The 140908-nt window shown below is 40.6% G+C and overlaps 4 protein-coding genes across 20 annotated transcripts; 1 reads left to right on the top strand and 3 right to left on the bottom strand.

The window, feature by feature from the left end:
* Positions 1-8895: 8895 nt before the first annotated feature.
* LOC124057815 lies at positions 8896-14525 on the bottom strand. The gene is made up of 7 exons (XM_046386384.1): positions 14099-14525; positions 13780-13877; positions 13232-13615; positions 12882-13058; positions 12072-12259; positions 10689-10912; positions 8896-9621 (listed from the first exon to the last, which is right to left on the bottom strand). Exons 1-7 carry the CDS (start codon positions 14329-14331, stop codon positions 9018-9020), a joined length of 1908 nt encoding a protein of 635 aa, XP_046242340.1. The 5' UTR covers positions 14332-14525; the 3' UTR covers positions 8896-9017.
* Positions 14526-41601: 27076 nt separating this feature from the next.
* Positions 41602-105351, top strand: kcnt1b (potassium sodium-activated channel subfamily T member 1b). 13 transcript variants are annotated; one of them, XM_046385483.1, is made up of 34 exons: positions 41603-42270; positions 44514-44562; positions 45255-45422; positions 76313-76392; positions 77343-77448; positions 78184-78240; positions 78356-78404; positions 78618-78677; positions 80112-80186; positions 80478-80561; positions 81812-81906; positions 82924-83104; positions 83631-83795; positions 84221-84357; positions 85274-85337; positions 85635-85743; positions 85854-85962; positions 87366-87515; positions 87628-87863; positions 88155-88175; positions 88688-88901; positions 90083-90188; positions 90360-90532; positions 91468-91539; positions 92673-92807; positions 93093-93204; positions 93799-93900; positions 94813-94896; positions 94984-95112; positions 95660-95680; positions 95933-96230; positions 98079-98141; positions 101337-101421; positions 102359-105351. In XM_046385483.1, the coding sequence occupies exons 2-34, from the start codon at positions 44522-44524 to the stop codon at positions 102477-102479; spliced, it is 3702 nt and encodes a 1233-aa protein (XP_046241439.1). In that variant the 5' UTR covers positions 41603-42270; positions 44514-44521; the 3' UTR covers positions 102480-105351. The 13 variants fall into 13 exon arrangements, with proteins under 13 accessions (XP_046241449.1, XP_046241448.1, XP_046241439.1 ...); XM_046385493.1 differs by lacking the exons at positions 101337-101421; positions 102359-105351 and adding an exon at positions 98372-98442 and having other exon boundaries at positions 41602-42270; XM_046385485.1 differs by lacking the exon at positions 88155-88175.
* Positions 105352-105353: 2 nt separating this feature from the next.
* LOC124057357 lies at positions 105354-111207 on the bottom strand. 4 transcript variants are annotated; one of them, XM_046385497.1, is made up of 10 exons: positions 111094-111207; positions 110915-111013; positions 109819-110343; positions 109566-109742; positions 109238-109333; positions 109071-109160; positions 108901-108993; positions 107659-107760; positions 107527-107586; positions 105354-107422 (listed from the first exon to the last, which is right to left on the bottom strand). In XM_046385497.1, exons 1-10 carry the CDS (start codon positions 111098-111100, stop codon positions 106194-106196), a joined length of 2478 nt encoding a protein of 825 aa, XP_046241453.1. In that variant the 5' UTR covers positions 111101-111207; the 3' UTR covers positions 105354-106193. The 4 variants fall into 4 exon arrangements, with proteins under 4 accessions (XP_046241453.1, XP_046241455.1, XP_046241454.1 ...); XM_046385499.1 differs by lacking the exon at positions 108901-108993; XM_046385498.1 differs by lacking the exon at positions 109071-109160.
* A 389-nt stretch (positions 111208-111596) lies between these two features.
* Positions 111597-137054, bottom strand: camsap1b (calmodulin regulated spectrin-associated protein 1b). 2 transcript variants are annotated; one of them, XM_046385482.1, is made up of 18 exons: positions 136505-137054; positions 134879-135045; positions 130072-130334; positions 125355-125516; positions 124480-124560; positions 121540-121681; positions 121148-121287; positions 120771-120867; positions 120152-120275; positions 119681-119766; positions 119488-119572; positions 116596-118894; positions 116130-116266; positions 115833-116047; positions 115046-115148; positions 114828-114940; positions 114371-114489; positions 111597-113955 (listed from the first exon to the last, which is right to left on the bottom strand). In XM_046385482.1, exons 2-18 carry the CDS (start codon positions 135042-135044, stop codon positions 113659-113661), a joined length of 4629 nt encoding a protein of 1542 aa, XP_046241438.1. In that variant the 5' UTR covers position 135045; positions 136505-137054; the 3' UTR covers positions 111597-113658. The 2 variants fall into 2 exon arrangements, with proteins under 2 accessions (XP_046241438.1, XP_046241437.1); XM_046385481.1 differs by having other exon boundaries at positions 120119-120275; positions 136505-137050.
* Positions 137055-140908: the final 3854 nt, after the last annotated feature.

The following is a 140908-nucleotide window of genomic DNA, read 5'->3' as shown; positions in this document are numbered from 1 at the left end:
AAGCAGGAGATTTTAATTCAAAGTGGCAACCACTGCACGTGAATGCATGAGATCTGCTCTCCAGAGTAGAATTTTCATTAGGATATGCAATATCGCCCACCACTGGATTTGTTATGAACTGCAATAAACTGCAGGTCTGTGCTTTGATTAATCACAATGAAAAAACATTACCCTCTTCCACTTTATGATGCCTGTTTGTACTTCTGGGGTTATTTTAGTGAAGATGATACAAAAATTGTATTATCAGTAACACATTACCCTACAAAGGCAGTGGTATTGTAAAGTAACTTGATATTTTCAAATAAAGTAACTAGTAATAGCAATGTCATTAATGTCTCTGCTGGTGTAAGAGTCAAGTGCCCCAATACTTTGGTCTATAGTGTGCAACATGCCAAGAAATCCTAGAGGTGCAAAAAATCTTTTAAAGCTTGAATATCTCCGAGTACATTGTTACTTAACTGCAACATGTGTGCGGAACTTTAAAAGTGTCTTTGTTAAGCCTTTGAATTTATCAGTCAGTCATTCCAAATCACAAAAACCTGAAATTACTGATACCAAAAACAAAGGACATGATCTTTGTGCAATTTTTCATCCAGTTTCATGTAATCACCTCACCAGTTAAATGTCTCTTTCTGAAATGTATTTCTTTCTTGTGAGAGGGGTGGTGTAACCTCTACAGTTTAATCTGTTTGACAGCTAAAAATTTGCAGTGTAAACACTCCTACTATTTGCATCTCACAGCTATAAAGTCCAGATATAGTTCTGCTGTAACAAATGACCAATTCATTTAATCAGTGAAAAGTTAAACCAATAGACTAGCTTTTTGTGACAGCCTTCCTTCACCTCCTGTTTAACCAACATCCGCTTCCGTTCTCACCAGAGCAGCAGTGATGTGGGTTTCAGGGCTGCATTGGTTCTAGTGTGTATGTGTGTGTGTGTGTGTGTGTGTGTGTGTGTGTGTGTGTGTGTGTGTGTGTGTGCCGTCGTGTGCTGTGAAATTCCTCTGCCAAAGAAAGTCCTCATTGACCTGCCTTCAGCAAACACGCTATGACAGTGTCCATGGGAGACCCAACAGAGCACCAATTCAGCTGCCTGCAACTGGATCCCTCCTCCTCACACAGAGCCCCCTCACAGTTCGTCCTCTCAGGGCCAGGAAGGAAGGGAGCTCACCACCTTGAAAGAGCACTTCCCATGTACCTGTCTGAGCTACGTCGGATGTGAGCTTTTGTTACCACGACTTTTAGTCCACAGACAAGAAGGGCAGTGTCCTCACAGCCTGTGGAAGAGCGCAGAGGAAGAACTCCAATCTGTGGTGTAAAGTTTCATGGGGTTTGTTATGGTCATTGCAGCAGCCTATGGAAGCAGCTTTCAAACTGCAGCCCGGAGACCGCAGAGTGTTCTTGTACTCATGCAAGTGGTGGCAAAGTAAGAAAAGGAATAGCTTAAAGTAGCAGTTAGATATAGAATTTGCTTTTATGGTGAGAGTAGTGAGATGAGAACAGTGATACCGCTCCCACATTGGTACAGTGGATATGAAGCCACAGCCAGCAGCTGTTTAGCTTAACATATTGTATGTTTGTTTAATCTGTACAAAGCTGAGGTGTTAAAACAACATTTTATGGGAGGATGGGAGATCACTGTACTATGTTATTTAAAGAAAATCTAGCACATACCTCCTTGTAAAAACTCAATTGGACACTTCATTTTTGGAATGAATTTAAAACATTAGATATAAAATACTGATCGGGAAGCTTTAGAGGTGCTGGTAGGTGGATTTTGTTGCCCGTGTTCAGAGCGAGGCTAGCTGTTTCATCCTTCAGTGGGTAACAATGTGTATATGCCTTCCTTAAAAAAGGCTGAGTAAATGTCTCGAATGGTTGGATATTGTGCTGGACACTGTATGTTTTAGTAAATGTTACTCAAACGGACTATTTTCATCTGCAGATTTGCTGTGCTCGCAATTATTTATTCCAGTGTAAAGAGACAGTGTATATGAGACAGACTCAAAATTAACTACTGTGCTTTTGTGTTCATGGTGGTTAAGCGACATTCCCCCTAGAGCAAAGATGTAGCTTATTGATGTGCTTTTAACAGTTTTTGGACAACGGTGGAGCTCTGTAGCACAGTGGAATCAGCTATGTAAGACATTTTTTTAATGTGATTTGTCGACAAGAGGAAAAATATAGAATATCGCCAGACAGGGGTCAGTAATAGTTGTCAGTGTCCATTGCTTCCCAAAGGCTGACTTCAGAAACTGTAATTGTTAGGTAAATCTTCCCAGCTACAGTAGCTTTGGGACCCACTCAGGATTGTGGTCTGCTGGTAGTCCTTGACGTCAAAAAGTTTGAGCGCCTTGTTCATGTTGGCGTATGGGACACTGCGCTTGAGGGAAGGAGCACAACAATTTTATCACTGATTTTCTACCTGACAGCAGTTCAAGAAATGTCTCCTTCCAATCCAAGCAAAAACTTTCCTCCAATCTCAGCTGAGCCCATTTCATGGAAACCACGAAAGAGTTCTGGTGGAAACAGAAATTAAACAGAGTAGTTTTTTTTGTTTTGTTTTTTTTTTAGAGATCCGGAGGCAACTTTTCCTATTAGCGTTTTATGTGTTCATTTTCTTCCACTCATCACATATGACTGCCATCCTGGACCTTGTCTATAACCATTGACAGGTGTGGATAGATGCTCTGAATCTTTTTTCTCAAGACCAGTACTGGGTAATAGAAGTCAGCTGGCCTGTATACCCCAACATTATGATGGAAATTAGAAGTTCAGTGTGTGCAGGAAATTGGAGGATTTTCTTGCAGGCAGACAGTGTCAGTATCCCTATAACATATACATATGAATCATTTTTAGTTAATAGGGCAGTCACAACAGTTGTTGGTTGTGCACAGTCCAAGTGTGGTGACTGATTCCATTGACTGTGGCTGTAATTTTGGAGACTAGTAAAAACATTGAAAGAACTGGAGGGATTGTAATCATTTTAGGTTATCCCTTTCTCTTTTTCTACTTTTATTACAGACCTCAAATTTTAATGTTTTAAAAATGGTACAAGAATTCTTTCATGTCATGCTCTTGTGATTGAAACTCTTGTCTGATAAACACAGAGTCTTTTGTTTTACTCCAATGTCTTGGGGAATTGGGGCCAGCTGAAAGCATCAACCTCTGTCCAGACACAGCTGGATCCAATAAGTGCATGCCCTGGTTCTGTGTTTACCCATTCCATACATTACAACAGGAAATTTAGAGAAAAGTTCTATTCATTCTCACCAGCTAAGTCCAAATTAGAATGAAATAATAGTTTCACTCTGTTTCTAATATGTTGCCGCCTCGGGATGGAGCTGTAGCCTCTAATTAGGGGAATGTTTTGAATACGTTTAATAGTTACATAACAGTCACTGATGTCACCTGACAAACCATGAGCTCAAATGAACAAATAGATTAGAGCTGAAACAGTAGTCGAATAAAGACTGAATTGGCAACAATTTCAAGAGTTAATTGTTCATTTTGAAGAAAATCTTTGTTTTCAGTGATTTAAAACTAAATGGATTTGGTCAGTTGGTTTTAAGATAATCAAAATGTTTACTCTAAAATAAGACAATATAGACAAATTCCTGAACGTTTTATGTACCCTATAACGAAATATAAAGAGCTGCTTATCAGTCGGTGCTCTACTGAAATGAGTATCAGGTGTAGGTAATGTACTTTTTACAATAATCCAGAAAATCATCAAAATTTGTTGTGTAAATAGGCTAGTTCTTTTAAATTTTGCTAAAAATAAAAGTAATAATAATGATAATAACCTGAAGCTCCCTTCTGAGACTGCTCTGTAAATAGCTTTCTGATAACTAACCAGCAACTTCTGATCAACTCATATTGGTTTCAGATTTAAATTAATGGCTTCCTGTTGGTCCTGAACAGTTCCAGTTTAAGCTTCATCATTTTCAATGTGACTGTCACTGGAGCATGCAGCTGAATTTATTGAAAAACTCACTGATAAACTCACTGCAGACTCTTGTTCCAGCACCAAATAACAGCCCGTCAAACTTACCAACAAGCTATAAATAAAGTGAAACATTTAGCTGCTGAGTTCAAAGGGATCCAGATTGGACTAACATTCATTGAGCGGCCTGAAACACAGCATAAAATGAACAATAATGTCACTCTGTGTTTGTGTGTGAATAGACGAATTTTTAAGGTGCTGTTGTGTTTGTGTGCTTATCGTGAAACCCTGAAGAGGCCAAGTTGCCTTTACGGCACAAAGATAGATAGCTTTTTGGCACAAAACAGGAAAAAGTGGTGCTGCTTTTCCTGTTCAAATGAAAAGCTGTCACATAAACTTCCAGGTTTACAACTCAAGGTTTCACAAGGGCCTTGTCTATACAAATAAGTGATGTAAAGTCAGGGGTGTTTAGTTTTTGTCATGAATGGGAGGTTGTTGACTATAGAAATGCTTTGGGGTCAAGCTGCATGTTAAGTAAACACATTCGATATTTTCCTTGTGGCCACAGGTTTGTTATATCCATCAGTCATCTGAGGCACTGTGTTAGGCTGCAGCAGTTCACACACTAAATGCATTAGGCGTCTTCACAATTTATTTAGAAGACATAATAAGTCAAAGCATAAAGTACAATATTTCAGTAATGTGGTTTGCAGAGATTCTCATATCTTTTTATCTTTTTTTTGCTTCTCAGTGAAATGGTAATAATGTGAAAAGCAAAAGTGCTTGAACACAGAATCTTTCTGAAGGCCACATTAGATGTGGTAATTATTGCCAATTCCTTACCCCGCAGAGCTGCAGAAAGACAGACGCTGCTGCCAAGGCAGAGGCATTGTTGTGGTGACATTTGAGTGGAGGATCAAACCGCTGATGAATAATCCATATTGAAAAGCTGTTCTTTCTGCCAAATGTCAAACAGCAGCAGGAGCCATTGTTCAAGAGACGGATTCTTAAACTTTTCATTCACCATCATCACGATGCTGTGTCACATACTGTATGTGAATGTGGCAATGCAGGATGCACTTAACGTACAGTTGTTTATAATCTGTTACATTAGACTCACATACTGCCAGTGATTAAAAGGTGGTTTGCTTATTTTCTTACCTACTTAATGTGAATGGTTTTTGACTGTGTTCAAACCAAATGAGAGATTCATCAGATGAATTTTCACTGGCAGTGGTGGTTGTTTAACAATTAGGACAACAACTCCCAAGATCCCACACTACTTCACTATACAATCAAACTGCGTCTTTTGTTCTCATTGATTCGTTTAGAGAAATGCTGTACATTTAAAGAATTTCATTTTTCTTCTTTTTTTATTATTTAAATTCACAGGGTGGCACAATGGTGCAGTCAGTGGTTAGCACTGTTGCCTCATAGGTGTGACTGTGAATGGGTGTTTGTCTGTATGTGTCAGCTGTTTAAGACGTGCCCAGTATCAGCTGGAAGCTCCAGCATCCATGGCCCTACAGACCATAAGTGGGTTTACAGAGGATGGGTTTTTAGTCACAGTTTCACTTTTCTTATCCTGCATTTGTGTGGATTTGTTGTGTCATATAAGTTAACCTAAGTCACTGTTATTTTCCCCCCTCCAAATTTTTGATTTTAATTAATTTTGGACACCTGAAGGAACAAAACCTGCAAGAATTTCTGAAGAAAATAGAAATGTTAATGGAACCTTTTTGATTCATATAATTTTGTATAACAACATATTGATTTTAATTCCTGTTTTGTCCCATTAAATCATGTAGTAACCCCTCAGACTGATCTTGCTTTAGCTTGGGAACCAGCAGTTTAAATGCTGTTAGCTGTCCCACCAATATGAGAATAAAACGCCACTCTAACTGCATGACCAACTGTAACTGTAGCTTTGAACGCGTCACCATCACAGCGGTATCCGCTCTATAAATTTCTTTCTTATTCTGGACAATAAAAAGGCATCTGTTATGCAGAGGACCCACTAGGAGATCTCACTGCAGCACTGCATCTCACAAATCTAGGAACTTTCACTCTCAGCCAGGCCTTTCCACATTTATCCTCTGCTACACTATGCGTACCAACCATGAGCCAACATCAACTTCCTGCTCCTCTCTGACTGTTTACTGCAGCAGCTGAGCAGATGAAGACAAAGATTTTAATACTGCTGTTAATCAAGAACACATCATAGCCTTCTGTAAGTGCTGTAAATTACCCGATCAGCCTTCCATTAGCATAAACTGGCTGAGTAATTCTACAAAGCAAGGTCATGTTCCAGGGCTTGAAGCAAGCGAAGAAGCATTTTTGAAATTACCAACAAATGGCTTCCAATTGGTCTAGCTGCACAAGTAACATCTGATTTGGACAGACTAGACAAAACATATTAATGAGTGCCTGCGGTCAGCACGTAGCTTTATTAGTCCCAACAGATGGTTTTCTGTTCTGACGGACCACTGCCTCTGAGTTTCCGTAAACACAAACACAGCACCTGGTTTTCTACGTGTGGGCTCCAAACAGGCCCGCCGTACACAAACATACACCATTGCCAATCCATTCCCTTACCTCATACACTGACTGAGACTGTTCTCATGTTCGCACAAATGCTCCAAGTGGATCCAGTCAGTCTTTGGAGGTTTTAGTTTAAATGTTGGTATTGATTTTGGTGGCGAAGGAAATGACGCGGTATGGCAGATTCAGTGTACTGCTGTTCCCTGTTTGGAAATGGATCTTAATCCAAGCTTGTCTACAGTGTCTCATAAAGGCTGTTTTGTCCCAGACACCAGTTAGATTTTATGAACTTATACAGACGTAACAAGACTGAAACATGGTCAAAAATTCAGTGCATCAACAAAGTCATTTAAATTTATCCTCTAGCGACCATGAATGTCTGGGAAAAGAAACACTTCATGGCAATCCATCAAGTAATTCTTGTTGATACTATAATTTGGGCCAGAATGGTGGACCAACCAGCATAGAGACATACAGCCACACAGCTGGTCTGCCAAAAAGCTGACAATGTTTTACTTGTGTGTACCCAGAGGTTCAGAGTTACAAAGACATCAAAACTTAATGTCCGACAAACTGCAAAGACGCTGACCTTCATATGCTGTAAGTGGAAATAAATTGCATCACCCTGCCCAGGAAACTTAAAGGAAGTCTGAATCACTGAACTTCCCATGAGGATAAGTAAGTATTGTTCACTTAATTTGTTTTGCTTTTGCCCTAAGTCACAATCAAGAAACTCAATTCCCCAGACTTTCCGCTCTCCATTTTTCCCTTAGCACAGTGTGAAACTTAGCCCCTGTATACCAGCATATCAGATGTATCTGTGCTATTTTTCAGCTGTAATTTGACTATTAGCCGTATAAATCTGCTCTTATCAGCAAAATATTGATGAATGATGTGTTTAACCTAATTATTTCTGGACTTTATTGTAGCGAGGCCTCGTGTGGCTTCCAGTCACTGTACAGAGAAAGCACCAAGACATGCGATACAGTTGCCTACAAAGGCCTGAATGGGAAAACTGTTTCTTGAGCGAACCTGCAAATTCCTAACAGATTGAGCTTCTGTCATTGAAGGCCCTGCTTTTGGAGAGTCAGTTGAAAGAAGCTTGTAACACTGCAGGATTTGTTTCAGGCCAAATACAGATAACGTTAGTAGGTGGACAATGGAGTCACTGATCTGAGTTTTACTTGTAACAGAGAAGCATGGAAGCCTTATTGAACAAGTCGGTGAATTACAGTGAGGCTCTTGTTTGCCAGCTTATGCTCAGCCAGGCATGATGGTGTACCTTTTAGGTTTGTGTTCAATCTATAGCTGTTGAGATCTTAGAAGATCAACAGCCGAAAAGAAAAGAAACTTGGACTCTTTTTAGTGTCGACAACACAATCTTACCCGTCTTGTCTGCCAGACTTCATTGCTAAGAATTGACCTTACTAAAAAGACACCCTAAACCAGACATTTTTTCTTTGCTGTACAGCATTTTAAATGCATGGCACCACAACACCAAAAATAAGAGCTTATTCAGTCTGATATGGCAAAGCAGGATGACTTCTGCAAATGTAATCTTCAGGTGTGCCACTCTCATTTATCTGTCATCCTCCTGGGGCTCCAGAGAGCATCTTTATCAGGGTTCCACAGAAAGGAATTTGCAAAGACTTCAGATGAAATATATGGAAGGACTGGTTTCAGCAGAATCACTACTGGCAGCCCTGAGAAGAGAAGATAATTACCACTTTGACAAGCTTTGATCACAGGTACAGTTATTCTCAGAATGTCGGTGTGATAGAACAATGAGATGACGGCTTCAAAATTCAGATGAATTTGCCCTAGTTCACCCACCCCAACACACACACACACACCATCCTTAGATTCTGAATAGCAGCTCTGTCTAGCACATGAAGAGACAAGGATGACAAAATGAGGGTAGTTGACGTGACATGGCCTAGCTGTCCATAATTCTCTTTTGATTTGTAGAGAGTGGAGAAAAGGGATATAATGATTGGGGGTGAGGATTGTGAGTAAGTCATCCATGACCTGCAAATACTGTAGATGGAATGAATCACTGTGGTTTCTTTTTTCGTCAGGAGGCAGCAAATGATTCAGTAAAATGACAGAGACATCAGTGGGCCTTGCGCTGGAGTCAGTTTTAGAAAAGTAGGAGGTGTGAAGTCATAAGGGGTAATGTTGGTGGGAAGAAGAAAAACTGAAGGTGAAGATGTAGCCTCGCCACAAAAAAGAAAGGTTCAGTTTATTGAGATCTCTTTGAAAATGCATCCAGACCACAGTGCAGCCCTAAAGCAAACATGCCTCCTACACTACCTGCCAGGGCTAAACTCAGATGCAGCATTTGTTAGCAGGGCCACCCAGTTATAGGAAGGGAGCGATCTCTCTGTGTGTTTGAAGGTCAAACATGTCAAATGAGTCAGGTTTTTCCTTCTCTGACCTCAAAATATAAACAAAGAAGCTTTCAAGTCAGTGCTATGTTTATTACATAGGTTCGCTTGGTTTGGAAATGGATTCTCCCACTCCTTCATGAATCACTTACATTTTACCTCTTCCTGTATCCTACTCATTAGCCCTGCACTGATGTTGTTCTCTTCAATGCTCAGATGCCTCAGAGGGAACTGCGTCCTGCATAGCAATGCCCCCATGATGTCGTTTCCTCCCACGTCGCTGATGCCATTCCTGTCCAGATCCACCTGTCGCAGACCTGTGTTCTCTTTCAGCATGTCGGCTAACAGCCTGACCCCCGGGTCTCCCAAGTTGTTCTCATCCAGGATGATCTGAGTCAGTGTACTGTTTCCTTTGAGGCTGTCGAAAAGTTCTTTCCATGCCACCAGATCAGCACCGCTGGTCTGTGCCAGCCCTAAGTACTGAAGATGCGAGTGGCCCCTCATATATGATGCTAATACCTTTACCCCATTGCTACTCAAGCCATTTCCCCCAATATCCAACTCCAAAAGTGCAAAAACCCTGAAAGAGCTCCATCCGGTGGGGAGCTGCACAACCACATTCTGCTCTGATGAGAAAAGCATTGCCTGTTGGACGGCAGCAGCAGCTCTCGCTGTTTGCTCCTGCAGCTCAGCTATTCCATTCAACAGGGTCAGCACTCCATGATCACGCAGTTTGTTTCCAAACAAGCTGAAGAGAGAGAAAACAGTGGTAACTGAGATTCGGAGTGCTCCAAGACCTCCTCATTTTAAAGGGTATGCACTTTCTCTGACATTAAGTTTTCCCTTATTAAGCTATAGTTTTAAATAACACACCGTATGAGAGTGTCACATAAATGTTTCGCATCTGTGTTCTGGAGCTCCAAACATTCAGCAAATCCTGTGGATGGGGTGTGGTTAAAATATACATGCATTTTCATCATCATTTAGTGCGAACTTTCAAATATTACTTTTGCTGTATATGTTAAAGGAATCATTAATATTCTAGTGTTGTGTGGTTAGCACTGTCGCCTCATAGCAAGAGGGTTCCAGGTTCGAATCCCGGTCTGGGCCCTTCTATGTGCAGTTTGCATGTTCTCCCTGTGCCTGCGTGGGTTTTCTCTGGGTACTCCGGCTTCCTCCCACAGTCCCAAAAAACATGCACATTAGGTTAATTGGCTACTCTACACTGCCCCTAGGTGTGAGTGTGTGGATGTCTGTCTTTGTGTGTCAGCCCTGTGATTGACTGGCGACCAGTCCAAGGTGTCCCCCACCTCTCGCCCGTAGTCAGCTGGGATAGGCTCCAGCCCCCCTGCGACCCTGACGGATAAGCGGTATAGAAAATAGATGGATGTGCTCTCTCTGTATCTCTCACATGTCAGCATGCAGTGTAAGTCTCTACAGCTGTCAAGATGTCTCTGAAAAAATGTTACAATGACTTGCTATTTCACATTTGCTGTATTTTGTGAAAAAGAAAAAAGAAAAATAACTCAGAAAGGTGAGGCACTGGAGGCATTTCTTGCTCACATAAAAGAGATGGATTGTGTAATTCAATAGTGAAAGGCTAAGATTTTATACTGCAATGATGAGTCTGTCCTTGGATTATTTGTGCCTTTTTACTGTCTCTTCACTTTTATTATGTTCTTTTCTAAAGTCATACTGGAACACTTTTAAAAGGCTAATGTTCCTGGCCTGACTTGTTATTCAGGGTGTTTTCTGAATTCAGTTATTCTCCCTTCTCAGATTTTGTAATGTGGACAAGTGGTGCCTGGGACTTACTGTAAGCCTTTGACCTGAGGCTTCACTCTCAGCACGTCCAGCAGGATGTGAGCACCATATGGGCCAATGAGATTGAGGTTGAGGTTGAGAAGCGTGACCTCAGACAGGCTGCTCTTGAGGGCCCCCGCCAAGCTCAGCAGAAGGTCGTCTGTCAGGTCCGTGTTCCTCAGAACCAGCTGCTCCACCTCATCAGATGTACTCAGCACTGTCATCATGGCATCAAGCTACTCTTACAAAGCAAGACAGATTCTTTATTTGGATTTGATTTGGTTTGGTGCAAAATGCTAGTAACTTAAATTCCCAGCTGTTCAGACATCCAAAATGTTGTCTTATCACTAAAAATGAAAAAAAAAATATTTTAAAAGTGATTTCATAAGGCCCAGAACTATGCAAACCAGTAGTTGGAAGTAAAAATATCTTGCAACCATACAAATATATTTATTTATTTCAAATATTCTTCTCTAGTTGTAAATCCTGATGGGAAAACGTACAAAGGAACAATACAAGTAGAAATATCACATCTAATTTCTAGTTCACCTCAACTGCCAGAGAGCAATCTTTCATGAAATTCAGAGATCACATTCTGTAGCAAATAATTTTTTTCCCTTATACTGAAATACATTCTGCATTACCGCTCTGAGAATAGAGTACTGCAAACACTGAGTATTTACTATTTGTGTGTGAGAGCAGCACAATGTGTAGCTGGCCAGGAATGAGACGAAAGAAGGGAGTTGCTGAAGGTTTTCTAAACACAGAGACGGGTTGAGAGTCCAGAAAGACATACGGTCTGGGTAGGGGCCACAAACACCATGCCACTTTACTGGACCTTGAGGAATTTTTCAGGCACTGTTGGAAGCTCTTTCATCATGATGGGTACAACCAAGCCAAACGCCTGCCGGTCCCAGATAAAACTCAGTGACCATTTGTTACAAATCATTTTTGTATTATCCTCCTGATAATGGAATAGTCATTTAACAGGGGATGCATTGTGAACAAATCAACTTGTTATGAGCCAACACAATGCTCCTTTCCTGTAAATGAAGTAGACTTTATAATTTTGGAATTTTATATCTAACACCTGATTGAAATGCTAATATGTGAATGGACATTTGCATCTTGAATTTTTACTTTTGTGTTTTTATTGCAACATAATTTCTGCTGCATCATTGTGGAAAATTTTAAGGCTGAAAACTAAATGGCCACTCAACATTAATGGGAAATGTATCCCTTTAAAGGACAAATTGTTTGGCAATTAAATTACTAGTTCTAACACATGATGCAGGGATGTGAGTGTTTCAATGGCTTTTGCCAGTAATTTAATGCCAAGCGTATTTCTGGCCAAAACACAGTTTCACACCGCAGTAATTTGTGTTGTACACGCACCTGTGCCTGCAGGTCTTGTTCTTTAACAGGCTCCTGTTTGCCAGCAGTCTGTCTGGCCGTGTCCTCTTCGTCCTCTGGCCCTCCATCAGGCTGTGGGACCGTGTCACTTTCTGCACTCTGCTCCACATCTGAGTCTGGTGCTCTGGGACACAATGATAGTCTCTTCTGGAGCCGGCACCTCTCCAGGACTTGGCATACAACAAGAAAAAAAAAAAATAACTCAGGTGCAATAAAACTGTCTCTTCTAAAGCCTAGTGCACACAGTGATATTGATATCCACTGTTGATGCGAGAGTGCAAATAATGAAATCTAAAATTCAGTTTGAGCTTTCATGAACAATAAAGAAAACATGTCTGCTGCTGGGGGGCAGAGCATGAATATTCCTGTAGCTGTGGGCACAAGAATATGTTTACGCAGTCACATTGAGGACTTATGGCTGTAGATTACTTACTTATGGGGACAAAACAAGTCCCCACAAATTAAATCACTAAAGACTTGCTTCAAGGTTAGATTGAGGTTAGGGTTAGGTTAAGGTAAGGGTTAGGATTAGGAAAGTATTGTTTATTGTTATGGTTAGGTGGTGGTTCAGGAAATGAAAGAAAGTCTATGTCATGTCAAAAAAGTGATATGTGTGTGTGTGTGTGTGAGACAATGTCTGCATAACCTCTCCCACACGTCAGCCATCTTCCTTCAAGCAGACATTGTTCAGTGCATCACTTTACTACTTTATAAAGTATATTATGTAAATCAGTGACAGCTCTCCAGGGGGATTCCAGTTCGTTCCTACTGTGCTGCGGTTTCTTTACTCACTGTTTGCCTTGAACCAGTTGTGTTTGTTTGGGCCTTGCTCCAAAGCAGCGCTCATTTCCACACATTCTTCATAGAAGTCTTTCAGTCTTTCCCCACCTCTGTTTTTCCCATTTGATCCCAGGTCTTTCTGTTTCTCTCCATTCTGCTTAGTCAGAGCTTCCTCATCCTGCAATGAATCTTTAAAAAGAAACCCTTTTGGTCTTTCCTTCTTTTTTTCAAAGAATATTAAATGGAAACAGCACATGCAGATGAACTGAAGGTCATCTCCACTTGTAAAGGATGGGCAGTTTTATTCTCCTCTATTTTTCCATCTGCTCTTACAGTAATGAAACAGGTCAAACTGTGCTCACCGAGAACTTTGCTTGTCTTGTTTGATCGAGGTTGCTCTGTTTCTGGCACTGTAGCATTGCTGGTGGCTTTCTGCTCTTGTCTCTCAGATGATGCTTTGTCTTCACATTTTTTAGCCACTGTTGACCTTAGCGAGACCTCCAAGTCTTTGCTGTCTTGCCCTTCTTCCCTCGTATTTCCAGCTGTCTTGCCTTTGCTCTCTTTCTGATTAGTTTGACCATTGCGTCGTTTCTTCTTGGAGGTCTCTTTAATCCCAGCAACACTGGGATCTTCACTGTCTGTGGATCTTCTTCCACCTTCCCTGGTGTGTCTTCTTGTCCTCCTCACTGATTTATTTTGTGGTTTGGCAGGAATAAACAGAGGGGATGATGGACATGACTCCATGCCTGCAATGGAGACAGAATGAAAGAAAGAAAAAAATGTTTTGTGGGACATTTTGTTTTTAGACTTGTCTATTAAAATCAAGGACTGGGCCTAATGTCAAAAAATGTTGATGAATAAGCTTTAGGAAGAAATGGAAAAATGAGACACTCATTTCCAGGCTTTGTACCATTGCCAGGGCTCTGCTCGAGAGGGAGAATTAAGTTCTCCTTTGTGCCGCTGTTCAGCTGTTGGCAGGAGCTGTATTTGTTTCGGAGACTTGTACATCTGAAATGAAAAATGTGCTTTTATCGTGACTCATATTTCCTCCCTTGTACCACCACCAACATCATTCCCTGATGTCATTCAATATGCATCATTTTCCCTCCTCTGTTGACCCACGATACATTAAATCTGCAGAACAGTGAATTTAAGCAATCTGTTTTGACTGGAACCAAGTTCTCATTTTCTGTGCTGTGCTGTCTGTCTCCCAGAAGATGAAATCTGACCTGTAACAGGGAATCCCACCAGCCAGCCAAGTCAACCTAAAGCAGCTCTTCTTGCCCTGCTGGAAGCCCGGAGTGTAGCGGTATTCGCAGCAGGAACTGATTCTGGTCACCATGATGCCATTAACGTACAAGGTAGCACTGAAGGGGTAACCTCTGTGCCTCTGAGAGATAAACTGGAACTGTTCTGAAGGATGGAAGGAGAAAATATTAGCTAAAAGGTTGAAGGTGATCATGTTTGATCCTTCTAACACATTGACTTACTTTGCTGTTAAGTTCAACAGGTTCAGGGATGGTTTTCTTTGTGTTCAGGATTCATTGTGCTGTGAGATGTTTGGGATGGCCAGATCCAGGAAATAGCATACAGCAGTCATTTTTAATGAATGACCCTTCATAGTCAAGCAGTGCCATCTTGCATCCCTTTTCACAGGTTGCATATTAATGAGTGGTTCACTACAAAAGCAGGCCTATGGAAGCACTGATTAACATGCTGTATTTCACTGTTAAACTGACAATAGCAATTTCAGTGACTATTGAGAGGAGCTGCTGATCCTGTGCCTGAGGATTTATTGTTAAATTACATTACGTCTAAGAGCTATAAGCAGTACAGCTGAAGAGCGATGTTCTCTACTAAGATTGTTCTGTTACAGTAGTTTCAGAGGCCCGAAGAGCTAAAATTATAATTTAAAAAAAGAAAGAAAAAGAAAAGACTATGCAATTTTTGTGCCTTGTCTTCTTCTTGTTTCCTTTTACTTTCTTGCAAGCCCCCAGGTGGGAACAACTGGCACATGTCGCATTAATGAAAAACCTAATCATGTTAAGGCCAAAAAAAGTCCAGTTTAGGAGCAATCGACTGAAGTAAGACTCAAAGAAAGAGCAAGGAGACATGTAAAACTAGATCCAATTTGAAGGGTAGTGGATTGGTGCATTTTTAGTCATTTTTAAACCCTTGTCAGGCAACCAGTGTTACTGTGAAGGGAAGTTATGTAACAGGTGAAAATAAGAAATCTGGAAATGTCCAGCGTTTAAAGGGCTCATTCATTCCAATTACAAGAAACATAATTTGTCACTTACATTTAGTGCTACTGTATCTATCCATACAGATAGTTTTGGGTTCATTTGTCCACTCTTTGAGATATCTTCCTCTAACTTTGTCCCCCATCCCAATACATAACAAAAAAATGGTTTGTGGTGCTCAGATTACATTTCAAAAAAGTAATAGCAACATATGTGTTCTGTGTCCCCATTAATCAGGATAACCTACAGAGCACCCTGCCTAATTCTTTACTGCAGCGACTACTTCTGTTCTTAAAAAATCATTCTTCACACCAAAGCTACATACCACTGTACTGTTGTATATGTACATAGTGGGCAGTACAGTATATGCAGCGTAAAATTAATGCAGTTAAGGTCACTTTAAATTCTATGCAGACTTTCTCAAGCCTGTTTCTGTCCACTGTCTCTTCCTTTGTTTTATTCTTTTCATACAGCTACAAAAGGGTTTGTAAACAGATCACACCCACAGTTCCAAGCAGACATCCGTAACCTCTTTCTTGTGCATCTGACTGACACTGTGATTCCCTCCCTGCGGTGATGTCTGTACACTGTGTATCAACATGTACCAGCTGCAAAGATGAAAAAACTTGTCTTGTCTCCTGATTTTTTTATGTGATGGTAGTCTATCCGGTCACACATCAGTTCTCTATTCTTGCTCAGCTCAAATACCGCCTCAGGCCAGCATCCTCTTCGTCCTTTTTGTAATGTTGCTTTGAGGGCACATGAGTAATTAAAAACTGTGGAAAGAGCGAGAAGCTACAACACCTCTATCTCTTTCCCTCAGTAATTGTTTTGATGGTTTTATGACCAAAAACACTTTCATTCTTCACAATAAAGTGAAGAAAACTAACAAAAAAGACTGATTTTAAAAAAAAATGTATTTTCAAAGCCTCTTTGTGTCTCTATTGGCCAAACACTTTCATACTTCCTACCTCCTGGAGTCACCAGGCCTTTGAAGACGCAGATATTCTCCCCGCCATTGACTTGCTGTAGTACCTTCAGTTCATCCTGAGTGGACCCCAGCTCTGACCCCCGATGGCCTTGTCCAAGGTAGATCATTGTCACGGTGACATTGGATTTCTTTGCTTCTTTCTGTGTCTTTAGGTAACTCTGATATGAAAAGAGAGGACAGAGGGAAGAACGAAAAGGTCTGACTTTGGAAAAGGAGCTTGAATACATTGTGACTGGAAGTCAGGGTAGATGTGGGATTACCTCTTTTTTATGGTGACCACCAGACCTCTGAGAGGCAACTGAGGAGAAAGATCCTCTTCTTTTGTTGTAAAGGTAAGGACAAGACTGACTCAGAGCCCCTTTGATGGAGTTTAGACTTGACGCCTTCATTGTGATGGCTGGCAGGTAAACATCATCTTTACCACTCCTGCCAGAACAGGTTGTATCGTCCAGCTATGTTGGGCACAATGTAGTAATTAAGGAAGTGACTCCAGCTTACATCACATTTAACCATACTGTTTTCTGTGGGCCTTCTTCAACAGCACAAAAAGCTTACCTTGTTTTTTTATAGTTTGATACCACATGACTTCTTCTCCTAATTTGTGACCGCTGCCAATAAGCATTATTTTGAAGTGGGAACATCTTCTAGAAGTACAGTATGTCTACAGAAAATGCCAAGTTACTTCTGAGATCTCTGCTGTAAAACCTAGTTAAATATATGTAAATCATATTTCTGTCTGAAATATGGGCTTTTTACTCAAGACTACCCATCCAAAATCCTAATTTAGTCAGTTGTCCATTTGGACTTGTGTTTGTTCATGAGGAATTTGACCTGAATTAGGGTTTGCAAAAAATACATGAGCAAAATCGCAATGTCTCTTAATATTTATTATAAATTACTAATATCTATTCATTTTTTATTTTTATTTATTTATTTTTTTAAAGGCTACAACCATCTTGGTCTGCTGTTCATCTCTGTGCATGTATGTGTGGTTCTGTTGTAGGCAGTTATTTTGTATCTGTCAGGTGCCTGGGGATCAGCTAATGGAAAAATAATGTTTATTTGTTCTGGTCCTCGTTGATATTCAGTAATTTGCTTTATCAGCCCCTTTCCTCTGTGAAATTTATCTGTGTTTTAGATTCAGTTAGAGCTCTCGGCCTGTAATAAAGTTAAAGCACCACTCAGGTTAATGATATTCTGTTCACAAAGCACTGCTGACCTTGTAGATCTCCACGGTGTCAGGGTTCTCAAGAAGGAGGAGTTTGCTCTTCGCTCTGATCAGACTGCCGATGGAGTGGATCGTTTTAGCATCTCTACCAGGCTGAGCAGGAATCTATCAGTTACATAACCAATAATGTATATTAATGTTGAACTCAGAAGATTAAAAAAAAAAAACTTTTAGTAAAGCTGTGAGTGGATAGTTTGCAGGTTGGGCACTTACAGGAGTATCTCTGTCTCCTCTTTGGACTCCTCTATAAAAGAGATCCTGAAGGAGAGTTGTGCTGTTTCTCCTGATTCTCCTCATTGATTCTATCTGATGGAGGTTAGAATACAGATATAACTTTTTATATGCACAGAGACAGCAACAAATAGAGTGAACAATTGCTCAGATTTAAACATCACAAAATTATGAGAGACTTGGGGTAAAGCAAATGTCAACTATGCTGCTATTTTTGTGAGCATACAGGAGGTAACAACTTAGTAATGATATGCTAATATCTTAGCAATAAGTATCAGTCAATACTGGCATCATATTGCAGCTATATTGTAGAGGTAACAAAATACTCTAGAAGTATAATCAAATTAATCATTTTACAGTCTACAACAAAAGTTTAGTGTTGCTATAAATTGACTATAATTTGTTCTATTGCTGAAAATTAAATTAGAAGATTGATACCAACCAGTGGTATCAATTTTATCAACTAATTCTCAGCAAGAAAGCAAAGAAGTGTATTTTATAGAATGCCAGACACTTTCCTGGAATAACTTTAGGAGGGACATCATGAAAAATAATGAAGAAAATCTTGATTTCATTTTAGCAATAGCATAGTAAAAACAAAAGCAAAATATAATGGTGGAAAACGGTTCATTATATATGGAACAGAGAATATTAACAATATCATGGTCACAACAGGCTAATATGCAGGAAAACATGCTCTGGAAGACTTTTTACATCTGTAATAGATTAGTCAATGTCAAACTGTAGCCTGCTGAGTTGGAAAATCTGTGTTGTGGGATGCAATTCAGAAGTCTGAAATCAATTAATAGTACAAATTTAGGTGTAAAAAGTAGAACAGATTTCTTTTTTTTTTATCAGAGTGAGTAGGGAATGTGGGATATAATTCGCCCTGGTGAGGACAACGTACTGAGATGAGAGATTGCAGGTGGAAATGCAGAACAAAATTTTTCCCACTCTGGGAAACTGAATTAAGATGACACTGATCTTTTTCACTACAAACTAACAAGCCTCCATTGTTTCTTCCACAGCCTGTCAGTGACTTACACTATCTGTAACCTAATCGCTTCATCCACAGCCATGTCATCTGCTGGGCTGGAGTACATCTGGGACAGGAGGCAGCAGGCAGACAGCCATGTCCTGAGATTAACAGCCTGCATGCATGCATGCATGAGTGCAGCTCAGCTTCACATGGTAAATGGCAAAGAAATATGGGACGTTAAATAAGTGTATGCTACACTGCTACTGCAGCTCGTTGTCTTGAAGGCTGTGGTAATGCCCCAAAATGTTTATCCTAAACACTTTCCTGCAGCTACTGTACATTTTCTTTCACCCTTCACAAGCTGGAAACAGAACTTTTGCATTTTATATGGGAACATCAGCAAAATGAGAATGCAAAAAAGAAGTATACATGTACTTTACTTAAATAAAAAGAACAATATCATAAGAAAAAAAAATCTCCAGTACAGGGAAAAGTACTGATTTTATTTAAATAAAAGTACAAAAGTATTATCAACAAGGTTTAAGTATGGAGTAAAAAAAATAAAATAATAGTAATAATAAATGAATGAGTGCACAACATTTTGATGTTGTAACCAAAGTAGTTTTATCTTTAGCAGTGCATCTTATTTTATAAGCAGACTAAATATTTCTTTGGTACAGTCTTAAACTTCAGTAGTTATAGCTGTCAAGAATATAATATTTCCTTTTCAAATGTGGTACAATACAACTGTGTAATATAATAACATAAATAAAAGAAAAAAGAGAAAAGAAAAGAAAAATACTCATGTAAAGTGTCTTAAGGCTGGACTTAAGTAATAATACTTAAATACTTCCAACCACTTTGTAAAAGTGTGTTTATGTAAAACACTAATCATTAGTTACTTAACCATTCAACTACTCAGTAATAAACAGATATAAACAGTGTACAGGTTTTACTCATGTTGTCCCTCTCTGCTTTTTATACTGTTGATAATAGAGCGCTTGACATTTTTTAAACTGTTTTCCTCTATACTCTTCTACAGATCTTACCTGTTGTGCTGAGCAGATACGGAGCTGAACGTGTCTTTCCACCAGGTGATGTGATACCTTCACAGCTGTTGATCTCCTGTTCTCTGCTCTCTCTTCACACAGCCAGCCAGTGACACCTGAGCAGCCGACACCTTTGGCACCTTTGGCACAGATCGCCTGACACTGATCTGGTCACATGCGATGTTGTTCATGAAGTTTAAGGAATAATTTTCAGCTTTGCTCTTAGTTTCCTAAACGGGGTTAATTCAATTTTTTAAAAAAAATTCTTTATTTTCATCATCATTCAGCAGCTTAAGGCTTAAAAATTGAGGGATTCAATTTCTGGTTTTACAAAACAGAAAAGCCTCTAAACAGACTTCCACAGGACATTAAAATGCTCCATCCACTCATAAAGACTGTATGGTTTGGTTGAAAGCTCTGTAAAAAAAGCTTTGTCATGCTTCTAACAGAAAAATAAATACTTTCAATGGTGAGAATTAACTTTAGAAGATGATATTGCTCCAGCCAGAGAAGGACCTCAGTCATATAACTGTTAAATGTAATCATGTGAACTTTTGGCCAGATATGATTCCATAATTAGTGCCACTGAAGCTGTGGCTGTACACAGTTGGTTGACAGACATATTGAGGGAAAACTCCTGAGGGAATCATATCAGCCATCTGGGGGATCACGAAAAGTCACACATGATTACCATCATCTGCGTCTCCAGCAACGGATATAAAACATATGCAAACAACTAAAATCTTCTTTCTTTTTTCTAGATAAGGTTTGTCCCAGAATGAAGACCATCAACGTGCATTAGTCACCCAGAGACTGTGCTGTCGTTCGATTCATATGGTGTTCTTAGTACATTACAGACATAGTCCTGCTGTTGCCCCATGAAGACCTGCTCATACTCTGTCTGAATGCTTATACCATGTGCATGCCTCAGCTCTCTCAAAACGCATGAGCCCCCCCCCCCCCCCCCCCCCCCCCCCCCCCACTCCAAGCACACACCAGCTCCATGTAGTTTCTTATGTACTGTGGCACATCCAAAGGGCCACTGGAGGCCAACTGGCTCTGTCTGCCTGCTGGATCCATATACTGATAGGGGGTCTGAGTGTATTTGGCTTGGCAGTCCGGCACTTGCTTCCTGCCATGTTCACTGAAGCACTGTGTCAGTTTTTTAAGGGCTCGCCACACACCTCCACCCCCCAGTGTCTCTGATGTGACGGATTGTGTGAGCGGTGTGATTGTGTGATTTGGCATTTTCCTCCGCTCAGCATCTTTTGAGGGCCAACATTTGTAAAAGTCATCAGTGATCAATGTGGAAATATAAGCTGTCGCAGTGAATATTTGGAAGTGAGGAGCAAATTGATTGTTGTAGTTGGAGTTTATAAGCTGTGTTAGAGCTATATGTCACCGTGTTTTATAGACAGCTTATGTAATATCCTGCTCTTTGGGAACAGCTCACATTACTGAACATTCATTCTGCTTGTCATTGTGAGAACCATAGAAGCATAACATATTTCTTTTCCTCCTAATCTTCCTGTTGTATAATTTGTAACCAATATAAAGCAGCAGTGGCCTAAAGCAGTGACTCCCAAACTTTTTTGAAAAATGAATTAGATGAGCTCAAGGACCGTTTCATCCTGCATCTTCAATGGATGGGACCGATTCCTGGATGGGTGGTACGGTGGTGCAGTGGTTAGCGCTGTCGCCTCCCAGCAAGAGGGTTCCAGACTTGAATCCCGGTCTGGGCCCTTCTATGTGGAGTTTGCATGTTCTCCCTGGCTTCCTTCCATAGTCCCAAAAAACATGCACATTAGGTTAATTGGCTACTCTACATTGCCCCTAGGTGTGAGTGTGTTGATGTCTGTCTTTGTGTGTCGGCTCTGCAATTGACTGGCGACCAGTCCAGGGTGTACCCCGCCTCTCGGCCGTAGTCAGCTGGGATAGGCTCCAGCCCCCTGCAACTCTGATGGATAAGCGGTATAGAAAATGGATGGATGATGCCATTCCTGGATGCCACTCCTTGGAATGATTTTGACTGAGTTTGGAATGGTTTGACTGAGTTTACATTTATACAAAGTCCTCTTGGAGTGGTAGAAGCTGAGAGTTTCAATTATTCATCTGTTACCTTTAACCATCCATTTCAATTTACTGCTAGATTGCTAGATACTTCCCCTGCACCCTCAACTGCATCTTTTGGAGGTCAGGTGTTAAAGAGACTGAAGTTTGTTTGGCAAAGATCAGACTAACACCTTCTTGTTTTTCTTTTTTGCAAGGTGAGTTTCCTCCAATACACAAAATTCCAAAAATATATTCTTTATCTTTTCCTTAAAGAGAATCAGAATGTTTACTTTTTCATGAAAAACTGACGACTGCTGTCAGTGAAACTACCCTGATTTGGCAATGTTTGGCACTGTCTCACATGTTACATACTGCTTATCTACAGGACAAAGATCTTTTAGCTTTACAGTTGACAACTGGTCTTATTCCTCCAGCCAATGTGGTTGGTACATTCAGAAATACTCAGGAGTAAAAGAGATTATGAGCTGCAGTGGAATCCCCCCACACAGAGTCCCCTCTGTGTACCATTTTCTTTTGCACTGCACTGTGATGATATAAGAGACTTAATTTTCTATGAAATTGCTTTACAAAACCCTAAAATATATTGATGTGCAGGTTACCAAAAATTGAATTTTTCTAACTTTGTCTCAAAAGCCAGGAGGAGAAGATATTGAGTATTTAATTAGTATTTACTCTGATTTCTCAGTTTACTTGCAGTTTTTCATTTGCCAGTGATTTATGACTATTTGTGAGAAAACATGGCAGGTCTATGGAATTTGATTGTGCTGGTTTCCTGTACAACTTTTTCGTAGTATTATTAAAATGTAGCTTTATAGCTCTTGAGAGGTGGCTTATATACAGTCTTGAAAGCTGGTGTCAGCTGGGCCAAGCTGTATGAATAAAAACTTCATTAAATCAAGGCCTCTGCATTGAAGAACACATAGCACGAGAAGAATGATGCAAAAATCCCGCAGTATCCGTTATTGATCATAATTAATTCATCCATTCAGTGAATATTTATGGAGTAACTTCACATTCATCGTGAGGTGTCAGATCTACAGTCACGGCTCTCACATTTCTTTCTTTCTAATGCCTCATGGCATCCTTGTGTGGGAATTCAAAGCAGTGCCATAATAAACAAACATCAGCCACCCTGTCTTCTCTCTCATTCTGTCATATCAGTGTTGCACCACTTGAGGGTGCAAGAAGACCAAGAAGACCAATAACGCATCATCTGACTCAGTCATCTAACTGGGCTGCATGTTGCAGAGAGGGCTGGCACTTTTTCTTGAGACTCTGCTGGTCTGTTTTTCCTCTGTGGCTAATTACCTCCCTGTCTGAAGGTCTGCATCATCTGTTCCACCTGTCAGAAACACTAACTTAAGGCTGCTTATTATGGCACAGACTCCTTACTGGCAGATTGAGTTTCCACAAAATACTGGTCGTGCAGCAAACACTTCTGCTGTTGCCAGGCAGTTTGCAATGGAGCACTGCATCAAATTTCATGTTATGGTTAAATTAATTTAATTCCAAAACATCAAACTGGGGAACAATAGTTTCTGGGAATTGGCCAGTGGGAGAAGAAGCACTTTAATGCACACTGATTTCACGCACTAGAAATTAACACACACACATCTAAAAATATACAGTATGTTCTGCCAGAAACTTTGCACTGTTGTACTTTGTCAGGTTTCTTTCTTTTTTTATTGTGACCTTTACTCTGCTGCTGCAGGCTTCAACTGTGCTAAAACACAGTGGCACCAGAGAGTCATGTCAGTGCAGTAATTACCACCTGAACAAATGAACGCATTTCAAATGACTGTACTCTGCTTTAGTACTGTATGATCAAGGTTTGACAAGTGAGCAGACAAAGCAGCTACACCTGGGCCCAAGACGCATTTCTAATCAGTAGAGTATAATTAGCATTACATATTTACCCAGATTAATTAAGGATGTTGCTAATTCGTTTAATCAGCAAGCATCAGTGACAAATTATCTTTATTTTTTTTCCTTTTTCCAAACAATCACAGCAACAGTGTAAATCACAACTGCTGCTATAAAGCTTCTTCCAGGATATCATGTTAAGTACCAAATAATTACATGCAGTATAATTGCTGCTGTTGTATGAAAACCATGTATCTCCATGTCAACTTTTTTGACTCCTGTGTTGATGGAAAATCTGCCCTTTTTTCAGCATATTTTTTTTTCCAGTGAAAAAAAAAAGGCTTTTCTAGTTGGTTTGCTTAGCGTAAGAAGTAGGGAAAATTATTCACCACGAGTGAATACTGAATCTCTTGGTTAAATAGCTAAATCTAAAACTAAACTACTCATTTTTTATTTTTTGTACTAATAACAATAGTGTTCAAGCTCACCATGTATTTGGTTTAACAATGCAACCTTATGTGCAACCACCAGTCTTGGATATTAAGTTAACAAAACATCCTTGTTCAGTGTCAATAGACAGCACGAGTAGCCTGTCCCATCTGCGCAGAGCAGCAGGGGTGCCGGAGCTGGTCCCAGCTGGACACTGAAAGAGCCATGTGGCAAGCTGGCACCTCCTTGACCGGTACATGGTGCAGGCTGCATGTGAAGGACCAGCTAAAAAAAAGGATATGATGGAGTCTGAACGTCGTCTTACCCATAAAATTATCTTACATTATTCAATGTGAGTAAGAAATAAAGGAAGTTATTATCAAAGTAGGTGGCCTGTAATGGATATCTGTTAAACTACATTTACAGACATAATGAACCTTATTTTCTGTACATCAAAGAGCAGATGGACTATTTGTGTTCCAGTTCAGGGCTCAGTCATTTGCTGCTATCAAACACCGGGTGCAGAACTCACTTAGCAATGCTGTGTCAATGTGACTTTCTGCACACCTGACAGTATGGTTGGAATTTTGCATGTAATTTGCATGTTCTCCCTGTGCTTGATTTGCTCTAATCTTACTCTCACCATTAAGACAAGTAGTTATTTTCCTGGTTGAGGAAGTGTCTGTCTATGTGTTAGCCCTGCTCAGCGGATGTGTGGATGTGTGTTTGTGTGGTATTTGCATGCTAGGAGCTCCTGCCCCCCACCCAGTGAGCAAAAACCAGAAAATATGCTTCATATGGATTTATAAAAACCTCCCATATGGTCTCAAAGGCTGTGACTCAACAAGTATTCAACAAGGCATAAAAGTGTTACATAAATGTAGTCCATCTTATAATACTCTTCTGGCAGATAAATGTCTGTTCATTCCAAAATGTATTTCTTTAATCAGACATAATATGGTTTTGTTATACTCAAACATTCCTGTACAGTGGACAGAATTGCATTTATCGTCTCAACGAATTAGATCCTACATCTGGGTTGGAGTAAGATTATACTGTTTAGCATTGCTCTGACAGAATGACTGATGTCCAATTACAGTAGAAGTAGAATAGTAGAATAGAGGGGTGATTATGTTACTACTGTAGGTTTGACTTTAGTTTCCAAGACACCTGAGAAAGCCACCATGGTATCAGTGTAGCTTACCATTCACTGACCTTTAGGCAACAGGACAATAATGTCATGGACAATAATTGCTTATAGTCCAATAATGTGTACTATAAATGCATGATGTGGTTTTGGTCCAAGTGTATATTCTCTCTCTAAAAAGATAAACCATAGCCCTCTTTGTAATATACCATATTCAGATTGATGGAAGATGGAAGAAGTAGAGTGTAAGACATAAGACAGGTAAAACCAGGACAGGCACCTACAAATTGTTTTTAGCTGTCAGATGATTTCTGCCTGATGAAAGGTGAAGTGGAGTTATTGGTAAATCCCTGCTGGAGCGGTGCAGACAGGAGATTAGTGCTTCTGACATGAAGGGGTGCCTGTCCAGGTCTGTATCTCCATTTCTCACACAGCAGTATCTTTCCTGAACAAATATCTGCCTTCTTTTCCAAACGGACTGAGTGGGAGAGAGAAAAAAAATGACACAAGGCACACAAGCAAAATCTACTCTAACAATAATAATAATACTGATAAAAACTGTAAAAAAAAAAAAAAAAAAAATTCTCATTGGCTCTCATTGGTTGTGTTTGAAACAGCAAGAAAAAGCTCTGTTAAACACATTATGCACCACCTAGCCAGCACCAAACAGCTATCTGATAAATATAGTGATGCGTTTAGCTGCTAAACAGCCACATATCTCTCATAAGAGTTGGTGGAGATGAAAACAGTGCTAAAAGGAGAGTGTATATTGAACCTTCATTTGCCAGTGTCAAGTTGACTGAAACATGGCTCCACATGAATGCTAATGTTGCTATGTAAGCCACCTTTTGCTCAAAAGTCAGCAATATGAACAAATAATTAATTTCTACTAATTTCCCTGATAACTGCAGCTCTGATAGACTGTAGTGTTGCTGCATAGTAGAATGCATTTGCTCCTGAAACTGTGACATATTCAAGGTATTATATAGTGGGTAGGGTAGTGAAGCTCCTTTAGTAGCAGTAGCAGTAAAGTTTTCACTGAAGGAAAACCTATGTTGCAAAAAAGAGAGAGAGCACACCAGTAAGTCTATCAATATGTATTCATTTGATGATAATGGTGTAAAATGATCAACAAAACACTTTTTCTTTTACTCTTTCATTGTACCCCTGTGTAATCTAAGCTGAAGGTAACACTTGCACTGAGTCTTGCATAAGTTTATAATGGTTGTGTGGGCTGCATATAAGGCCCCTCTGAGACCTGTCTAGGAAGTCAATATAAATTTACCAAGGCCCTGTTTTGCAGGACTAATGAACTCCTGATCAGCATTAGAGCTGCCCACACTTGGCCGTAAACCGTCTGTCTGTAATGGTTTTCGTTGATGGCTGTGTGTTGATGGATTAGCGATTATGTGATTACTGCTGCTGTTGATAATAACAATCTAAATGCACATGCAGAAAAGAAAATTCACAGTGTATATGATTAGGTTGGGGTGGTTGGTGAGAGAAACAGATCAGGACTTGCACTAATATTTGCTTTAAAAAATACTCTACTATGATTTTGTTTGACTCATATTTAGATGACCAAGCTGTGTCAACCATTCAGTGGCATCATTGCTATTTTTTGCACAGGCCTATGACAGAGGGGGTCTACATAAACTGCTGTCAGCTGTTGGCTGAGAAGATGACCTATTCTTTTACTAGAGGTTTCCTTTCATTCCATGACTTAGAGTTCTCTGGGAAGAAGGCTGTAAGTTTCAGTGTCTCTGCTAGTTGGGAAAAGAACCGCTGTGAAAAAGACATCAGATCAAACAGACAGAGCAGCCTCATCCACTTCTACATCAGTTGGTGATTTTCTTCTCAAGTAGTTTGTGAAAATAATTTCATCTGCAACCAATTTCCAAAGGCAACATATCAGGTATCAGACACTGCATGAGAAGGCTTTCAGTTTTCAAATCAAATTTGACTGAAACTTTGCTAGAAACAATAACACACCATGTCATCTAGCCAGTATGCTCATCCATCTATCCAAACAAATTAAAAAATAAAGTGAAAGCAGAAAGGCAGGACACTGCGTAACAACAAATTTTAAATGTTAAAGTGTACTGCTCCATGGGTCTCCTTACCAGCAATTATGATAACTTTTCATTTCCTCTACTGTGGCCATAAAAACAAGAACACATGCAGGGATATCTACCCCTGTGAGCAATTTATATATAATTTGTTATGATGAAGCTTCAAATAATCTACAAATATATTTTTTCTCTGACTTCACTTTGGTCTTGAATATCCAGTTCATACCAGCTCTCCTGTCAAGGGTATCACCAGGCCTGACAGCTGCTAACTTTATAGTGTCTGGGGTCCCTTTCCTGAGGTCCACCTCATGACCTCAGTATCACTTTTCCCTCGACTGGGCTTTTTCGTCGGCTGCTGCACTTTTATTTTACAACCGCAAAAAACACGTGACATTTCCACAAGCTTTAAAGATCATAATTAGTATGTAGGATCATGACCGCTAGGTTTGTTTCTGTTTATTCAGATAGTCCAAGGACAAGTTGGAGCAAAGGGGTTCAGTTCAGCTGCTCCAGCTGAGTTTACAGGCTACTGTACCTTTGATGTGTACATGACTAAGAGCAACTGGAAAAATAGATAACTGGTTGAAATAATGCACACTAACTGGCTTGTAAATTATAAATGTCTAGCAAAATCTGAAAAAGAAAATCCAAAATCCAGTTGTCACATTAGTGACATTAAGAGGATGTTCATGTGAAATTAATTTAACTTAGTTTTTTGTTTGTTTGTTTTGTTTTTTTTCTGCAATGGTTCGGTTTAATTCTATATGTAAAACTGCTTTATTTATTGTTGTACAGCAGTGGCAGTACAGAGCCAGATGGAGTGCAAATACCTAGAATGCAAAAAATGTAATATATGTAATATAAAACACAAATGTAAAATGTAAAACTAGGTTTATATCAGTACATATAAAATAAAAAATAAGTGGGTTGAAGTATGAGTAAAACAGCAACAAATACTTTTGTCGTCTTTCTTTATTATAGACCCAATTCAAAGTCTCTGATTGAATCCTCCCTTCCTCTGCTTTCTCATGCCATCCATCTTCCATAAAACATGACCAAGACCTTACCCAGCAACACAATTACCCAACCAGCATTCATGTTCCACCACTCACACCTATGACACATCCCAGAGTGTATCTGGATGACGTGTTAAGGTTAGAGATTGCTTATACACCTTATTGTTATGAAATGTGATTGGCAGGATGTCTTCAGAGACAGCTGCAGGTGGGTTAGTGTGTCATCGGGTTGGAGACAGGCTCTCTGACATGTGAGCAGGACGAAGACTCAGGAGAGTTAGCTGCCTGAGGTCTTCCCTCACACGTGACCAACATGCTGCACTGTAATATACGTCATGTCTGACTGAAGAGATGGAGGGGTTACCTTCCTCAATGCCTCAGTGTGTTTTATTCACATTTGCTGAAATTTTCTTTTTTGAGGCAGATTTAAAAAAAAAAAAAAAAATGTCATGACATATTTATAGATGTGAGACTGACTTAAGGGAACAATCAGACTTTTGAGAATTATGTTTGTTTACCATCACAAACAGACATGCTTCACCAATTCACTAAACCCAGCTGCTGGTCAAGAAATAGTTATGATGCATAAACTACTATTTTAAAGAAACATCATATTCTCATTTTAAACAAATGAAAGGACAATGCATGAAGCTGTTACAAGGCATTTTTTAAATGGTGACTGAGGATAATTTTTTCTCTATCTCTCCACTGACTGGAAAAAGATGAAATTAATATTGTTGGTCTTGTTAGAATCTTGGTGAGATAGCAAACAAGCACATTTCTCAGCATTTTTGGAGGGTTCTTTAAAAGCTCATGTGCAGCCTGAGACTTCACCTCATCGCTTCCATGTCAAAGATACCGAGAAGACTGCAGAAATATTCTGACTGAACCCCCTTCCCCCTTCCTCTGTAAAATGAGTCAGTCACTTTGCACTGGCTTCTCTGCATAATGAGTAGCTTACTTTGCCATTCATATGTACTTAGTCACTTTTATTTGATGAATTGCTTTTCAAGAACTATTTTGTTTTTACTTCTTTTGCTACACGTTTCCTCATTTCAAATGCCATGTGTGTCTGACCATGCCCAAATGATACCTGATTCATGACAGCTCCCATTACTTATTGAGATTGTTTAACTGATGAAGGTAGAATTTTACAATAGAGTTTTTAAAACAAAAGGATATTGGATTTGACTAATAACCCAACCCCTCAATTGGTATTTTTCACATTTTATTTTTCTATTTTGCTGTAGGTTAAGGAAAAAAAATACAGACCTGTTTGTGGTTCAGAAAATGTTCTGCTGGTAGTAGATTTGGGGATGTTGTAGCCCAATGGCTCAAGCATCCCCACATGGGCATTTATGACCAAGTTGCCAACGTTACAAAGGGTCCAGAAGCCAGACAAGTGTTTGGGTCTCACTGTTGATTTTGGGTGGGCATGCTCAGGACTTTTCCTCCAGAAACCAAGTCAAAAACTCTAAAGGCAAAAGTAAAAATTCTAAAATATAGCCGTGACTCTAAAACAGCATTAACCACTGACTGAAGATGTATGCGTCTCTGTCTTTAGTTGTGGCCTGCAGAGACCCTGCTCTCTGCCTGCATTTTCAGATTTTCTTAGTATTATGACCTATTACATCGCTGTCTCCATTACTTTCCCCTGCTCTCTGTCAGTTATTGATGTATCAAGAGCTGCAGGTCTGTGTGTCTATTTGACTGAGGGTGGAGCTGAGCTACACACAGAAAATGACATTATATTTCTCTTCATTCTTGCTAACACCTCTCCCTTCTTCATTCACTAGTTCACTTGATTCACTGCTGCTCTCTCTCTTTCTCTCTCTCTAGACCATGGAGTCAGACAGGTGGAGCAAAGTTTGAAGGTGCATTTACAAACAGCAACCAACAAATCCTGCAAAGAAAACTGCATTATATACTATTGGGCAATTATATTTTAGAAATGCATCATATGTTTGTAAAACCTTTACCTGAAAACAAAACTAGCTGTTAAACTGCTGCAATGCAGTAAAAGTAGAATATCCATATCTATCTGAGTCATCTGTATAATGCTAATGAGTCAAACGCAATTTGCTAGTCAGCCCTGTGGAAGCCATGTGCTGATGGCAGAATGGCAGCGACTGCACAGGATTTGCATTTTTACCTGTCCTCCTTGAACTACATGAGATGAATCATTATACCATTTGAGATATTTCCACTGGACACAGATATAAATATAATCATTCTGAAGGACAGACAGTCACGCAAACTTCTGAGAAATGAAAGAAGTAATGGAATGCCTGAGGGAGGAGGAGGGAGGAAGCTGACAGTGGGAAGCTGACAGTGGGAGGTCAGACAGTAACAGATATCTGGACCCCTCTGGTGAAAATGCGAAATGGTGAAGATTAATGTTGAAGCCTGTGCTAACAGCACGTCCACACTAAAAAACAGGGAAAACCCCAGAACCCGCACAGGAAGTGTTGGTTACTCTGAGGAAGAACTTCAATCTTTTGACCTTCCACAAGCCATTGCCCGTCTCTGGTCTGAACTTACACCAGTCACACAGTAATTTATAGGGTTGTGCGTCATCTGAACATAAAATCAAAACCATGCCAACAATTCCTTTGGCATGACAGTTGTCAAAAGTAAGCTCAAACCAGGGTGTGGAAGATGAGTCTTGGGTTTCAGGATGTAGGGGTGGTGGGATGAATCACTTGGTGAAGCTGTGTGGGTGTTAAGGAAGGAGATTTCCCTCTTTGGAGTGGTCAAGCACAATGTCCTTCAGAGCAGAAAACTGTGACAGCTAGACATTTAAAGACAGTCTGCAACTGAGCAGTGTGTGCTGATAGAAACCTGACTGACACTAAGGTGCTGCTTTGAAGCAGAAGATACACGGGAAAAACATGGGAGTGTACAATGAACAGGGGTAAGAATATTCATCAGGATTAATAGAGCCTTTTGGTGGTAGATTTAGGAGCTGTGAAGTTGTCTTTGAGGCATATTTTGCATGATTTAAATGATTGTATCATCTTTTGTGTAGTTGCTGCAAGATAATTAGCACTTGTGGGCAAAAAGTGGGAGGTGATATCACAACTGTGTATCACATATTTTAACAGTAATCAATCAAATAAATCCTATTTCAAATACATGGTTAACTTGACATGAGATGTCAGAAATATTAAAATTACTTTGTGAGTAATGATAAGGACCTAAAATCTTGCTAACAAGCTTTTGTAATGAATATCTTTGTCATTAAATTTGCTTAAAAATAACATTTGTTGAGTACCCCCTTAAGAGAAGCTCGTGACCTCATATCTCCACAGTTTGTTTATGCCTACTCTATTGTATGTTTCAGGGCAGCCCTGGAGGAACCAGAGCCCCACCATAAACTGATCAAAGAGAAGAAACGAGGGTCCACCCGCCGTTGCCGCATGACAACACCCCTCTCCCTTCGCAGACAGCTCAGGAAGCTTCCCCCCAAAGACATCTTCTTTGACATAATGTTTGTGGGTTAGTTCCTGCTCTGGTTTGCGCGTGACGGGTTTCTGAGGTTAAAAAGGTTAAAAATGACAGAACCTTTACTTTCAGGTGCAGATTAAGTTGTTCTAGTTTTGAAATAAGGATGGAAGAGAGAAAACAACAATGGCTCTGCTCAAGAGTCTCAATAATCCAGGACATTGTGAAAATGAGCAAGCACTCTCACAATCAGAAAACTGAAAGTGAGGAAGCTAAAAGGGATTTTTTTTCCTTTGAAAAAAACATATTTTTATTAACTTTTCATCAAGTAATATTTACCTCTAAAAAGGTTATGTAATGCTTACTAAATTCATGTGTCTGTATCACCTTCGCTCATCATTTATGATGGATCACAGGCTCTTTATTGATGAAAACATTACTGAAAACAGTATTTTTGCTTTTGACACTATAAGTAAACTTGAGTGATAATAATTACATACTTTGATTTAAATAGGACTTACTTGTAGCAGAGTTTTTTCAGTGTTGTTACTGTTTCTTAATGATGCTTCTCCTTCTGCAGCTGGTTGGCTAACATATAACCCTCGCACAACTTTACTCTGCTATCAAAGTTCTATCATTATCTACATTGCTGTTTCATAATTTCCCTAAATTCCCTAAATTCAAACTGGACCTTCATCAGTATATACATAACTGCAGTGCAAAGACAAGGCAACTTGTATAGCATTTAAGGAAACTGTTGATTATATTGTCTGAGAAATGGTTGGGTGCATAGGGCCAAAAATGAAATGGTTAAACAGAGGAAGGACACTCGAGGCTAAAGCAAAGACAATTAAACAGGGACAGGTGACAAAAAAAGAGTGAAGAAACATAAATGCAAATTCAAGGAAACACTTAATATTCTACATGAGTAGAATAAAGATGTGAATCAAATGCTATGACATTAACATTTAACAGATCTTGAGCCAAGTAAAAAAAAATGGAAATTTTGAACCCAGACATCTCTCTCTACCAACACAAAATGAGGGAATAAAAATTTGGAAGAAAGGTGTTGATCTCTCTAGCAGAGTCCCAGAGACTTAGTTCTCTACTTCCTTCTCTGAAGCTGAACTGGAAGCTCAGGATGGCCCAACACCTCACTGAGACACTTAGACTTAATTTTTCCCTCTAATCTGGCACCTATTGGTGCATTCAAGGTCTTATAAATTACTCGTAAGTTTGAGCTCACTTCATTCTTCACCTGGATCACACTTCTTTCTGCCAAGGAACACCATGAAAGCCAGTCAAAACAGATCAACAGTCTTGGATCCTTGCCCAAATTCATCTTATTTACTGCTTCTACTGCATAGAGAGAAAAGCAAAAAGTGAGAGACACTCAAAGACAAGCCAGAAGCCTACTGTCAATTGTGGATCGATGTTTATAAATGTGGTTTAATCATTCTGTTTCAGATAAAGAGGATAGATTAATTTTCTTTTTATAGCAGCCCCATAAAAAGACTCACCAGCAGAGAGGAGACAGCAGATATGTTTCAGTAACTGTAATAAAATATTCAGTGCCCTGTTTTGTTTTGGTAGTCGGAGGATGGACCCAGGACGACTCAGCCTGTCTGGTAGAACAGTTCTGTCCTGAGTACAACGAATGGAGAACAGCAGCACGCATGGTGAACAATCGTGGCAATGTGGGTGTGGGCACACTGGATGGCAAGATCTACACAGTGGGAGGGGAGGATAATGCCCGATGTTACAGCAGTGTGGAGAGGTGAGAGACGGTACTGTTTAATAACAAGAATGTGTACCCAGAAGAATAGGCAGTCATTTTTATGTTGAAATATCAGGAGTAAGTAAAAATTTTCGACCATCATATTATCACTTGTGGATTTCTGTACGAGCCTCATGTCAGCATTGTCACATGCCGCCTCGAATTTCATGTTCCAGTGAAACATCAAACTGCTGAGAGTATGAATTGTATCTTTCTGTTGGCGTTGATGTTCTGGTATAAGATATTTCAAACTGACATCTCATTACCTAAAGCCTGTTATCACAGCATGGGAACGTGAAAGCAAGCATGCTGACAGTTTGAAACAGCGGTTGTCTCTTCATAAGTCAGAACTGCTTGGCTCTGACAATCAGGATCTTTCAGGGGGTTCCTCGCAGTCTCAGGCCCATCAGCTCAGGATGAAGTGGTGTAAATGTAATGTGTGTGTCAGTCAGTAAGTGGCCTTGTTGCTGAGTGCTGACACTAGGATGGAAAGTGGCAGTGAATGCGCTGTGGTCCTTTATGGTCCAGACTAGGAAGCTATTATACAAGACTTCTGTCCAACTGTTTGTGAAACTTTATTTAACCCAAGGTTTGCTATTTAACGAAAATAAAAAGTGGATTGTTTAGGCAATTCTTTTGAGTTCAATACCTTGTGCTTCATCACAAGATTTGGTGGAGGAAAGAAAGCTCTAAATCTATTTGTCATTGTTGACAAAGTGTTGTTTACACCACTGAACAGTAGAGGTCAGCACTAAGGCAAATATTAGTCAAGTCTGTCTTTTGACATAAAACCCAAACTGTAAGGTGAAGCCATCTTATCACTGAGAAATGAACCACCCAAAATCATCATTTTAGGATATTTCCCTCATCTTCACATGTTGCTAGGGTATCTATTCCTCACAAGCAGATAAAGACAAAAATAAACGCTTTCGCACACACATACTGTATACACACATGTGCTCTGATATTCTGTAGCACATTTTCTTGTGCTTCCTCTCCTGCTACCCTATCAGATGTCTCCAAGGAGCAGGCTCTGTTCCCAATTCCCACAGACAGCCACTCCTTAAATGAATGCCAGCCAGTTGACCCCATAATGATCATTATTAGGCTGGCCGCTGATGAATAGGGAAATACCCGCTACAAACTGATCAACTGTTAATGGCCTGAACCAGCATGGTCTCATTTTGGTCACTTAATCTCTGAGGGGCAGTCGGTGCTGCTGTGGCAATCCTGACATACCACTCCAGCAAATATTTGCCAATTAGTGTTGTTTTGGGGGCATGTGGGTTTTCATCTAATGGCCTCGAATGGAGAGAAAACATTTTTTTAATAGCCTTCCAGCGGAGAGGAAGCACTTTGACTCACACTGGTGACTCAAACACTTTCTCTCAGTGTGAATGTGTGTCTTTGTTCCTCAAAGGCACACAACGGCAAGCTTGCAAAACACTTGTCAAATGTAAGTTTCTGTGAAAGCTTGTCCCTGTGTTGGTTGTGCTCAAGCTGTTATTACTGCACCTGATTTTATTTCCACGCTTTGACTTCCCCGCTCCATTATGGCAGGTACAGCCCAGACACCGACAGCTGGAGTACAGATGTAGCACCCTTGAGCAGCCCCCGCAGTGGAGTGTGTCTGGTGGCGATGGATGGATACCTGTATGCTATTGGTGGACATGACGGCACTGCTGCTGTAAATACTGTGGAGAGGTACTGCAGCCTGAGTGACACAAAAGATCCATATCTTACAAAATTAACTGTGAATCCGCTTAATACACACTGCAAACTAATGAGACATCTAACCAACATTAAGTTGCACTGCTATTTATTATTTTCCATATTATTATTATAATTTCTCATTAAATCCAGAGTTTCTCTTCGGGCTTTATTAAAGAAAATAAATAAATAAATAAACATATTTTCATTCTTTCTTTCCTAACATCATCTGGTACAAAAGAAAAGCTTAGTCTCCTCTGAAGAAACTGAATAAAATGTAAAAATGAGCATTAAGTGAAAATGGATTAAGCAGACTTTGTCTTACATATTTTGAATGAATGACCTTCCTTACCTGCCATCTCACATTACTCCAATGTGAAGCTGCTGACTGAGAGGGTGGAATTAAGAAATGATAAACTGATTCATGCGGAAACATCAGCAATTGACAGACCATTTGCTAAACTGGTCTGGTCTAACTTTTGTTTCATTGTTCTAGATATGATCAAGAGATGAACATGTGGAGCAAGCAGGCACCAATGCTGACCAGACGTACTAGTGCATCGGCTGCTGTGCTGGACGGTCACTTGTACGTGATTGGAGGGAACGATGGCAATATGGCTCTGAGCTCAGGTGAGACTGACACCTTCATTGAAAAGTTAAACCCATGTGTCATAAAAGGATGTAACTAAAGACTTATCAAAATAACAACAATTCCTCTAATTTTTATATCTGTGGACAGTAGAATATAAGCAGATTTTAAAATGCCCACTGCAATTTTACAGAGCACAATTTGTAGTTTTCGTATTGGCTGTTTTGCCTGATCCGCAACACAGTTATTCAATCTGCAATGATACAAAATTGAAACAGCACTTTCCTTTTCTTCACACTTTTCTCCTGTGACTTTCCATTGGATGTTTTTATATATTAGTGTCATTTTTTACAGCTGGCACAAATTATACAAAGCAGAACAACTTTAAATAGAACAACGAATGAAATTTGATACCGATCATTTATTTGCATAGGAAATGTATAAATAGTCAGCTATTATTTTGTGCCTGGAGGCATTTTGTGAATTGAGTGGTTCCCACCACTAGAAAAAACAAAAACTCAGCTTACTTTGACAGCCTCTTGACATGTGGCAGGATTTAAGTCACATGTAATGGCTGCCTTGACCTTTAAGTTACTGCAAGTAGCCCATATTCACGCATGTACACACACACACACACACATTCTTAAGCCCCCTGACCTTGCCAAATATAAACAAGGGTTATGTTGTGCCTCCACTTGTCACAGACTATTTTGGACTATGAGAAGTGCATGTCGGTAAAATTCCCACAACCACTTTTGGTTCCCATCAAATTCACAGCCCTTGCTTACAAAAATTGCTGGAAATTACATTATCTTTTCATAACTTAAGAAAATAAATAGAGCCTATGTTTATATCCTTGGTACTTTACTTTCTGACAGATATTTGATTTTTTTTTGTGTATACATCAAACATTGCAATAGACCAATACAACCTGGGCATCTTTGAATATAAATATAAACACCCATCTTTATAGTATTACTCATACAGTGTATGTAGCATATTATAAGGTATACATGGCCTTCTCTAACTGTCCCCCAGTGGAGCGATACAACCCTCTAGATGGTACCTGGTCGATATGCGCCCACATGCTGAGTCCCAGGGAGAATGCAGGCTGCGCCGTGTATCTGGGACACATCTATGTGGCCGGGGGCAAAGACGAGCTCAACCTTGAGCTCTGTGCTGCTGAGAGGTTCAACCCAGACACCCAGAGGTGGACTCCTGTCAAACGGATGAGGAGCAAGAGAGACAACGTGAGTAATGGGTCACTACGACACACACAGATGTCAGGCCTCCCCTCTGATTTAAGGTTCAGTTTATTTTTCCCACCATATGATAAGAACAGAAAGAAGTAATACAGCTGACATGACTGAGGGGAGGACATCATTTTCTTTAACAGATTAACTAAAATAAAAAAAGAAGGTTTAAGCTCTCAGAATGTAACAATGTAGGAGACACTGATAACTTGCTTTTGTTCAGGTATGCTAGGGATGGATTGACAGGTACAACGTTGAACATCTTCACCATATAAGTTTATTGTGTTAGCACTAAACAAAAAGTACAGATGACGAATGTCATTAGCTTTGCAGGTATTTTATCATTTATTTATATTTTTTTACTTGATGTTGGTGTGAGATGGAAAATTAAGGGATCAACAAAACAATTATAGTTCATCCATAATGGCACATCAATCAGTAAAGTACAGTCAGTAGAGTCTTGTACCATTCACCATTCTTGATTCTTCACCACTGTCTAACTTACTTGTCAATTTCTGTTGTCCTTGTCCCTTGCCGTATGTGTGTTTCTTTGTGAGTACACTGACAGCAATGTAGAAGTGGAGGAAAAAGTCCCTGTATGTTTGCCAATAAAGCCATGAACGTCTGTAACAAAGTGGCACAGACATTCATGGCAATCCACCCAGACATTTCACTTAAAATGCATAGAGGGGGTAAAAGAAAAATCAGGGTGTAACCAAAATCATTGTCTGGGCAGATTGAATGTTCAAAGTTTCTCCAGTTTCTCCAGTCAATCTAGATTAATTGGGAACTTGGACTTGCTCATGACACTAGATGAAAAAGGGATCACCAGAATAATTAGGATTTGTTCTTGGATCACCATGAATACAAAATTTTATAGCAACCCATTTAATAGTTGTTGAGATCTTCCAGTCTTCTTCATTTATGCTGTTACAAAAGCATATAATGACGCATTTGCTCCTGTCATTATAATTCTCTCATAGCCACCTTTGCTTATTGTACTTCAGATGTCCCTTGTAGTTTTCAATGGTGCCTTGCTGGCTGTCGGAGGCTATGATGGTATCATCAATCTGAAAACGATAGAAGTTTACTGTCATGAAACCAACACATGGAGGTAAGAGGAAAACCGTTGCTGTGATGCTGTGCTTATTGCTGTGGCGCTTTTTGTAACTGGCCTCCCGAGAGATTACTCATCATTCAAATACAAAGCACCAAGCTCTAATTTAGTTTTGTTTCCACTCCCTGTTAATGTGGTTTGCAGAGAACACAAAAGCTATAATATCTTTATGCAGGCTATGAACCAAATCACTCTTCTGTTCTGTCATTTAATGATAGAAATGCACTCACAGAGAAACCGTTTGTAGCTTAAGTACTGACACCACGTGGTGCACTGATAAATACAGAAATACAAAACATACATATTTTAGGTGTCTAAACTTACAGTCAATATTTTAGAAGCAGCTTTAGGGTCTAAAGTGTGTTTTTATCACCACATTGGGGTTGGGGGAGAGTTGAATAACATACAAGGAAAAAACAACCTTTAAGTTATTTACTATATTACATACTTTGTGTGAAATTTCACTGGGTGCAGTGTGGCGCAGACACTGTGTAAGGGAAACAACGCTGATAGTGACCGCTATCAAAGACATTAAGAAATTTACTGTTGAGTAAGGGAAAAGAGCAGAACAGCCTCATCATCCAAACTAATTACTCATTATTACTCATAAAAATTTGAAATGTAAGATTACATTAATTAATGTCACAGATTACTGTCTATCTTGTCATTATGACAGAAATGTCAGTTGAATTTCAAGCTAAGGACGAAAATACTTTACATCAAGAAAGTCTACTGCTTCCAGCCAGACAAATACATAGAGTCACTTTGTGATTCACGCATCATGTACAGCTCCTATATATTATATATGCCTTCAGGCTGCTTACTAAATCTGAGTGCTCCACTGTCTGAGTCTTTGCCTCTCCATCTGTTTTTAGACACTTTGGGAGCATGAAGAGCAAGCATCCAGGAGGGAGAGTGGCTGTGCTGTGCTGAGACTCCACAATACTCGCATTATATGAACATGGCAGAGGTGTTAGAAATAGCTTAATGGATGTACACCAGCCTCCAGGACACGTTGTAATATGGTTCAAGCAAAGCAACATAATGACTGAATAATTGAAGAGTTCAGACCAGGATGAGGCATTGCTGCATTAGTCAAAGCTGCAGGGAACTGTTGTTGCAAAATGACTGCGAGCATTAAATGAAAGCACATTATAGGCTACTGGGTTACCATTAAAGTTGTGGGTCCTTTTATGTCCCAAGCTTACAAAACAGAGATGACTCAGCGACAACCAAAGTTCAGGTTGTAATTTTTTTCCCTCCGAAACAGATATACCAGATTTTCGAGTCCCATACTGACATCGATATTTAGGGGTTTTAGAAAACTGCATAATGATATTGGCCGATAGTGATGTTGTTGACAGAAACACATAACATACACAAATAATTGTGATATAGAATGAAAATGTTTTTTGAAAGAATTGTGATAAATGTGCACTAAGCTAACTCTGGATGATACAGCTGCTAGAGCTTAAAGCTAGGCCAATTGATTGGCCATACATTTAAATAAAACATTAGTATTAAACAGGACACAGTGATCTAGTGTTCTGCAAAACAGTCGAAACATAGCACTTGTAAATATTGTGATTTATGTACTGAATAATTATTGATGCAGAGTAACAGGTACAAGCTAAGCAGTTTGTTCGAAGAATGTGCATGATTCAGCTGTCACTTACTGTTTTTAAATGGAAGTTTTATTTTTAACCTCGAAGGATTGTAGAAGGATGCTTTGGAGGTGAGAAAATCAGGTGGTTTCCCGAAAGTGGAGAAGGTGTGGTGAATGTTTTCAAAGTAAAATGGTCTGGTAAAATAGCAAAATGATCAAACTCAAAGTCAACTTTATTGTCAGTTTAGCTATATATACAGGACTGAAATCGTATTTCTCTTCGGCCCAGGGTAAAGTAAACAACACAATCGCACAGTCAGGACAGGATAGAGCATAACCTCAATAGAAAAGCTACTATAAGACTGCATGTATTTACAAATAAATGCAACAAGACAAGTTTAAATATATCAGGTAATGATGTGTTATTGAGCCTTTCTGAATTTCTTTTTTTCTTTTTTCTTCAATTCGAGACAGTTTCAGTTTTGTAATGTTTATGCTCATCATATTGCTACGATTTGTGTGCACAGCATCTCCTGTGAATATCTGCAATGATATCATATTGTAAATGATCTTTCAGCCTTGACTGCGAACAAATTACTCCTTTAGATGTCATCATTTAGCTCTTGCAAACATTCAACAACGGGCGAGGCAAACAGAAAATGGCTTGTAAAATAACATAATCAGCTGGATCAAGTTATGGAAAAGAAATATGTGGGAATCAAGATCCTGAACGAGATAAGTGAGATAGTGAATTCTGACTGCTGGCATGAGAAAGCATAAGTGGCTGTGTGGGCTTTAAAATGATGACGCTCAGAGCTCTTTCCCCTGGAGTATAATGGGCTGAAATGTGGAGAGGCTGAGCGCAAGGAACGCACACACAGCAACACGTCTTTTCCGGAGACACACGAGCCAGCAGTGTCTCCCACCCGTCCCTCGGTGCACACAGAATGAATATTTTTTTCAATTTGAGGGGGACCGTGGGGAGACAAATAGCAGAAGAGAGAGCGGTTCCAGGTATGTTTGACAGAAAAAAAAAATTAGATATGTAACCTAGTTAGAGACTGTGAATTTTTAGAAGTTGACAAGACTTTGCATGTACTGTGTATGCTGCATTAATGATGTTGCATATTGGGAAAATGTGACAACGGTGAATAAAGATTGCTGTGGTCTATTTCCAATGCAATGCTTTTTAGCATGTGTATACCAGCCATCATGTAAATCCTTGCTCTTACAGATGTACTTATGTTTTACATTGTTATTTATTTATTTATTTACATGTAGTCTAAATCTTATAAATACGCTGGTTCATGTCTTCAGTTACAACAATACAGTAGCAAAGTTGCACTTTCCGCCTTTTACCACCAGATGCCTCTGACTGATGCGGGCACACTGAGCATAAGCTGGATCAACACTAGCATTTCATACTGTTACAAAGCTTATGAAACAGAAGAAGCCCTCTTCCTCTTTGTGCAGACTTAAAGCCACAGTCTTGCATCTTTAAATCACAGACAAACCTTACACATTACTTGAAACATCGGCTTGGCAAAAACATAACGACGCACAATCACAGTATCTATTGTCAGGATTATTCATTTCACTAAAAGCCTCATTTACTATAAGTTTCCTATCAGTATTAAACGTGCCACTTTCCTCAAAAGACACCGAATAATTTCAAAGCTGCCCGGCAGGTGGCGAGGCGTCCGTAGGTAACTCCAGGATGGGAAATGAGCACACACTACCTAATCTATCCTGGGGAGGAAAGGATGCTGATGCTGACAGGGAAGCACGGGAAGGCAGCAGGGAGCACGGCGCGCTTAGCTACGTGATGTCCTTAAGGACTAGACAGTGTTATGTAGCAGAAGACAGCGACGGAGAAAGCTTTAAGAAGCGGGGACTTCAGACCACTCGTGAAACGGTTGCACGGGATTTCCAGCTAATTACAAACGGGAAACCAAGAGTCAGACTAACATCAGACTAAAAATAACATCCTCCTTCCGCCAAGCAATGTAGTTCGTCAGCACTAGCAAACAAAGTTGTTGCTAAGCGACAAGAAAGTGCCTCAGTAAGGGTGCCGGTTTGGGTCTTGCGCATTGATATTGAAATTAATTATCAGGTGTGAGATACTTTAAATTATACGGTTTCAAAGGCGTGTCAACCAATCAGCGCTGAGCACCGGGACTGTAGATGAGCAAAGTAGTAACGTATTTGATAGATAGCTAGCTTGTACAGCAGTGGCTAGACGATCTACAGTGGATCGATTTGATTTACCTGAACGCTAAAGCTAACTCTGTTAGACTCTTGTTTACCCTCTGACAGCTGGAGTCGAGTTGCCTCCCTTTTATAAGTGACATTTCTTTAATGATGACAGAGATTTCGCGGGGACGCGTTGATGGGAAACATCTTGTATCACACACGCAGTGCTGCATGTGCAGTGCATGGCGGCTATCTAAACCGAGCCTGTGTTTACGGTGATTGGTCAGAAACGGGATCACAGCCAGGTAACCGAAGTTAGCAATAGGTCAGCCCATGTTGACTCTTCCTCCAGGAAGCCTGACTTGACTCACAGGGACTGCGGTGCTCATTTGTAAGTTGACTTTACCTTGTGTATCTGTCTGTTGCTGCATCTCAAGGCCGTGAAACTGCCACTCAAACTGCTCTGTTGTTGGTGTTTGTGTTGCTTTAAACTGTTACTAACTATTGTGGAAGTTTAACGATACCTCCGAGCTTATGATAGGCTAAAGTTTTGCTGTGTCGCCTTTATTTTTTATACATTAATATACTATAGCTTCTTTGCAGTGGTGATCATACGGGAGTTCATTGTGTCTTTGCTATCTATAAGCGAGATGTTTGCATGGTGGCAGCCTAACATTTATGGTGGACTTCATTCCACGTGTTTTTGTGGAGCAGCAATACTGACACCAACAGTGAATTTGCTCTGACACATGCCCATTTTAGCCTTCGTGTTGTCGCAGGCAAACTTTTCTTTGAGTGTGATGACCATGTTTCACAGAAGAAAAAGTCACATGCATCAGATGAAATGATTGATTGTCAGAACATACACAGCGTTTAGATACTGCTAATGTAACCGGTCTTTATAATCCACATAAAGTGTGTCATCTGCCTTGAGTCTTCTCTAATGTTTTGTACACTTTGTACTTTGTCACAGACCTTACATAAGTCAGTTTTGAGTCTATTTTTGGTCTCACTATGGGCCCTCTTCTTTATTTTCTTTATTTTTGAGACCAATTTCATCTTGCTTGTAGGTCTCCTCATTCCATCTGTTTTCTTTGGTAAGAATCTGCAGTATTCTCTCCATTAAGTATAGACAGTCTTTTACCAAAAGCGACTCTCTTTCCTATTATTGTGGTCACTTTGCCTTGTCCATTAAGTCATCTCTCAAAGGCTGCAGACTGTTTTAATAGAGGACAAGGGGCATTTTATTTTCATGGTTGACTTGCAGCCGTCAGCCTTGTGTTTTTCCCTAAGTTCTTTCCCCTAAAGTATAAGAATACATTGAAGACAGTGTGTTCTTTACACTTGTGTTTACTTGTTTTCATCGATCTCCTCCTCACTCTTCTCCAGCACACTCATTTGTCATCTCCACTTCTGAGGGTCTGTGCTTTCACTATTAATCAGGTCCAGAATGTCTCTGTCTGTTATTAGTCCGCTCAAGGCTGGCCACATTGTATTATGATGGCCTCACACATGTACCCAGCTCTGCATTAGCTGCTTATTGAGAAGACATCTTAAGGGGATGCACAGATAAATCATATAATTGAACATGCAAGCCATCCACGGAATAAGCTCGACATTGATTAGCGTAAGTAGAAACACATGAACACCTATCACATACAGCCAGAGAGAACATACACTCATACACTGACACATACATCATGAGGGCTGCAACAACCAGTCCATTGGTCTATCAAAAGAAAATTAGTTGCCAGCTTTGCCAGTTGTGATAAGTGGCTAACCAGCTATCAACCATCAAGCAAAAATGTCAAACATTTGCTGATTTTTAGCTTCTTATAGCTAAGAATATGCTGCTTTTCCTTGCCATTTATGATATTATGATTGTGATGTTTAATAGTGTGTCTGGGTTGGGTTTGGTTGAGAAAAAAAAGCTATTTGAAGGTGTCATTTTGGGCTCTTGGAAATGGTGCCAAGCATTTTTCACAGTTTTTAGGCGTTTTATAGACAAAACTTTTAATTGTGAATATGATCACCAAATGAATCGATGATAGAAAACAAATCATTTGTTGCAGTCCTACTGTACATCTATTTTAGGTGTAGAGGCAATGTCAGTATCCTGTTTCTTAAATGATTTTCCTCTCCCTGTATTGCTTTGTTGGCAGTAAATGGATTTAACACCACCTTGATAAGGAGATCCCTTCTCATTATTGCTGAGGACATTAAAACTCATACTCTAGGGTGCCTTCAGTAAGCACAAAGGTAGATAATAGCTTGACTCACCTGCATTGCTGCTTTCCACATTATCAGAATATACTCTATAAATAATAAAACACATCAGTTGCTTGTGTGTAGCACATTAATATTAAAGTGCACAGTTGCATTAAAGTGTGTCAGTGTAATCCCTCTCTGCTTAAAGAGCAGCACATTTCAGAGGTCTTGCTGAACTCTGAGCCGAGGTAAGCTGCTACTCAGGCAGTGAGTGTAATCACATTACATCCTCGCTAAGTCTTAAAGAGGTGAATTTTAAATAAGTGTGTTTAAACTCCCTCCTTGTCTTTCTTCTCTCTCCGTCATCTCCTTCTTCCTCTCACTCTCTCGTTCGTCACTCAACAACCACCGACCCCCCCCTACAAGAAGCAGTCATGAGCCCTCCACGCCGAACATCGAGTTCCCATGGTGACAGGTAATCTCCCGAAGCACTTCGATCTCCTACATGTGACATTGAATGACATGGTGCGAACACATAAACAAACACGCACGCCAGTATGTGGCCTATACTGTATGCAGATTAACATACATGCCTGCCGTTATGTGAATTTAGATGGACTGTATTGTCATATTTCCCTCTGCGGTGATCTGTTCCTTGATTGAAATGTCAAGTTTTTCTTTTTGAATAATGCAAGTGTATACATATACGTGTGATTTCTGTATATGTTATTTCATTTAATAATACATGACGGGCATGAAATAGGACAGTTACATCAAATCATCTGGTTCAAACCTTCGTGCATGACTTGCTTTGACTCAGAGAATCGGGTCCACGTTCAGCATCTGTGTGCTCAGATCTGTTTGACAGAAGAGCTTAGGAGTTCGGCTGTGATCTTCATTAAAGTGTTTGCCTTGCTCAGATGGCCCACGGTGGAAACATTATCGGTTGTTCTCACTGTACAATGGTGTAACTGCTTACTCTCTTCTCCAGAAATGGGCTTTTAAATCACCGCCTTATGTTCACTGTTTAAACAAGCAATCTAATTGCGCCTTATTATATCTGTTGACATAAATTGAGCTGATACGACAAGTATCTGGCTCTCTTGGCGGAACCATGAAAAGATGACACGTTGATGAGCCATTGCTGTTCTCCCCCTTCCCCTGCAGGCCCTCCACTGAGACCTTGCAGAAGAACAACAGCAGCAACTCAGGCGTTATTCTGGACATCTCAGCACTCAAGATGGCGGAGGTGGATACGGAGGTGCCTCCTCTTCCACCTCGCTATCGCTTCAGGGACTTGCTGCTGGGGGACCAGACATTCCAGAATGATGACAGGTAGCATGAAAAGAAAAAGCTGTTTATTTACATCCAATATAAAAGAGGCAGCCCAGGGATATTCCTGGAGGGGTTTGTGTGTGTATATGTGAATGCATACATCTGCTTAATGTTCAGAGCCACCTTTGAAACCCTGTTATCACTGTATTACACTTGAAACACCGTTATTCCACACATTCCAAGGGTTACTTTGTGCTGATTGTTGTGGTTCATATCGCCCACTTTCCCTGCCTCATTTACTTTGGTTACTATTTTCCTACATTTCCCAGAATTACTTGTCACAAAAAAACCCCTTGCGATATGGAGGGACTTGTATTCAATTATTGGTGGAAACACCAGTGGAAACAGAGATATTAGAGTCAGAGGTTTGGTAGAGTTAAATACACTTTCCCCTTTGCTCAGGCCTTGTGATTGTGTTGCCCTGTGGACTGTTTTGATTACTATCACTTGGTATGCCTGCCTCTGAAATTCCCACATTAGTGCAGTTTAAAGAAAAAAGGCGTTCTTCTCTCTGATTTTAAAGGAGTGATACCAAAACTGAATCTGTGTGTGACCTGTACTCCACAGATGGCAGAAAACCTCATAGAATATAGGCTTAGAAATGAAAATGTCTTGTGTTTTAATTAGATTATTCCTGGGTGTGAGACTGGATTGAGCATGAAATAGCCCGTCCCTTCACTCTTGACTGGTGCTACAGTCACTAGAGTGTTGGAGTGTCGGGAGTCTCATAAGGGCTCGATTATTGCTGCGGTTGGAGAGGCAGACCAACAGATGCAGTTTGCTGCCCAAGAGGGGAGGAATTAGCCAAGCATCAGCCACAGCTGAGTACTGTGGAGCTCTCCAAGGTGCTGAAATGAAGCCATCTCACTAAAAGGATCAGTTGTCACTTCAGTATGGGCTTGCAAAGAGCAAATGAAGAGTGGTGCTTTATCGTTTTCTTCTGGTTTTGTCAGCAACTTTAAATAAAATGTTAACACGTCATTCATTCCTTGAACTTCTACTCGGTCAAATCCACTTCAGTCTGTCTGTGAAAAGATTTTCTGAAGACTGTGCTGGGAAATGTTGTAGTCCATTAATATCAGTGGCTGCCTGAGGGTGTTTTATGTATCAGACATTGTTGCTTTGTAATCACCCAAGACTTTTACCTTAAGAACAGACTTTTTTTTAGAGGACCTGAAATAAATAAATGAAAAGGAAGCCGTGTCACCTCAACTGAAAGCGCCAGTTCACTTGCAAAAAAATGATGTTAACCTTAATTTTATCAAGCCTCACAAATACTATAGTTGAAATTTGTATGGTTTTCTGTGCACCACTGAAACTTTTACCTTGTTATCACTGTTTTCCGTTTACACATCTTTCTAAATTATAAAGCATATCAACCTGTGGATGATAGATTTAGAGCACTGGATGGGGCTAAAACTACAAAAAGTTCCTGAACTAGCATAGCTTATCTTTAGCGTATCTTTAGACCAGCCAAGTTCTAAGTCAGCAGTTGTTGTGTGCTAGCTCTCAGCAACACTGATCTCTTATCTAAACCGATAAGCTTTAAAGAGCAAACATTGTTTTTATAATGTGCGAGCAGAGGCAGTAAGACTGGCTTTATGGGGAAGAGGTCTATAAAGCAGTGGGGGATTTCACTGTTTACACAACTACATATCATTTTACTACATCATCACTAAAGTGATGTTAAAATTGTCAAAATAAAACTTAAAATAATAAAAAGATGTCTGTTTTGTATCTTATTAATCGTTAATCAACTACATCCTAGTAATAGCTTAACTGTCAGTTAAGGAAAAATGTACCAAATGTGCAAGCCTATTAAGCAGGGTTATGTCACTGGACAATCATGATCATGATTTAATCAGTCTTGTTAATTTACATAGCTGCACAGGCTTGTAAAAGTACCACTGATTTATATATATATACATATATATATATATATATATATATATATATATATATATATATATACATATATGTATACATTTTTTAAATGATTGGATGTGACAGATGGCGCCTTGTGTGTGTTATCTCAGGACTCCAGGCTTTATCCAGAGCAGCAGCTGTGTTTTAGCAATGAGTGGATAACCTTTGGTGGATGGCTTTTGTGTTAGTTTGGACGGTGAGAGTCATAAGTTTTAAAATTTCACTTGGAAACGTAAATTTTAAATGAAAGTAAATAAGTAATTCAGTTTTGCCACCAGCCTCTCTTTCCCTGTCTTTCTCTCTCCGTCCACTCACTCTGTCTCTGGGGTCTCTGTCCCTGCAGTATTTTTGCTTTCAGTGTGTTTTATATCAATGCAAGGCTTTTTGTCTGCACACAAGATTTAGAGAGAGGTGACCCACCTAACCCTGTACCCTATAACCATAGAGACTTACTCTAACCATGAGACTTTGCCTAATCCTAACCTTTACCCAAACCTTAACCTAAACCTAACCTTAAACCAGGTCTGCATTTTGTCCCCACAAGGTAAGTAAAACACATAAACACACACACACACACACACACACACACACACTCTGGTCCCTGTGCTTTTTCCGAGGAATGTGATTTCTCAGTATTTTTATCAGTATTAGTGAAATGAAAGATAACAAATAAAACAATACAGACTAACAGCGTATTACATTACATATTGATTACATGGAAATAGAATCAACATACGGTAACATAATGTTTATCTCTTAACCTTGAGATGCTACAGTATGGCTGTCAGGCTGTGTGTGTGTGCGTGCATGCCTTTTCTATCCAGTGGCTCCCCTGGGAATGGTATTGCTGATCACTGTTGAATTGCAAAGGGTAATTAGGGTTTGTTGCTGGGCTACCAACACATGCCTGCGTGTGTGTGAGTGTGTGCGTGCGTGTGTGTGCATGTGCACATGTGTGCATGTGTGCGTATCAGCCTTTGTTTCTTTAAAACAAATAACAGCCGTAAACTGCAGCCTCTCTGCACAATGTGCATCAGGAAGGGAATGAGGACGCAGAAATGAGGAGGAGGATGAGGATGAAGAAAAACGTCATTATTGATAACATGTTGCAGTGCTTCTCTGTAATTGCTAGTTTACGAGCTCTGGAGTGGAAACAGAAGCCGACCCTGTCACTGGGCTTTGGGGACACTCTGTTTCTTGGTTGATGATATCCTGCATGCCCGTGGTTTGTGATGTTGATTATTTCCTGTGCTTATGCTTTGTCGAGTGTAAAGCCTCTGAGCAAATTAACCCCCAGAGGGAGCATCACAGCCTCAACCCCTGCCTCCCACCCCCCATGGATGGCCTTGGGCATCTGTTTCCTTGTTTCTGCCATAGTGAGCTATGAGCACAAAAAGCAGTGGGTTGAAGGACTCAGGCAGCATTAATTTGCTAAACATAATGATATCTAGTAAGGCAGCAGCAAGATCAGTCAGTTGCTCAGACAGGTTGCAACACTGAAGGTTTTACCCGGTTATCTAAACCAAATTTCTTTTAAAATTGAAAAATGTGCTCCCTATGACAGCTTGAACGACGGTGCATTGTTTTCTGGTATGACAAAGTCTGCCATGAGACGATTTTGATTCAGTCCAAGGGCCTGCAGCTGATTTGAAACGACTTCACACCTGTTTAACACCAACAGTTGCAGAAGAAACTGCCACCTCTCTCTTTTCTGCTTTTGGCCATGAAAAAAATAAAACACATAACTAACTGTAAATACTTTTAACTGGTTAAGTGCGGTAGAGTTCAGTATCACACATAAAATGTGACTCAAAAACAACCACTTTTAACATAAGTCTAAATTTGGCTCAAAAATAACTGTCGAGGTTCACTGACAAATTAATTGTTATTTATTTACTTATTTGGTTACCATTATTAGCATAAACCTGTTGCATTTTATTGAACTTTTCCTCTACTTATATCTTATTATATGTATTATCTGTACCTTTTTTGTTTTATCCACCATTGGTTTCTCACTGCATCTCCTGACAGAACACCATGGTTGAATTTCTGAGTTTTGCTGAAACACTGCAGCTAATATTGCTGTAAAGAGAACAACGAGTTAATAGACTGTTGTAGTTGTTGAGCCGTTGGGTATTTTATCTCAGAATGGCATTGTTTGCATAGAGCAGGTACTTCAAAATCCAAAATATTTACACACTTATATTCCTCAGACTTGAGTAAATATTCTCAGTATATTTTTCTCGACTGACCTGACTGATGCTAGGACTGCTTGGATGTTTAGGAAGGAAATGCGTTTAGACAGAATTATGACTCATACTGCCATGGGAAATTCAAAATAAAACCTTAAAGAACATGATTGGTGTCGACGTTTTCGCTTTGCATCAGTCATATTGGATTATTGATCAGTGAACTGATATATTGATCCAGATAGATGGATCTTTACACCCCTAGGACAAATCTGTTTTGTCGAGAGTCAAAGTTGAACCAGGAGGGAGATCTGCTCTTCCAACACTTTTCAAAGGCCATAGGATCTTAAACTAGAGAACTTCAGAAGGACTCAAAGATTAGAGAAAGCTTGGATAAAAAACACAACATGTAACAGTATAACTCTTATTTCCTAAGGCAGCAATCATCTCTCTTTTAAGGAACAGCACAAACACTATGGACAAATCTCTGCCTGTTGACGAATTTACAAGTCATGTCATGATCACCCAATCCAACTTCCAAATATATAGTTTAGGTAATATGGCTAAACTCAGACTTTGTTTTGACTTAACCCTGCCTCAGGAAGTGATGACTTCATCTCCCCAAATCTCAACAATACTATGAAAACAAGATTTAAGGAGTGCGCGTCTGTGTTAATGTGTGTTTTTATCTGTGCACAAATGCAAGAGTCTCAAAGCGTGTCATTCCAACAGTATTAAAGCAATAAGCCCTTCTGTACTGTTGTGATGAGTGTGTGTGTATGTGTGAGTCCTTGTATTTCCGTTTGTTGCTTTGTGTCTGTCCTGTGGATGTGGGCGTACTGTGTGCATGTGTGTGTGGTTAGGGGGGGGGGGTCTCCCTCCTGAGCTGTCATTATCAGGGTTGGGTGTCAGAGGGCAATAATGACTGTTTGGCTGTGTGGGTGCTGAAGAGGAGCAATCAAGCTGAAGTCATTGGTCTGACTAGTGTTGTGTGTGTGTATGTATGTGAGAGACAGAGTATTGTCTGTGCAGGTGTTGTATGTGTTTGTGCGTGTGTGTGTGCACGCGCACACACCTGTGAGTGTCTGATTATACATCCGAGTGTGCGTGCGTGGGTTTATTTCTCAGTCTGTCAGCCGGTGGAGGGTGGGGGTAGCCTCAGTCAACATCAGAAATAGAAACAAACCACCATCACTTTTCTACATGCCGACAGGGCTGAAAACAGAAAGAGCAGCAGAGAGGAAGTTAGTTCCGTCTACCATTTCTATGCATGTCGAATCTTATTGGGGATTTTGTTTCTACCCTAATCAAGACAGAATGCTGATGGAAGTAATGGCGTCAGAGTGAGGGGTGTTAATTGGGTACTAGATCAACTCTTAACACTACTTGTGAGTCAAGTAGTGGTTCTTGGAATGGTGACCCAGCACTGACGCAAGTTCTGCTGTCAAGTAACAGCTAAGCTCGGACATGGATCATTCACCCATGTTTCTGTGAAAACTCTGACAGTTATGTGACAGTTTTACAGCAGCGCAGAGGAGGCTTTGTTTTTGCAATGATAATCATCTATTTCTGAGTTGATCTAGTCTGATTATCATAGATTTCATAAACCCAAATTGTTGATGTTGGATTTTCTGAAGCCAGCAGGATTTCCCCCTGATAATATATTTCTTTTGAATCAGAATGTTTTGATAAGAGAAGAGGACTTGGCACTTTTAGGGGCTTTTAATAGATTTTCTTCTGCCCAAAGAAACATCACAGAAGCAAGCATCAAGTGGAACAAAGTGTCCTGAGACAATAATTGTGCACTGATATATCAGCAGCTGTTTGCTCGCGCTTATTCTGTGTCAGAAGTGACTACCGGGATTTAATGCCTGGACGATTTCCATCTGAGTTTAGGATGCTGATGAGATGATAGAGCAGAGGGTGCACCAAAACCCTGAGGAGGATGGGAGGAGGCGAAATGATCACAGAGAAAGTGATGAGTGACAATGATATGAATATGATGATGAGGGTGATTAGGTCCAATAAGTCACGGACGATTAAGTCTGAGTGCTCTCAGGCTGTGGTCACACTGCAGGCTCGGATCCAAATTCTGCTCATTTTTAGATTTAGGGTGGCAATTCAGCCGTTACATATGTAAACAGTTAGCGACATCAAAAAGGTACACAGATACAATTATATGTTAAAGCAACTAAAGATACACTGTACGGACAAGTATTGGGACAGAGCTAAGAGTAGAGTTGGTCCATCCTTTGCAGCTGTAACAGCTTATGGGAAGGCTTTCCACATGATTTTGGAGTGTTCCTGTGGGAATTTTTGCTCATTCATGAAGCAGAGCATTTGTGAGGTCAGACATCAATATTGGACTTAAAGGTTTGGCTCACAATCTCCGTTCCAGTTCATCCCAAAGGTGTTTGATTGGACGTTGCTTTGTGTACTGGGGCACAGTCAAGCTGGAATAGAAAAGGGCCTTCCCCAAACTGTCGCCACAAAGTTGAATGCATAGCATTGTAGAGAATGACTTGGTATGCTGAAGCATTAAGATTTCCCTTCACTGGAAGTAAGGGACACCTGAATTCAGCAGTAGTTAATTAATTAATAATTAATAGTGTGCCAATACCTTTTGTCTCAGTACAACCTTTTAGATAATGGCATCTTTCTGCAGATTTTTCCTGCTGACAGATTCATCAACGTCAGCTCTGGGGCTCATTTGATAATGCAGTCTGCAACTCACCGTTTAAAGTTCGCAGCTTGTTATAAAGCAATGATGCTGTAAAGGTAGTCCTAAATATGCATACGTTATTTATTTTGTTATTCATTTCAAGTCTGAAGTCGCATGCCCCAGGCAGCAAGTCAGCATCTTCACCAGTTGATGATGTAACACTAACTATAAATGCAGCATTTCTCTTCCAGTAAATTGAAGCATAGAGCAAGAGTAAGTAATAATGAGTACAGTAAGGAGTAAGGTGATGCCACAGTCATTATTCTCTGGCACATTCTGTTTGGGCGCTTCGCTGAAATATTTGTTCAGCTATCAGTGTCTTTTGACTTGAAATGTTGTGATGAAAAGGAATTTGGTATGACTAACTGATTTGTTTCTGTATCACATCTCCATTGAATCCAAAATGATTAGAATTTGTTTTTGCAAAAACAACTCGGACGCTACAGTTTTCCAACAGCATCTCACCTAAAAGTCTGTCGTGCTCGAAAGGCTGAGTGTTGTTTCTGGTGACATGCTTGCTTCCGCTTAGCAACCAAAGCTTGTAATTTCAGACCATAGGTGGCATTAGTCACCGCCATCAGCACTGAGTGGGTGGGTGACACTTAAAGGCCGCTCGACTTGTCCTCATCAGCAGCAGAGTGGCTTTGTGTCTTTGACGTCCTGTCAGTTTAAGGATTATTGTTATTGTCACAATGACACATGTTGTCTGTTTTGCCACGTTCTATGGGATCAGATTTCTCTAAGGATTTGTTCTGCCAGTGAGCAGTAAAGGCTGAGAATGAGGGGAGAGCTGAACCATTGCATTCCCGAAATGCTCGATTTGGACAGGGCTTCACTTCAGCCATTTCCTCTCAGGTTTATTTCCCGTCAACACCATGGAGGCATTAGTGAAGGTGACACAACATGATTAAGCTGAAAAGAATGAGCGTGCAGCTATCTTAGAGTGCTTTTATTGTTCTTCATATGAAATCGTTTGGAACATTTCAGTAACTCGGCACACAGCCTCAGAGGGATAGCTTAAATAGGACAGACAATAAAGGTATGCTGCAAAGGGAGAATTATTATGAGAGGGTTGCTCAGAGAAAAATAAGATTTCTTTTGCCCTTCTGACTTTGTTTCTTTTCTGGCCCACTGCATCTTTGTGCCTGTAAATCTCTGGTGCATTCGCTGTTTAGCCTCCATGCTCTGTCTTGCCAACTTAATTAGCATCGGTGGAGTTGGCTTGTCAGACTTTAATAAGCAGCTGTGATGATGGAGGCATTTAGATGAGGCTGTCAGCACTGCAGAGGGGGTTCCAGTGTTGTGGCTGAGTTTGAGATATACAGCGTCACATGGAGGACTACTGAGGAATCGCAGAACCCAGTACCTTCCACCACATCAAAGAGGTTCAATCAAATATGTAAGCCTTATATACTGAAGCTGCATTCAAATAGTAAAATATTCACTTGGTTTTGTTAAGAATTTGCACAATTTTTGCCTTGATTACAATCAGCTTAAATTTGGGATGGGACTTTAGAACCAGTTCTCCAGCTGAGAACTGCTTCCAGATTGTCTGATCTATCTGAAACGCTGCATTTTTGAGCTTACTGGTCCTTCTTATCAATGTTGCCATGTCTTTGTGACAGCCGTGCATTGCAGAAAAATGACATCAGTTTCGTTCATTTTGTGCCTCTGGAAACGTGCAATAAGAAGAAGTCATGGAGGAGAGGAAGAAACAGTCTAAAGCATGCGATAATTTTATGACGAAGGTTGATTGCCATGAAAATTGTGATGTCAGTAAAATGATTATTTCAACTAAGAGTGGAAACGTCAGCAATATTCTGGACCAATCTTTTTTTTAGAAACATGGCTTTAAATTCCAGAAATGCCGTTTATTCGACAGTCTGCCCCGTCTACCTCCCAACCAAGCAGCACATCCATTAAAAACCTGAAATAACTTGAATGGAATTATGACAGACAACCTGTTGCTACCTGGTTACCAGCTCTCCTTAAGGTTAGTTAGTTATTTGTCAGCTGATGTACGGCTAAAGGCAGGCACAGACTGCAATTTCTGCGGCGTTTGCATGACTTCTTTTTCTTTTTTGCTCACCGTGTTCAGAAGCGCTGACACTTAACAGCTATGCAGGCCCCATTTTTCCTGCACAGAAAATTGATCATGAATCAGTAAGGGAATCGGCAAAGAGTTGGATCAATAAGCAAAATTAATAAGGCGTTGCTATCAATAAAATCCTATCATTTGCAATCCCTGTTGGAAATGCCAACTAATTATGGCAGACTGTCTCTTATTTGCATTTGTATAGACTTAACAGCTGTCAGATGATTTTACCTGTTATGCTGTGCCTGCCGGTTAGATTTTTGCCTGGACAAGGTAATCAGCAAAATGTTTGATAATCAGTGCTGCTGCTGTGCTCCACTGATCACGGATTTGCAGCATTATTTTAGCAAAGAGGCCAAGGGCAGCCTTTTTTAATAACACAACCGACAGAAGGTGAAGTGATGTGTTTACCATTTCCTCGTCTGTCTACTTATAGCAATTATCATTTTGTTCATTTAAATGCCCCTGTTGTCATCCCTGTAAGCTGTAAATAGACAGCATAATCAAACTGTATGACTGTTGGAGCTTAATAAAAGGGACTAAAAGTAACTATCTGAACGTTATATTTGCACTACTTGTGTTTTTTTGTGTATCAAAGGCTCCGAAGATAGAAAGCAAGAATGTAACAGTGTTTTATCTTCTAGTCACTACAATATCGGGAGCCAAATTATAGAATAGTTCGGCAAAAATCATTGAACATTTGATCCAAGTGAGCACTGCTGATTTGTGAAATAAAACCTCATCTTGGTGCATTGGGAGACAGTGGTGACAAACGGGTCAGGTACGCAGATCTTTTGCCACTGTCCAGCTAGACATTGCTACAGCTGTTCATAGTTAGCAAACATGTAATTTCTCTCTTCATCTTTATACACAGGCTGGCAAATAGCAGTCGATTGTCCTTTTTTGTACAAACCAGGGTAACAACACCACTGATTTCTGGGGCAGGTTGTGCTGGAAGCAGTTGTTTTATTCATGAAACTGTTGAACATGGCCTGTTTGTCTTCAGCGTGGCCTAATACAAGCAAAATAGGAGTGAAACATAGAAATATGCGTAAAAAATATTCAAGCAAAGGGAAATGGTACAGCATATGAGGAAATGCAGCACATGTCCGTGCACATGCTGAAGTAGTATTTCTTCACGCTTCAACAGAGACACCCTGGTCTTTTCAGCGCACATATAAAAGATTGAAAGGAATTATTTAAAGGTTCCCCAGAGAATTTGAAGACTAGGTGGTATTTTTTTTCACTTTGAATGAACCACTGGCTCTGCCAAATCACTTAACACAAGTGAACATTCCCTCAGACATTTTCGCTTTTGGAAGAGAACATGAGGTTATGACCGGTAAATGGGTAGTTGAACCTTTCTGCATGCAACAGCCTTTGGCAAAACAGCAGTCAGTGACCAAAAGCACCCCTGTGTGTGTGTAAGTGTGTGTGAGTGTGTGAGTGAAGTGTCTGAGTGCATGTGTACTGTCTTGTGTGTAAGCCTGCCAGTGGCATTGGCTAGACTTCTTCCTCCTCTCTGGCTATGCTGTGCACAGACAGACGGCTCGCCCACAGCAGCGCCAGCTCACTGCTTTAATATGTTTTGACAGAGGAAGCTTTATCACAACTCTCGATGCCCATCTGCAACACGGAGCATGAAGCCGAGGCACGCCCGGTGATTGTGGAGCTCGTTCCTCGCTGAGACTTTTTAAAAACGATTCCGCCCGTTAACGGCTTTGGTGTGTCCTCACGAGCAGAATGTGCCTCACAAAGGAAATGAAATTGGATGTTTTCTTATGTAGTTATCTCTGTCAAATCCCATAAATGATTCTTGCAAATAAATCTTTTGTGCAGCTTTAATGACAGCAGTGGTACCCTGACACAGTGTTGTGGTGCATTCATCAGCACCGTCCCCAAAACTGGTTTTCATCTCTTTTCTCTCTTTTCTTTTTCTTCTCAGTGGCGGGAAGCTACTCCTCTCACAGTATCTGGACTTTGTACAGGTTTACGTGCCGAGCATATCATGGAATGTAGTTTACCAGATATAACCAGTACTCAGCTAACAGGCTTCACTGCGGCTCTCTTTCTGTGTTGTATGTCCCTGCATTTTTGCTGGACCTTCAAAATCCAGCTTGAACCAAAAATAATGTACGGAAATATCCAGTATGAATCTGTAGGCAGTCAGTTGACTAATCATGCCGCAATAATTTCAGAATTCTGCTTACAGTGGATATAAGCTGCGTCCTGTAAGCACTTGAGTGTCAACTGGGCTTGTGAGATCATAATAATTAGGTTAACCAGAGGTGAGAAATATTAACCAATCCTAAATAGCTAACTGTGCTCTGAATTCACACCTGGTATTGGGGAGTATGAGCTGGCAACTGATACTAATGAAGGCAAATTTGAATTATGTTTAATGACTGAAAATCATGCGAATCCTTGATCAAGTCTTACTTTTTCCAAAAGAAAAAATGACAGAGAAGTACATAAACAGGTTGAGCAGCGATGGTGCGACCTCACGGAAGATAAAACCCAGGGCTGTACTGCCATCTGTGTCATTAGATCTTCAGTAGATTAGGCCGGTACTGGCTGGTGAGTGTGTATTGTGGCGCTTTGTGTTTTTGCTCTGCTGCTGTGGTTGGATCAGACTCACAACAGCCTGCAGTTCCCTGCTTCACCACAGAGTGTCTCTGTGCTCAAATCTGTGCTTCTGCACCTGTTCCCTCCACTGATGAACTCATCTGCAACTCTTTCTCTGTCATCCTCTAGCATCTTTCTTCCTCAATACATTAATTTTGTTCTATTTTATGACATTGATTTACTTTTATCACATGATTAAATAATACCACATTGTACACTGATGAGCATATTTTGGTAGATTACAGTTTTAACTACTTAATTGTGCTGTTTGGCAGTTATGATAGGAGTGCGGGTCTAGAATACCCTTATTTATATAGAGGAAGCTAACTTAAAGTATACACAACATTATGGCCAAGCTTCTACAGCCAGAAAGTTATGCATGCTGACAGCTTGGGGGTTAATCAGTACAACCAGAGTCTGTTTCTTTACCAGGGACCAACAAGCTGCTCTGCTGGAACAGTCTGGTTTAAGTAGCTTGCTCAAATTTACATTTGTAAAGCTGTTTAGGAAAAACTGATTTCTCTCTGTTTTGTTCTTTCACGTCTTAAATTTTCCCATCCATTCAGGGATAAAATATCCAACCCTCTATTCAGAGATCCACCTCTCTTAACCAAGGGTTACCAGCAACAGATGAATTAATGTGTTTCCTGAGGGCTGAACTCAAAACGCCATGTGCAGTGCATGTAAATTGTATTATGTCTTCCCTAAATGCATTGCTAATGAGCGCTCATGTGGGTTCTCTGGCTGCATTAGAAATAAATTGCAGCCTGTAAGCACATAGGGGGCCTGCAGAACGAATCTTATCAGATATCTGAATTCATGTCTGACACCCAATGGCATAAGCTGGCAATTTATACCATCAAAAAAACAGAGAAAGAGAGAGAGAGAGAGAAGTGTGCATGCTTTGTCAAAAGACTTGAAACTTAACTTGGGTTTTGAGATTTATATTTTTGGCACATATCATAAAAAAAATGTCTGATGAGGACAAGCTGATTGTCATTCCCTTCTTTATTATTGTTATTTATCTGGTGCATGCAGCCGCTGCGTGCCGCGATGCTGCAGTAACAGCACCATGGTGAGCACAACTGCAGCTATTGAGACATTTGTCGTAACCTTCGTCTAGAATAACTTCACAGTATGGCCCAAACAATAGAATCGCTAAATGCAGAGTCTGCAGTTTCACAGCAAAGGATGCTGGATCGACCACATCTAACTTTATCAGCAGATTGGTGAATCACTAGTAATGTGAAACTTCTTGGTCTTCTCCCTGCTCATTCATTCGCTTTTATCTGCAGGTTCTCCTGCTTTTCTTTATGGCTCACTCTGTACTGAGTGTTTTGTCAGAGTGATTGATATCTTGTGATTCAGTTGTGCGCCCTTCCTCTTGCCTGTTGGTGCATGAAGAGCTGTCTTTTCCCCTACCCTTCTGCTCTCTGCACTGTCACAGTGCATAACCTTTGCCTCCGCTCTCTCACAGCAGTAGACTTTATTTGTTCTGTTCTGTTTCTTGGAGACTGTTAAATATTCCACTGTGTTGCACAACTAGAGCACATATGTGGTCCTGTGATGTGCCATTATGCATGACGCAGTGGCTGCAGAGTTTAATATTATATTACAATTGTCTTATTTTAGGTGATCATATACAGTGCTGATAATCTATACTAATAGATAAAGGACTAATGCCAATGCAGTGCATACTTTGAGTTTCGTAGTGTTCTAAGCAAATGGGATGGCATGCAACGGATTGCATGCCAAAACTTTCAAGTGAGGCATTGACAACTTCATTGACGTCATCCTGTAATTAATAAACTAGCAGGATAAGTAGCTGGTGGAGATAACTGAGCTTTTTTGTTTTGGATAAGTATTTTTACCAGCCAATTCTAAGTGAACTGCATACTATTTAAGGAGAAATATTGTCAATCAGAAGTACTGTGGTGACAACAGCAACATAACAGGCAATGCTGGTGTTTCTTCTTCATTGGATGAGGCGGACTAGACACTGCAATGGTGTATTGCCGCACTCTTCTGTTTGTTATTAATGTTTCATTTGACAGTCGTGTATATACACCAATCAACCACAACATTTTCACCTCTGACAGGTGAAATGAATATCATGAATGATCTGCTTACACTGAGACCACCACCTTTGACCCCCAGCAGCAGCCCCCCCCCAGCTGCACAATGCACCCCGTCACATTTTGAAAAGGGCTCAGGACCACAACAACAGCCTACAGACTCCCCAGATTCCAACCTGATTGACAATCTGTGGGATGCACAATTTTTTGTTATTGCAGAGAGAGTAAAATAGTGAACAAAAACTACCACTGGCTACTGGTACCAGATTCCAGGTTGAAAAGTGAATGGCACCCAATGTGAAAGAACATGGGAGGCACAGCAGGCAACAGTCACAAGCTGCTAGTTTGCCTTCAACTTTTAGTTGTAGTTGGAAGCTGCTGTGTAGTAGCAGTACTACTTACCCAGAAAGAAAGTAGAGAGATGTGACCCATCTTAAAAACTGTATTACCTTTCTGACATGTCGAAGTGGTCTCACAGACACTGTAATCATGTCTTCTGTCAGAACTGGACTCAGGCTGTCTGATGGGCAGGCATGAAAATAATAAAAATGACACTGTAGATGGCACTTCATTATGTTTTATTCACCACAAGGCACTTGCCATATTTTTTTGTAAAACATGGGTCAGTGGGGTCAGTCGTCTGCTGTAGGCTGTGCTCCACGTGTCACGCCTGTTTTCATGCAAACCTTTGTGATCGTGCCTTGGACTGTTTGTTTGTCTAGGCCACCAACTCATTTGAATTTGGCATCTCATTATTCTAGTGAGTCGTGGCGGTGGTCAACAGTAGGCTGAATCTCCATAGTGAGGACGACTTGATTTTAAATGCATTTTTCATTCAGCACGATGGGATTGAATCAGATAAATGTGCTTTGAAGAAGATCGTAGGCTGTCTGTAATTTAGAAGTGTCTAAATCTTGAGGAACCACGAAGACCAGGTGATGAACGTGAACTGGCGCGTTGGTCTGATCACAGTAATTGCGGATCATTACATCTGACCATCATCGGTTATGTAACCAGTTGGGGAGTCCGTTGGGTTGGCCGAGCGGTTGACGTTACATCGTGACGACGCGTGAATTTCACAGACGCACGGGGACCTCACATCTTCATCAGGGATGGAGGCGCGCTCGATAACCAGGAGACAAGCTGATGCTCGCCTCAGTGTGTCTGAGGACCCCGTGATGCGGCAGGGAGGAAGACGCTCTCCCTCCGCCTTTGCGCAGCACCAGTGAGACGGGGGATGCGGTTTTGTCTGGCGGCAGCGGTCTCTGAGTGAGCCTGCCTGTTCTGACACCAGGAGGAGGAAACATATTGGCCGCTCTCTGCTGGAGGTAGCACTCGGTGGAGGCAGAGAGCCATGGCGGGCGCCAAGCTGACGCCCTCGCCCTCCGAGATCGATCCAGACGTCAAGACTGAGGTGCAGAAAACCCCAGAACCCACCTGGGTCAACCCCTCCAACCCTCTCCGGACCATGGGCTCTTTTGGGAGCGATGCCGGCCAAAGGTAGCTGCCGTAGATCCGCGCCAGAGTCGCATGTTTCTGAATGCAGCTCGCTTGCGCACACGCAGCATCCGCGAAATAACACGATGCTGCGAGCGCGGAAAGTCTTCCTAATAACTTAGCTGGCAATTATCCTTAAGGCGAAAGTTACACCGTGATCAATATTCCATTACCATTAAATCTACCCACCCGTAAATTGTGACATTATCATCGTAAAGCACCGGGTGGTACAGGCTATATTTTCTCTGTTGGGGTTAAGCGTATTAACACAACAGTCCGCCTCGTTATGAGTCACTTTCATGACAAATAGCTGAATGACTGCAAGCGCTCCAGCCGTCAATCATTTTTCTCCCAGCATCACTGGCATTCGTTTAATGACTGCAGTGTATGCTGATTACATAATTCGGAGGATGCTGCATTCCCATTACATTTTTATGAATCCTGATGTTTTTATAGGGCAGCAAAAAAAAATCCTTTTGCACGAAGTTATTTTTGACATAATACAGCCAGACCGATCTTCCCGTTTGAATACACGTGCCTCTGTAAAAGTGCAAACCACTTGGGGATTATGTTGACATACCTTTTATAAAGACTATTTAGATGGGAAGAAAATTGTGCATGTTATATTTCAGCACATCATCACTCAATAGAATTTGCCTGCAGATGTGGGCAGCTCCATCAGGACACTCTCCTACCATTTGGTAGACAAATTAGATTGGTTTGAGCATGATGGGCTGGACCTGTAACAACTAAGGGAGACTTAATGTTTTTTTTTCCTTTCAGGGAGACAAATGAACTTGCAGAAATGCTGCCATTAAAGCTTTCTTATCCAGAGGTTATATGAGGTTGGTTTGGCTGCAAACAGAAAGATAGGGCTTGTTTGGCAGTGTTTCAGCCTCTACTGCACAGCAAATATACTAGTGGTGCACTGTGCTCTCACTCTGTGTTTACAGCACACGTTTTCATGTCAGTACACTCTAATAAAAGCAACAACAGTGATATGGATTAAAAAAAAAAACATTCTAAGGTGGAATGTTCGTATAAAATAATATAAAATAAATAATTACTACTTAAAATCATCTTTTAAATAAATAGAAAATGCACAATCTGCCTCCTTCATGAACAACTACAATTTTCCACCAGTAAAAGAGACCCATTGAGAAATCTGTTTTACTTGTTGTATGCATTCCCATATGAATACAGGTGCCTCTGTAAAGCTCTCCTCTGAGGCAAAAGGTCTCTAACTGAGCTAATATAATTTAGACCCTCTAGTATTCCATGATGTTACGGAGTTGGCAGTGCTCAGAAAATGCAGATGGACTGGCTTTAAAGATGGATCAGGGTTATTTAAGACTGAATACCACTTTTCTCTTTATTTATTTATTTGCTCTATGGTGACCTCCATAAGCAAATACATTGTGGTGTTGTTAATGGCCCAGTTTCAAAGAACTCTTGTGCACTGTCACCAGCACATGTGAAGTTAATTGCAACAGCGCGAGAAAGATTTGACACTCTGTCTTTCATCATCAGCACTTCAGATGTGCAAAGGAGGCACTTCTCACACGTTGTTCATCTTTCTAAACTTTCAGGTGTTTTTGATTACGACGATCACGAGATTGACATGACAGCATTAGCTCAGAGCGATCAGCGTCCGTAACACCAACAAGAACCACAGATACTGTAGTTGTTCAGCTAATGATGCAAAAAATGTTGATGATGATAATCAGTTACCTGTACTTCACTGCTGACTATGAAGTTTATGTCAGCGCTAGTGATGGTTGCGGTTTTGAGCTTTAGATGATGGAACAATCTGGTTTCTGTAGCCACTATTAGCTGTCAATCAGCAGGATGTATTGCTTGATGTGTGGAGTGCAGTGTTGGTTAAGATTTTTGGAAAGCATAGTGAGCTAAGCTGCCAGTGACTCTGCATTATGTGAAGCTTCACTGCACTGAAGCTACCCTCGAGAGAGGTGTAGAAAGGCTGAGCTACAGTAACATGGCAAAAGTTAACTACATCAAAGCAGTTCTTTCTTTTTCATATGCCAACTTCTCACCAAGTCAACACAGCATCAGTGACCAATAAAACTGTGAATCAAAGAAAAGGCAAAAAGTTCATTTAGAGTATTAAACTTTAATCTGTGCTCTAACTGCTTCAAAATGATTTGTCTAAAAAATCTTAATAAAGTAATAACATAATTAAAAGCTATGTTTTGTGTGGTGCATGTGCAGAAGCATGTTTGTGAGGGTATCCTCAACTTAGACTTGGACATTTGTAGGACTAACTGTAATTTAATTCAAAATTGTCACTCAACTCAATGCTACTACTTGTAGCATCGCTACTAGATAAAACTGGTAAAGACTAAACTCTGCACTGATAAATGTGAGCACAGAAATGTTGTAGGTTTAGAGGATGAGGAAGAAGTTGGCAAAGACAGCAGTGACATGGGGCCACAGCTGCAGTGATATCATCAAAAATGAGCAGTACTGAGAATGGAAGATAAGTGTGACGATGGCAGTGGTGGAGATGATGAAGCTCATAGTGTTGCGGATCAGCATCTTAGGCAGCTGACAACTGCTCTGAAAACAGATTGGCAGCCAGTCAGTTTAGAGAAGTTAAAAAGTATTGATTGAGGCTATATTACAAAGCCAGACTCTCTGTATGGGGATCTTATTTCAATATCTACAGATGGCTAAGGCTGTAAAACTTAATGAATCCGTTGGCCAGTTTCCTGGACAGCCACTTTTGGACCACCATCAACCATTTAAAAGGATTAGGTTGGCACTCTTGATTATAAGTTCTTATATCTTTAAAGATTGAATAAACGTTTGCTCTGGATTGTCCTCTTGTTGGTTTGCTTTCAGAAATGAGAAAAGAACAGGTTTTGTCATCTTTCTAAAGTCCACAGAGAGCCCCTGCTTGTCCACCGCAGGCTGACAGGATGTTGTCAGAAATCAGAGAGCTTTCTTGTCCGTGAAATGTAATCAGTGTCGGATTTGTGTCCAGCTGGCTTGAGAATGAGAAGAGGGATCAGTGGCTGAATCAATAATCTGGCCCACGGTACGACACAGCCTATAACGACTTGATCTACTTCTGCATAAATTACAGTGCCTGGGAATCCCTTTTTATGTTTGTGTATGTTTATAGGATTCTCTATACAGTATTGACATTTAAATATTGTAGGCAGTAAAGGGACTAAATGAGACTTGGACAGTCTTCAGCAACAGAGGGATTGACCATCTTTTAAACACAGGATGTGGTCAAAACAGATAAGATTCATGCAGATTTATTTTGGCCTCATGCAGCCTCGGCACCACATTGCCTCTCTGTGAAAAATCTGTTTGGAAAATGGGCACTTGGGTTGGTCTGTTGGTGTGCAATGAAAGAGAAATTTGGAGCCCAGTGGGAAGTGAGTCATTCTCATTAAGGTTGAGTTGAGGATGAGTTGAGGTTCTAAGTGGATATAGGTCAACAGAGTAGCTACTTCGTATAAAGCATTTGATCATATGACCTTGTTATTGGCCATTCATGAGTGATGGTTTGACAAATTGCTGAATTCATTCATTTCGGTGTTCCTGTTCTTCCTTTTTTTTTTTTCCTTCGATTGACAGTGAAATGGATTGGGAAAGTCTCTGAGACACAGAGGCAGATATCATGCAACAAAGATGTGAAGCCAAGCTGTAATGAGTACATGATTTGTGCTTCACACGCTTAGCCACTAGATCAAGCAGAAGAAAGGATTAGTGGAGGCTTTTAGGAAGAAGAGTCTCTGTAATTTTCTGCAGGTAAAAAGGAACATATATAAGTAATTTCCCTCATAGTAAGTTTAACTTCTGAAGAGATAGGAAAGGAAACCCTCAGTTTATTTGCAAATTCTTTTTCTTATTGTTGCTTTCTTAAAGGAACAGTTCACCATCAAATCAACCATTCATATTTTTCCTCTTGCCTGTGGTGCTATTTATCAATCTAGATTGATATAGTGTGAGGAAGGAAAGCCTATCGCCAAAACAATATACGCTGATGAACAGCACTACATGTAAGAGAAAAGTAGTTTTGATTTTTAGGCGAACTGTCCCTTTAATGCAACATGGTTTTTTTTTGTTTATAATATTTCATGGTTTTAACATTAGTACTTTGTTATTAGCTGTTTTGTTTATTAATCTGTTTTCCATCCGATTGCTTCTTCACATTCTTTTCAAATTAATTGCTGCTCAATTACACTGGGGTTGTAAATGATTGCACAGTAATCTGCATTTTTTTTTAATTGCACAGAGTGCTGTAATATGTGTCCTCCTCCATTTGGTATTATGTTTATTTATAGCGCCATGCTGTCACAGAACAATTACGCTTTCATTTTGATTTGAGTACCCAGGGTTTAATGAAGGGTTTTAATGTGGTCCTTGGGGTAAATTACGTGTTGTCCATCATTATTGTTCATTACAATAGGAGGATGAAATCTTGCGGCGGTCGACTTGAGACGCGAAACTCAAATAACGAGTACTCCGGTTGCTGTGTATGCACTTCAAGAAAATGAAATTTTAAAGGGATCTTGGATATCAGGAGGATACAGCTTAATGAACGCTATAGTGGTCTTTAATTAAGTCTCTGTAACACTGACATTCTGTGTGTGCCTGACTGTGTGTTGTACACAAGTGTACAAGTATGTAACACTTGTGTACATGCAAAGTCCAAAAAAATCAATCGCACCCATCGGCTCACTTCTCCCGCTTCTTGAGAGCATTAGTTCTCAGAGAATCAATTAGAAGGCCCGAAGAATATGAGAATGAGAGATAATTAGAGTGAAGTTGCCAAACGCAAGAGCTCATTGAGAGTGGATGTTGGCTGGACTTAATGTGAGCCGTGTGACGGAAAATACTCATAGCCTGAGCTGTGCACAGAGCAGCATAGCACCAATACATACCTTTGAATTGGGAGGTGTTTGCAAAGAAACCGAAGAAGACATTCTGATTGGAGGACATGTTTGGATGTGAGCTCTTGAGGATTCTGTAATCACTTGTAGAAGCTAAGCTAACCATCAGTAACCTGCTCATGATTAGAACATCAACCGGATGGTGGACACTGTTTCATGACTCTTTTCTATCATTACGTGTCTTGACATAAATAACATTTCTGGAAATTCTATTGAGAAACTGTTCATGGACAAAATGATCACTTTGAAAAAAATGCTGCCTGTTCAATACACAGACGTTAAAAATAACAGAGGAATAAGTCACAAAACTGAATTAAATATCTGACAAATAATGGTGAATAAACAAGGCTGTGTAAAAGTCCAGTATAAGCTGCACATTGCTGCTCATTGGTTTGCAACATTATCTACAATTATTTAATACCCAACTCCACCTGTGCTAAATGCAAACTTGTTAATGCTTCATAATGTTAAATTTTGTTGGGCTATCTGGGCTACTGTAAGTAAGCGATGATAAATAATGATGCGTCCTGATGTATAGAATGAAAATAATGGATGATGTGGCATCCAGTTATTTCCAATCATTAGATTCATCATTTCATTTTTGCTAAAGGTGACTCCTGGTGAGAGGTACTGCGGCTGGTAAAGTAGCACAAGAGGTACAGAGGTACTGTTGCTATGGTTACCTGCAGTTGAATATACCTGCAGACTGTTTTAGATCAGAAGTTTAGCTGTTGATCTGAACTTTATATCTGTTATAAGGTTTTAATGGACACCTGCCAGCCAACTATTTTCTGTAAGAATGGTGGAATAAAGTGTGTAGGCACTGGTGGTATATGAACAGAGTGATGAAGACACAGGCAGGAGCTTGTTGATGTTTTGATGTGTCCTCATTCTTGTTGTATATAATACTGCTATGTGAGTAAACCAGGTGTTAAATTACTTTGCTAGAACCGACTTGTCATATTTTTAGAGAGGAGAATTTGAGCCGCCTCTGTGGCATGTGGAAAGCCCTCCCACTTTTTATCACTCAGTCTGTGAGGCAGTTCTCAGTGATTCTAATTGAAAGCATGCTTTTAAAAGTGCTGGTCATTGTTGCACTTGTCTCAGTAGCTCAGCCGGTGCTTATGATTGCAGAACTACTGCGAAGAGGTGAGACTCGTTTTGCTTCTCCGTTGCATTTGTTTTATAAGAGGAGTAACGCAAGATGGGCAGCATGATGCTAACTGTAATGACTTTTTTAAATGATTTTAAAAGAACAGAGGGTTGAATAGTCAGTGTGTATAGTAAATCAGTTATAAGCTAATGGATGCAAAGAGAGCCTCTGTCTATCTTAGCCTCTATAAAGCACAAAGCTAAAGCGCTTAGCAGCCAGATAGCTGTTTTTAGTGCTCATTAAAGTGTCGTCAAATAGTCACCAAATGGACAGCATGATCACAGCAGAGGTGTTGATCTTGTTGTTATGTACAGTATCCCTTATAGGCAGACTAATCAGTTCCTCATTGCTTTGTTTTACCTGTGATGTAACTTCTTTAAGGGGTAGCTGTCACCTCATTCATTTCTTTGGTAGGCTTCTGTGCAGAAATGATCACCAACCACATAGTTGGAATATAAATGTCACAACATACAGTACATCAGTCTGTTGCACATGTTTCAGTGCCGTTCAACTTTGCTTCCAAAATGTCCAGCAGTCCATCTTTTATCTCTCTCCTATATGCAATATTTGTCTAAAATAAAGAGAATTTAACTGAATATCAAATTGAACCTGGGCTTTTTTTTTTTTTAAATCAGAAATCCATTTGGTTGTCATGGATTTCATTGGGTCCTGGGAACCATAATAACAGACGTTTCTTTGTTGTTGAAAGAGCAAAAAGGTTCTTGATTAATTACTAGAATTTTACAGGTTCTCTCTTGTGGCTTAGCTACTTCCTGGGTTTAATGGACATACCATTAGTCCATTTCTAAAGGCGTAAATGTTGTGATGACGATAAGTGGGTGTCAGACACTTTTCATCATCCGTCTACTTTCAAAATTGAAATTTTTAGAAGTATCTTGCTCACCGAAGTTTCAATATACTCACATGAATTACAGACATAAATTTAATAGAAAATAATTATAAAATGTTATTGAGAACATAAACATTGTAAAACGTATTGTTTGAATGGCACAAGATTATATTCTTATATTTATTATATTCTCTGTCACATGGGCCATTCACTGGTCTAAATGTAAAATCAATAAACTTAATTTTTTTAAGGCAAAAATGTTTTCTGAAGGATAGGATACAAAATAAGAACCACCACAAATCTGTGATGTCAATTCCTGTTGTGTGTCTCAGTTAATAATTTCTATACATTTCTGTAAGGCAGTAGAGGGTTTGTTTTATTTTCTGTTGCATTTATGAGACTTTTTCACATCAGGCCAAATAATAGGTACAAATGTGACTGGTAACATTAATGGTGGCCCTCTTTCATTGGTGTGTACTGACACAGGCCTCTTGAACTGGCACACCTAAAGGGGAGGCATCCATAATTAATGTTATTTGTTAAACGCGTGTTATTTGTAACACAAATCGTCCCCTGCTGGAATGACAGTGGCTCTGTGAGCTTCTGACTCAGTCGTCCACATTATGCTGTGTTATTTGTTCCTGTGAGGTTGAGTCTGTACATCTGACTACTACTGAGACGACTGGATTCCTCGTCACAGAACAAATTACTGTGTGGTTCAACCTCAGTAATTGGAAGTCCAAAGGAAGTCATAGGCATAAGAGTGTGCAGGTCAGTTTGTTTTGTGTCAAATCGAAGTGTGCGTTTAACCTTTGACCTGGAGCACATCAGACCTGTCCATTTGTCAGTCATTAAAATCAATATATGGATCTGTCTCTCTGTGTGTGGGTCCCCTCAGTGTTACATACTTCCTTTTTCTCCATGTGGTCATCTCAATATGTCAGACCCTGAGATTGGCCAAGAGGATATGTCCACTGATCCCCTGTGGTTTGCATTAAGTGTCCCATCTGTTCTTTAGTCAGCTGAAGTGTTGTTTTGATTAACATTTCCTTGCATGAATCCTGCGGCTCAGAAATACATTTCGTATTTCTCGTCAAGCTCAGATACAGTCAGTTTCCACTGTACATGTTTATATTTATCTGTATGGGGTGGTTTGAAGGTGACACAGTGAAACATGGTGGAAACGTCTTGACAGTAGGACCCAACTGTGCAGTTCCAACACGGGATCTGATGTAACTTTTGGAAACATTCAGACTGTTTAACTGTTTAACCAACCTACTGGGTATTTAGCATGTTTTAGGTTTTACTGATATTCCAAAAGGAGCTAATCTATTTTCGGATCCCATCTTGGACCTTCTTGCTGCACAAAGTGTATTTTCTCCTACAAAATTAGAAAATGGTTGCAGTCTGACTCAAGATGCAAATGAATGCAAAAATTGCGGTAGCATCCTGAGTGGCATCCTTTTCTTGCTCTTCCCCTTCTCTTTTCCTTTCCTGCTTTCTTGAGCCCACTCTTTCCTCACCTGTGCCTGTCTGTGTCCGTGTGCTGCATCCAGGTATCAAGAGGAGTACAGTATGGATTCGACCAATGCCCAGTAAGTCCCTGGCAGCATCATGCTTGCATGGCATGGCATGCAACAAAGCACTGCTCACTTCGGATTTTGCATAAACTCAATGTGGACATTTTTTTAGAGGTTGTATTATCACTTACGTATCTGTAAAGTGGTCGCTGATTGTTGTGGTAATGGTGCAGAATGCTGAGAGGAATCCATTCGTTTGTGGCTACCTTTTCAACAATTGTTGTGGTGAAAAACTGAAAGTAAATATTTAGCCAAACACAGATTTTTGTCCCATTTGGTCGCACCACAGGAAATGTTGAAAAGGCAGCTTGTGTGTTTTTATCAGCTTATTCCAGGTGTATTATCTCTCCCTTAGCTGAATGTGCACACCAGTCATCACTATAGAGAAGATCAGGACTTGAACCATTAATCATGTGAGCTGAGACAAACTAAAATCTGTGGTGGTATGTTGATAAAATAGGCGCTGTTGACACTAACATGTCAATTGTCTGTGCTGTATTTACTGTGCTCTGTGCATGCCCCTGAGTCACTGGTCATATGAAAGTGTATAATGGAGTTTTGGCTGATGTGATATTTAGACACAGACATCAGACGTCATTTTACCTAGATTCAATTTGGGACATTGAAAGTCTTCTGCAAAAACATACAGTGAAAAGGGTGAAGTATGGAGGGCTCATCTGTCTGCGCTCTACTGAATACATTTTCTAGTAAGATAGACAAGTCACACTGTTAACAAATATGTACATGCCATAATAACCATTATCAGTGCTGATCAGGTATAAATTGGTCAATTGTGTTTAAGTTTATCAGTGTGAACATAGAGATATTTGCCACAGCTAAGAATCAGTTATCGTTGCCCTTAATTGTCTCATCAAACTCTGAATTCCTTTACTTTACAAAGTTGCCTCAGTCTTTATGGGTTTTAAACATCTTTTACAGGCTGACTTTGTGGTGTTCATGGGCATTCCCTGACTGTTGGCTGTGTAAGCAAAATAATGCCACATTTCACTCGGTCGGTCGGTTGTCGGTTTAGTCAACAAGCAGTGGAAGGTCTCCGAGACCACGTCAAAGGAGAAACCGTATACTACCATTTTTAACAGCTGGGTTTTGCCATACCTTTCTGGTATTGGTATACTGTGCAACACCAGCTGAGGCACCTGTCAATCAAGCAAACATACCACAAAACATGCCTCCTGAATCTGCTATGGATCCTTAAGGAAAGAGGCAGAGGTTTACCTCTCAGCTCTAGTGGGCTGAGTGTAGTGTTTGTTGGGGCTGTGCTACTGTTGGAAAATGGATTGTGATCCTCAGGGATGCTCTAAGTGGAGAGCTATAAACATGTGTTGACGTGCGAGTGTTCCCTTCAATGCTGGTATCCCCTTTTGTGGTAACGCTGTAAGTATATAATCAGGCTGACAGAGGATATTGCATTTTGTGTTGTGCACAATGTGAAACCTGCACACACACACACACACACACACACACACACAAATGCTCCTCTTCATTTCACTGTGAGAGGCTTTAAACTCAGTGCTCTGCATCTGGGTGCTGTTGTTGTTAAAAGGAATTAGGACATTGTAACACATATTCAGTTATAGGTGATAGACCTTGTTGTCACTTATCATTTCTCTTTTGTTTCCTGGAAAAAATACAGTACCCGAACAGAATATTCTTGACATAACATTGACATGTTTGGAAAAAAAAAAGGGGAATCTTCACTGAATGTTCAGAAAACCAGTGTTTGGTTTCAGGCCATCAGCAAATTAAGGCTTTCAATTTGAAATTGTAGTGAGTGCTTGAGCCACTTCAGCTGGCTCCTTAGTTCCTCTCACTGTGGAGGAGCTTGATACGTCTGTGAGTCGCTGCACTTGGTAGAAATGAGGTTTTACAAGAAAATAATTCCTGAAATGAACTGAATATTAGAATGGTGATATATATACTGTGCAGCAGCGAATGTGTGTACTGGTGAATTGTTTCTCTGCAACACGGTGTTAAAGAAATGTTTGTGTGACGCTGCATGGCCTGCCTTTATAACACTGGCTACCTGCTGTGGTCTTTTCAGATGTTATACTGCCATTATTTTTAAGCTGTCTTTGAAGTTTGTGCACAGATGCTGTTGAGATGGCGAGCGTTTTACTTTTTGACACTGTCTGAAAGAAGACACACTTTCTTGACTTTCTTCACATAAGGAAGCGAGTTGTAGAACATATCACAGTTAAGTGTTTTCTTTTGTGAAGGATACAGACATGATCACATTCACAGTCCAGTACATCCTTATTTTTTTTTTTAGGAAGCCAGTCTGTCATGTACCATCTTTTATACTTGTGTTTATTATTATTTTTATTATTTATTTTTTTGTTCAAGTGGTTTGAATATGAACGTTCCCAATGAGAAATTTCTCGGACGTCTGGACAGAAGTTTAAACTTAGACTAGTTGACTAATCCAAAATTAAGAAAACAAAAAAGTCAAACTTGAACACAGTTTAATCAGTAAGGTTGAACCTTATACAAAAATATATTCTGTATATTATAAGACATTTGAAATCATTAATCACATTTTTCTGGAATATCTTAGATTCAACAATTAACAGACAAACTAATAACTGACAAGCTCACTGCAATACATTTTCCCAATAAGGGTGACACTTACTGCACCAGTTTGGCATCCTACATACAGTTATCACTAGAATTAGCTCCTAAATATAAATGAATAGAATTTTAATGGCTTAATTAATTTAAGAACCATCTATTATTTTTTTGTGCTGACTAATGAAGGGGTAGTAACACTTAATGAACTAAGCTAATGAGCTAATCATTCACATCCCTAATTCTGAAACAGTTTCACTGTCAGATGAGAGCCACTGTTGTTGTCTGCTCTACAAAACAGAAGGTCGTATTGGAGTTGTCAAGGTGTAGTGAATTTTCAAATTTTTATCAAGTTGTCTCTAAATATCCTTGCTCATATAAAGATTTTAGAGATCAGGTCTTTGTCTGCCAGTGTTTTATCTCTCAGCCATCCCTGCCACATGCTTTGTCATTTTCTTACACAAGGACGTGGCCTCTTGGGCTTTCAAAAGGTTCTTTCTTTGGCATACTGTCTTTTTTTTTCTACTCAGTGTAATGTCCTATTTCTCAGACAGAAGTTTAATGTCATCCGCCATTCTGTGAGCTTTACTGTTTCTATTTTGATGTCCAGTCCTTTCAGCACCTTCTTTGATAGCACTGAGTTTTGAGTTTTGATAGAAGTTTGAGAAAAATAACTAATTTAAGGAAGCCGATTGCTTCAAAAATGTCATCATGTAAATCTGACAGCCTTGTACTTTCAGGCCCTGTTCAGGCACTGAAGTGTCAGTGCTTTTCACAGTTCTGAGCCATAACCTCAAGGGGACAGTACACATAATTTGGATCTGTAAAACAGAATAAGATTTTTTAAAAAAAAAACTACCCAATAATTCAATGTAGACTTACTCTGTCGATTTACTGCTGTTTTTATACCAATCAATCAGCATCCTCATTCATAAAACCTCATTCATATTCACTAGTTTTCTGTGTTGGACATGTGGTATTGCCTTGTGTGTATCCAAATGTTCAGCGGTTTAGCTTAAGTGCTCCTAAAATCTCAACTCCAGTCAACAAGAAATTTACTTTGGTCACACAAACAGTGTCATCGACAATCAAGTGAGCAGCACTCTTATAACTGCACCTTACTATGATAAATTCTGTTGTAGTGCACTCACTGCCTCATACAAAGCATTTTAGAACAAACTGCTTTAGGGTTGCCCTTGAACACATCATGTAGCAAGGCTCCCATGCACACATACCGCAATTTACAGAGTGTATGGAGGCCTCAGAGGACCAGAAATGACCTCTACATCTTCATGTACATCTTGTCTGTCCACAGACCACCAACCTCCATTAAGGTGATTATGCTTTCCCAGCTGGTTCTAACAGAAACTTTTACATTTCCTTCTTGCGGTTCCTGCCTTCACTAACCATTTGACAAAGTACTCTGGCAGTTGCCATGTGTTGCCTATGTGTGGCCTGAAGCTCATTCAACTATTTTTGCACTTTAATGAGGCTATTGGACATATCTCTCCACCGTGGGAAGTTTTAGATGGGGCTCAGTGGAACAGAACCAGAAAATAACAAAGATGCTGTGGCTTTTGAATATTCATATCCGAGGGTAATATTTTTAGAATCCCTGCAGGTTTTATATCAGGCACATGTCTGGGGGTGGTGCATGGGAAATGTTCTATTTTCATGAGTTTGCTTTGTAAGAGGGGCAACAGGGCAAACCTGAGATCTGAAAATTAAAAATAGAACTGTATTCAGGCTGTGGTGGCAAAGACTGTTGTCATGCTGCTTGTAAGACAAGATGCAGTATTACTGTTCTGTGTGCTGCCTATGTGCAGAGCCTGGGTCGTAAACCACAAAAACAGCGTAGATGAATTCAAGCAACCTGACTGGACAGAGATAAGGCTGATAATTTCCACATTTGTTGCCATGCCAACACGTGAGGTAATTTGGGCATTGGTACCTGATGTTGATTTTGTTGCTGCCAAATGTACACTACACTGTGCCTGCTATAAGACTGTGCAGGAAATGATTCCTGCTTTCATATGCAGTAGCAGAGTATACAGAAGCATCAGTGTATGATTTCTGAATTGATATCTGTTGCAGCTTCCCCCAGAGTTCCCACAATCCTTTTTTCGCCCTAGCTGATGTTGCCCTAACTGATACTGCTGTTCGCCTATGCCTGCTCCTGCCACACTCACTGATATTCCATATGGTGCAGAGCATCTGGCAGCTGTTTGACAATATTTTTTTTTCCACCACTAAAATGAACGCAGGCATTTGAACGTGAACGTTCTGTCAAGCATATTATCCCGAGGTCAACAAGCTGTCTCTTGTTTATTTACAGAATCTACCACACACACATACACATACAAGGGTGCATAAAATTTTAATCCTGTCATTGACAATCATCATGGTGTACTCTTATAGCATGATGTGTGTGTGTGTGTGTGTGTGTGTGTGTGGCTGCAACTTTAACACTGACAACTTGATTACAGGTCCTTCCCACCAGACTGACTCTTTCTCTGGGTGTCACTGGATCACTAGATTCAGTGCTGTTCTCATGACCTAAAATGCAGATTGCAGAACTACACAGTTCACCCAGTATGAACAAAATGAAATGGGTAGAAGTTAGCTTTTTCACTGTACAAGTACTTACAGACTGCACTGCAGGTGTCTCAGCTTACATTCAGATAAACAGAGAAATCCCGACATTAATTATTATTAGAAGTGAGGACACAATACTGCATGGTGATACGTATAAACATACACCGGGCTCAGTGGGCTTTTTTGTCTCAGTATTGTAAAGCAAGTGCCAATTCAGTTCCCATGTGAAAAATAGCGCAATAGGAATTCTATCACTGAGTTTGCTTTGGAGTCAGATTTCAGCTTTTGATGTCCTCACATTTCCTATTTGAAGTGTAATTACAGGTACTTGTAGACAAGCTGGATAAACTTGAAGCCTTTATGCCTGTTATATGACAGCTGTGAACGCTGATCGTCTGATTCACCCCCATTTGTCATTATGACAGTCGCTTCTCAGATGAGAGAGCAATCAATACACTCAGTTTATGTGGTTTACATATAGTTGTGTGTTTGAGTAGGATGGAGTCACCATGGATGGGAGCCTGTGGTTGGCGCCTATAGATAAGAAACATGACATTGTGTGTGTATGTGTGTAGCTACGGCTACTTCTATGTGCTGGCAAGATGTAACACACAAACACGTTAGTGAACATTTCCTGCCTTGGAAGCGGTCTCCCTGGCAGTGCACGCGGAAGAGGGAGAGAATAGAATAGCTGGAAGATGGTGCACATCTCATGTTCTTTCTTCCACCTACACTCTTTTTCTGCACATACATGCTTCCCTCGGGACTTGGCTGCTGTAATTGCCCTCCTGCTCTCTCCTCCCCTGTCTTTTTGCACACTGTGCTCCTCTTGTCAGACAAGGTAAAAGGGTCCCTCCTGGAACCACAAGGCCATTATCTCTTCCCCTGCATGCTCATTAGTGACAAGAAGTTATAGATTACAGAAACTGTTAATAGACCTGTTTCGCTACCTACATTCATGTAACCTATCCACGGTCGCTACATCATCATTTATGCTTACGCGGTTCTTTGGACAAGTCATTATGTCTGCTCTAAACGTTAATAGGTTTTGATTTGACATTGTATGTGTCATAAGTGAAAAAACATTGCTGTAGTACTGTCATTTTTTTTAATGGATGTCAAAAATTGTTAATGGATGCTTTTATGTTAATGCTCAATTTAAACCAGGTTGTCTATACGGACTGTTGAACAAACTATAACAAATATTGCAGATTATGTGGTTTGGTGCCAAATCTGCGTATAAAATATTAAGAGGGAATTGAAATGATCAAATCCTCCTGTGTGCTAGTTTCATGCATAGATTGCTCAACGTAGATCGTTGTCTCTGTAGAGCAATTAAAAAAAATCTTACCTTAGCTCAAACTCGGTATGTGTCATGTCTCTCCAGTAAGCATAGGCATTATAGCAAGTGCACCATTAAGAGAATGTCAGTGTATGGAGAAATAGGGCTTTATTTATGTAATGATCTGCATTATTGGCCAAGTAGCAGTGCTTCCCGTTAGGATTTGATCTCATATGCTTTTGTGGCCTATTTTGTTGCATAATGAGGGGGAACTGTACATAATGACTGGCTGTAAATGGATGGTTACAGAATTAGTCAGAAGGGAGACACAGCTTTTCGATTTGCACAAAGCACGTTCTTTGCAGTCCTTTTCTTTTTATACTGGAAATCTTCAGCAAAGACAATTATGGCAATGGCATGTCACCTTTACATAAAAGTCATTTGACGTTGCCAGGATGCCATTGAAAGGAATACAACAGCAGGACGCAAACTACTTTTCATGTACTGATTGAAATTTATCTTTTGCATAAAATATCAAAAGTCGCTATGAAATGCTTGGTCAGATTTTTTTTTTTATTCTGTTATTATTTTCTTTAAATAAAGCTTATTAATTTCCCAAAACAGTTGGGTGTAGTACATTCTCAGACTGGAGTAATAGCATGTTTGTTAAGAACAACTTCAAGCTTTGATCAGTTGTTTTCCTTTTTCTGTGTGTACATAAATGTTGGCGGGAGATACTGTTCGCCTGTTTATATTGACACTGACATGAGGTGACATTTCTCCACAGGGTGCAGGTGGAGTTTTATGTGAACGAAAACACCTTTAAGGAGAGGCTGAAGCTTTTCTTCATCAAAAACCAAAGGTCAAGTAAGTACAGCTGACATTTTCCTCTGTTTCCGTAATGCAAACGTTAAAAGGCTCTCTGCCCCTAGTTATGCTCAGAGCTAAAGAACATGAAAGCGTTAGGAAACTGCAGACAGTGATGACACATATCCAGTTTCTGTGCCAGTAGAGGCTTCATTATTACATTGGCTTCCTCATTGTAAAACACTGTATTTTTGGGTGTGTGGCCCAGCAAGGACAGAGAGGATGGCTCATTAGCTGTGAAACGAGGCTGGGCTGCAGTGTTTTTTGTGTAGGACATAAGACTGGCAATGCCACAACATCCAGGAAAGAGACAGTGGTGCTGCTCAGCGCTTTGGTGCATTGTGTCTTCAAGCCATTCGTTTGCAGGTAGCTGTACACAATGAGAACCTTGTGTCTATGGTAGAACATGTTGACATATTCTCTGCACTGCTGTCATTGTCACTCAACCTTCACAGCCTTTGACATAAAATAACAGACTAATGAAAATGTCGCACTTGGCTGCAGGGATCCCTTGCTCTGTTCTGGTGCAATGCCAGTCTAGTTTCAAATCATTTTAACATTGATGCTGGCTTCATGTGAAGAGGTCATGTCACAAGCAATTAGGTAGCTGAGTATTACAGCTAGCACCACCCGCTGGCTAACAAGCCCATCTGCAGACTAGTTTCAGTTCAGTTGGCTGCATCAGTCAGGGCCTCAACAGGTAAAGTCTCTTTAGGCTTTTCCCAAAAGGGAAAGAAATTGTATGCACCTAAACAACTAGCGTTCAAGCGCTTTCAGCTTCCTAATTAGGAGAGATCTGGTTGCATCTGTTATCAGTGGTAGACCCACAGTTACGGAGATGGTCGCAGCACTGGTGAGTCTGAACTTTAGACGGTCAACAAGTGGTTGCAGAACTGTAGTAAGTACCTGAACACGGTCATTTTCTTTCTTTTTTTTTTTTTGAAATACAGGCCTGAGAATCCGTTTGTTCAACTTCTCACTGAAGATCCTCACCTGTGCCCTCTACATAGTGAGAGTCAGCTTGGATAACCCCAAGGCGGTCAACAGCAGCCCACAGTGAGAGTCACACTCCCAACCCAATTGTCGATTATTCTCTATTCCTGATGTGTGCATGTTTTCTAGATAGTTGCTTTTTATTATATTATTTGTTGTGTGTTATCTGTGGTAACATCTTGCTGACAGCAATGCAGAACTTTTTGCTTCCGAAAAAAAATATATTGTCCAGTTTTTGCAGATGCAACTCTTTATTGTCTTATCACTTTTGACACTTTCTATAATTTTCTTCTTCTGCTAATTCCAAACCGACCAGATGACTCGCCATCTGCAAGAGGAATTATCCATGACTAAATTCTTGTTACCGTGTGCACAGAACAACAAATACCAAAGATATTATGAGAGAACATTTATTTATATGTAAATGTTGTGGATTGCTGCTTTCTAGTGGGTTTTTCTAATTGAGAATCCCTTTGAAAACCAAAAGCTTAAAATCTATACAGAGCATTTGAGTCAATGACATTGTGCAGATTCAGTAAGGTTAAGCTTGTCATTGTGAGTGTCTAAAATGCATCAGTGAAAAAGAACAAAGTTACTCCCTCTATGCAGTCATGTGAAAGCTGTATGTTGTCTCTACTGCGCTCACTGCCACCAGCTTTTAGAGACATGTTGCATTTGTTCTTTATGACAATATGTCAACTGATGGAAATGTTTTCCAATGGGTATGCTTTCACTCACGCATTCGCACGCACATTCACACTCTTTTTGTGTTTCCCTTGTTTCTGTTTTTCTCTACAGTGCAACGTGTCGGAACAACAGTTGGACTAATACAACGGAGTCGGCAGAAATCAACTGGTATGTTTTAGCAAAAATGGCAATTCACTGCACCCTGAAGCCTTTTCATTTTCTATGTTGCAATTATATGCAGATGCACTGAAAAATCTGGAAACTTTCTCTTGGTTTTTGGCAGGGAGTTGATTTTCTGGGTCAACAGACGGGTTCCTGTATGGGCTATACAGGTGAGAGTAATAACATTGCAGTGAAAGTGCACATAAATCAAATTCCACTGTATGAACTGAATCTGCACGATTCATCCCACACACACACCAGCAGCCATTTATTAGATAAAAGCACTGCACAACACAGTAGCTCCTCAGTGAAGGTTGAGCAGCCAGAAGAGATGATTTTGCTCTTGTCAGGTTCATTTATCTCCTTCTCCCCCTTTGCTCCAGGTGACTGTGGCCTTAATCAGTTTCTTGGAGACCATGCTTATCACCTATCTCAGCTATAAGGTAAAGAACTGCTCCACGGTGCACACTTTCTTTATTTAATCCGTGCTTATGTCTTACAGCTGTCACTGTCAAGCACTGCCCACTTGTTCACTCTCGTGGTCCGAGAGCTTCCAGTGCCCAGCCCAAGTGCCAGTGTCAATGTACCGATCAAAGAAATTCGGCCAGGAGACTTTTGGCCACTTATTTTAGACTCAGACATTGCGCACTCTGCCTCACATACAAGTTGCATAATCAGGTTTGCAGGACTGAAATTGCTGTTTTAGTTTCTTCTCTGAGAGATCTTTTGTTCTTAATTCATTTAAAGGATGCATTGTGCAAGTAGTGAGTGAAGGTATCAGCATTATGTATTCTATGGAAATAAAAGTTCCCGCATGTCAGAAGGGTCAGTGTTTGTGTGAGATTCCTTCACTGCTAATGAGCCGGGATAAACCGGGGGAAATTCCCACCAGTTTCAAAAGAAGCTAGTCTTTGCCTGGAATTATTAGTTTTAACTTTGCTCTTCGACATGTTTCTCTTTAGATATCTGCACCTTTCTTTCCTCTAAAGAATCCCTCAGTGTCTTGCGGTGTCTTTTTTGTTTCTCAGAAGGTTGTTTTGGGAGCCCTGCATTTCTGAGGAACAAATGCCCAAATTTTCATTAATTTCATTTGCTGATGAAAAGTAGCCCTACGAAATGTTTCTCTGCTTGTAACAGCCCCATCATAAACAGAACCCACCACTGAAATGCACCTAGTAAACTCTGCAGCGCTAATTGTGCATTTAGTTGCAACCATACTTTTACTTCATGCATATACTGTATTCATTGGCTCTTTGAATACGAAGCCTACATCTTGCTAGTGTCCACAAAAGGCACTAGTTACTCTAGTATTTTTTTTTCTTCTCTTGTTTGTATAGAGCATAACTTTGCTTCATTCAAGCCCCTACTGAATATAAAATTCACCATGTAATAATGCAAGGATGCCATCAAACAACACATGCTAAAAGCAGGTGCATAGAATGCAGCATAGTTTACAAAGTTCAAAAAGTCTGGGAGAACATAGTCGTCACAAAGAGACTTAATTATACAGGGTCACGGTTATAGTATTGTAATGTAAGTTGCTTCGCATCATTAACAAGCTTTACAACAGGTCAACGTGCTGCTGGTTCTTGACCCAACATTAATTTCTGCACCACTCTGCTCTGATAAGCTCAGATCAATACTCAAAGAAATATACCAAAGGGAGAAGCATTTTTAATGTTGTTTTCTTGCCCTCATTAAAGCGTAACATTTATTTAGAAAGCACAGTATACAAAGCTGTTGTTTTCTTGTCTCTTTTTGCTTTCTTGTCACAGTTGACTTCCTCCAGTGTTCATTATTCCTGGAATTAGACTTTTCTGTAAAACCATCTGCACTCACTCCTTCATTCAATTATTTCCCATCTATTTCCTTTCTAGGGGAACATTTGGGAGCAGATTTTCCAGATGTCCTTCATATTGGAGATGATCAACACGGTGCCATTTATAATCACAGTGAGTAATCAACATAATCAATTTACCAATCTGTTCCACAAAGCACAGGCATTTTCATTTAGACTGGAGGTCGTTGTTATGTTAGATTGCAGCAACCAATGCTAACATGAATTTCCCAAATACATGTGTTCCTCACCCAAATACTAAATCACAAAACACTTGATTATTAAGACTCTTGAAGAAAGATTTTCAAGGGCGTGTTATTTTTTTGTTATTGTACTAAGGATGTCTCAGGTATGTTAACTGATTAGTAGCGTGTTACACCTATCTGTCTTTCCCTTCTTCCTTAAGATCTTCTGGCCTCCACTGAGAAACATATTCGTCCCCGTATTTCTTAACTGCTGGCTAGCCAAAGGTGCCCTGGAGAATATGATTGTAAGTGTTTTCAATAATGTATTTTTCTTGCATCAAAACCAAAGAGGACTCTAAAGGTATGTTATCCATCCTGTGGCAGCCATATTGGAGCTCATCAGTTCATGATTAGCGGCAGCTATAAAGCCACAGTGGCTTTATGCAATTAAGTCTGAACAGAAAATCAACTGAGCAGGCTAATTTCTTTCTTTCTGGTTGGCTGACTGTGTGGCTTTGTAAACATATCTTTATTTAGTTTGTCTAACACTGTTACTAGATAAGTTAGCCAAATAGTTTACTATCAAAGCTAACGTCAACCATTTACTTAAGTTATATGAGCAGGCTTTTACTTAGAGAAAAGATAACATGGGAGAGAGATAGAGGATAGGATTTCACAATTGCCTAAAAATCCAACTTTGGCTGTTTACTTTTAGTTTAAGTGTAAACTGACCCACAGGTACGTGTCCTGTATGTAACTCACATTCTGCCGATCTTTTCAATCAGCTGGCAGCTTCTGGGGGTGTAAATAACATGCAAATGCTTAATCTACTGGAGACCCATACTGTAAATGAAAGTGATGCATTAATGGGGAACAGCACATTTTCACAAACGCAGAATCAATAACATTATAATAACAATAACAACAAACGGGTACGGGCAAAACCAAATAGGATGAAACACTGCGGTGCAACAGAAACATAGACTAGGATAAAACTGCCTTCTGTTTAGAAGTCTGGTGTTGTAGTATCAATATTATCAGGGTTTGCCATAGGTACAAAGTGACTGGTACATGGAATTGAAAGCAATTAGATGATATCCAGTTGGTGTAGTGTGTGTGTGGGTGCTGTCACTGTAATTCAGATGAGACTGTGACAGAGTAAGAGCTTCATGCCAAGGCGCTAGTTGGGCAGATGGTAGAAGCTGAGGCCAAGCAGACCAGCACATGGAAAGAAAGCGATGACAGTTTGGAGAGGCGATGAAGGGAGGTGGTGACAGGCAGAACATGCTAACAAGGTGCAACTGAAAATGAGTCGTGAGCGCCTACATTTCAAGACAGAAGGAAGCACAGTGTTATATTAAAATGTTCGTGAGTGGACAGTGGAGATGGGAATAGTGCTAATCGTATCCATCATGTTTAATGGTTTCTTTTTACTGAGAATTACAAATGTTACATAATTTAGACTGGGAAATGTATTTGCGGACATGTCAATCATGTCATCATGCGCAGTAGACCTATCAGCTGACTATCTAATAATCTCTTTCGCTGTGTCCAGAATGACTTCCATCGTGCCATACAGAGGACACACTCTGCCATGTTCAACCAGGTGTTCATCCTCATCTGCACCTTACTGTGTCTGGTTTTCACTGGGTGAGTGAGCCTCTGTCCTCATTGTTAGTCACAGATATGCATGTCGGACCAGACTTTCAGGCCTGTATACTGACCCCTGTTTCCTGAACTGCCAGGTGACCCAGAAAAAACATCATCTTGAGCACAGTTGGTAGTGTGTGCTTGTCATGGACAAAGTTGATTATTTGGAAGAAGTTAATCAAACATTTCTTGTAAACAGACACAGTGAATCTGTATTGGCACAGTGGTTGGGTCAAAGGTTCACAGTTTTTCTGGCAAGGTAAAATTTGAAAGAGGCCATGAAAAAGCAACAAAATGTGATGAGTAGGAGTTAGCTAATATTGTGAAGCCAGTTTGCTCCTCTTTCTGGCAAATGCAAAAGTCAGTCTAAAATTATTTGGATGGTCTAAATGGTAATACTTTTAAAGACTAAAGACTGGAATTTGATTTCTTGAAGTTTGAACCATTTTTTGACGATGAGCAGCAGGGAAACGTGCAAAGACGCTTCTTGGATATCAGGTCACATGCTCTAAAATGCTGTCAGTAAGTGAGAAGCTAAGATGGAACAACAGCAGGACAAGAAGCGTCCATCCACCATCCTTTTTTATTTCCTTTATCTCATTGATTTCGGTTTATTTTAAATTTGTCACCTTAGTTCTTGACAAACTACTTATGCCTCAGCCACCACCCAGCATGTACTGTACTCCCTGCACTCCGCTATTGTCCAGTCTTCCTCAGGGTTTCTTTAAATCTCCAATTTATCAATGAATCTTATCCCGAATGAATTACCACAAGCAGTGAGGTGGAACTGGCAGAATAATCAATAGTGAGCAGGAGCCTAAGTTGTATTGAGTCTAGTGCCCTTTGATCTTGGGCAAATTGGATTTGATATCCAATCCATGAGGATGACACATTATACTGAAGCAGATTCCTCATGTAAAATATCTCTTCACATGTTTTGTTTCATTTCTGCATTCGTAGGAGGCATGTCTGATTTAACGCCCTCATGTCACTGTATAATTCCTCATCTTTGTGCAGAGCTTGTGGGATCCAGCATCTAGAGAGAGCAGGAAAGCAACTGTCACTGTTTGACTCATTCTATTTCTGCATCGTCACGTTCTCCACTGTGGGCTATGGGGACGTCACGCCACAAATCTGGCCCTCCCAGCTGCTGGTGGTCATTCTCATCTGTGTTGCCCTGGTGGTGCTCCCATTGCAGGTAAGCTAATCTAGTGGGGGTTTTTTGCGATGTGGACTTTCACGTTTTAGTAAACTTTATATTAGGTCCTATCTTATCATCAGAAATTCTTCTGTCTTATGTTCTGTGTCTCCTGCTGACCTTCTTGGGGTTATCTTCAAATATTGAATTATATTTTTCTTGCCCTGACAGGCTGACAGCAAATCAAAATCTAATGAGTTTCTGACATTCTGACAAGAAAACCATGGCCAAGTCATGCTGGCTCACACATGCTGCATGATAAAACCAGCTATACACTGAATTAGTTATTTTCACAAAACGTGTTCATCACTTCAAACGTTCTGATGTGTTCACTGTCCCTGCAGAGAAAATTGAGTGATGAACAGGAATGAACTCCCGCTACTACTTGCAAACCCCTGCATCAGCAGTTTTTACTCGACTGCTTTCACCATCTCTTTGCTGACAGCAGATCTATATCTCTTTTATTATTTATGTCATTCTCGTTGCTTTTGACACCACACTGATGTTTTTTTTGTTGTCATGTCAGTTTGAAGAACTAGCTTACCTGTGGATGGAGAGCCAGAAGCTAGGAGGGAACTACAGCCGCCACCGGGCACAGACAGAGAAGCATGTGGTGTTGTGTGTCAGCTCACTGAAGATTGACCTGCTGATGGATTTCCTCAACGAGTTCTATGCTCATCCCAGACTACAGGTATCAAAACACAACACTGGATTTTTGATGTTGGAATATCAGAAAGTCAAGTATGCAGTCGGTATGAAAGCCCTACTGTTTACTGCATACTTGTTTTTTTTCATCAAGGTTTGCCTCTTTTGGCCAAAACATAGGAATGGTTATGTGATAGGCAGACATTGACTATAGATTGTTTATAATTACACATTTCGTTTCTTTTTTGAACATTTAAGTAAGTATTTTCTGTTATATTCCAGTGGAATGAATGCAGGGTATTGATGATACTACAATTATTGCTTCTTGTTTGTAACATTTCAGATCTGAAAAGACTTAAAATATTTTTTTCCAATATGAAACCTGCACGGTCCAGAAAACACACTTTACCCACATGTATTATATGAGATTCATGCCATGAAATAAATACTTTCATGTCCCTTGTTTTACAGGACTACTATGTGGTGATCCTGTGTCCAACTGAGATAGATATTCAGGTTCGCCGTATCCTCCAAATCCCTCTGTGGTCCCAGAGGGTCATCTACCTTCAAGGATCTGCCCTCAAAGATCAGGACCTGATGAGGGCCAAGTGAGTGAAATGGTGGCATGGCATCAGTTGGTTGATGTAGACTTGTTCTCTGCCTCTGTATGCAAATTTAGTGAATGAAATGAAAAGATTCAGTGTTAATGTTTGAGTTTCAGTTTCACATAGGCTACGTTTGATTCATTAAAAGATCTGGACGAGAATCTAAATGTAAAATTTAAGCCCTGCACTGGTAAATCAGTCCTTGAAGTGTGGCTAGAGAATGAGATGCTTTCATGTCCACTTGGCTGCCCTCTGCTCACACATCAAGGTAATGGAATTTCACTTTACAGCACATTGATCATCTGCCCTCGTCAAAGGCCTCACATATCCAACAATAGACACTGTGATAGTTCACATTGGAATATGTTTGTCCCATTAATTTTGCCTTTGCCTGTCCCAAATACATCAATAACAGGGCTGCCATTCATGGTTTTACGGCTGCCTTTTATTGCTTGTGGTGTCATGATGTGATACCAGTGAAATGAGGTCTAACTACTTACTACTACTGTACAGCATAATGTGAAGTTTGTCCAGAAATGCATCCCCTTTGATGCCCCGACACCTTTAAGCACTGATATGTAATGGGTAAAATCATCCAGGCAGATAAATCTTTTAGACGCATCAGCCCTACTGTGCTGAAAGAATTTCTTGTAACCTTTTCATATTGCAGTTTTCTTCAAGTTCACAGAATGAGTTTTCTGTCACAAATGAATGACTTTGGTCCTCATATGACACAAGCATGGCAATCTAATATCAAAACAGCAGATTGTTTTCATGCGGCTGTTGTCATGGGACATTAGCTTTTTACTCTCTTTAAATGTTTGTTTCAATCTCTGCTCTACAATCAACAACCCAGAAACCTGCCTGTCTATTTCTGTCTGGGTTTTTTTTCCCCATTCTTTCTCTCATCCATACGCAGGATGGATGACGCAGAGGCCTGCTTCATCCTCAGCAGCAGGAACGAGGTCGACCGAACTGCTGCTGTGAGTCACATGGACAGGAACCTGTCTAAGCAGTCATAAAACTTCAGTTTCCAGCGTAAACCCTCTCACGGTTATAATAATTTCATCAGAGCAATTTCCCCTTCACACTCTACTTCTTTTATAAATTAGCAGAGAGTGTTTGAGGTGTTTAGATGATCATGTGATTCTGTTGAAACTGCCACTGAGTACTGAGAGTACATTGAGTCGCTGAGGGAAATTTTATGGCCCATAAAATTCTGATAGTATTTACAAATGATTGTCCGGAGGAGTAAAACAGAATAAATTTTTCTCCCACAGGATCACCAGACTATTTTGAGGGCTTGGGCTGCAAAAGATTTTGCACCAAATTGCCCTCTCTATGTCCAAATTCTCAAACCAGAAAATAAATTCCATGTTAAGTTTGCAGGTAAGTGCGTTAAGGCTACTCACCTGCAGAAGCACAGTTTGTTTGTCTTCTTGGACATGCGTTTTTGGCTCTCACTTACTACATTTTTGCAATTTATCTATTTCAATCAGATCATGTCGTGTGTGAAGAGGAGTTTAAATATGCCATGTTGGCGCTGAACTGTGTGTGTCCAGCCACGTCTACCTTAGTCACGCTCCTGGTTCACACCTCCAGAGGACAGTGAGTACACACCACTATGTTACCACACTGATCACTGTGTGATGTTGTAGTTTCTCACCGAAGACGTACAGTGTGAGTATTGCACTTGAGGTGATTACACTGCTGGATATTAAAATTAGCTTTTTTTTTTAGCACAAGGGCTTGGAACCTCGCAATGGCTGGTGTGACTGGTCTAAATGTAATAAAATTTGCCTACAAACAAGACACTACATGTGTAATAGCGAGTTCGATAGATGCTGGCAGGTGGATTCTGCTACCTCATGACAAACCAGACTTTTTTTTTCCCCTTTTTCCAGTTTTTATGTTTAGCTAATCATGTCTTCTGGTTCCAGCTTCATATGTATCAATATTTCAAATATGTCATGGCACATTACCCAAAATGTTGAATTATTTCTTTAGGGTTTTTCAGGGTGAGATGTCAGCTAAGCTACCTCGTCACCGCTGATAACCTTTTTCGACATCGCCCTTCTCCTTTTTCCTCGTGTCTCAGCCTTACATTATTAATCCTAAGCTGATTTTGTTCTTTGCTTCTCTCCATTGAGATTTAACTTAACCGGGGACGTTGTTTCTGCTCCCAGAGCAGCTCAATCTTGAATTTCTATTTTAATTAAGTAAACTTTCCATCTTTCCAACTTTGAGGGCTCTGTTAACGTTTGCTATCCCTTTGTGTCATTATTCATGTGGGTTTTCAATCCCGCAAGATTAATATCAGGGAAACACAACATATTATCCTGCAGCAAGAGACTGATACACAGACTGTATCTGGTTTTCGTCTACCGTACAGTTACCACTGCAGAAACTTGTCACTGTCAAGCTTGTAAACATTACCCTGCTCCCTGTTTGGTAGTAAATCTGGCCTTGCTGGTCTTTCCAAAATTCTGTGCAAGGTGACCACCATATATATCTTCACTGCTATCCACAGCGGGAACTGCACCTGCATTTTAATTTCTGTTATGGGAATTTGTACTTGCCTGGGGCTGTGAAGGTGACGGGAATGGGAATAGATTTCTTCGTGACTGTTGTTAATTTAAAGATAATCTTATTGATTTAAAGTGATAAAGTAAATGACCTGATTGAATAAAATGACCTCGTAGCCTTTTCTCATAACCTCATGACCAAAATTTAGGAGGCTGGGGAAGATAGGGGCGCGATAGGTCAGACAGATTTATCAGGCTGTGGGGAAATGAGGGCCGTTGAGTTGCAAATAAAGTCACATTTGATTTAAAGGCGCATTCTTCTTTGAATTGAAATGACTCTTGATTCATAATTGAAAAATACAAAGAAAAATCTATTATGTTATTTTCTGACATTTAATTCAGCGAAAAGATGAGGCTGCTGTTGGCCATTGTAAATGTCATGCTTCTGTAATTGAAGCCGTAACTATTCTGGTGATGCCGTTTCAGGGAGGGACAGATGTCCCCTGAGCAGTGGCAGAGGATGTATGGACGCTGCTCTGGAAACGAGGTCTATCACATCCGCCTGTGTGACAGCAAATTTTTTGGAGAATATGATGGCAAAAGTTTTACGTACGCCTCCTTCCACGCCCATAAGAAGTAAGTAACAACAATTAACCTTGATCAGTATAGTAATTTATATCCTTAGAGTAATTGGTAATGTCTCTGGGAGGAAAAAGTTTGGAGCTGAGGCCCATTTTGAACTTTGCAGGTACGGTGTGTGTTTGATCGGGGTGAAGAGGGAGGACAACAAGAGCATCCTCCTGAACCCCGGGCCCCGGCACATCATGGCTGCCACTGACACCTGCTACTACATCAACATCACCAAGGAGGAGAACTCAGCCTTCATCTTCAAACAGGAGGAGAAGCACAACAAGGGCCTGCCCGTCACCGGCCTCTACGACGCCCCCTCGAGGCTGCCCGTGCACAGCATCATCGCCAGCATGGGTGAGACTGAGAGCCAGATGCAGAAAAAAAGATGTGAAGCAGGGAGGAGAAAGGAGTTGGAGGATGTTTCTAGTGGTATGAGTGAAAGATTGCAGTTGAAAGGGCTTGCCATGTAAGGAGAGAAAATGGATGTTTTGATGTTTCTGAACTTACACTGAACATTTCTGAATGGTGGCTGCCTTGGTGATGCTGGATGCTTTCGCTGACAGTTATGCATGAATTTTCTTACATACCTTTTTTACTTTCTTGGCTGACATTGTTGTGTTGTGCTTTTTCTTTGACCTGTGAAAGTTGATCAGGCCACTTCATTTGGTAAGTTTGTGCATGACGCATCACTTTTTTTACATTTGTTCACTAGTCTAATTAAAAAATAAAAAATCACTTTTGCTTAAAATTTGACACATGTATTGTGCATAAATCATTTATGTGTGATACATGTAATGTGCATATATCACACATCATATCACATACAGCTAATGTGATGTATGTTAGGGATATATTTATCGACAAACACACAATGTCAATACTGTTTGCACGTTATTTGTGCTAGCTTGAGAAAGCAGTACATTTTCTCCTCAAGGACAAACAAAGCTGAGCTAAAGACTCTGATAATGTTGTTGGTGGCTAAGATGCTGAGCAGGCTAAATATGGACCTCATTATTGTACAGCCAGTATGAAAAAAGAGTTTTTTCCAGGAGCAGCGTGTTTTCTGAAATAATCACTGGCTCACCATGACTAAACATTGCAGCAAAGGTGCTGCACATGTTTTTTTTCATATAGCCATGTAGTTTTCTGCTCATACTGTAATCTGATGTAATTTTCAGGCACCGTAGCCATAGATCTGCAGAACCCCGATCCTCCAGAAGAAAGCAGCAAACTGACCTTGCCGACGGAGAACGGCGCTGGAAGCCGCAGGCCAAGCATCGCACCTGTCCTAGAGATCGCAGACTCCTCCGCCATTCTGCCCTGCGACCTTCTCAGCGATCAATCAGAGGATGAGACCAACCAATCGGATGAGGAGGGCTCTGTAGGGTCAGAGTACGTGGCATGATTATGGCTAAAATGTGACCAAAAAAGAGGGGGGTTACATTAAAGAGATTTGGTGGTTTTGTTGGTACAGTAGAAACTCATCTTGCAGCAGTGATAAGTGAAATGTCCTCACAGTGCGAGCATTGTGCTCTGTACTGGATTGATGGCACCTGTCCTATTCTACCTCGTGTCTCAGAGGTTGTAGGAGGAGAGATGGATGGGTTTGGAATAGGTGCGTAATCTGTATGTCATACTGCAGTAAGGTGGGGACATGGCAGTGATAGATGTGTATGTCACGACAGGGAGGTCAGCACTTTTCTTCTTGAGTGAAGCTCGTGTTTAGATCCACATCTATCAGTCGTCCAGACAGATAGTCGCCCTGATAGCAGCTCAGCAATTCAACAGGAATCCTTTTGTCTCAGCAGCTTTTGTCTTCTCGGTGCTCTCTCTGTATGTGCTTTCATTAGATGGCAATGCATTTATGAGAGATTGGCCGTTTGCGCCTAACAGTCCTGCACCTCAGCCCAGGCTATTTGAGCAGCAGCTGTTAGACCGTAGCGTAAGTGGGTCTCATAAAGGTGGACATAACATAATCCTCCAAACCTCTGAGCCTCTATAACTGCGCCCCATGACACTAAAGTAGTTTTTCTTCTTTAACAGTTGTCAGGCACAGTAGGTAGAGAGATGGAGCCCTGCTGCAATGCGCCGAGTAGCTCAAGGTCCCACAGTGCCACCATGTGGTGATCAGGCTGTAGATGCATCTCTGAACAGAATCAGAATCTCTTTTTGTTGGCAAACTAGAGGGCACTGTGAAAATGATTAGGGTAATTGCAGCCGACACACTATCAATCAGGGGACACCAAACCAAATTGACGGACTTGTTGCATAACAAAATCAAACCTTAACAGGCTACATGGATTTTCTAATTGTTGATGTTGTTGGTAATGAGCAAGAATTGAGTCCTTCAGGCTAATGAACAATTGAACAAATTGAATAACAAACCAAAAAGCAGAAATACAATTCATGATGATATTTATTTAGTATCGTGAAATAATGATTGATTCTTTGTGAGGTAGACACATTTATATCATCATAATGTCAGTACGTTTCTGCATTATTTTTGTGTGTGGAAAGGAACAGGCTTAACAGACTGTTGCCCTCAGAAGCATTCCTTGTTTCTTTTCCATCAGTTTTGTGAAGGGCTACCCTCCCAACTCGCCCTACATCGGCAGCTCTCCAACTCTGTGCCACCTCCTGCCACAGAAAGCCCCATTCTGCTGCCTTCGCCTCGACAAGGTGAATTCACGCTCGGGAAAAGACAGGAACAGCACAGAACTAAACTACAAACACCCCACTGTAAAACATGCATTAACCTTTGTTTTTTTTTTCACCGGTTAGCTGTTATGTGAGGTGTCTCCTGAGAGCACAGTACAACTAAAACCTGACTGACATCCTGTCTCCACCCAGGGCTGTAGCCATAGCAGCTTTGAGGATGCCAAGGCATACGGCTTCAAGAATAAGCTGATTATAGTGTCTGCGGAGACGGCGGGAAACGGTCTGTACAACTTCATCGTCCCTCTGCGTGCTTACTATCGACCGAGGAAGGAGCTCAACCCGATCGTCCTGCTGCTAGACTACCCGTAAGAATTCCTACCATCCTCTCCAACACAAGTGTTTGTTTGTATGCTTGTTCTTACTCTGACAGCGGTACAGAACCATATGATGCGTCCATAATAACATCAAGAGACATGTAACACATGCACTGCATACACCATAATTATATACATGCTCTGGAGGTGAGCACTGCTGCACCTGCAGTAGAGCCATTAATTATGACTTGAAGCATAGGGGTTAATTTTCCTTAAAGTTATAGAAACATAATAGCTTGATACAATATTAATAAAAAAAAACAATTCTACATGCAGAAATCTTAATCAAAGTTTAAAAGATGTAAAGAAATAGATCTGTGTGTGCCTGTTTGCGTGTTGGTCTGCAGTTGCATTCGTTTGGGGGTGCATGTGTGTTTGAAGTAGATTTAAAAAAAAAAAAAAGCATGTACCGGTGTTTTATATATTTGCAATTTAAAACAACCAAATTGCTTCCAGCAGAGAATTGATCACGACAGATGGAACTGTGGGTTAGTTCTGCTTCATGATAAAGAAAAAAATATGCTTTTTGCATTATTCATAAATAGCAGTTATCTGTGCACAAGAAAGCCTGTTTTTGTGTTGGAGCAGAGACCACTGTGTGTTGCAGTGATGCGCACTTTTTTCCCCCCACCCTAACTCGCTGTGTGTGTCATTAACTTCAACCAAATCTCTGCAGTCGCTGACACACAACCTGCACAGGCGGGGCCCGAGAAAGCTCTTTCCAAGTGACAGTGAATTAGTTGTATTGTGTTTCCTCCTTGTTGTCTAATAGCCACCAATTAATGCGGTTCAAGCTGTGTCAGCCCCACCCAGCACGACGAGTAGATTTCAGGAAATTACAGCAACAATTTCATAATCTGTCACAGGGGTTTTGCAAAGATAATTAGCGTGGGCTGCTCATTTATGATGTTTCCTGTTTCCCACAGGCCAGACAACCACTTCTTAGAGGCCATTTGCTGCTTTCCAATGGTTTACTTCATGGCTGGCACCATCGATAAGTATGTGTATACAAACAATATGTAATGAATTTAATGATGTGGTCATCTCAGTGGTATCTCCTTTTTCCATGTTATAGCTTAAATACAACAACACATGTACCTCAAATAAGATTCAATCTAATCCTGTGGAGGCAACTTCAGGACCTAATTAAAGGAAACATTCACCATTAGAAAACCAACTATTGGTGATCGGACTATGGATTTATAGACCCATTATGTTGATTTCTTGACTTTTTCCTGGAGTTAGAAAGCATATTTCTCTTAAACCTCAACAATAAATTATGTATTGTTGACAGTCCCTGAGGATACAACAGAAAGGGCTGCTTTCTAGCCTAAGGTTTTGCAGTAGTGTTCAAAAATCAAACGTGAATGCCATTACAAACCAGAGAGAGTAATTTCAGCAGAAGACTGAATAGCTAGTTTCAAGCTAGTCGTTTATTAAATCAGGTCTCTCATGTAAACCTTACAAGCACAGGAATTCAGTAGTGTGCAATTCGGTTGCTGGGAATAAATGGTTGTGATTTCCAATCAAAGGCAATCAGCTAAGTTAACAGGAAGTCACTGCCGCACCACACAGTTGTAACATGTGTAATGTAAGTAGTATTTATGTAATTTAAAATTAGTGGGAAATATCAATTATGCTAACCTACCCGGTGATGTTTTAGTGTATTTGTTATTGGCAAGGCTTTTTATATTGTGCATTTTGCTTAAATGTAACGTACAGTCATTTTAGTTGATGTAATTATGAAACAGCATTGTGATGAAGTATCAGGTCAGCCACACTCAGTGTTACTTATTGTACTCTTAAAACAGGCCATATGGTAACAGGTTTAGCTTCGTCATTTAATTAAGTTTGCCACAACCTGGCAGTATTAAGTGACGAGTGACGTTTAAACAATGCGCTAGTTTCTGTGGCGCAAAATGTTTTCATTTATTCCTGCATAAATCGCTTGATTTAAAACATGAATGTTGTGAACTTCTGAAGAGCTGCTGCAACGTAAAGTCTGTACACTGGGATAACTGATGGAAGGGACTGAACATGAAAAATTGACGATATACCACTTGTATGCATATTTCCTAACATGTCATTAGTTTAAAAAACAAAAACAACATTTGTTTTGTGAATGGACCAGCTTGGACAACCTTCTCCAGTGTGGTATAATCTACGCTGACAATTTGGTGGTCGTGGACAAGGAGAGCACCATGAGCGCTGAGGAGGACTACATGGCAGACGCCAAGACCATCGTCAACGTCCAGACCATGTTCAGGTAAAACAGTACACAATACAGTAAACAAACCATCAGTTTTTCCATGAGCTGGACCTTCAGGTTTTGGATCAGATACGGACCAGACGCGATTTACCAGAGTCTGGCAGAATGGTGAATGAGTTTATCTTAAAGACATACCACAGTCACTAAAGCTGTGAAACTACTCTTTTATTTAACAACCAGGATTAAAAGCATTTATCACTGCCACACGGGGTCCTCCCCTCAGCACAAAGCGTTTCTTCTCTCTGCTAACAACTCCCTCTCTCCCATCCGTCTCTCGCTCAGGTTGTTCCCCAGCCTCAGCATCATCACCGAGCTCACACACCCGTCCAACATGAGGTTCATGCAGTTCAGGGCCAAGGACTGCTACTCACTCGCTCTCTCCAAACTGGAGAAGGTGAGATTTTTTTGAGTGAAAATCACTGAACCTCCTGATCCAGACAGGATTTCAAGAGGCAAGCCGGAACTGGATTAGAACATTTTTGATTTTGTCTTCAGTTGCTCCGGTTATCTGTGAGTGGGGATTCGGGGAATAATGGTGTGGATATATAAATGAACAGAAGTAAATTCTTGTTGAAAGCTGATTAGTATCTTCTAAAGTTTTTTTGTCATTCCCCCTATATGTTTCAGCAGGGGAACAGAGTAAATGCTTCTGTCATTTTATAAATAGAGCTATTTCACCTTCCCTACAGTTAACAACAGGTTATTTTGTGCAAATTTGGTGCTTTTCTTGTGCCTTCTTGTGATTATTAGTTGCATTTTTCTGAACATAAATAGTGAATGGACCTATTGGATCTTCATGTGTTTAGCCTTCATTATTCTTTGAAAACTTGTTGAATGTTTTCGCAGGTTAAAACCAGCAGCCCTTTTTATTTTTATATGTCCTCTTTGAGATGGAGCAAAAGGGCAGCAGTTCAGTAAACACTCAGGAGAAAGTGACATTTTATTATCTGTTCTTCACATTTATTTCTCTGTGTGTTTTTCTCTTCAGATAGAGCGTGATAAGGGATCCAACTTGGCCTTCATGTTCCGGCTGCCGTTCGCTGCAGGCAGAGTGTTCAGCATCAGCATGTTGGATACACTGCTTTACCAGGTGGGGTAACAAACATCTGGCTTCTGTGGTTGAACAAATGTCATAAACATGTCAAGGTAAACGTATGCCATGCATACATTTCAGTTGATGATTTCAGCAATGTTAGCTTTTTCTGCTGCTGCATTTCCTCAAAGCAAATTAAGGAACGAGCTGAAATGTTTGTCTGATATGGATATTTGATGCCAGCTTAGTTGATATTTTTCAGTAATCTTCTTCAAATTGAGCAAAGTTAAAATCTAAAGTAAAAGCAGTTAAGTGATTCCCCTGAAAGTGGTTTTGAGATGAAAAGCCTTGGAAAGAAATTCACATTGTGGATTTTTAATAATTAAAAGGGCTGATTTGGCCAATATAGGGAGGCACGAGTTCATAAATGTCAGACAAGTTAAGCTAATATAGACTAAGCATGCAGATACACCTCTTTATGGGGCTGGGTTGGGCCCCTCACTTCCAGTGTAGAGAAATCTTAATGCTTCAGCATACCAAGACATTTTGGACAATGCTATGCTTCCAACTTTGTGACAACAGTCTGAGGAAGGCCCGTTCCTATCCCAGCATGACTGTGCCCCAGTGCACAAAGTCCAAACACATTTGGGGTGAACTGAAATGGAGATTGTGAGCCTTTTCATCCAACATCAGTGTCTGACCTCACAACTGCTCAAGTGCATGAACGGGCAAAAATTCCAACAGAAACACTCCAATCTTGGGGAAAGCCTTCCTACAAGAGTGGAAGCTGTTTATGTATTTAGAATGAAATGTCATTAAAGTCCCTGTTGGTGTAATGGTTGGGTGTGCCAATACTTTTGTCTATATAGTGTATTTGCAACTTGGTTTGGTTTCTTTGTCAGTTTATATGTGTATTACTGCTTACATCTTAGTGATCCTAATTAGACTTTATTTATATTGTTCTGACAGTCGTTTGTTAAGGACTATATGATCGCGATTGCGAGGCTTCTTCTCGGTCTGGACACCACGCCTGGCTCTGGGTACCTGTGTGCTGTAAGTGTGAATGTTCGTACTAAGCAAGTGATTCATGAGTTTCAATAAATGAGTGTGTGACAGCCTCTACTGGACTCTCGTTCTCAGATGAAGATAACCGAGGAAGACCTGTGGATCAGGACCTATGGCAGACTCTTCCAGAAGCTTTGTTCCTCGAGCGCTGAGATCCCCATCGGGATCTACCGCACCGAGTCGCACATGTTCTCAAACACAGAGGCAAGTTCAGTTTGATCGCTTGCTTATGTGTGTGACCTCGCTTTGGGTTTGGTCTCAGTTTGGCTTCTGGTTTGACTTTAGCTGAGGCACTACTGCATCCTTCCATTATTCTCTTTTTGTTTTTTTCTCATTTCCTCTCCATTCTCATCAACCTTCTTCACATTTTCGTGAAATTTTCATTTCTCTCCATCTCTGTTCCAGATTTTCTCCTTCCTCCCTTCAGTCTTTACTCTTCTGAACCAGCTGCTTTTAATGCTCAATGCCTTTTTTTCTTCCTTTCATCCATCTTTGTTGCTTTGTGCATTTCTCTCTTCTCTTTGTTCCATGCCAAGCCATGAACCAGAAAGGTGCTTTTGTAGGCTACTGTTAATTTTCCTGCATTTTAACAGTGAATGATAAAATAGTAAATACATCATATTTACTATTTCTTGCGCTGACTTTTGAGGCTTTGGGTGATTTTGTTTTGCTTTGGATGCCCCCAATCTTTCATTGCATCTCTTTTTATTTTTGTTTGTTTGGATGTCTGTTTGTCCTTCTCTTGTTTCAGTGCAAGGACAGTTATGCACAGGTAAGATCCAAATGTGCTTGTTTTTAAATTTGGATATCATTGTCTCCTTTGGCTTAAAGGAGATGAAAAACATTTTACTGTAATTTTGCTGGCATTTATGAGTGTGTCAAGTTCATAACTGTCAAAGTGACCGTAGCTCTTACCTTTAAAAAGAAAAAAAGAAAAAAAAAGAATAAAAAAATAACAAAGGAGGATGTCACAGCCTACATAAGCACAGTATCCAGAGTTAACGCCACCGCTCTGCTCTCTCAGTCTCAGGTGTCCATCAACGTGGAGCAGGGCGTCGAGCAACGCGAGCGCGGGGAGTCCTGGAAGGAGAAGACGGCCCACAGAAACTCCACCACGAGCGACCAGTCGGAGCACCCGCTGCTGAGGAAGAAGAGCATGCAGTGGGCGCGGCGGCTGAGCAGGAAGAGCACCAAACCGTCTAGCAGAGCAGAGCGCATCTCACAGCAGAGACTCAACCTGTACCGACGCTCTGAGCGACAGGAGCTGTCTGAGCTGGTGAAGAATCGCATGAAGCACCTGGGCCTGCCCACCGTGGGATACGGTGAGTGGGACAGCTGATGGTGCGACGGTCCATGCATTGGCTCTCTTATGTAGAAGCTGACTTAAGAAAGTTTATGTGTGATTCAGTGTAGTAGTTTAGGACATATTACTCATTGTATGGCAAAAAACACAGTATAGGTGCTTATTAACAATTATAATTATAATTATTTAATTTCTAGTCATTTTCATTCATTTTAGCATGGTTTAATCATGATGTATCTGAAAACTGAATATTAATGCTAATGTCAATGTTTGTTGCAGATTGGAGTCTCAGTTCTATAAACACAGCAGCTCTTGAGGCAGAAATAATGTAATTGGTTGAGTTAAACATCAAAGAATTCCAGTGTTGAGGCGATAAAAAATTAAGAAACGCTAAAATAGCAATCCTGTCCGTCCCTTTTATTTTCATCATTCATGATGAGCATTCTAACTCTGGGCCTTTGTGGCTCATTTGAACTTGAGGTCAGACTATGTTTGCTCTTTCAGCAGCACAAGTGAACACCAGAATTAACCGGTTCCAGTGTCACACATGTGATGACCTGCCATTTTTAATGGATTTGGACCGGATGGATTTGACTGCTGGTCAGACACAGTATTTAGGGGTGTCGTCTTAGAAATTGGAAATCGAGTTGTTTTATTTATTAATTTATCAATTTGTAGACCAAATTTTATAGACCAAATGAATAAAATATGGAAATACTTGACACTTGTTATACTGTTTTTAAGAATATTTCTGTTCTGCTACATTTTTCTAGGAAGTTAAGTCTTCCCCCATGTGATATAGGTATTTAATTTTCAGTCACACGTGTCTGCAGTGACTTTGCGTGACAAATCAAACCCTTTTTTTTATCCTTCATGGTGTTGCGTTGTTTAGATGAGTAGCCATGTTAGCTCTACTTGGATTGCATTAATTGATGCAAAATGGGCCAAAACGTCTCAGAACGCAGAGATACACAAGATGAAATGAAATCACAGGAGCAAGGGTGTGCTACAATCTACTTTTTACTAGAAAATAGCATGCTCAGATGATGTTTCCAACGCTCAATCAATTAAATTATTTCAGCCACGAGGAAAGCTCTGTTTGGAAAAAACTCAAATCTGTGTGTTCAGTCATTTTATCTCATCTCATTATCTACAAAGACAGCGTGGGTCTTGATAGTTCTGATCATTAACCACACCGCATCATCATTGACCTTCAGAAAATCTCCTCTTCTCCCATCAGTTTCATACTCATCGCACTCTTCCTCCATGTGCCATAACACCCTCACACACACACACACACACACACACACACACCTCTGCATAATCATGACCACACCACACATGTGGATGTGAACACATGCATGGAGATGCAGGAGCACCAAACCTCGTCTCAATTGCATTTGATCGCAAACTGCAATTGCCTGCACTCTCCTCTGCTCACTTTTCTACTTTTGTTCTTCAGTTCTCTCTTTCCTCCCAGCTTCACGCTTCAAAACAAAAGCAGAATCATGCTCCAGATGTCTTGCACTTGCTCAACGTTATGTAACTTGTTGATTTCAGGAAGAACCCCAAAAGCTCAAGATCTTCTTATGAACCATGAATGTCAGTGAGGATTACTGCAAAAGGATCATAACATGTGACAAATGAATAATTTGGAAGTGATTCTGTGCACACACCGACGCATGGCTTCTTTGCATTGCTCTCACTCTTTTGAAAGTTCTTTTTGAAACTGCAAATGCATTCGCTGCCTGCCTGATTTTTTTCTTTTTCTTGTTTTCCCCCCTCCTCTGTTCCTCTCCTCCCTCCTCTCTCTCTCTCTCTCTTTCTCTCTCTCTGACTCTTCGATCTTCCCTCCTTTGGCTTGTAGAGGATGTTTCTAATCTCACTGCGAGCGATGTCATGAATCGAGTAAATCTAGGATATTTGCAAGGTAATTTGTGTGCTGTCTATAACTCATTTACAACATGTGAGTGGTTACGTCCATCTTGTGGAGAAAGGAATTTTCCCTTTCACCAGCATCCTGAATTTATCTACAGCGGTAGATGTCCATTTTTAGAAGATGTTTGCTTTTCACTCTTTGATCTTTTTTTGTTCATATCAAATTTGTAGTTAATGAAAAATGAACAAATTAGGCCATTAACAGTGAATGCCGTTGCTTAGAGTTGCAGGACATTTCAGAACACCCGTATACAGAGGGGACCAGGCCGTCAGGTTAGCTGGTTGATCACAGTACTGCAACTTTACTGCATGAGTGTGTGTGTGTGTGTGTGTGTGTGTGCGTGCGTGTGTGTGTGAATGTCTCCTGCCAGAATGAGAGGTAGATCAGCAGCCGGCGTCTCACTGTCTCAGCCTACTGTCTCTCTCTCTCTCTCTCTCTCACTCGCGCTCTCTCTCTCTCTCTCTCTCTCGATCTGGTCTTTTCTGCATTGTGTTTCCGTGAGGTGACGTTCCAAATGGCTATAGAGTACTGCAGGGCATCAAAGTATGGCTTCAAGAGTGGAGCGGAACGCATTATGTCTGTGGATGGAAGGTTAAATGTGGAATTAACATGAGCACCTCCTAGACAGACAGAGAAGAATGTGTCTCAGAGGTGTCCTGCTGTAGGACGTTAAGAACACAGTGAGAGGAAACGCTGTCTGTTTATTTTCATTTATCAGGACGGCTGAAAGTGTATTTTGGCAGTTATAACATGGCCACTGAAGCACAGACAAAAAGAGAAGCGGTGTTTGAATTTTTATTCATTTCTCTTAAAGTTTATAGTTTAATCATAATCTCTTTTGCTAGTTGGACTCAACTTGTGTTGTTTCTGTGTTTGCCTGTAGTTTACTATAGCTTGTGATTTAGAATGGCATGTAACCTGTCAGCAAATCTATAAGGACAGAACATGGAGGAAAAGTCCACTCTGGTGGGAATAATCCCCCACCAGCAGTGTCCTAAATGGGATTACAAATTAAATTGAAGTCAGTCTTATATTTATATTTATTGTCGAAATAACTAAACAAAACCACCAGCCACAAGCCACATCTCCCATCAACACGAGTCATGTGCTGCCACCTGCTGCAAGCGAGCAGAGAGTGTAAACTGATATCAAAAAGTAGATAATTGATTGAAACCTCCAGCTTTATTTTTGTATAATTACTAGAGTTGAATAGCATCCAGTATATGAAATGTAATATTCATTTCTAACATTAAATATTCAAATTAATGGATGTGGAACATGACTGGGAAATAAGTAGGCGAAAGAAATACAAGTGATGTCATCTGTGTGATCAGGATTAGTCTTGAGCATGACTGTGTAAAACACCCTACAATATTCTGATTCACCTCAGAGACCCTGTTGGGTTGTGCTGGACTACAGAGACACAACAGTAAACCACCACTGCACTGCTCTGTCTATGAGATTTCCTTTGTCAGAAATGAATGTTTTCTGTGGCCGTGGTATAATCTATGTTTAATACACTGAGTAGTCTGCACTATTGTGGATTAGGGGGGGGCACTTAACATCACTGATGAGAATCCTGTCACTTTTCTCTCAGCCTGCAAGAGACTTTTCTTTTCTTTTCTTTTTTTTTTTTTTGCATAAATGTAACTTTAGACGTTGATCGATCAGCAGCAGCAAGTTGACCTCTTCCACTCTCACACTCCCGATGTGTTCTGCTTCACTCTCAGTTTGGTTTGAGTCGCTCTGCGTTTGGTCCAGTCTGACGGATGCTGGAGCATGTCCCGTGTGTCTGTGGGGGTGTGTTGTGTGTCACTCTCGGTGGGCTGTGGGGGCGGGGGGAGGGTGCTGAGTGTCGTCCGTTGGCATGGCCTTAACAAGCCTGCTGGTCCGGTGTGGAATGCGATGGAGATGGATTTGTGGCGTAGCCGCGGACGCTGTCTGCATGCTGGCTCCGTTCTGAAGCTGCGCATGAGGGGTGCTGTTTGAGTCAGCAGGCAGCATGGGCCTCCCCTTGTTTCACAAAGTGCCCTGTCAGTAACGGTTAGCCCTTCTCTCTCTCCCACCCCGCCTGACTTTATAAAGGGCCACAAGCAGGTGGGTGGACACATGTGCCCTCCTTTCCCCTTCCTCTGTCCACCACGCAAGTAGGAACCACCGCCAGAGAGCACTCAACACACACACATACAGACAGAGAGCCATAAATAACATATATACACACACAAACAGATGTGACTCATCTGGAGATTTAGTGTTAAAATCAGTTTCCACTTTTTTACTCATTCAATAAAATAGACCTTCCATGATGAGCTTAACTGCATTGTGGAAGCTATAAAATAATAATAGTTACAACTGTTGATGTTTACTCTCTGATGCTGAAACAACTTACAGCAGTAGTTTTGCAAACATTAAATTAGCAGTTTATCATCTTATTGTGTATTAGGTAAAACACTTGTTTTATTTATGAACATATTACAAGTGGAAAAATAAGAATAATTTAATGTGTTGATATTAAATAATTATTATATTAATTCAAAATTGTATAATACGAAAATAAAAAAAGTAAAAGTAATAAATAATTTGTGCATATGTTGGCTAGTGAGTGAGATGAAATTGCAGGAGAGTAATAATTTAGGAGCAGTCGCCATCACAGTTGGTCGAGTGGTGAGCAGTGACAGCAAAATGTCCTGCTTTGTGTGCATTTTGGTAACATAAAAGACCAAATGGTCCATATTAGGATGGTTTGTTGATGTTATGTGTTCTTTTCTAAACAGAAAAACACTGATCACAAAAGATCTGCAGTTAGTAAGTTTTAAAATCCTATCAGAATTAGTCTCAGTCAGGCTTGTTTTTTGTAAATTCAGCTGTTTATTTCACTTAAAAACTTCACTAAATTAAGTTCCTCTAGCAACTTTTAAAAATGTTAACGGTCGAAACAAGCATCTCTTCAATTAACAGCCAGACTAGGAAAAGAGCATCCCCACAACCATTTGTCTCAGACTTTCCCTCCACTTGTTCTGTACGTGGGTTACTCCGCCTTTGTCCTCACTGAAAGGTTGAAAATGAAGGAGGCTCATATTTTCTGTGGTCGGAGGGCTCATTTCCTGGCTGATGTACTGTATAATGGAGGAGGACGAGGGAGGGCTCCAGAGCCGCTCTGAAGGTCTCTTCTGTATCTCTTTCCAGACGAGATGAACGACCACCAGAACACGCTGTCCTACGTCCTCATCAATCCTCCCCCTGACACCATGCTGGAGCTCAACGACATTGTGTAAGAACCGTATCAAAGGTCGCACTCTCTGTTTACCTCTTATGTCCAATAGATTTAACTTCTTAGATGTTTGGTGTAGCCTGAAGATCAGACTGAAGTAATACTGAATACATTTTTGCAAGCACAGTTGAACAAAAGCACACGTCATTTAAAAATCATGCTTTTATTTAATACAGCTCAATAATTTACAGAGCGAATTTCAGTATATTATTGATCAGTACTATTAATTTCTCTCTGTCAGTTCAGATGCCACTGAGTTTCCCTCAGGGTCAATAAAGTATCTATCTATCCAAAAGAAAAACAGTAAAGCAAAACAAAGTAAAATAATACAGTAGCAGATCGTTGGCATACTGTTGGAAAACTGGATAGTGAAGTATTTTGACAGTGTTGTGCATATCTTTGTGGCTTGTGTTTTCAAACAGGATCTTAACGTCTTAACGCTCAAAATTACTTTGTCTCAGCAGGTTAAAATCTGCTATCTTAAGATGTTAAAAGCGTGTATATGTTTTCAACATCAACTTAAAACCTTTAACACTGACGGTGACTGATTTTCCCTCTGATACACAGGGAGACCTCTTCTTTTGTTGTATTCTCACTCAGTATCACAGTGTTGTATCACTGCCCTTCATTGCTTGGCTAAATTATTACTATTTAATTTCACACTGCAGCACTGCACAGATGCAGAAACTTGGCATAAAGATCCTGCGTAATAATATATGTGACTAACTATGCAATATTGACCAGCTGGCCTGTAATGCATACATGTTGGCCTACGATGATCAACCTTCAAGATGGTGGCAAAGAAAAACTATGGCGCCATCATCCTGTGAGGTTGTTAGTGTGCCACTAAACTGTGCAGTCCAGACATTTAAAGTAAACCCTTCGCCCTCTGTTAGTGCTCCATGCTGGTAGATAAAGTTGATTGTGGTCTTTACAGGTACATTATTCGGTCTGACCCACTGGCACACATGCCCGAGGACTCGCAGGTGGGGCAGGCTCACACTACGAGGAACCAGCAGGAGTTTGGCACAGAGTCGAGGAACGAGACTCACCTCTGAAACCCCTGCGGTCCTCAACACCCTGACCCTTAACGTCTAAGCTCCGCCTGGACCGACAGACCTTGTTTGTCTTGCAGATGAAAGCTTGTCTCCGGCCAAGAACAGCAGTCCATAGTGAATGTGCATTACATGTCTCTCAGCCTGAGAAAAAAAAAATCAACATTTTAGAAAACGGCCCAGAGAAAGAGCCGCTGTTTCCCACTTAGCTGCTACAGGAGGATGCATGAAGAGTGCCTCGACCCAGACTCCCCCCCCACCTCACACACCTACAGTACTAACACACATCACCTTTGAAAAACAATCTGAAAGCGAGAACCAGGCACTGGAAACGCCCCCTCCGCCCAACCAAAGGACTGGTAGAGACGACTGCAGAAAGTCAAAGCAGGTTTTTGTGCGCGTACTGTAAAGGATATCAAATCATCACTTCACTCAGGGGTGACGTTGCCCTAGTGCCGCAAATCAGGTGGACCTCCTCTGCGCCTGTTGCTACCTAAACTCTAAAGGACTGAATCTCTGGGGCAACTGCACCCTCCTCCACATATTAACAATCACATTTTGTACGAGTAAATGCTAGGAATTTCTAGCTATTCAAACGTTTATCATGAAATTACAGTACATGTGCACTTTTATTTATTTCTTACAAATGACTGTTTGGTTTTTGTCTCTTTCTAATCAGGCAGGATTTTAATTTTCTTTATGAGCACAAACTTTTTTACGACAAACTGTCATTGTGAATATACACACTGTAGTGGCACTTTTATCGGCCGTACTAAAATAATCAGCATTTCTCTTTGTTGTGTTGTTCTAGAAACTGATTTTTCATTGTGGCTATTGTTATTGTGTGAATATTGTTAATTTATTTCGCTATTTTAACTGTTCCAGATCATGTCTGCCGTCATGGATGTGCCATTCTTTTGTTTACTCTGCTGCTCTGTAAATATCTTCAAAATGATTTTTTAGATTATGTGCCATTTTGCATCTGATTGGTGATATCAGTGCTTTTTTTTTTTTTTTTTTTTACTTTAGAGCCAGACAGGTTTTATCGTCATTTTAGTTCAAACATTTCATTTCAGAAATGCCAAAAAAAAGAAAAATCAGTAAATGAAGACTAAAATGAATATAAAAGATTAAAAAGTGACAGGGGTCAAAATCAATCCAATTACTGTGCATACTTCAAGTAATGTCTGTAATAATTCAGAAGGAGTTATTTTAGTTCTGAATTCGGAAGTGTTGTAGTTTGCAATCTTATAAGTTATTTTCCTAAACCTGTTTTATTTACTTGTTTATAGTATTTATTTGTAGTTGTTTATTAGTAGTTTATTTTTCACTGTAACATGTCGGTCCTTGTCCAACATGTCCATGTCGTTGGATTGACACCACTCTCATGTCAAGCAGATATTGGCAGATAGATCATTATCAAGTTGCTTAGACTCAAATATCAGTATTGTCATTTGGAACAAACTTGAGCACAAAATGGAGTGCTCTCCTCTAATTGTACAGGCCACACCTTGTGTATAAGGCAGCGTCAGTGTGCAGTATTTACTCTTGAGTTGTCATTCTTCTGCAGTATGTTTAGTTCAGTCACTGTAAATAGTAACTTTTCATGTTCATTGTTTGCGTTTCCACCACAAGAACTTTGCCTGGGGATTAGGAAACTCTTAGGAAATCCTTCAGTGTGTTTCCATCACAGGGTTGAGGGTCTAAATAAAGTTCTGGGGACATTATTTTATCCCCCAGAAAGTCCCTGCTGGGGGGGATACTTGCCAAAAAAAATATGGGAACTTTGGGGGCAGGGCTTGCAGTGCTGAACATTCCTGGTCAAGTAATCACAGCAGTTTATTTTGGAAACTGTAGAAGAAAACATACGACTGATGATCATCAGGAACTTTTTAGCTCCTTGAAAACTACTTCCTGTGAATAAAAGTTCTGAGTACTTTGGGTGGGAACGCAGCTGTTTGCCAATTTGTTCTTTCGTTTCAGTCTCTTCTGTGTGATAAAAATGAAAGAGGACTTGAACTATTTTTGCACTAAGCTCTGTGGGGATGTCTAGAGCATAACAGCATGACCCTTTAATCTGAATCTGTACATCACGGTTTACAGTATCCAACCATTCCTGTGAAGCAAAGACAGTCATATGTGCAGTAACAGGTCATGCATTTTGTTGTTTTGATTTGCTACGTCTGAAAAGCTTATTTCGATGAGTGCCATTTTTGTCAATCAAAGAATTATGAAGTGTTTATGATAATGATAATCTCTCTGAGATCAGCATAAGCTTTTTGATGTTTAACAGTGTGTGTAATTTGCAGAGTCCCATTAAGACATACTGTTGATCTTTGCTCAGTTGCCCCTCAGAGGTGTCAGTTTACGGGACAAAGGAGCTGAGGAGTGAAAGTGTGAGGGACCACAAAGGAGGATACGTAGTGTTCAGATCCATTCATGTAACGTCGTCCTCACCTCTGACAAATCACACTCCATGAAGAGTTCACTTCACACCTCCTACTGTCCATTCTTACAATACCACAAGGGGCATGCAAACACTTAAAAAGCATGTTTTGATATACAAGCTTGCCAAGAACCATAATTTTGTACATTTAGCAGGACATTTAGCGCAATGTCCTATGGCTACAGAAACCCATAAGCAAGTCAACTGCTTGCAAGTTGGAGCCATTATTTGATACTGTGTATTTATATGAATGGAACATGCATGTTGTCTAGGTGTTATCAAGAGCCTACGTATTATGTTTACCTCCACTTTGTTTTTAAACCATTGTCAAAAAGGAGTTGATTCATTTTGTACTATTTCTTATGAGAAGTGAGTGTACTTCTCAACATATAAAATCTGAACAAATAAATGCTGCATGCAGCCAGAACAGATAACTGAAAAGTCCTTTTTATCTCAGATCTTCAAATGACAACTTGATGAACATGGCAACAATCACACGTAAATAAATGTGCAATTAAATCACAGTTTTCATCTCATTAGAGTGCTGTTATTCACCCACAACTGAATAATGACTTTATCTCACAATCACAGTTTCACAAGGTTCAAAAATATTGTCTTAAGGGAATAGTTTTTGGGAAATACACTTTCCTCGCTGAGAGTTGGATGAGAAGATCAATACCACTCTCATATTCATATGGTAAATATTTTAACATAACATAAATAGTTTAACATAAAGACTAGATAGTGGTGGAAACAGCTAGCCTGAAAGTACCAAAATCCACCTGACAATGACAAAGTTTTCCAATTGGCTATTTTGCATTTATATAATGTTAACAAAAACCCTAATCTAAAAAAGATACTGTAGTTGCGCCTCTTAGTGACATGGTTAATGGTTTAGTAGGCACCTTTACCATTAACAAAAAGCTAAAACACCTTATAATTTACCAGTGGGATTAGTTAATATGAAAAAAACTGCTTATTCTGCCTTACAAATCTAGCGTTTTTTGGATCATGACCCACACTATCATGGCCTTGGCCTCACAGATTTAGACCCTTGCATTTTTTTTTATCCATTTCTTGTGAGTTCTCTAACTTTATGGATGTTATAACAATGTGCCAAATCGACAGACATTTTCTTGGCTGGAGTTATATATCATAAGCATATTACCCAGAATTCCAACAAAAAAAATCTTGAAAATTAACTTACCGAACTATCCAACTACAGTATAACATTGTCTGTTTTGTGCACATAAGTTTAGACTGTGAGTGTCCTAACGCCGCTGCTTCTTGGCGTGCGTCTGCTTCCACCTGTCTCTGGTCCAGCGGCCATTGTTCTGCACGACTTCATGCAGCAGGTCCATGAAGGCGTACTCGTTACCGGACAGCAGTGTTTCATCATCTGGTGAGGCACCACCAGAGGGAGCCTTTGAGCCCCTGCTTCTGTTTTCTCCTCTCTGTGTGCTCGTCACAGCCTGCTTTGCTTCATTTCTCTGTTCTGTCTTCCTGCTGCTCTTGTTCATGTTCCTTTCTGCAGGTTTCAGAACTTGAGTTTGCCCAAGTTTACCCCGACTCAGATTTTGGGTTTCACTGGTTGTCTGCCTGACAGCGGCAGGATCTTGGATCAGCACCTTTTCTTGTTTCATGTCAGCGTGGGCCTGAGCCTCTGTAAAAGCAGTGGTCTTGTCAGTGAGTTTCGGGGACTCAGAGTGTCCCGCTTCCATCTGAGCATCATTTACTTCTAGGGGATCTTCTGTTTGATGCTTCACTTTGTTTAACACTTTCTTCATCTCACCTTGACACTTTGGTGTCCAAACAGTGACCTCATCGGACCCCTCTTCATCCGCCGTCATCTTGCATCTTGCCTGCCACTGGGCTGCAGTCGGAGGCCAGGTGGAGATCCTCGCCATAACTTTTCTCATTTGTGACTTTTGATCTGGACCTTTGGTGGACTGTTCGTTGAAATCATTGGGATTATTCCGGTTTGTGCCAATGCTCAGATAAGGTACAGTGTCACTGTTGACAGCAACATGTGGAGAGTCTTTATCCAGATTTCTACCATCTGCAGCGTAACTAACACTTACATCAGTGGTGTTTGTAGGATTTTCTGTCTGTAACCGTCCATCTGCTTCAGCTTCATTCCCCAGGTTCTGCTTTCCTTCAGTCTGGTTTTCTGTGTCTCTTGACTGAGGCTCCATCTCACTTTGTAAAGTCACTTGGTCTTTACCAGGCACACAAAAAGGAGAAGTAAAGAGAATAGCATTAGCTGACTTGGCTCTGACTCCAGTAAAGGATCTCCTCCATCCCACCTCTGAATCCCAGTGATTGTTTTCTCCTTTCTCAGACTGTCCTGGAGACTGAGCATGACTTGATCTGCTGCCGTCTTCTTTCGACTCAGTTCTGTTTACTTTTGGACATGTGGGCGTCACAGTTTTGTTGCTGCGTTTCCTCCTATGCAGCACAACCAGGAAACACATCACAAACAGGAGCGAAGACAGGACCACTGCAACAAGTTGTTCGAGAGAAAATCATTTTTAACCATTTGATTATATATCTCATCACAATCAAACAGAAATCTCCATAAAAAAAAATAAAAATTGAACGTACCTATTACAACAACGAGTGTGCGGACAGTATCTGAGGATGGCGGTGATGTCACACAATTTTCTAGAAGGAACATCAAAAGTATGAGGCACAAATGAGGTTCAAATATCAAAAGCGAAGAAGAAGTAGGCATACCAGTCATTTCAGTGGATGATGATGGAGCATATGAGGGCAGGTCAGAAGGTTTAGGATGGACGGAGATCTGCGTCACTGATGGAAGTGAGGTCACGTTGGTTTCTGAAGGAACCAACACACAGACCAAAAAGGTCAAAAGCTGCTCAAGCCCAAGTGACACAGTCTTATGCATGCCATTTTAATCTGCATACAGACCAGCATCGACATATTATAGTTAAAGACCATCAATCTGATTGGCTGCTTAAATGTGAAAATTTTAGGATGAACCGTGTGGCGTTTCAGGACTCAGTTATAGCTACTAATGTTGCTGTGGCGCCATCTGCAGGTGAAATACATCAAGATTTCAGCATGACTGTAGGTGTGTGTGAATTTAGTTATACTTGTTCAATTTGCTTTGGGAGTTTGGGTAGTTTCTGTTAAACATGATGGGTCTAAAAGAATCACAGGAAAAGAGTCTGGCATAAGAATAAAGGTAAAAGAATAATAGAACAGAATAGCCAAATATTTTGAGAGCGAGATCTTACTGAATTTCAACCACTTGGCTTCATTTGTTAAAGAAGACCATGAGATAAGGACGAAAGCTCCAGTTTGTAACTCTTGTGCTTCATCAAACTATGTCTACGGTTAAAGCTTTAGAAGAACAATGTCATAATTTCACAAGAAAATAGTCATGAAAAGAGGAAATTTTAGGAGGAAAAGTGATATTATTAAAAAACAAATAATATTTTCTGAAACAATATGAAACAAAAACAAAATATTACAGTTTCATTATCATCATATTATCGTTTTTCTCCACCAAAAGAGGGCCTTAAAAACACATTTTATGTTTTGTAACAAATCTGGTGAAGACTGGAGGGAATTTAGGAAAGTGTGAAAAAAATGTAATTTTCATAAAATTCTGACAATGGCTGACAAAGGTAGAAAAACTGTTTTGAATGAAGAAATCCAAATCAAAAACTAATTAATTGATTTTAAATTGTCAGCATTCTGGTATTTGATCACATGACAAGTTAAACTGAGATCATGACAACAGAAATGAAATAATTTACGGAAAAAGTAGTTATTTCTTTGAAGGAGGCATAATACTTCATAAATGTTATTAGTGTATTATAGTGAACAGGTGGAGTTAGTCTATTGGTTTTTGTGTGTCAAATGTGGGAAGTGGATGATCTGAAGTTAGAGATGCTACAAAATAACAGATCTAGATTTGAACCAAGATGAGATGAGAAGGACCAGAGGTACCAGTCTTTAAAGCAGGCGTAGTGCTCATTGTGAGATTGTCAGTGGGTCGGACTGGGGTTCTTGTCTCTGATGTCGGCCGTGCTGGAGGTGTTGCTAGACAGAACAGAGATGCTGAGCACAACATGTAGCTCTAAAGGTATAGGAGACACATTAAGGAGAACCACACGTACCTGTATGTGAAGAGATCACAAACCGTCCATCAGTGGGTTCAGGTTGGACTGAGGTTCTTGTCTCCGATGTTGGTCGTGATGGAGGTGTTGCTAGACAGAACAGAGATGCTGAGCACAAAATGTAGCTCTAAAGGTATAGGAGACACATTAAGGAGAACCACACGTACCTGTATGTGAAGAGATCACAAACCGTGCATCAGTGGGTTCAGGTTGGACTGAGGTTCTTGTCTCCAATGTTGGTCGTGATGGAGGTGTTGTCATACCTTATGGAGAATAACACTGAGTAAACCCAATCTGCTAACTTACTAACTCTACGAGAACTAGTGGCTTAAAAATGTAGTGAAGTAAAAAAAAAGTATATGATATACTCAAGTAAAGTACAAGTACATCAAAATTACACTTAACACAGCTGTGACAAAATCATAAGGAAAATATTCCAACTGTGATGGTGTAGAATTTCAAAGTTATAACTGTGACAAGAAGAACCACATGTACCAGTGGACAGTGGGACTGTTGTGTGGACAGCAGCAGGTTTGGGTGAGACAGTTTGTGTTACTGATGGTGGTGATGACACACACACCGACACGTTCCACACAGGTCGACCCCTCAGAGATGGAGGACTATCACAGGTCACCTCCACCTGTCTGTCCAGACGAGATTTGCTCTGTAGATCTGAGAAGAGAAGCAGCTTTGAGCTTTCAGAAAGTTCTTCAGAAACACATGACTTGTTTTCTTGTAATTCACAAACCTTTTAGGAGGTCAACAAAGTCTTCAGCACCACAGGAGCAGCTCCAGGGGTTTCCATCTAGTCTGATCCTAGTGGATGTGAGAGACCTGAAGACCTCAGGTGACAAATGAGTCAGCCTGTTCTCAGACAAATCCAAATAAGCCAAGGCAGTCTGGGAGCTAAAACTATTCGAATCAATTGTTCTGATCCTGTTCTTGTTCAGACTGAGTGTTGTCAGTCTAATGAGTCCTTTGAGCATGAACTCTTTCAGAACATGTATGTGGGTTTCTGTGAGGCTGAGCTCACTCAGGGTGTCAGGATGACTGAGCCAGTTTGGGTTCATCTCTGTCAGCAGGTTCTTGTCTAATTTGAGCTTTGTGAGGTTCTGGAAGGAACCGAGGGCCCCTTCAGCGATTCGCGTCAGACCAGCGTCCTCGATCCTGAGACTGGTTACAGAGGCGAGGTCATCGCTGCGTAGCACAGTGGCGTTTATCTCCTCAACATCGTTCAGAAGCATCACCAGAGATGAATAACCAGGCATGAAAGCTAAGGGCGAAGAATCATGATTAGATTTAAGTTATAGACGTCAAAGAGCAGTTTTTTGTTTTTTTTTTGTTTTGTTTTGTCTTTTTTACATGAAAACAGCTGCATTCATTACACACTTTCTAACTTAGCTGCTGTGGTGTTTCAACCCCTCTCTGAACTGCAATAGAATAAAATGCCTGCAGTAACAATGTAGATAAACAATTTCAAAGCCTTTCTTGTGCTGCCACCTAGTGGCCCACCATGCAATGTAGTGTCACCAAACTGAACTTCAAACACCACAACTTTGAATCCATGAAGGTCAATACGACAAAACTTTTCTGGTTTAAAAGCCAGTTTGACTGCCTTTTTCTCAGCATATTGCTCTCCAGATGACATTAAAACTGCCCACTGACCACCAGCAAGACTAAAATTCATTAATTAAATCGATTAAAATTTTACTTTTCATCAGCTGTCATGATAGTAAACTGTTGCATCAGAAGATATTTAATGAAAGTTTAATATCAGTTCAACATGTTTTTGAAATTTTACCTGAACTGCATTATTAAACATTTTCAGACTTTTTTTTCCTCACCTGCTGGTATGCTCGAGCAGAACAAAACTAGTGCCTCTTCAAAACAGGAATGGTAGGAATGGTGTACATTTATCAGCAACAACATGAGACCAGCAGCAACTGCGGAGATACGGACGTAACAGATTAGGTTCATCGTTCATCATTTCATCGATGTTTGAGCATAAAATACATCTACTTACCCTTCATGGTGACAGATGTGACCAGTGCAGATCTCCAACTCGGACTCAACTGATGATCTGAACTAGTAAGTGTGAAGAAGAAACACTTGTTGCCATGGCAGATTACAGTTTCCCATGGTTATGAGTTCAGCCACTGAGGCCCTGAAGACGCTGTTCCAGTTGGGTGGCAGAGTGTGAGGCAGTTAACACCAGTGGAGGCCTGAAGATGTTTTGACTACCGAGATTGCTTATGTCAAAAACCCCAGTGTCATGCAGGATGGACACATTTTTTGCTTCAATGCTTTGAGAAGACAGAATACAATCCTGTGATACCAGCGTTAACTCAGAAACAGGAGGAAAATTAAATAGTCAAGTGAAAAGATGCAGCAAAAAAACAAAAAACAAAAAAAGTGTGACATCGGTGAGCTGTCGTGTGAAGACTAAACTCAGTGTGGTGTCTGAAATTTGCCAAAGGAAAATAAACGGAGTCACACAAATGGACAAACCAAGCCATGAGAAAAGAATGAAAATGAAAAAAATGTGACTTTTATTCACTTGAAAATTTATTCGGTTTCAGTGCTTCCATTTTTAAAATAAATAGATGGCATGGGATCAAAGATAAAATCAACAAGGATGAAAAGTACACTAGTGTAACAAAAATGGTGACCAAATGGTAATACAATCTTTTAGTGAACATAAAAATACACTAACATACAAATAAAGATCTGCCACCGCCCCCACCCAAACGCCCCAAAGTACAAATCAAAATGCAGCAAATGACAAATCAAGTATTCTGTTGTTTTTGGAGACAGCAGTAGTATCGTTTGAGCGGAGGCCCTTGAGTTTTACACGTCAGTAACAAATCTTAGTGTTTGGTTTAGTTTTCACAATTTACGGAGCGCACAACAGTAGTGTTACTGATCAGTTCTTAGTTTTTATGCCCATTCAAAAACAAAAAAAGGTAAAATTCCCCAACAAACAGAAAGTAAAGTGCTCGTGCAACACTTCTGGTTGTTCTCGAGGCCAACAAACATTTTTTTTTTAAAAAAAGCACTTTTGCTGATTTGTGAAAAAGAGAGAGAGAGAGAGAGAAAGAGAAAGAGAAAGAGAGAGAGAGAGAGACACGACGTGGCAGTGTTTGTCAACACCTGGGAGGAATGTTCTTTAATGTTGGTACATGATGGAACCACAGTCCCCCACCAGCCGCCCACACACCCAAACCCCCTTTGTGTATTTGTCAAATACTGTGATTCGAACCAGTTACAGAGCAGCACAGAAACACTCTTCACAACAAGAGTGTGTGTGTGTGTGTGTCACTCTCATGGTTAAAGATGGGACAGGCTGACATAAAAAGGGAAGGGGAAGGGGAATGGGGGGGGTTACATTGCATGAAAGAAGCCATCGACAAGTGTTCATGAGTGCACCTTTATACAGGACAATTCAAGAGTGCCCAGTGGAGAGAAAACACAACTAAGCTCTAAACATCAGAGAATTCCTGTTATGATGAAAACACATAACATCAGCTCAGACTCTATACCACATTGCATAAAAAAAAAAGAAAAACAATATGCTAAAACAAAACAAAAAGGCATCATTTGTGTAACAAAACTGATCGGTCACCCTCTTTACGACACCCTCAAGAAAAAGGATGTTTTGACAAATAAAAGTATTTAAAACGACCGTCATTAACGTTTTTTTTTTGTTTGTTTTGTTTTGTTTTTTTGCTATACACATATCCAGTGCTACACGTTCAGCGTCTAGTTTAAAAAGCGGTTGAATAAATAGACGATAGTACCACGATGCGTGAAAGGCCAACGGATGTCTGGGGGACACTGGAGAAGCCCCTTGACAAAAGAAGAAGAAAGTTCAGAGCAGCAGGTTTTTGGAGATCTCTGGTGAGGCAAAATCGGCAATGCCAGCCTGATTCGACAGATTCGACAGTCCGAGAAGGAAGAGATTGTTGTTTTTGATGGGACAGCAAACAGTCCGACAGTCCTAAAGGGTCGTACAAAGATCCCTTGCTTCAAAGTTTCCAAAAAGAGTGACAGAAATCCCCCAAAACAGCGCCCCCCCCCCCCCTTCTTGTCCAAAATTCGTCCAAAGGGGAGGCGCTTCTGGAGAGAAGGAAGGACTTTAGTGCTGCAGCTGAGCTCTCGGCCATAACAGTGCTGTAACTAATGAATAAATACATCCACCACATATGAGAGAGACAGAGAAAAAAGCCTCATGCTTGAGTCATGGTCATCATAGAAAAACGGAGCCGAACAAAGACAAACCTGAACAGATCGCACTGAGATCACAGGGAGAAGAAGCGAATTCGGCTGGCATTCGTTATTTTTGTCGCAAGCACCAACCCTTGGACCACCTGTGACAGACACACACACACACACACACAACTTTTCCCTTATCTCTACCTTGGTCCGCCTGGAGGTCACCACATATCCATAAAAGCGGCTCACCCGAGCTGGTTTCCAGACCGAGTTCGGCAGTGAGCTTGGCCGTGGGCATCAATGCAGTCTATTCAGGAAACAAGCAAGATGGGGATCAGATGATTTGGATGATAGAGGGGGTTTAAAATCCAGCCTGCTATTTTCCATTTTTCTTTGGCACAGCACTTCTCTTCGCCTGCCACAGGTGGTTGTGGATGGTTAGGGCGTCCACGCTGACCGACACAGTCTTGGCAGGGATGACGGTGAATTGCTTTCGGTCCGAGCTGTACTTGTACAGCTTGTCGATCATCTTCTTGCTGATGCTCTTGGGTCCCGTGCCCGTCAGCTTGTGTATCTCTTCAGTGTCGGGAAAGTACGAGTAGAGCGCCCGGAACTGGCAGCCGCCGTCGCGAAACAGGATCATCAAGTGGTTGGACTCGCACTTCTCCAGCTCCTGGTGGAGATGGAGGATAAAACATTGTTAATATGGCAGTGATATAACACTGAGGTATATTACAGAAATATATGCATAAGTCAGTGTGTAAAAGTTAATCTTCATCTGTAATGGTGGGTATTTAACAATGAAGACAGCCACTCCCATGGTTCCACGTTAGTGATACTTATTTCTTTTGTTTTGTTGTTACTGAGAGACTAAGTGGCAGAAGCTACATACCATGTGTTTAATGGAGTGTGATATAAAGCAACACCAGCCGAAACAAATTTGGAAAAAGCTACAGAGAGAATATCTCTAACCGAGTTCATGTACACAGGTTTGGGACAACAGTGACTTTATATAGGTAAATGAAGTTAGTCTGAAATCCATAAAGCAGATATTAAGTCGGTGTGTGCATGTCTGGCTGGAAACTGACCTCTAGGATCTGGTTCTTCTGTGGTTCATTGACTTTGCCAGCCAGGCAGCAGTGGGAGATTGCATTGTGGATGATTGGCTTATTCGACTTGGCGCTGGGCTCCTTGAATAGTTTGGGACCTAAAAAAAAAAAAAAAAAAAAGAGTACTATGATTAACTATGGCTAACGAATCTCTGTCAGTTTGTTAGGACCATTTATTCATTTAGTGTTCTGAAAACTTTGACAAGCAAAACAGTGAAACTGAGGTTTGTTGTGACATGCTTGAGGCAACTGAATTCAATTCAGTTTCTTTACATAGGACCACATCACAACAAAATTTATCTCTTGACACTTTCCAAATAGAGCAGGTATGGACCGTACTTAATGTTGTCTATAATACACTGAGACCCAACAGAAGACATACTGATCTTTTCATCACTGCTCAACTTAGACATCATAAGGAAACCTGCCCATTTACCAGTATATTCAGCCATGGAGGTGATGGAAGATGCAGTGGAGCCATTGTCCCAGTCTCTCTCTGCAGTCCGACTGTTGTTACGAGTGCCTGGAAACGACTCCACAGAGTCACAGCTAAAACACATAACAAGCAAGAAGGATGAGAAAAACACACACAATATATTCTACAACACAAGTTCACAGTTAACAAAGAAAAAAAAAACCATTGTGGGTATTTACCGCTGGGAGCCAGCCCCTCCAGAGTTGACACTGTCGGCCTCATTAGTGGCAGCAGAAGCCAGGGACAGACTGGAGCCTGACTGGGCATTGCTCAGGTTGTCAGCTATATGAAACAGGAAGGAGGCTTTTTATTGTTTTATTAAATGATAGTATCACTTTAAAAGCAACTGCTAAATGCACAGTTAAGACTATCCACAGGAAACAAACTATGTAAATGCAACCTCACAGCAGTTGGACTGCATATACTCAATTTTAAATGCCTATAACACATAATAATGGGTGTTTCTACATTTATTTATTAACACAGCTGAATATATAATAACCATAATATAACTGAATGCAATCAAAAAAATTGAGTTTCAGTGATAATTCTTATAATAATGATGAGAACCTTAATCTTAACCTTAACCGTAATTTTTTTTGTATTAACTTATACCATCTTAGCAGCAGTAGCCACCTTCAGTATAAAACATCGACAAGCCTCAGTGTTACTCAACATTTGATCTTTAAATCTTTATTTAATCCCAATCCGATGAAAGGACACTGGTGTCAGAAAAGAATCCCAGTCGTCTTAGTATTAAGATAAGACAGACCTTTATTAGTCTCGCAAGGGGGAAATTCTCAACTTAATGTGGTATTCATATGCGATTATGGTGGTAAAACTAGCTGGCAGTCAGCTAATGTGCTCCGCAACTCAGATGGAAAAAAAAAACGAATGAAGCGCACAAAGCCGAGGCATCTAAAGAAAAACAGCTAAATGGTCAACCTAGTGATGCGACAGTCTTACGTGTTGAAGAGCCCTTGGAGAAATTATCACTGGAGGATTCCTCTCTGAAAACAGACTTGGGTCTGTGTTTCTGCTTGGGTTTGGGGGTTTTGGGCTTGACAAGGCCTTGTTCCTCGAACATCTCCTGCTGCTTCCTCCGCAGATACTCCTGCTTTATCAGCTCCCGCCGTGTCTTCTCCTCTTCTTTACGCAGGCGCTCCTCTTCGGCCTTCCGTCTAGAACAAACACGTGAATTGTAGCATTTGTTTTGGAAGAATAACATTTGAATCCAGTGCTGACTATGGCTGAATAGGTTACCTGGCTTCATCTCGTTTGAGCTCAGATTCTGCTTCTAGCTGTTGTTTACGGAGTCGGGCCTCCTCAGCTTTCTTTTGCTGCTTTAGCAAGAACGCTGCTCTCTTCTTAGCAAGCTCATCCTCTGCCTTCTGCTCATCCTACAACATGAATAAACATCATTTGTATATTAAAGCAATTAATCAATCTTTAATTTAATCTTCTTTTGAAGCACATCAGATATAGCATTTTTATTTTGTCTGTTCACCAGATGGAGAAAAAGCACAATTTTGTTACACAGCCCAATATATCTCATATTTAAATTATTACATACATTAATCAAAAATGTATCAATAGAATAAAAAAGAAACAAAGAAAAAAGAAGCACATGTACTACTTTGTATATAAATCATGTAATTACTTAAAAATGGACCAATGCAATTTATCCAATCAATAAATAAATATTTCTCTTTTCATGCAAAGGCATTACCTTGAAGAAGAAGCCCATGACTGACTTCTGCTCTCCATCGCCACCTTCTGTCGTTCTGTCCTCAGCAGCCTCTTCTTCCTCAGGAGCTTTCAGCTCTGACAGATCGACCTCAATCAGGTGAGTTTTGCTGCGTTGCACCTCCTCCGATGGCATGTTTTCTTTCCCTGAACCGTCTGAAGAGTTGAGCTCAGACTCTTTCATGGTGCTGGACAGGCACTCATCAAAGGACACTTCCGAGGCAACCACGGCTGTCAGGTCCACTCGGGTTGGCAGACGCACGTTTGCCTCGTCACGAAGCCGGAAGGTGGCGCTCCGAACGTGGCCAGAGCCCGGCCTGTCGATTGTCTCTCCTGCTGTGGGGTTTCTGGGGCTACCTGGCCGCTCCATCCTGGGGGACCTGCCCCCACCTATCTGCCTTGGGTGTGGTAATGTCTCTGAACCACTCTGGGTGGGGGTGAGGGTCCTGGAGGCCTGCCGGCTCTGCTCCTTGGCTATCTTTAGCTCTGATGGCTTGGACCTGGAACTACGGCCTGAGCTCAACTTGGGGGGTTTCCTGGTGGGGGCTGTGCTGGTGCCAGAGAGGTGCTCCACAAAGTGAAAGCTTGCACCCGCCTTAGAGTCACCGTTTTTGTCACTTGTGATTGGAGGAGGTGGAGTCGCCCCAGGAGGGGACTGTACATTCTGTTTCATCAGCATCTCCTGCTGCAGTGACAGCTGCATCATCTGCTGCTGGATGCTGCCGATGGCCTCATTCAGAAGTTCAATTGAGCGACTGCACTCATTCAGGTCCAACTCTTCTTCTAAGTAGAAGCTCTCGCTGTTCCCCTTTTTGTCTGCTTCTAAGGCACCTGGCAGGGTGGTTCCCTCCACCTCTTTGTCCCCCTTCAGGGCATCAACACACGTGTCATCTTTACTTGCTGGTACTTTCTTCCCATTGAGCTCGTCTTTGGAGACATCAGCTTTAAGCGGGTTGGGTAATGTATCACTCTTGCCTCCACCTTTCTTGACGATGTGCAGAAAGGCTGCCTTTCCCAGCTTCTGTCTCTGCCTTGCTGACAGCACTTCCATTTTCTTTTTCTGGTGCTCAATGGCGCGTCGCTTTTCCTCCAGCTGCATACGAAGCTGGACAAGTTCAGAAGCCAACACATTGGCTCCACCGCTACCATCGCCTGTACGAGAGCATCCGCCCAAAGGTGAAGAGGGGCTCTGATCTCTTTTAAACCTCCAGGAGGAATTCAGGGGCCCACTGCTCTCTGACCCATCTGGAGTGGTCCTTTGGGAGCTGGAGGCACTGGAGTATAGGTCGTGGTTGCTACCAAAGCGCTGCTGCTGGGCTTTGCGCTCAGCAAAGGAGGTCATGCGCACACTGCCACTGGCCATGCTGCTGGTCTGGGAGTGAGTGCTGAGGCAAGGGCTGGAGCGACCGCTGCCACCATTCATGTCTTTGTCCTTATGTTCTTTCACATTCATGTCCTCTTGGAGTTTGGCTGATTCTTCATCTTCCTCAATAATGGCTTTCCTGGGCCAGTTGGGGTCTTTAGTGGTTACAGCTTCATCTAGATCCTCTTCCTCTTCATCCAGGTCTTCCAACTCAGCATCCAGGCCCTGGCCAGACTTTGGTTCTTCAGAATCTGAATGCAGGTAGAAACCTCCAGCTGGCTCTCTGGACGAGGGGTCCACACTGCTGGTAACACTGGGCCTGAAACCTGCCTCCTGTCCCTGTGGAGGCTCATCTGGCAAGTCTTGCTCTTCACCCGAAGGGGTAAAGGTTTGGTTCAGGCTGCAGGGAACTTTCCTACGAACAGCTGATGTAGATCCATCTCCTCGGCGCAGAGAGCCCCTTCCTGAAGAGCGGGGCCCCTCACCACTTTCTTCCTCCTTGTTTAGGCATACAGACTTCTCTTTAGCCGTTTTGAGCACGGCAGGCATCAGTGGTTCTAGGTAAAAGCTATCAGGTGCAGGTTTGGACTCAGTGGAAGGCTTGAGCCCCACTGTGGCAGTTTCTGGCGTCCCGTCCACCCGTTTGGGTTGACCATCAGTCCTGGAAACCGCCAACAGAGTTTCTTCCTCATCCTCAATGTTGACATTGCCCAGGAGGCCATGGCCATTGACTCTGCGTATTGCAGCCTGTGACGGCTGGTGGATAGAAGTCTGGTGTTTGGGAGTGACATTAATGACGTTGGATGCCAGGCTGTCTTTACTTATGGAGCGAGCCAGACTCACACTGTCACCAGAAGCGATGTCTGCATCACTGTCTGTGGCTGAATGAAACATGTAGGGGCTCAGTGTGGACAGTGGTCTGCAGAATGAGAGCATGGGGAAACGGTCAGTATATACACAACTTACATTAATTGAAATCTGTACATTTCCACAAACATACTTTAATTCAACTTCTGATTTAAGCCAAATTTGTACCAATCTGTCTGTTTTTAGGCCATTTTCAAAAGTAAAACATTTCCTGCATATCTTATCTGGTCTGAATTTGCCTCATAAATATAAAGCATGAGGCAGAGAAGATGGATAGTACACATAATCAAGGTGGATGCAGTTGCATTAGCAGCCAAAACATAGAGACTCGACATCCAATTTTACATAAAATACCAATATTATTATTTTCATTGTTAATTAATCTATTTTAATTGTTTTTCTTATTAATTGTTAGGTTTACAAAATGTCACAATATCCAAGAGCACTTGTGACAACATCACATATCCAAAACCAAAACAATCAAAAACAGTAAATTGTCCTCTGATATTCATTTTCACACTCTCACAGAAGAATGTGAACTAGATAAATTTGGGAGGGGAAAAACAAACAAACAAACAAAAAAAAACAGGCTTCCTACAAACATTTGTTTTACATTAGAGCCCAGCTGAAAAGCCTATATTGTACCTCTGCCTCTTGTCAGGCCATGCGACAACTGAGCCTCTGGATTGCCCATCCACTTGAGTCAGAGAGTTGGACCGGTTTCTGGGACCTAACCAGAAACACATACACAAGCAATGAAAAAGCAGTAAAACAACTGCTGGTAGCCATCATATAATGACAAGTTGAGCATTTAAGGGCGTAACAATTGTTATCTTACCTGCACCATCTTCTCCTTGCTGCTTCTGTTGCCTCTGACGGAGGGGCAGGAGTGGGTGAGAAGGACTGAAGGTTGGACCCCCTTTACTAAAAGTGAAGAAACACCCTTTTTAATGCAAAATCATATACACTATTCTTTTTCAGCACAGACAGTGACAGCCAAATATTTTACTCGACAACTGACAGTTCTACACCCTTTAAGACAGCTAATCCAAAATTTAATTCTCACAAAAAAAGCACCAACAAAGCACACAGAGAAAAAGAAACAACACTGTGGAAATTACTACTGAATTTGGTGAGGGAGAAGACAAAAGGAGAACAGATGAGAATGAAGGTCAGACACTGTTGCATATATACCATCCATGTAGGGCTACTGTAACTGGTTAGGAGACAGGATCATGATAAGGTGGAATGAAAAGGAAAGTGAGTGAAGACTTACAGGGGGTCACAGCCTTCAGGGTGCAGGAAGTACCTGTTACAGACTTCTGGGCTGCTCTGGTTATCGGCCACACCAGGGCTGGCAAGGAAGCTGCGCTTGGTGGCGTTGGAAATAGGCACTGATGGGCGGGCACTCTTAGGCTGAGCTATGGCTCGAGCTAAGGAAAGTACAGAGACAGATGTGTTGATCGTGTTAATATGCAAATCGACTAATGCTGACTGACAGTAGAAAAGCTTAAACTGAGACAATGACTGGGATTTGCTTAAAATAGTTGCATCTGAAATCTGGAAACCGCAACTTCCAATTATGTAAACATGGCAAAAACATCAAATAATAACAAAATATGCTAGTTTCTTAATGAATGAGACACTGAATAAGTACACTGAGGTGCAACTTCAATCTACTTCTTTGTAACTAGATCCATCTTAGAGGACCGGTGTGAATAGACACAAGTTTAAAAAATGTATACTAAATTGCAGCTATTTGTACTGCTTGCATTGATTGGAGAGTTTATGTTTTGAGTAAATTCAAAATGTGTGGTTTAATTAAAAATAGCAGACTGTGTAACACTGAAAATTGTAATTTGAACAAGTGATATTATCATGGATTTATATCCACGGTATAGTTTATATGTGTAATAATCAATGCTTACCATCTTTGAACTCTTGGAGATCTCTAGGCTGGACAAAGTCTGGCTTGACAGACTCAAACCACCAGAAGAGTTCAGCAATGAACACCATCACATTTTGCTGCACAGAGTTGCAGCATGTTAAAAAGAATGAACAGAAACACACAGAACTCTTATTCCCATAAAATGATAAATCTGAATATCAGGTAAAATAGTGAGAGCAGCAGGTTCTCTTGCTACCTAATACATTGCCTGGTTTGACAACTAAATGATCAAATGTAAAATAGTGAGAGCAACAGTGTCTCTAGCTACCTAATACATTGCCTGGTATGAAAACTAAATGATTAAATGTAAATTTAATTTCAAATGTATATGAAAACAAAGTATGTCAGTGTTTGCACCTTGAGCACGAGCGGTGAGTAGAGCATGTCCTCCGTAGTCAGATAGAAACTTTTATTCAGATACTCGTTGGCGAACTCTCTGAGCAGTTGGATGTTGTACAGGCTATCAGCTATGGAGGGCACTTCCTTCAGGCAAATATCTGAGCAGACAGGCAGAGAGCAGGTCAGACCAGGACACAACTCAATGACCTGATGGCTATAAATGTCACACCAACTGGACTGGGACAGTAAGCCATGTGCAAGTGCCAAAATTAGTATCACACATACACAGATATTAAATTCAATCTGTTAAGAAAGAAAGTTTGATGGTCTTCATGAAAAATTTCTTTGAGGGCAACTGATAATTAGATGTAGCTACTGAATGCGGGCATGTGTATGCAAGCACGACATACCCTCCAGCTTCATGAGGTCTGGGCAATAGCAGTGGACGACGGTGAGCAGTGCAGCTCCGTCACAAACGTCCCTCATCAGGTCTTCCACCAGCGGAAAGAAGGGCAGCTGTCGGCCTGAAGCGTGCTCCCGACGATATCGTACCTAACCACCAGGGGGACACCATGAGGGGTTTTATCAGAGGAACATTTACAACAACTCCCACCTTCATGGTACTACCAATGACAAATCACAAAACATCCTGAATGCAATGACTACTGTCACAAAAGTACATATCTCTTTTGTCTGAACTAGTCAAGGCATATATTGATGGATGTTTTCAACTCCAGTTAGTGCTCTACGTTAGCACTTTCACAACAAGGTTCTCCCCAGGAATTTGAGAGCAAAATGTATTTGTCCTTTTTCATTTTTTTTTTTTTTTTGTATTGTTTTGTTTTTGTTTTTTTTTTGCAGATTTGGTCTAACTCCAAAAGAAAATGAGGCTAGATGACAAAATCTTGTGCCATTGTGATCATGAGGTTTAGGGAGAACCCTGAAGACCCAATTAACTAAGAGGAGATGGAGGTGATGGTGTTAGAGCAGTGAACAACAAAGAGTGAATAGTCAGCCTTCCTCAGGCCTCAGTGAGAGGAGAGCTAGCCATAGAGTCCAGTAAAACTAGGCAATGTCAGTCAGTTGACTGGGAGGGAAACTGGGGTAATCACTGGCCTGGCCCACTTATGGGAAATGAGTGTGTGATTAGTACAGTAACTCACTCACCCATATGCATCAGTTTTGGATACATACTCTGTACAAGTGGTAAGGATGGACTTTTTAAGGACTTATTTCAGTTTCCACAACCGATTGATCATATTGTACAAGAACAAATTAACTCAATGCAGCAAAGTGAAATGATAAACATCATTAGATAAGCCTGTGCACTCATTATTAAACTATTATTATTAAACTAAAAATTTACAGTTTACAGATGATGTGACAGCAGTTATATGCCAAAGCAGACTGTACTTTTAACCCTAAATGTTTCTGTTTGACTTACAAATATTCACCTTAAACTGGCAACATCACTCCCTTCCTAATGATTAATTAATCTGACATTCACTGCAGCACTTGTAAAAGAGGTATAAAGAAAAATAATCAAGTTATTTGCAGATTAGAGCTGCAGGCTTTCTGGTATGGAGAGAGGTGCATGTTATTTCCATCATATGATGCAGAAGTGAGAATGGCTCCAATACAGCCAATATGAACTTAATGCTAATAAATCAGTATAGGTTTTTGATAAGTAACAAAAGGCAATACAAAAGTATCAAGCTACTTAGTAATTAACACATCATTATTTGTCCTCCACAGAGCACTGTAAGTGCCTGTAAATGTCACACTCTTACTTACAATCAGCGGATATATATTTTAAACTCTCAAATATTAAAATAATATTTACTGTACCTACTTCAAAAGTGCAGTATTCTTTGCTATAGATCGAGAAGCAAATATAGTTTTCAGTAAAAACCCTTAGGAATAAGGAAGTAATAAAGAGACCAAGGCTTAGTTTTAAAGACAAACTCATTAAAGATGGCAAACTCTAGCACAGGCCTGGTGAAACTATGCACATGCACAATTTAAAAAGATCACAAATGACACAACACAGCCGAGCAGCTAAAAAGACATCTATCAAAGTTATTTACAACATCGCAGCATTTTCTTAACATTTATTCTGTTGCAGCTACAGTGTGTTGGGAGGCCATTCTGCAAAAATCCCACAAATTCTACTAGGGCAACTTCTGTCACAAGTCACTGGTGAAACTACCAAACCGAACTTAGGAAGCTCTACTTTTTATTAGCTCTGTATAAGGGAGTCTTCTCCTGACTAAGAGGGAACACTGTACCGCTTCGGAGAGCTCCTCTGGCTCCAGCATGCAGTGGGCCAGCTCGTGCATGACATCAGGCTGACACACACACAGAGCAGAAATACTGTCACAGGAGACCGTGGGTACAGAGGAAACAGCGTGTGTGAGAGCAGAAAAGAGAGAGACCAGAGAGGGAATGACAAAGCAGATCAGTGCGAGGTGGTGGCCAGGGATGGGACTGCAAAGCAAAGGAGAGATGTGGGCATGGATTTGCTCTTAATTCTCACTGGGCAAGCAAATACCACACAATCACACACGCACAGTGAATCCACATGGTCTACTTGAGCTTGAAATGAGATAACACACACTGAGTGGCTCAAAAATATCTTTTGAACACCTCACAAAGGTCAGAATAACCTTACACCTGTGTGGCATATTTACCACAACGAAAGAAGAAAGCAACAAAAATAAATAAATAACTGCTTTCTCCCCCTTGCTGACACACTGGCTACAAGCAGCACAAAATGAGCTTGAATGAGCCATGGCGGAGTGTGTGCGCACATCAACACAACTATGCGTGCAAGGGGGAGAAGGCGAAGCAAATGGGGTTATGGGGAAGGGGGGGGGCTGGCATCCAACTTACAGGGACTAGCTTCCAATACCATTTGGAGGGAGACTATCCAGTTTGCAAGGATAAAAGAGGGGAGGGGAGGGACAGATGAGGAACAGGAGCAGAAAGATTAACAGATCAGAGGTCACACACAAAGGGTTGGATCTGCTTCCGGTTCAAACAGAGAAAGAGTAAGCAGGGTCTGAACAACTCCAAAATGCCATTAGGGAAAACATTCCTTATCGAAACTAAGGATCCCGCAGTACGGTTTTATCATGGCTGCGCTGCTTGATAAAGATTTTATGGTGATGACACCCACCTGGATAAAGCCTTAACGAGGAAAACGTTTTTAATGAAAAGAGTTACTTCTAAAAGCCAGACATACGGAGAGAGTGCCAGAAACCTGTTGGCCATTTCGAATGCGGCATTTAAAGCTTTTGGATTCCTCTCCTTTGAAAGAAGCAACTGCAAGAGGCTGTGAGTGCCTGTACCTTTTGGTGGCTGGGGGACTCCAGGGGGTGGTGCTTGACTTTGTGCTCCCTTTCTGTAATCTCCCTCATCTTCATGTTCACCTGCAGAAGCAAGGATGACATATTCATTACGTTTACATGCACTCAAGCAATCAGGTGACTCAGAGAAACCATGTTTGGCAGGTAAGTGAAGAAAGTGTTTCTGTAGCAAGCATGTTCCTGTAAATCAGCATAAAAATGGAAACTATGCCCTCAGGTTTATTTTGGAAGAATTCTTGCTCTCCTTAGCTTTACAAAAACAATATATTTGGGTTATGGGCTGTTGGTCCAAAAAAAAAAAAAAAACCCAAAACATTTGAAACTTAAACTTCAGCTCTGAAACATCAGGATGGACATTTTGTAGGCTAAATAATTAATAGATTAATCAAAATGGTTAAAAATGGTCAAGATGAACGAAAATATATTAACACATTAGCCAGGAAAATATATTCACCATGGGGAAACAAACACTGTCTATCACACACAGACACTTTCCTTTTCCAAGATATTGATGGTAGCACATTGCTGTGATTAATGGACACACCGAGTCCTGACTCTCGGCGCCTCAGGCCTTCATCCCATCAAAAGATGAGCTCAAGCCTCTTCTGTGTGCACCAGATCTACACTCCTTATGGACTGGAAATTCTCTGAGCACCCATTAATATGAAGGCCTCGAGAAGACACTTATGATACCAGTGTGAACAGTGTGAAGCCTAAGATCATACCCAGGTAGACATTTAGTGAAAAAACAAGGCTAGATGAAAGACGAACAAAACGTAGCTGCTGTGAAGTTTTTAAAATACGTTTTGCTGTTTTTCTTTATCGTATCTGCACTGTTTATGTCTGTGTGTCCAAACCTTGTTGATCCAAAAGACCATAGCATCCTCCAGGTCAAAGGGCAGCTCCTTGGAGGCACTGAAGGTGGAGAAGCGCTTGACAGAAGCCACCACTTTCTCAATGCTGATCATCTCCACTGTATAGGCCATCATCAGGGCATCGATCATGGGCATGTGAGCACTCTGGGTGATGGTGAAAGAGGAACAGAGGACAATTCAATTTCATTGGATTTCTCCCCAGTTTCCAATGCAATTAAGATCAATGCTGGAGGCAAAGAACCTTACCCAATCAACCTAAAATTACATTCTGTAATTTCAACAAGCTACAAGGACAATGCATTAATACTTAAAGTGTATTCAGTATGTTTTAAGTAAACTGTTCCTGGTAAATCTACCATGTAAAAACTAAAAAAATTACCAACAACTAGAAATGTCACATGACACGATCAGATTTTCAACAACTTTCTCCAGAGACAAAGAAGGCTTCATATAATTTTGATATATTCAGCAATACTCCCCTAGGCCCATAAAAAGACAATGGTGTGTGAAATTAATAGGTGGGGTTCCCATCCTTCACACATGTTCCAGACAACATTTTTTAAAGAAAACAGTCACAGGGGCAACACAGAGCAGCCAATTGACGCATTACGCATGTTTTGGGGACTGTGGGAGGAAGCCGGAGTTGGTATCAAGTTTTTATTCTAAAACGCATTCTATGTAAAATGTATTTGTAAGGGTGACCTGAATAAATTACAGAACAAATATATACTTGACATTGTTTCAGTCAGTGCTATGTGCAATGTGCTGCTAGCTTAATCCAATTGGTGATGCAAGTGCACAGAGATTAGGCTTGTTAAAATAAGGAATGAGAGCTATTCAGAGCTTTCACCGCAGCACGACCTACATGGACACAGATAATAACAGTGGAAAAGCTATTGCCCAGTCATATATAAGAGAGAGAAAAGTTTACATAGAAGGACACAGACTGTGCAATGAAGCTAAAAGCTGCTCAACATCTGCTGGCATATTGCATTCACTCACACTGTAGCCACTGTTTTAATGAGCTCTTTTGTGTTTTCAAAGGAAATGCGAGCATTAAGTGATCAGATAAGCTATCAGATAAGCTGATGTTCCTCTGAGGCCGGGAGATATCTGTTCACAGTTGCTCTGCCTGAATTTAATTCATGGACCAATGGTCATTGGTCAATGTCATTGCTCTTAGTTCACTTGTACCAACAAGCACTGTCTGCAACAACTCTGGTCAAGAGCAATCTTAAATATTTAATCACAGGACCCATTTAATACTGGGTTTCAGAATCCAACCCTACAAATATGTGTATTACAGGCAAAGGTTTCAGTCAAATAAGCAGTGTAACATGAACAGAGGGGTCCTAATGTGATAATGCAGCAATCGAAAATATTGACTCAACAACAAAGATGCATTACATTTACCACGTAAGTGTCAATAAGGAAGGAAAAAGAAAAATATAACATGATGAGCTGTTCTTTTGTTCTCCTGAAACACTCATTGCCTTCATCAGCGCTGCATGGGTCCCCAGCGTGGGGCATCTGTTGCCCTGAGCTGTGTCTGTGTCTGTGTGTGTGTGTGTGTGTGGTGTGTTCCTGACAGACAGTACGCATGTGCACACGGACAAACAAAAGTTTAAGTGGACTGGACAGGATGGCTCGCTTCTCAAGGTTTGACAAACCCCAACAGGAGTCAGACAAGGTGCAGAGGAACTGTCTGGAGGTATGCGATGTGTTTCATTCACACAAATGGACACTAGTAGAAGAATGTAGGTTGCTATGGAAACACATTGTCAAGTCAGCAAATTGGGTGGGGTGGGGTTGGTGGGGGACATCAACAGGCTATCGCAGATAAGTGGTGTCCTGCTCAGGATTTTCCATTTCCTCACAGGCCTTTGTGTCTGGCTGCTTACACACAGGCCTGTGTGGATTATTTTGTCAGGCCGCTAGCAGGAAAAGCAGACACACATATACATGAGTACTCAGACTGCAGAGGGGAGGCTCAACACCACTGCTGGTTTCCATGGCAACAAAAGGGGTAAGAAGATGGCTGAGAGAGCAAGTGAGCTGGTTGGTGTTCACTCTATCCTGTGTGAAGTGCTGGTGGTGAAATTGTGAGCCATCAGATCTCATCGCATCAGAGGATGCAGGACTGCCCTGCACTCAATTCACTGCACTGTGACATGGTGCTGTTGATTCAGGTGATGACCAAGAGGATATGGGTTACACACAGACAACACTTAACCTGTTCAAAAGCTACTCTGGGAAAATATTGTAAGCGTTACACTCATGCTACACATATGATGACTATACAAAGGATGAGCAGAGCCAAGCCACCAGCTTCCTGCATAAACTGACAACTCGTCTCTATCAAAATATTTCTATTTCATTCAGAAACAAACTAGTGAATATCAGGAAAGCAAGGCTGGATAAACATTATTTCTGGGTATCTGAGGACAAAAGGGGAAGATTTTCGAGCACCAGCCTTCAGCAAATGCTCTTAACAGATTTGTCAAAATGTAGGTGAGAAAAATATTAGGGACAATAAAATCCATTCTAGTAAGTATTAGCACAAAAGTAACCCTCTTAACACTGATGTAACTGTTCTATAAGGACATGACCCTTATATTTTTATAGGATTTGTACGTTATTTTTTCCATGAACTTTCATGAAGTACTAAATAGGGATGTGTGTCTCAACTCTGATATGTATATAGCTGGTATAGCGGTATATTGTACAGTGTTTATTCTAAAACTGATTTATAAACTCTTTATATTTTTGAAACTGTTTTGAACACTTTTTGCACTCTATTCTATTCTTGTGAGCTGCCATAACAAGTGAATTTCCCCACTGTGGGATCAATAAAGTTCATCTTATCTTATCTTACTACTTGTTCAAACTTCTGTCTTGCTACACTCACAAGTTCGTACCAGAAATACTAGTGAGTTACTAAACTAATTATCATTATTCTATAAATGTACACATGGGAGACACTTGTAGGGCTAAGTGTATGTAGGACATCACATAGGTCCAGTAGTTGTCACCTTTATGCTTTTGGTCACTTACAATATGGGTACCAACTTTCAGGGAAAAAGTGTTGCTGGAGCACAAATAGTTTGCATCAGTGGTTATGGATTCTTACACACAACAATGTGAGGAGGGGTGAGCAATAATTATTCCATCAAAACCAAGAAGTAAAGTCGGCATTAACCTGTCTATGCAGCCCCTTAGTGGCTTTAAGTTTAGGCTTGGCAGCTACAGCACACATGTTGATGACAATTTTGGTGTTTTCTGAGTGTTTTCTTACCAGTCAACTAGTCAAACTTTGCAAACAAATGTGCAAATCCAGGTGGTTTTACACAGCCATACTGAGCTTGTTCTGCAATAGTGCTGACAGTGAATTTGTGTTGTCCTCCAAAGCCAAAGAAATTGTGGGCAAAAAAGTTAACACAATGTTAATTATATGGAAGAGGTTTGAATATACCAAAACCATTTCAGTGAAGATTAAGATTGCAGTATATTATGATGGTCTGTGCAAATTAAGTCTTCAAAAGTCTTTTCCATCTCCTGAAATGGTACTATCCAAGTGACCACACCATAATTTTAATGTTAAATTTGATTCAGTGATTCAAGTTTGACTTTTATCTTCGTCAGGCTTCAGTGGCATCAGGATATCCTTCAAACTGGCAGCACTATATTGATTACCATGGAAACAAATTGTGAGATTTTTTGCTATATCACCCAGCCCTAAGATAGGCTGAAGTGCCATTAGGTCCTAAATTACTTATAATGAAACTATAGCTGAGAAAATTAGTTGTGTTTTTTTTTCTTTTTTGTAGTTTTAAGCAAAAGTTCCAGAAATACATCTAAATTTGGACATTGCAGATTTTTTAAGGGCTTTTTTCAAATATAACTATGTTTCAAATATTCAAAATAATGGCAGATTAATCAATAACATAAAGAACTGTCAACTGCAGCCCTACATTAATTGCAATAATCAGCAATTATGCATCAGGGTCCACCCCAACTTCCTGCCCAAAAATCTCTCAAGGCAGCCTGGAGATCACATAGCCATAGTGCAATAACAAACACACCACAGACTCTAAATCACAGCTCTCTCTTGCATGACTGTCCGCACACGACTAGCATGAGTAACAGTCAAATTCCACCTTATAATTTGAATAAACAAAGTTAAGGGTTGAGCCAAATGATTTGGTCACTGTTCCACTAAGACTAGCGGCCAAATGATTTGGTCATTGGCTGAAAGTCACTTTTATGCAGTGTGCAAAACAATCACACTTGTATTTCTATTCACAAGGTACTAACTCCACACAGTAAATAGAAGCGTCGCAATGTCTCAAATGCCTGCAGATGAGGTTGCTTGTTCTACTAGCTGCTGATTTCACTGTGATGAGATAATACATCAGGAGCAGGAAGAGGAGATATAATGTATCAGGAAATTTTCAAAGTTGTTACAGCTTCTGGCCTGGTTTCCTTCTTCTCTGACAGGCAAGCTGTCCAAAAGCTACTACAGCATCATGAGCTATCTTTTGATGAACATGTCTGTAAACAATAGGAGTATAGACATTTCAGTATTACTGGCTGAAGTTGAAAATGGTGAAATAATGAATGGTAAAACTGAAAAATAATTAATTTACAACTCATGGTATCAATTGGGATATCAATTAGGCTGTCTATCCCAACCACTCACCATTTTGATGGGCATACAGGCCAGGTCGCCATCTGTGACAGGTGTATCGTCACTTTCCACGACATATATGCCCTTCCTGGACAGAGCCTGGATGACAGACAAGTGGGATTGAAGAGATGCCGCCTGCTCTGTCTTGAGGATGAGGGCACAGACACGGCAGTATAGCTCGCAGGACAGCAGTAGACGGATGACAGGTGGCTTGATGTGTTCCTGGTCATACTGGTCTGTGTAGAAGGGGTCCCTTAAGTCCTCTGGTATATTGTCTGAAATGGAGAGAGTGGTCAGGTGACCCATGTGGCACTGCCATGTAAAGAAGTATGTGTGATACACCTTTAAAATTGTGACCTACACTGAAGACAGCCTTGTGGCTTAGCTGGTAAGATATACAATGAGATGTGTGATGAGGCAGGAAAATCATGTTGCCTGGTAAGCATCTTTAACATCAACATAACCATCTCCTTCAGTCTACATCCATCAAATTTCTACAGTGTCAACAGGCTACAGGAAAGTGGCAAAGCACAACACTTTCCAAGTAATGCTCTGCATCAGTTTCAGTTTGCTTGAAGCAAACAAGGCCATTTGAATATGTTCCAGCTTACTGACCCAAGAGTATGCTGGGAAAGAGATCATTGCTAAGAAGAGTCCTGAGTGAGAGTAGGCTTCTCAGGTCACACAGTGAGCTTTGCCAACACTAATTTAACAATAGTGGAGCCACAAAAAAGAAAACAATGACCTACACAAGCAATTCTATTACTTTGGATGTGAAGTCACTCTCAAAAGCAGAAACTACTGCCATATAAGGGAAAGGGATGAAGCACTTTACTTCAGGCATGCAAAAACCAAATACATACGGCAAGTTAAACCACACATTGAGGCTTAAAACAGTTCCAAGACGATGCACAAAACCTGTCCAAAACCCTGCTATGCATAAAACTGCATGGTGATGGAAAATAATGCTGTTCTGTTAAATCTGTTCTGAACTCTGCCTGAGCCCCAGTAACACAGCATAAGCCGCATGTGTGTATGTGATGTGTTCTTATTGTCTGCTCTGACTGACGGGATAAAGGGAGCCACTCATCTGCAGTCTCCTGCTCACAAAAACAGGAAGGCAGGCAGGCAGCTTCTTCCAGCTGCCGCTTCGATGGATAACAATACACGAAACACAAATGTTGCACTGCACAAGTGGAAAGGCAACAGACTGAGTTTTGATAGAGATATCTAAAATGTGTCTAAAGACTCATAAAGCAAAAACATGAACTAACAAAGACAACAATGTCAGTTTAGTTTGGCATTAGTGGCCATTCACTGAGTGCCTTAAAAACTTTACTCAGAGGGGCTGGATAAAATTACAAACTGTATATTGAACTGTGCAGTTTAACATGGTGCATCACAGTCTTGTCCTTTGATGATGACATAGGTCTGATCCTAATCAGTGTTCTTTAATACATTAGGATATTAATTTTTACTTAAAAGTTTATCAAAGGTATATGACACACTTAAGCAAACAGACTACTAAAATCTGACATTTTCATGAGGTACTTGGAGGTTCTGGATCAAAAAAGTGCGCTGCTAAGCTTCACTTTTGGCCTGTCATCAATTACTAATTACTCATGGAATTAATGGTAATCAGCACTAACCTACTGCCAGGAGCATTTACCACCTAAACCAGCAACAGCATATGCTGTCCTAAAAGGAGAAGCTGATGGCTGAATGTTTTGTAGACAGTTCTTTGCTAATGAGGTACATTTGGAGCTTAGCAAATCCATGCATTTTGCCAAACTGTCTGATCTCAGGACCTATCAAATCTGTGGGGTCAAATCATTTTTCACATTCACACACTCACGCATTTTGTGAGAAGCTACTAATGCTCAGATCTAATCAATCTTGTTTACTACATTCCACATAGATTACAAAAACACCTCAACAACACAGCCTCATCAATATGCTGGCTGTCACCGTAAATATGGTTTAAAAAAAAAAAGAAAAAAGAAAAGAAAGAATTATGCATTACACCTTGTAGCTTGGGTAACTCCTGGAGAGCTGCATCCGAGTATATAAACGCATTAGAACAGTGGGAATGATTGTGTATGAAAACAAAGGGGTCTGGCTGGGGCTAGACTTCACGTTTGACTTCATTCCACAGACACTGATGTCGTGTGGCAGCTGCCCCCCACACTCCTGCCACCAGGAGTGTGGTGAAACCAGGCTGAAAAATTTACTAACTGGGATGGGGTGGAGCATGAGGACAAACGCAGGGTGTGCTACAGCCGAGTCAGCCAACCATAATCGGCACCACACCATGATCAGCACAAGCAGGGGAGAGCAGACTAAGGACCAGCAATGGGCCTGTGGCCATGACGAGTGCTCTCATTGACCAGTGTTGTGTCTGGCTGTCTGTCACTCAGGCTGGGAGCAGGTGTAGCTCATGCAGAGGGTACAAGGACAGGAGAGCATGTACACAAATATATACTGCAGGGACATGCACATTCAAAGAATTAACAGGGAATCTTTGCTGATGAATACACACCAGGTACACCTGAATCCCTGACAATACCCCACATCAGGACACAGCTGCACATGTTTTAAAACAGAACTACATCACAACTGTTTACAAGACATAGTTTATGTCCGTCATTGCACGAGACAAGCAAACAACTGTGAACCACTAGCAATGCAGCAGACACCATATCAGGCGTAGGGTGAAAATCAGATGGGTCTAGTATAGTCAGTTCCCATGGGAGGAAGATAACAGGAACTGTGCACCTGAGTACTGCCTTCAAAGCTTTGGGGCTAATGTATGCTTTCTATTGTAACTGAGCAGCATCTCCACCCAAATTCATCTGGGATGCATCATATTTGTTTGTACAGATATGTCATGCTCCATCATTAGCCAGAGCCTATAATGACAGACTATGAACTCAACTCAGCAAGCAAATACTTACAAGCCTTGGTATGAACTGAAAAAATATGAGTTTAAGTAATGAAACTTAGAACAGAACCATAAGGCTGAAATAAAGACAAAAAAATACAATAGCTTTCCATCCACAAATTAGATTAGCCATCTTACTGTCATTTCTTTAAAATGAATGCTTCAGTGGCATTAGTAAATCTTTATAATGACCACAGATATATGAGAGAGTGCAGAATACAAAAGAGAGCTTGTATGAGCCTCGGAAATAATGATGAGTGATTTGACCAGAGTCTGTACTGATGCAACAGACATGCAAAACTCATACACCAGATAGCTGATGCCTATTCTGACTAAGCTTAACTGCTACGATAAGGAGACACCCTGCGTCGAATCAAAAAGTTAATAGTAGCCCCGCAGTAAAACAATGGCAGCCTGCTGGGATGTTAATATGATGTTAACATTTTCAGATACTGATGATTAAACACCTGTCAAACAGTGTCTGATGTGTCAGATGTCTGAGTTTAAAGGTTAAACATTTATTATGTGAGTGAATGCTCTAAGAGAGAAAGAATTTTTTTCTTCTTTTCATGGTTAATATATAGGTACATGCACACACTGGACTACAGTGCCAAAAATAATTCATAGTGTATCTAATCTGAAAATAAGACAACACCTCACTGGCTTAAGACATGCAGGAGTCTCAACTAGAGTATCAGCAGACGCTCTCACTATTTCACCAACGAATTCAACTTTTTATCCCCCTAAACTTTAGCTCCTAAAGACAACCGGATACCCGCTAATTTTAAGAACACTCACTGGTTGGAACAACATAACAGCAAAGCAAAACTAGATCCAGTATCTATAAATCTGTCTTTTACATCTTTGTCTGAACCACTATATTATACTTAAATAGTCACCTGGCAGTACTGGACCACTGGATGTTAAACTGACAGGTGTTTCGAAAATATTTTGGCTATAGAACTTATGACGAGGGTGCTGAAAGGTTCATAAATTTTCCACAGGAACCATATACTAAAAACACAATTTAACTTAAATAAGCTAATTATTAACTATTTAAATTAGCTAATACCACAGCCACAAAGAAATGGATCCTTAACAGCTTTCCTAAAATTCATATAACTCAGTCATAAAATATATTTGAATCTTGACTGTTGCAATCACAGAAAAGACATGAAAATCTGGCCTAAAGGCCTAGTGTTCATACTATCTTAACAGGGACTGAGTGACTAGCAGTGTAGATCAGTATCCATGCTCTGAGAACAGCCTAACAAATATAGCCTAATCCTGAGCGCCTGTCTCTCAACCCGATTTGAGTTCAATCTCACTGGCCACCCAACAAGAATGCATAGATCTGGTGAGTCAGTGAGAGAGTCTTCAGCTGCCAAGTGTCATGAGGGAATCAGTATTGGCTTGAGTGCACGCATCCACAAATATTCCTTTCTTTCCTTTTTCTGTCAGTTTTTCACCATGGAAGCATAACACAATCTGCCGACTGTCAGTCTGTGAACAAGGAGCCAATGTTGCAACAATAACATCTGGAATAACTGAGAATATGAGGCAATATGCTTAAGATAGTACTAACTCTGGTTCTACAGAACTTTTAGTTCACATATGCACTACCTGTTAAGTCCATAATTGTAGATTAAGGTATATTATTTAGTTAGCAAGCCATATTAAATAAGTTAAGACAAACCTTTCTTAGTCCCGCAGTGGGGAAATTCTCAGTGTCACAGCAGCACAAGAACAGCAAATCAAGGTACAAATAGCAGGATATTTGCACTTACTGTTTCTTCTTTATTTTCATAGCCAACTGCAAATGCAAAAAAGATGCATACTTAGTGTTTGTGTAGTGTGAATGTAACTTAAATTACTCACCAATGCCATAGGCTTTGGCAAACAGCCACCGCAGGTTGGCAGCTATTTTTGCTCTGGCAGAATCATACATCTCCAAAGGTACGACGTCCATTGTGCCGTCCGCAACCCCAGTCAAATCTACTTTCCTCCTGGTACTGTCCCCACCAGCACACAAATCTACATCCATCCTTAATTAAAAAAAATAAATAAATAAACATGATGTTACAGTCACAACCATACTGAACTCACTGCTGAGTGAGGGTTACACCCAAACAACAGGACATTAGCCATCCACAATGTGCCAAGTTGCAATACTCTTGGCATGGCTAGTTTGAGTGGATGGATGCTCTATCAGAGTGGTTCTTCAATAAATAATAAGAAAATCCTCATTGTTGATTATTAGGGAAAATGCTGTTTTGGGCTCTGCTGTTAATCCTTCCGTAACTGGTTGATTAGGCTTACAATTAGGTGGGTAAGACTTAAGTGCCAAAGTAGAAACCTCACAAGCATGATCACATTCATTATGGCAAATGCTTGATGACCGAGTGGAAGCAGAGTCTTTGCAGTACCTAGTACTTAAATGAACTTGCAGGGAGGCCATGGTGACTGAATACAGTGCTGAATTCAAGAATGAAACTCACTGGTCCTTTGCACATTGTGGCAGGCACATTAGGGACTGTACTAGTCCAAAATGCAGAACAAAACATATCTGATGTTGGTTCAGTGAGTTTTTCCTGCTCTAAATGATCACATTTTGATTTGTACATTTTGATCTTAAAAACCAGAGAAATTGTACTCACAGCTGATAAACAGTCTCACCATGAAAAAAGATTATTTGCTGTCTCAGTGGCTTCCCTTAAATAGCCGTGTCCTGACTGTTCTTCATTTTTGATTCATTTAAATCTTACTGTTTTTGTCAGTTCTCTTCTATAATTTTGTTTTCTCAAAGTGCAATCAAAATTATTTGTATTAAAGGCCGTCTGCAGTAAGCCAAGCAGACTTATGTTTCAAATCACCCTCTACATCAAACTCAGACTACTTTCACATTCAAGTGCCCCATCAGGTTGAGGTCTTGCTTTTGTCATTTCCATTATTTAACAACTTTTGCTAAACTTCAACAGGCTGGACAGAATTTACAATTAGCAAAACAGCAAGAACATCTCTAGCGTGTTAATTCATAGTAGAGCAATTTTGAGGAGAAACAAGTGCACCTGCTTATACAAACTATCATTCCAAGATCCTAAGGAATGTTTCTTGAAAGCTCTATTTCTTAGGAAAAGTTAAAGTTAATCTCTGTCAAGCAAACGTCATATCACTTGTAGCATTAACTTAACGTTACCAGAGCATTCTTGTCAAGTCTTCTTGTCATTTACGGCCCATGGCTGGCTTGTTAAACAAACTCAGTAATTGCTAACTAATTAGATTAGATATAATTATAACGTTGGTATGCTAGTGTTATAATAACCTCATCAACGAGGGAACAACCATTACGTGACATGGCAATCTTTTTGCCTTACGTTTGGTTAGCTAAACCGCCATGCATGCAAATGCAAAGCAGAACCAGCTAACCGTTAGCTTTCCAGTGCAGCATTACATTCATTGGCCCTACGAATGACGTTAGCTAGCTGACCAGTGGTAAGACATTACCTTGAAAGGTGTGGTGTGTTTCCAAGTCACCCTTCAGTTCCGTCGGGCTAAACAATTAACCAAGGACCTGCCTCGCTTGACAGTGGCCTGCTGTGTAAAAAATACGCCAGCAGCAGCGTCGCATCATAGCCAGCTAATCATGCTAGCCGGTAGGCGAGTCTGAATGGTCCCCTCCCAGCAACAAGACGCGATTCGCGGCCTGTGCGAGAACAGCTCCACGGCAGGCTTTCAACCGAAACAAACGCCAGACAAGACAAGGGAGGGCTGTTCGGTGAAGAAACGCGACGTACAGAGGCTTTTCTGTTTAAAAATCTATCTCTGTACTAGATGCCTCATCTTAGTTAACAGATACATGCATATCTTCGTAGTTCGGGCTATGCAGCGAGAACCGATAGTGTGTTCGCGCTCTGCCCAGAGAAATGTAATTATCCCTAGGCTTCGTCTAAGCAACAACTGCGCATGCGTGATTACCTTCCAAATAGTTAGTAGTAATGCTTGCAATAACCGTCAACCGCATAAACACACTATCTCATTCATCCACTTATATTTTATTCCGTTTTCGGCTAAAACCCAAACTTGGTTCAGTTTCTGTTATCTTAAGAATCTGCTTAGTCTGGATTTATCTCCACTCGTTGTAAACACTAAACTTTGGCTAAATTTTTGTCTTGACAAATTTACCAAAATCATTAGTATGCCCCGATGTTGTTTCACAAAGTAAAAATTTCATTTTTAACTTATCACATATTTGTACACGCTCTTATTATTCAAGTCCTGTGTTGTCCGTGTAACACTGACCAATGATGCCATCTAGTGTTTGAAATGTGGTATCACAATTTGAAGCATATCTGTGGTTTCGTAAGGCAGCGTGACTAATTTGTATGCAATCAAAAACAAAAAGACCACAGCCAAATTACTCAAATAAAAATGGCTAAGCTGAGAAAGTAAATTAAACTGTGGCCTAGCAATATTTTGTAGACCTATAGACTGCTGTATAATAAAAATAATTCAGCCTTCACTGCTATTGCATCGCTTTAATGTCCCTATTTAAACATGTATTTCTATATTTATCTATAAATGATGATAAATATAAATATGCAGTTATCACTATATCTGCTGCTACCATATCCTGAATGGCTCACACAGCATCCATAGGCCTAGATAATTTTAACTTCAATCTTATTATCATCACAAAAGGAAATTTTGATGTGCATCAGGGATGTATAGGCAGGCAAACAGACTGGTAGGTCAAAGGAATACTCCAATAATTTATATAAATCTATAGTCAAACACAAAGAAGTAAAATCTATTAAAATATACCTCTTAAAATGAAAACTAGTATATCAAGCCAAAGATGGAAACACTTCCACTACCCTGTGTAAAAGATAAGAAAAATACCAAATGTAGTACATTTCTACTCAAGATAAAGTACATGTGTGGAAGTCACTGTATTACATTGAGAGATTCAGTCTTTCAGTGACCACAGGAATAAAAGAAGGTATATTTCCAGTCTTATTTTATATGTTATTTGGGGAAAAAACAACAAAAATAAAGTATGCAATAGAGTTTTGTTCATTGTACATACAAAAAAACAGCCTGTAAATAAAAATACATGACAGCCCTTTTAATCCACTGATTGAAATCTTTCTTTTTGGCTTGTGAATTCAGCTGTCTTTCAAAACTTGCCTACTTCTTGATGCATTTTTTCACTATGCAAAATAATACCAAGCCCTCCATGCAGAAGTTGCTCTGTGGGAAAGGATTTGTGGAATTAGGGTGATGCATATGACTTTATGGGCCAGATCACCCAAAAATATCCTCTCTTCTTCTCCATGCTCTTACCACACATGCAGAGGCCCTCTGCAATGTATGACTTGAAGGTATAGAGCCTCATTTGGTCTTTCTGCTCCATGCCAGTGCCTTCACAGTCTCTTCTGTAGAGCAGCCAGGTGGTAACGATGATCATGTCCAGGAAGTGGAACACCAGCCGGTGGTACCATTTCTTTGATCTAATTTTGTTGCGGTAGAGTGCAATCAGTGAGTCAAGCAGGTCCACCCGACCCATGTTCTTGTTATATTCTTGCACCACAGCAGGGCAGGGGACAGTGATGTTTTTCTTCTGCTTGCGATCCCACCTGTAATGATAATAATAGATTATTTATTTATTTATTTATTGCTTTACATTTGAAAACATACTAACAGATAATCTATTTAGCAGAAGAAGATGATATGATAAGATAATATAAATTGATATCACCTGTCAACCTCAGTCACAGGATTGGCTCCAATGTGGTCACTCAGAAGGGTCACAGAGCGGTTGTCGTGTCACTAGTGAACCAATTGTCAAAGAAGAGCTTGTAGTTCTCTTCCTTGGGGATTGGCTGGGCCAATCGGAGAACGACATTTCCACTAGCTCCAACATCCGGCAGCTCAGGAGGTTGGTTGACTCTCCCAGTGTAGACCTCAAGGTTGTGTGGTATTCCATCAGATCCTGCCAAGATAAGAATTTTATAGCCCCACTTCTTTGGTTTTGATGGCAGGTACTGTTTCAATCTGTGTCTCCCCTTGAATGGCACCATCTGCTCATCTATGGTGAGCTTCTCGCTCATTGGGATGGAGACCAATTTGGATGTCAGGTGAGTGACCAGAGGACGTATTTTGTAGAGGGGATCATCTTGCTCCTGTCCCTCGCTGTTGTTGATGTGCAGGGACTTCTTGATGACTTCCCATCTGTTGAGGGTCATTGTGTCTGCTACGTTGGACACTCGGGTGGCTTTGTTCCAAAACATTCGAGTTGCTGGCAGGCCAAAGAGGGACATGTAAACCACAGTGCCGAGGAACTGCTCTAACTCATTGGTGGTAAGGTTTAGGGGCTTGTTGGGATCACATTGAATTGCATACAAATTGGATTCCTCTACTATAACCTCAAGAATGTCTTCAGAGAAGAACTTTCTGAAGTATTGAAAGGGGGACAGGATGTCTTCAGCTTTTGGCAGCTGGCCATGCCAGTCTGGGTAGACATCGATGGAGTTGTGAACTTTTCTCCATCTTGGGAGGTGAGATACTTCACCCTCCTCTTCATCTGAATCTCCCTCTTCCTCAGAGTCACTATCTTGTGGCTGGTGTTCTTCTGAAAAGAAGAAAAAGAAAAAAAATATTAGGAAAAAATAAATGCAACAGGAAGACTTGCATGCATGCATGCACACACACACACACACACACACACACACACACACACACACACACACACACACACACAATCACTTTACCAACTGACCCTTGACCTCTCACTGACCCCTGAGCTCATAAGTGTTCCTCAAACCTGATTCAGGGATCCACTCCTCCACTTCCTCACTGTCACTCCCTGATAGCTCACTGTCCTCACTTTCTGAAGGAATGTCCCTAACTGCACATTCCCTTGGCTTCCTTCCGTAAAATGTTCTTACGTCCATGTCCTGTAATTATCAGTAGATTGTAAAGTTAAAAACATTGACTATGATCATATAAATGCACACAAACGCATCTCTACAGACACATCTGCTAATGCATTATATTGCCTGAAAAAACTTAAGCTAATTGCACAGTGTTGCCTTGAGGCAACGAATGAAAATGAACAGTTTTACTGTATAAATAAATAAAAAAAAGTAGAACAAACAATCAAACATACTTCTTTACATATTCATGCACATGTAAGGATTTTTTTATATACATTTATTTCAATATAAACATGTAAAATAGAGATCTTTATCTTACCTTCTAATGGAGATGTCTCTCATGTAGTGCCGCGTGCCCCACCCTCCCAAATGAAAGTCACATGACCTTCAACTCATCATTTTATTGGACAGAGATGTGTCTGGTAGTATTATTTGAAAGAAAAGTTCTGTTTTTTTTTAAACTGCCAGTGTGAGGCATGAAAATGTGGTTTGTTGCCTCAGGGCAACGCTATGCAGTAGAGGGTTAAGAGGACTCTTGTGTGGTGCACGAATATAAAAAGCCAGGTTTTATCCCAGCTACATTGAAGCCAAATTATCAGGAAGGTGAAGTCATATCTTCAGGATTACAAAATGAGCAAAGACAGATCAGGGGGAATTTTCTCCCTCTCAAACATTCATTTCTTTGAGAACATTTACTTTGGAGAGGAGATTGAAGGTGAAATTGAGGAGGAAGCAATGGAGGAACTTCCAGAAAAAGCAGAGGAGGAAATCAGAGAAGAGGTTCAGGCTAACATTATGGAGGAGGTTTCAGGGGAGCTCCTCCAGCACCGCTCCTCCAGCAGAGACAGCAAATCCTACACTTCTTTCAGTAAGGTAAGATTTAAGATCAGAGGCATGCACACACATCGAAATGTTAAGAAGCTCAAATCATGTGCAGTTGATACTTCCATTTAAAAACATTTTGAACACACTC

The sequence above is a fragment of the Scatophagus argus genome, chromosome 4 (assembly GCF_020382885.2).
Source record: "Scatophagus argus isolate fScaArg1 chromosome 4, fScaArg1.pri, whole genome shotgun sequence".
Classification (NCBI taxonomy): Eukaryota; Metazoa; Chordata; class Actinopteri; family Scatophagidae; genus Scatophagus; species Scatophagus argus.
Note: the sequence above shows the minus strand (reverse complement) of the source record. Positions and strands in the feature narration are given on the sequence as shown.

Coding starts and splice junctions, on each gene's coding strand:
- kcnt1b (XM_046385483.1), top strand. CDS start 44,522: ATGAGCCCTCCACGCCGAACATCGAGTTCCCATGGTGACAG. Junction 76,393..77,342: donor CATCAAAAACCAAAGGTCAA/GTAAGTACAGCT, acceptor TTTGAAATACAG/GCCTGAGAATCCGTTTGTTC. Junction 88,902..90,082: donor GAGGGCTCTGTAGGGTCAGA/GTACGTGGCATG, acceptor CTTTTCCATCAG/TTTTGTGAAGGGCTACCCTC.
- camsap1b (XM_046385481.1), bottom strand. CDS start 135,044: ATGGATGTAGATTTGTGTGCTGGTGGGGACAGTACCAGGAGGAAAGTA. Junction 119,573..119,680: donor GCAAGGAGAAGATGGTGCAG/GTAAGATAACAA, acceptor GTTTCTGGTTAG/GTCCCAGAAACCGGTCCAAC. Junction 116,048..116,129: donor CTCAAACGAGATGAAGCCAG/GTAACCTATTCA, acceptor TGTTTGTTCTAG/ACGGAAGGCCGAAGAGGAGC.
- LOC124057815 (XM_046386384.1), bottom strand. CDS start 14,331: ATGATCACCTTCAACCTTTTAGCTAATATTTTCTCCTTCCATCCTTCA. Junction 12,260..12,881: donor CAACTGGTTCAAGGCAAACA/GTGAGTAAAGAA, acceptor TTGTATGCCAAG/TCCTGGAGAGGTGCCGGCTC. Junction 10,913..12,071: donor AACAAGACCTGCAGGCACAG/GTGCGTGTACAA, acceptor TTGTAAGAGTAG/CTTGATGCCATGATGACAGT.
- LOC124057357 (XM_046385497.1), bottom strand. Junction 110,344..110,914: donor CTGCTCGAGCATACCAGCAG/GTGAGGAAAAAA, acceptor CTTCGCCCTTAG/CTTTCATGCCTGGTTATTCA. Junction 107,587..107,658: donor ATCATCCACTGAAATGACTG/GTATGCCTACTT, acceptor TGTTCCTTCTAG/AAAATTGTGTGACATCACCG.